Source organism: Leptodactylus fuscus, chromosome 6, assembly GCF_031893055.1.
Source record: "Leptodactylus fuscus isolate aLepFus1 chromosome 6, aLepFus1.hap2, whole genome shotgun sequence".
In the NCBI taxonomy this organism is placed as follows: domain Eukaryota; kingdom Metazoa; phylum Chordata; class Amphibia; order Anura; family Leptodactylidae; genus Leptodactylus; species Leptodactylus fuscus.
The window spans coordinates 163,252,296-163,392,002 of record NC_134270.1 but is presented as its reverse complement, the minus strand read 5'-3'; the positions used below and the strand labels follow the sequence as shown (position 1 = coordinate 163,392,002).

Here is a 139,707-nt window from a genome sequence, read left to right as displayed (position 1 = left end):
TGAGTTTAGATACAGTGGCTCTGCAGACACTATAACACATGAAAGTCTTATGCTAGGTTCACACTGGCGTAGGGGTGTCCGTTGTTCTGGTCTGTCAGAGGACCAAAGAAAGGACTAAGATAGTAGAAACCAATGAACCTGAGGGATACACAGCTCATCATACAGTATCACACACAGGATAACATGTGATAGACAGAGATACACTGGTATCCAACATGATATAGTTATTGTAGCTCAGCAGACCAAATGTGCGCCACAACCCCTGTCCTGCGTCTCGCTTATCACATATCCATTCCCTTCCTTGTGATAGAATGGAAATCTATACCAGTTCCAAGATCCACTGATCTATAGCAGAGGTTGTGGTTTGGTGTGGTCAATGTCCACCTGGAGGAATGTCCACTGGGCTCAGCTCAAAATAGGGCCCAATGTGAATTGTGATGGGTGGCAAATCTGGGGCACTTTGCATGGGGTATTAGCACTAGCATGTCAAAACTATGTTAAAGGGTACCTGCGTTTTCAGTGGAGCTTACATGTCTATGTATTATATATTTTAATGCTAGTTATGGCACTATCTGAACAGATCTTATATATGCAATGTATATACTACACAAGCATATTCTTTTCACAAGCCCTTCTCTCCTCTCATCCCCATTCTGAGTCAGAAAAGTTAACTAATGTACATGTCTTTTCATTCAACCATCTGTTATCATAGGTCCATATCTCTACCTCACTATGCCCGGTGAAGAGACGCCAGCGAGTAGATGCAGCGAGCAGTGCTCGGAGCTGAGAGGCGAGAAGTAACTCTGCAGAGATTATGAAGGAGCTGCTGGACTCACCCATATATTTCCTACATTATCGTCTCAGCAGCCTCTGCTGCTAAGGACAGGTTTTACCTAGTAACAGGTAGTGGACAGCAAATTTAAAAGATAGGAGCCCCCTAGTGGTAGGACTTCAAAATAGTTTATAGGGTAGAAAACATTAGATTTTGTAATGAAAGTGATTTGTAATTATGTTCAGGATGGGGTGTTCTATAAGCACCCAACCGTTACCTGAACCTCTGTCCCTCCAGCACCAGAGAGAACAGGGTATGTGCTGCCCAAAAATGAGGACCAAGAGTAGATCACTGTTTTTGTTTCATGCCACCGTTCAGCAGGCAGTAGCACAAATAATAGCCTTAGATACAATATCTCACCCGACAGTATCATGCAGACTAGGCCTAGGTATAGCATTTCAATAGACATTATCACATATGAACGGCTTAGATACACAAGCTCAGCAGTACACGATCCCTGGAGATGATTTTATAATGCAATTCAGTCATGATGCATTGTGGGTAGATCTTTGCAGCAAGTGGAAATGATTCATTATAAATCGCAATAAATGGCGCGTTGCGTTGTTTCCTATTAGCAGATGAATAGAGCGATGACTGATTGCCGCCCGGGGGGGAATCTTAACACTGTCTTGCATTCTATGTAGAGTAAATGGGAATGAAGCTGCAGATTGTCAATTACACTGCGGCTGCCCCGGCTTTGGGGCGTTCTTAATTAATACGCTAAAGCTGATGAGGATTCAGTGCCATGATAAATGGCGGATAATTTTGCGTCTCTATAAACCTTGTCTGTGGTGTTTGCCGTGATAGACTGCTGCATCTGACAACCATTACTGCAGCTCTGCATTACCCAGACATTGCCTTGAAATGCCTGCAGATTCTCCCACAATTTATTCTGTTCAAGGAGAGGCCACTAACCACTGTATATCCAGGACATTATTATATACTGCATATTATATCAGTGATGGCAGTAACAGGGGGCGGGGCTGTGACAACCTCTCAGACATGATACAGAGGCTGGTTGTCAGCAGTAATAGATGAATAGCTGTTACTGTAGTATAAGGTGTGTGGATCTCATGTCTGATCACGTCATTATATTACTATCCTACTAATATTATAAAGGTGAAAGTATGTGTGTTTGTGTGTTTGGATTTTTGGATGTTTGTTCCTCCATCACACCTACACGGGCGAACAGATTTGTCTTTAAATGTGCACATACATACCTTGGGTCCCGGATTGAACGATAGGCCACATGGAATTCCAGTACACCACTGCAATTCACTCCCGTGCCCAGTGCTTCTCACAATTCAATTCGCTGCAGGACCTGGCACGCTGTAGGACCTGGGATGACGTCATCCCAACCCCTTCAGCAGCTCACCTTATTGGGTGCCGCTTCTCCATGTGGGCGGAGTTATCGTCCAGCCGCCATCCACACCAACATGGCGTCTCTGAGAGGTCCGGAGCGTCCTGCACAAGGGCCTCTACTCTGGGGCAGTGCCAAGTCCATACGCTACCCCACCTGTGTGGCCTCACCACGGGACCGCAGTACTCTGCCGCGGCCGGACAGGGGGTCGCCTGCGCCACGCTCTGGAACGCTGGTTCGGCCAGCTGTCCCGCAGCGTCTGCTGTCTCTGGACACTACAAGTCGGAACATCGGTGCACGGGAAGCCCAGGGTGTGGTGAGGACGGGGCCACAGGTTGGTAGGGGGAAAGGGGACACACGGTCGGCAGGGTCTGGTGGGGGGACAGGGTAGGTAAGGTGGGGGAAGGGGGCATGGGGTAGGAGGAAGGAGTGGTCACATGGAGAAGCGGGTAGGGACAAAGGGGGGTGGCGGGCGCCAGGAGGGAGAGGAGGTAAAGAGTTCCAGCGGGCCGCAGGGTGGGGGGGGACGGGGTAGGTAAGATGGGGGTAGGGGGAAAAAGGGGGCACAGAGTAGGTAACACAGGAGAAGGGGCACAGGGTGGGAGGAAGGAGTGACCACATGGGGAAGCGGGTAGGGACAAAGGGGGGTGCCGGGCGCAGGAGGGAGAGGAGGTAAACAGTTCCAGCGGACTGCAGAGTGGGTCCCGAGGGTCTATGGACTGACAGGTGTAGGAAGGGCCCGCTGCGGACACAAGGCAAAGGAACAAGCCTGCTCACCGCTCCAGGTGGGTCCCTCAGGGGGTCGGGGTTCCGCGGACGAAGTCGTGGGTAAAAGCTAGTTATATTATATTGGTGATATCAGTAAAAGAGGGCGGGGCTGTGACAACCTTTCAGACATGATAATAGAAATGGTTGTTAGTAGTAATACTGTGATCACTGCGGACTTTGATAACCTCTCTGACTTTTTTGGAATGAAAGAGTTAATCCACACGTAACGTATATACAGTAGGTTTTTCAGCTGTATCGTGCAGTCGGCCGCTAAGGGCGGTGAAAGAGACATCAGCGCGTCCATCTCTGATCTCCGGATAATTACTCCGTGTGTGGACTCCACTGCTACAGAAATTGACATTTAAGGAAATTTTAATTATTGCAGAAGTAAGAAGGGAACAATTCCCAGAAGATGATTGTCAGTTCAGATCGTCTTCTAAGTGAGGATCAATGTCACAGCCATGGGATAGAAGATAAAGCTCTAAGCCAAACACAATTCATTCTGACCGCTGAGTCTATATCACCAGCAAGACTATTCTGTGACAGATTGCATTGTAGCCACCACTAACCACTGTCATCCAGCTTTCCACAGACCCTGCAGGCACCGGCAGTTTATTAAATGGGCATTTTAGGGACCTGTCAGTTGTCTGTAGTGTACAAAGACATATATATATATATATATATATATATATATATATATACACAGTATGTGGTTTCATTTCAGATTGCAGCAGTACTGCAGAGCGATCCACAAGACCTGCACAGCTAAGGTCACATGACCAAAGGTATGTTGGTCCTGTAACTGCTGAGAAACTTGCACAATTAGGTCACATTTCATATCTGAGCAGGTCATAAGGCTAAAAGGGACAACTGCAAGGCGGAGAGTGCAAACCACTTTTTAAAGGGGTTATCCAGTTTCTAACATTTTCGGCTTATCCTTAGGATAGGGCATCAAGATTAGATCTGCAGGGGTCCGACACCCAGGATCTTCGCAGGTCACCGCTACCAAGACAACACAATTCAAGGAATTGTTTACATATCGCCAACCACGCTGCTCACTCACCGTATAAAGTGAAGTGGTAAGTGGGGCAGTTCTGCCCCAAAGACACAGTCCAGTCATATTAATGTGACCACCGCCTACTTTTGACATCACCGTTAAATAACCAATGGCAGAAGTCACGTGTCATCAGTCATCTGGGTGCACTCATCATTGTGGAAGGCACGATGGATCTACACCAGTATGCATCTATCCTTGCGGACCTTGTTCACCCCTACATGCCAATAGTTTTTCCTCAGGATGATGGCATCTACCAACAGGACAATGCCACGTGTCATAAAGCTCGCAGTGTACGTGCATGGTTAGAGGAGCACCAGGACGAGTTTACCGTACTCCCTTGGCCAGCAAATTCCCCGGACTTGAACACAATCGAGAATCTGTGGGACCACCTTGATCGGGTTGTTCGCGCCATGGATGTTCAACCGCGTAACCTAGCGCAGCTGGCCACAGCACTGGAGTTGACATGGCTCAACATCCCAGTGACCATCATCACAACATCCCTTCTCTTCCTGCACGTCTCGCAGCGGTCCGCTCTGCCAAAGGTGGTTATTCTGGATTTTGACAGGTGGTCACATTAATGTGACTGGACTGTGTATATGCGGCAGCGCTTTAGTACCTGCACTCATCACTACGTCTCGTTTGTACGGAGTGTGAGCAGTGCAATATTTCAAACCGCACTGTCTCAGTATCCGTGATCAGGATAGGCCATCAATGTTAGAAACCGGATAACCCCCTTATCTTTATGGGGTCTGGTCTGAGCTACATATCAGAGGGTTTGATATAGAGTCTGCAGTTTCGGGCTCTGAATTCATTTAAGGCTGTATTCACACTGAGTAACGCTGGCGTTTTTTGTGCTTATTTTTGCACATAGCGTTGCGTATACGCGGCGTTAACGCCGCGCTATTTTGCGGTGGCGTTGACCGGTGTTAACGCGGCGCTACGCGACGTTAACGCGGCGCTATGTGCAAAAATAAGCACAAAAAACGCCAGCGTTACTCAGTGTGAATACAGTCTAAAGGGTCTTCCCAAGGTTTGTATTTAGGGGCTCTAGTGTCTGACATCATTTGGGAGGTTGTGTTTAGGCTGGTTAGGGTCCATTCTGGCGTCTGGTCTGGGGACTGTAATAGTTTAAGGGTCTGGGGTCTGTGTTTGTATTACTTTAGGAGGTCTGGACTATGTTCAGAACTTATTTTAGGCTCTGGACTCAAGCCATGTTTTTTTTGTGTTGCTATAGAGGTTGGCAGTAGCTGCAATACTGATAGGCCTAAGATGTCATCAGGAGAAGTTGTCATAGTAGTCTGGGCAGATGGAGAAGAAAAGGAAAGAGAAGATCTATAAGATATCCAGATATTTCTAGAAGATGTCACTTGTGAGTCACTGGATTTATAGTGGAGCCATCACCTGTCTTGACAAGTCTCTTATAGTAAGTCTTTGTGTTCCCATATTCTCATATCTGGGTGTTATTACCTCCTTTGTCAATAGCATGACTCTCTGTACAGTCTGATACTGTCAGTGATGTTTGGGCACTGTCAGTAATTGGGTGCATAGCCACCTGTCATTGAGGCACAGAAAGGCGATGTTGACTATACATAAGCTATGACAGGGTTGTAGATGAGGGAAGGTTTTGGGAACAGCCTAGGGTTTATGGCTTGATATTGATGCCCTGTCTTTAAGAAAAGTCATCTATATTAGATCGATGTGGATCCATCAACTGGCACCTGCACTGATCAGATCCAGAAGAGAATGGAGCAGGAAGCAGACAGCTCTGTTTCCTGTGTAGTGGCCAGAAAAGGTACTGCAGAGCAGCTTCCATTCACTTGAGTGCAGGATTCAGTTCAGCCGCTACACCACTGTGTCGCAGGTGCTGGTAACATCTGACTGGTGGGGGTGCCAGGTGTTGGACCACCACAGATCTCATATTAGTGACCTATCTTTAGACTACGCCATCAATAATTGTAACCCCTTTAAGTGTTAGAAGAACTCTGTGGAAGGCAGGAATTGACTATGCCTTTAAGAGCTATAAATTGGAAGTGTTGGTTGTGTTGTAATCTCTGGTATCATCTGCCGCTGCTCAGCTTTCGGGGAATGCGCTGTGTAAACAGAAGATGGGGGATAATAAGTGTCGTGTTACCTTCTCATAACCGACATTTACTTGACACTGAAAGGTTTGTTCATGAAATGCAACAGTGAGAAAGCTTTGTGAAGTGCCGCTCTATGATTCATACAGTGTGTATTGTGCTTATTGTATAAACGCTACGCACCTGGTGCTGGCGGCGCGCACTGCTGCTTACACAGTCAAGGTCGTCTGTCAGAAACGCACTTAGTAAACCCCAATGTATTCTTGTCAATAGAATCAAAGCCGGGTCCTGATAGTGATAAGTACTTCAAGTATAACAGAGAGACTGCTCATAAGTCTAGTGCAGCTAATGTATCTAAGATTATCATGTATGATATTGTCTGCTCAGTTGTGTAACTGAGCCTATCATGTGTAATGCTGTCTGATGAGTCGTATATCTGAGTCTATCATGTTTAATATAGTCGTATCTGAGCCTATCATGTGTAATACTGTCTGCTGAGTCATGGATACGAGCCTATCATGTGTAATACTGTCTGCTGAGTCATGTATCTGAGCCTATCATGTGTAATACTGCCTGCTGCGTCATGTGTCTGAGCCTATCTTGCATGATATACTCTGGTATCTGAGCCTATCATGTGTAATACTGTCTGCTGAGTCATGTATCTGAGCCTATCATGTGTAATACTATATGCTGAGTCATGTATCTAAGCCTATCATGTGTAATACTATATGCTGAGTCATGTATATAAGCCTATCATATGTAATACTGTCTGCTGAGTCATGTATCTGAGCCTATCATGTGTAATATTATATGCTGAGTCATGTATCTGAGCCTATCATGTGTAAAACTGTCTGCTGAGTGATGTATCTGAGCCTATTATATGTAATACTGTCTGCTGAGTCATGCATCTGAGCCTGTCATGTGTAATACTATATGCTGAGTCATGTATCTGAGCCTATCATGTGTAATATTATATGCTGAGTCATGTATCTGAGCCTATCATGTGTAAAACTGTCTGCTGAGTGATGTATCTGAGCCTATTATATGTGTCGGGGGAAATCATAATACCCCAGAGATATGCTGTCTGTAAAGGAAAATTAATTAACAGGCCAAGATCGGCTGCCGCCATCTTTAGCCCGGAGAATCAACAGAGACACATGGTGGTCGTGTATCAAAATGGATTCTGATTTATTGTTACAGAAAGTTAGCATTTATACAAACATAAGCAGGTTGGACTTTGACCCGATTGGTTATACATAAGCTGTGGCACATGACTATTGGATAAGTTCTGCATCTCATTATTATACTCCAACCTGGGATGACCTTTCTCATTTTGGTTCCCAAAATTTACTATCAAATAATCCTATTTTAGGAACCCCTGCTCTCTTAAGGATTTATTTATTTATTTATTTATTTATTTATTTATTTATTTTTCTTTTACTTGGGCGGCAACTTCTCTCTCTCATCTCTATTAGTTCATATGGGGTATATTTATTTGGGGGATCACAAAGATTACCCCCCAGAACCACACAGATTTATTTGGGGGATCACAAAGATTACTCCCCAGAACCACACAGATTTATTTGGGGGATCACACAGATTACTCCCCAGAACCACACAGATTTATTTGGGGGATCACACAGATTACTCCCCGGAACCACACAGATTTATTTGGGGGATCACACAGATTACTCCCCATTTTCACTGAACTAATCTCTGTCTTTTAACTAAGGATGGAGACTGCCTGTACCGCCTTATACACTTTATAACAGATGTATCAATCAAATCACAGCATGGACAGTATACAAAGAATGAGATTTCCCATCCCTCTTTACAGACAATATATATTCTTTTAGGTTCTTTGCAAAAAGCTTGAGCTATCTATATAAGGAACATATGTGTTTACCTCACACTCGGACAGGAATACAAAAGTTCTTAGAAACACAGATCAAACTGGTAAGATTAAAGTTCTTACCTTGCAGCGCTGACTTTGTTGGATCTGTATTTCCAAGCACTCCTGTAATCTGGTCATCCGGGGGATCAGCAAATCGTCTCCTCATCTCTCAAGCCGCACGTTTGGGCGCCAATTTCTGTCGGGGGAAATCATAATACCCCAGAGATATGCTGTCTGTAAAGGAAAATTAATTAACAGGCCAAGATCGGCTGCCGCCATCTTTAGCCCGGAGAATCAACAGAGACACATGGTGGTCGTGTATCAAAATGGATTCTGATTTATTGTTACAGAAAGTTAGCATTTATACAAACATAAGCAGGTTGGACTTTGACCCGATTGGTTATACATAAGCTGTGGCACATGACTATTGGATAAGTTCTGCATCTCATTATTATACTCCAACCTGGGATGACCTTTCTCATGACATACAGAAGAATTTACAATATTTATGTGTAAACCAACATATCACAGCACGAGAGATAATGATCACATGCTATCTGTCCAGTCCGGTTTGTGGCTAAGGGTCAACTGGTTATAGAACCTGTTATGAGATTCTCACCACAAACAGATAAGGAGTTACAACCCAACCATCAACATTCCACACACCTTATCCCCTAAAGGGGTCTCTTAAACTCTAAACAGACATCCTTATGAAGCTTATATAAGAAAAAGCTTACAAAATGGCTGACAGAATACAAGATGGAAGATGTGATCCTAACAATTCCCCCATTTTGAGATAATTGGATACAGGAATTCATATTTAGGTACTTCAGTGACTTAACGTCTACTGCTGGACCTTTCCAGATTCCCCTCATATGTTCCTGTATTCCAAATTAATCTCAATCATAGTTCTGGCCTGTTATTTTCAGTCTGCTTTGTATTTTTCAAACACTATGTATCATTACTTCAAACATTTCCTGTTGTGTTATGAAAACAGCTATATATAACATGACTGAGGCTAATATGGGGCTATGAGTACATATCCTACAGGCTGACACATTCAAATCTTCATTCAAGATCATATGATGTTTAAAGAAAAAAAAACTTATTGTCCCACTCATTGTCAAATGTTCTATGCAGGCTTATCGCCAGAATAATCTATAACAGTAACATTAGGAGAATCTTCATCGCTGTTTGTGTAGAGACTTCTTTGCAATGTGAAGCATGGATACAGTTAGGCTTTCCGTCAAGTCTCATAGAAGTATTAGTAGTTAGCAGCACTTGAAGGGAATCATCAAATCTTGGTTCAAGAGGATTTCTCATGTGTCATCAATCTCTTGGTTCAAATGAATAGGTCCCGTCCACTAACTTAAAATCTGAGAGGGAGGAGAAAACTCAAAGCCATACATTAGTCAAATGTTTTTGCCAAGACATCACATAGTCAGTCAGTACACCATAATACAACTCTAACCTAGGGGCTGACCCAAAGAAAGTTTGCTATGGGCTAAAACCAATTCTTCTGTCAGGAGGGTACCTTACAGAAAATACAAATACAAGTGACACACTACATCTTCAGTATCTGCAGCCCGTTTGTGATGGCTTTCTTCACCAGATATGCCCCAGGCCATCCTGAAGAGAAATCACTATACACACAAGCACGTACTTATACCGTCTCACCTTTAGTAGTTACTAAAGTTATAGTTATAGCATATAGTTATCCTGCAATCCCTGGAACAGGTACAAGGGCTCTGGGCATGGCTCAAAGATACTTTTCACTTACGACACGCCATGCAGGCTCACATATATATCTGTCAGTAGTGATACTAGATCCTGCAGCCGCCCATCCTCCGCTCACCAGGTCACACATGGCTACTACTAAACAGTGCACTTAGAAATGAGCTGCTTATGCCATCAGTGGGGACAAATGCTATCAGTAACAATACTCTCTTACCACCGGAGATCAGGACTTGTACATCCTCTTTCAGTCCTGGACCATTTTTGGTGCTTCAGTGTTGTAAAACCTGAAAAGAGAGCTAAAAGGGGTTTTTTGGGCCTAGTATAGTGACCAATTATCAGTAAAGCATATCCCCTAAGCCTCTGCAGCTGGGTTAATGGCAGTGTCTGCCCACAAGTTACCTCTACTTCCTTTCATATCAGCCTTGGTGTGTGCCTTCACTTCTGACTATACCCACCTGTGTGGGGGCAGCAGCAGGGTCCATCACTATCTGAACAGCCTGGAAATCCTTTTAGGCTTCACATTAACCCTACAGAAAGCTCTCGCTCTCCAGATTGGACCATAGTCCCACTATATCAAACACCTACCCTCAGGCCTTGTACCCTGTCTCAGTGATGGCTTCTAGTTCAGCTTCATGAGCTGAGACCCATACAGTTCTATAATGGTTCTTCTTGTGCTTGGTTTTACCCTTGGTTTACCTCATATTCAGTGACCATGACATATCTGGTGCAGAATCCACCATCATTCCTAAATCGAGAATCATCTAAAATGAAAGAACTCTCATCAGAGTTAACAATAGATTCATCATTTACATAACCAAATTAGCAAAAATAAAATTAATTTTTAAGTTATCTGACTTTTTCCTCCCCTGAAACTATTAACAGGTTTAGAAGGGACTTGTAGTGCAGCACAGAATGTAAAAGCTTACATTAGAAGATATAAATACGACACTGCAGTCTGAGATTGTTATCTTTGTTTCCACTGCAAGCAACCCTTGTGTCTTATCATGGAAGCAGCTGAGCTGGCTTTTCCCAAACTTGTTATACCTGTAGTACTACATATCCCAGCAGCTTGTTTAGACAATCCCAAATAAATTCAGTTCTCTAAAACTTCTAAACACTCCAGAATTACAACTAATTCATTAATTAGATAAAACTTTTTCACAAAATAATTCCCGATTGTTAACATTCATAGATTTATAGCATAAACCCATAACCAATAAACATTGAGTACATAGCACATGTACAAGGTATATCAAGTACATCTCATATTCACCAGAAGACATATACTGTATATATATTCAACGATGGAAAGGAACTCATATCTACTTATCACCACCCTCTGTGGGGCTATCAATATCTTCATCTGCTCCCTGTGGAGACTGAAAATGTAACAATACAGACATAGGCAAACAGAGCATGTGCATATAGCAAATACATGTAACACATATGATTGACATACATATGGGCCCATTCACTTTCCATGCAAACTTCACACTGGAGCTCCAGACACACACACATCCATTGAATCATAAAGAACTTGTCAAGTTTTCATATATTTTGTACAGTGATATCATCTTATTCTTTTTTTCCTACAAGTAATCACAGGGTTAGTTATAATTCCTGCACAGCTCAATATTGAAGAAAAATAAACAAAACGTGATTTAGATGCCTTCGTCTTCTCCTCAATGTGTATATCACTGGAAAATAAACATAATGATGATTATCTAAAATTTATGACATTAATCCAATTCTAAAGACATTAAATATGATTTAAACAGCCAATACTGATACCAACATTACATATTAATATTTCTGTGCAGTCTTCGAATATTTCCATGGCAGACCCCACTCATCTAGTTGCTACAGATGCTCAGAAACTCTTACACTATATCTGAGATTTGCCTTGAGGGCTGACTGCAAGACTTTTTGACACTTTACTTTACAAGATTCCAATCAAAGTTTTTACCATTGTAACACATCACAATAATCTTACACAAAGTCAAATACTGGTTAGAAACAGCTTACACTATACAGTTCACTTATTATTAAACCATATATTCATAATTCTCCATACATTATACCAATGGTGTTACAATGTTACAATCTCACTTATAGCTGACAACTTAGCCACCTGCTGTCTCCCCTTCCCCCTTCTTGCTGACTCCTACCAAACCTGTATAACATGATACCTCTGCTGTGGATATACAGAGGACAATAGGAGGGGGGGGGGGGGCTGACATTCATTGTGAATTATCCTGACCTCCATTAGAGACACACAGGAGCTTCTGATCTTTTTCTGCCATTTTTCCTTGCATAAATGCTTCAACAATCATGGTGTTTTTCAAAGCATTATAGACCTGATTTCACCCAGAATCTACTACCTTGGTGAGTAGTCTGCCACAATATACTTCAGCGGACTCTCCCTATATCTTTATCTAGTTACCACTCATATATAGTGCTAACATCACAATGCAGACCACATTTAATCCTTTAGCTGGACTGTGAGTGGGGGCTCACTATACATTCCCTTACACTAAGGAAAATATACAAACACTGAATACCTTATTTCTGTAACCATTCCTTACTTAATGTTTATCCAACTATCCAACATCTTATCAGCAGTTTATTTCATCCTTTTCCACCTGCTCTTTCTTTAAACTATCTTTTGGGTTGATTTCCATACTGGCTGACTCTGCACTCCCCCCATTCTGTTCTTCAATTAGAGCACATATCCCTTTGTAACTTATGCTCCTGTATCTGTCCTGCATGCTCTAATCTCCATTGGTTCCCAAAATTTACTATCAAATAATCCTATTTTAGGAACCCCTGCTCTCTTAAGGATTTTTTTATTTATTTATTTATTTATTTATTTATTTTTCTTTTACTTGGGCGGCAACTTCTCTCTCTCATCTCTATTAGTTCATATGGGGTATATTTATTTGGGGGATCACAAAGATTACCCCCCAGAACCACACAGATTTATTTGGGGGATCACAAAGATTACTCCCCAGAACCACACAGATTTATTTGGGGGATCACACAGATTACTCCCCAGAACCACACAGATTTATTTGGGGGATCACACAGATTACTCCCCGGAACCACACAGATTTATTTGGGGGATCACACAGATTACTCCCCATTTTCACTGAACTAATCTCTGTCTTTTAACTAAGGATGGAGACTGCCTGTACCGCCTTATACACTTTATAACAGATGTATCAATCAAATCACAGCATGGACAGTATACAAAGAATGAGATTTCCCATCCCCCTTTACAGACAATATATATTCTTTTAGGTTCTTTGCAAAAAGCTTGAGCTATCTATATAAGGAACATATGTGTTTACCTCACACTCGGACAGGAATACAAAAGTTCTTAGAAACACAGATCAAACTGGTAAGATTAAAGTTCTTACCTTGCAGCGCTGACTTTGTTGGATCTGTATTTCCAAGCACTCCTGTAATCTGGTCATCCGGGGGATCAGCAAACCGTCTCCTCATCTCTCAAGCCGCACGTTTGGGCGCCAATTTCTGTCGGGGGAAATCATAATACCCCAGAGATATGCTGTCTGTAAAGGAAAATTAATTAACAGGCCAAGATCGGCTGCCGCCATCTTTAGCCCGGAGAATCAACAGAGACACATGGTGGTCGTGTATCAAAATGGATTCTGATTTATTGTTACAGAAAGTTAGCATTTATACAAACATAAGCAGGTTGGACTTTGACCCGATTGGTTATACATAAGCTGTGGCACATGACTATTGGATAAGTTCTGCATCTCATTATTATACTCCAACCTGGGATGACCTTTCTCATGACATACAGAAGAATTTACAATATTTATGTGTAAACCAACATATCACAGCACGAGAGATAATGATCACATGCTATCTGTCCAGTCCGGTTTGTGGCTAAGGGTCAACTGGTTATAGAACCTGTTATGAGATTCTCACCACAAACAGATAAGGAGTTACAACCCAACCATCAACATTCCACACACCTTATCCCCTAAAGGGGTCTCTTAAACTCTAAACAGACATCCTTATGAAGCTTATATAAGAAAAAGCTTACAAAATGGCTGACAGAATACAAGATGGAAGATGTGATCCTAACATATGTAATACTGTCTGCTGAGTCATGCATCTGAGCCTGTCATGTGTAATACTATATGCTGAGTCATGTATCTGAGCCTATCATGTGTAATACTATATGCTGAGTCATGTATCTAAGCCTATCATGTGTAATACTATATGCTGAGTCATGTATATAAGCCTATCATGTGTAATACTGTCTGCTGAGTCATGTATCTGAGCCTATCATGTGTAATACTACATGCTGAGTCATGTATCTAAGCCTATCATGTGTAATACTGTCTGCTGAGTCATGTATCTAAGCCTATCATGTGTAATACTGTCTGCTGAGTCATGTATCTGAGCCTATCATGTGTAATACTACATGCTGAGTCACTGTATCTAAGCCTACTATGCGTAATACTGTCTGCTGAGTCATGTATCTGAGCCTATCATGTGTAATACTGTCTGCTGAGTCATGTATCTGAGCCTATCATGTGTAATACTGTCTGCTGAGCCATGTATCTGAGCCTATCATATGTTTCTAACCTATCATACATGAAGCAGTCTGCTGGTCTGATGTATCTAAATCTATCATGTGTGATACTGCCTGCTTAGATATAAAGTATCTGTGGACTGTTATGACTGGGTACAAGCTGGTGAGGTTCATTCTATTTGAATCTTATGTCTCAAAGACAGGAGATCTATCTTAGATCTCAAGGGATCTGGTTAATTACACCTGAAAGTGTCAGTTTCGCCGGTATCTAAGCAGATATCTAAGCAGGATGTGCAGGGTCGCAGGTGCAGACATTACAGCTAGGCATCATCTCATTTAATGGAGCAGAAATGACTGCACCAACCTGATCTGATCACCCCAGAGACCCACAGAGTCACATATGGAAGAGATAGGTCACATGTGGGTGTAGAACATAACAGAGCACCCTCATGTAGATCAGCCCATTCCCTATGGACGTACACCCTTAGTGCACCGAGCACCTGTATCAGAAGGACCAGAATAGTCACCGGCTCTAATCTATCTGTGCTATCAGCGTATCCCCTCCTGACATACTCTGTGCTACTGTGGACCCTGCTCCTTCTCCCATGTGACCCTCACTTTGTTATTGAGAAGAGTCGGAGACATTGAGAACAGACGGTAATAACATTTTATGATTTGACCGGATCACATTTAATTTCCTATTCATTTACAACCTCTGAAGATCTGCAAATGTTTACTCAGCCCGTCTCCTGGTGAAATGTCATTATCTGAGGAGAATGGATTATTGCTGAAACAATCTGTCATGTAACTCTGTTCTGTCCGGGAGCCGGAGCCACCATGCTTTATACTGCTCTCAATCTACGCCTACTCAGCTGTCACTGTCTATTACACCGCGTTCTCATCAAGTGTAATTATTACATCCTGTCCTGTACTTATATATTATATATCTATATTCTTCCAAATACAGGAGCAGTATTATAGTAGTTATATTCTTGTACATAGGAACAGTATTATAGTGGTTATATTCTAGTACATAGAGGTAGTATTATAGTAGTTATATTCTTGTACATAGGAGGTAGTATTATAGTAGTTATATTCTTGTACATAGGAGCAGTATTATAGTAGTTATATTCTTATACATAGGAGCAGTATTATAGTAGTTATATTCTTATACATAGGAGCAGTATTATAGTAGTTACATTCTTGTACATAGGAGCTGTATTATAGTAGTTATATTCTTTTACATAGGAGGTAGTATTATAGTAGTTATATTCTTATACATAGGAGCAGTATTATAGTAGTTATATTCTTGTACATAGGAGCAGTATTATAGTAGTTATATTCTTATACATAGGAGTAGTATTATAGTAGTTATATTCTTGTACATAGGAACAGTATTATAGTAGTTATATTCTTGTACATAGGAGGTAGTATTATAGTAGTTATATTCTTGTACATAGGAGGTAGTATTATAGTAGTTATATTCTTGTACATAGGAGTAGTATTATAGTAGTTATATTCTTGTACATAGGAGGTAGTATTATAGTAGTTATATTCTTGTACATAGGAACAGTATTATAGTAGTTATATTCTTGTACATAGGAGTAGTATTATAGTAGTTATATTCTTGTACATAGGAACAGTATTATAGTAGTTATATTCTTGTACATAGGAGTAGTATTATAGTAGTTATATTCTTGTACATAGGAACAGTATTATAGTAGTTATATTCTTGTACATAGGAGGTAGTATTATAGTAGTTATATTCTTGTACATAGGAGGTAGTATTATAGTAGTTATATTCTTGTACATAGGAGCAGTATTATAGTAGTTATATTCTTGTACATAGGAGCAGTATTATAGTAGTTATATTCTTGTACATAGGAGCAGTATTATAGTAGTTATATTCTTGAACATAGGAGGTAGTATTATAGTAGTTATATTCTTGTACATAGGAGTAGTATTATAGTAGTTATATTCTTGTACATAGGAACAGTATTATAGTGGTTATATTCTTGTACATAGGAGCAGTATTATAGTAGTTATATTCTTGTACATAGGAGCAGTATTATAGTAGTTATATTCTTGTACATAGGAGGTAGTATTATAGTAGTTATATTCTTGTACATAGGAGCAGTATTATAGTAGTTATATTCTTGTACATAGGAGCAGTATTATAGTAGTTATATTCTTGTACATAGGAGATAGTATTATAGTAGTTATATTCTTGTACATAGGAGGTAGTATTATAGTAGTTATATTCTTGTACATAGGAGCAGTATTATAGTAGTTATATCCTTGTATATAGGAGTAGTATTATAGTAGTTATATTCTTGTACATAGGAGTAGTATTATAGTAGTTATATTCTTGTACATAGGAGCAGTATTATAGTAGTTATATTCTTGTACATAGGAGGTAGTATTATAGTAGTTATATTCTTGTACATAGGAGCAGTATTATAGTAGTTATATTCTTGTACATAGGAGCAGTATTATAGTAGTTATATTCTTGTACATAGGAGATAGTATTATAGTAGTTATATTCTTGTACATAGGAGGTAGTATTATAGTAGTTATATTCTTGTACATAGGAGCAGTATTATAATAGTTATATTCTTGTACATAGGAGATAGTATTATAGTAGTTATATTTTTGTACATAGGAGGTAGTATTATAGTAGTTATATTTTTGTACATAGGAGGTAGTATTATAGTAGTTATATTTTTGTACATAGGAGGTAGTATTATAGTAGTTATATTTTTGTACATAGGGAGCAGTATTATTTTAATAAGTTTTTTCCTTGTTAGCACACACAAGTTAATATTCCCCTGGGTACAATTGAAAGAGACAGGTTAATAATGAGTAATTAAGATCAATAAATACTTGTATTTTATTTTCTGTTGCGGTACATAAGGAGAGTAGAGGTCTGACTCTTATGAATCCCTTTTATTTCCTTTTATATTTTCATTTTGCAAGCAGCACTTTTCTCTCCACATGTTTCATTTGGAAACCTAACAGAAACCACATAGACCTCATTATAATCTACGGGGACCTCATGTTATCCTAGGTAACCGCTTTTCTATGCGTATAGGTTTCCGTTCAGGGGGTCCCCAAGCGGACTTTCTGAACGGAATCCCGAATGTAGATGTGGACCTGGCCTTAGTGTATAGCTATGTACTGTTCTTTGGTACCCGCCATATTGGATGACATCGTGTGGACATCTCCAAGCTGCTCATCACATTTCTGAGGTTTATGTTTCTTGATCCTCCAAAAGTCTCAACTATGTTAATTTCATAGAATAAAATTCCCAAAATGCAGAATCCATTTACTTACTGAAATTTTCATTTCCTGTAGCCCGGAAGAAGCACAGATTACCCAACCTTACATATACATGACAAGCAAAAGGGTAACAATGTTTAGAACATGTGACTTTCAGGCTCCATATCTCACCATCCACTCCAGCTCAGAATGTGAGACCACCATCATACTATCTTGGCTATCTCATACATAAATGTGACTTGTAACTATTTAGCATATAATTAGTTATGCAGATTCTTGTCACGTAATTGCATTGTTACTGTTTTGCTCTTGAAGATCCAAATTTTTATCATTATGTAAATCCACCTTTGGCTTTAAACACTGCCTGAATCCTTCTGGGTATGCTCTTGATCAGATTCAAGCAACCGAAATCTGATCCCAGGCCTCTTCTACTTGTTCTCAATGTGGGTGCATGCTGGTCAAATCCTTTGGGTAAAAATACAGATTTTTCTTAAGTGTTCGATTGGGTTAAGGTCTGGAGGCTTATCCAGCTCCTCTACTTCATTGTCATAGAACTATTTCTTCGCTAATCTCAACGTATGCTTCGGGTCATTGTCTTGCTGGAACACTGTGTCTTCCTGTTCATACCCATAGTACTTGAGTGTACGAAGTACCTTATCTTGTAGGATAGTGTTAGGATGGGCTGGGGGCCTCCGCTCTGCGTCCAGCGCCAGAATGGCTGGAGTTTTCTCCTGGCGCCAGAGCCAGCACTTCAAGGTCAGGGGGATCAGCAGTGGGCCTGACGCTATTTAGGCCTCAATCTGGTCCTCATCCACCACTGGTTTTTCCTTATGGTATCAGCTCCCTAGCGACGAGCTTCTCCTGCTTCCTTGTCACCCATCACCAGTTACCTCTCTCCTTCCTCCTGTCCCTGCTCTTGGATTCCTGGATTGTTTGACCTGGTTTTCTTTACAGACCTCTCCTCTGTGGTCCTGATTTGGCACCTTCCTGACCTCTTGTGTATGACCTTTGGCTTCCTCCTGACCTCCCTTTTGGATCCTGATTTGGCTATTCCATTGTCCTCCTGTGTATGAACCGGCTTCCCTGACTTCACTTCTGCCTCTGCCTACTGCTAGCCCATAACATCCAGTTATCGACCCGGCTTGCTTGACCACGGATTTGCCCCTCGGATATCTGCGTGTATTCCCTGGATTATCCTCCTTCTCTACTACACTCTAAGGTTCCTAACAGATAGGTTTGAGTCCACCATTGATCCTAGTGAAGTATCCAACACCTTTGGCTGTGATACAACCCCATATCATTGGGCTTCCTTCACAAAACCTGACAGTTCCTTCAATTTCTCAATCTGTAAGCCCCCTTTTCCCTTGTTCCTTTCAGACCCATTTGCACCCATCAGAGCCCAGTCTATATTGATATTCATCATATCATTCCAAATTGACTGTTTCCAATCTTCTATTGTCCACTTTTTTGCAAACTCAAGCCAACGATAAGTTGAGGCTTATTCATCTTCTCTCAGGCCACCATTCCAAACTTGTGTAACATGTGATCTGACTTTTATGAAGCATACGAGTCACCTCCACCAACGTGTTTGTCGTTCCAGAGCTCGTCACCTTGCGTTGAGCCGGGTTGTCGACTCTGATATATTGCCTGGACTTATAAATTGATGGACGGACTTCATTCCATAGTCTTCCAACTTTCATGGCACTTACATGATACAGTTTGGCAATTTTCTTGGCCGAGAGACCGCTATCGATGAGCTGGATGGAGTTTCTACTTTCTTGGGAAATCTTCTTCATGGCTGGATTTGAACCAGTGACCTTTCGCTTGGAAATCTCCTAATAACACCTTGAGCCATAGGGAATGTGAGTGTGCTGTCTCCAGACTTAGATTGATCTTAATTTATGCTTATTAACCTGTCTCTCCCAAATGTAACCAAGGGACTGTAGGGTTATAGGTTGGACTTGATGGACTGATGTCTTCATCCAACCTCATCTACTATGTAACCTTGCATAGTTACCCATCAGTGTGCTGTCTCCGGACTACAGGAAATTAAAATTTTGGTAAGCAAATTTTCTCCAATATCATGATAGTTATTTCTGCTTATATCTCTCTAGTCACTGGTAAGTTCTATATATGAAATCTTTATTTTATTGATCCTCAGATCCTCAGATGGATTCCTGTTGGTAAAGTCATGATGATTTCCTGAATTTTAGTCCTGCCCTGATTGTTCGGACACTCGGAGCTTCTAACCAATGAGACGCTCTCCATCATCAAAGCTTCTTATTCTGTTCTGTTTAACTAAAACTCATTACAATTCATAGAGAATCTGAAGATCCCTAAATATTTCTTTTTTTCTAAGATATAAATTATTCATGGCTTTCGTCGTGATAGAAGCTCATGTCAGCGGCAACACGCATGTCATTTACATGTAGATGTGCAAGTCGTTTGTGTATTAACCCCTCTGTTGTCGGACTTTAAGCCATTTATTAATATTACTTATTATCTGTGTAATGTATTCTGCAATTAGTTATAAAAGGGAACTTTATGGGAAGAAATATCGTAATATAGTAACATAGACTTACTGCAATCACTAGTTATACCAAGTGCTGAAGCATATTCTCTTCTAATCTGTTTCCTTTTTTTAAAAAAAATTATTTACTGTATATTATTATGGAGCCGAACACCTTTTTCACCTTGTTCTCACATCTGTTAGCAGTGGTTAAGAAATATGCTTTCAAGCAGCCACATGGATCATAGGAACATGCAGTCTGCAAAGTATTGTAGTGTGCTGTGTGATCTGTGCAGCTCTGGAGTATAATACAGGATAAGTAATGTAATGTGACTGCACCAGCAGAATAGTGAGCGCAGCTCTGGAGTATAATACAGGATGTAACTCAGGATCAGTACAGGATGGGTAATGTATGTACACAGTGACTGTACCAGCAGAATAGTGAGTGCGGCTCTGAAGTATAATACAGGATGTAACTCAGGATCAGTACAGGATAAGTAATGTAATGTATGTACACAGTGACTGTACCAGCAGAATAGTGAGCGCAGCTCTGGAGTATAATACAGGGTGTAACTCAGGATCAATACAGGATAAGTAATGTAATGTATGTACACACTGACTGTACCAGCAGAATAGTGAGCACAGCTCTGGAGTATAATACAGGATGTAACTCAGGATCAGTACAGGATAAGTAATGTAATGTATGTACACAGTGACTGTACCAGCAGAATAGTGAGTGCAGCTCTGGAGTATAATACAGGATGTAACTCAGGATCAGTACAGGATAAGTAATGTAATGTATGTACACAGTGACTGTACCAGCAGAATAGTGTGCACAGCTCTGGAGTATAATACAGGATGTAACTCAGGATCAGTACAGGATAAGTAATGTAATGTATGTACACAGTGCCTGTACCAGCAGAATAGTGAGCGCAGCTCTGGAGTATAATACAGGATGTAACTCAGGATCAGTACAGGATAAGTAATGTAATGTATGTACACAGTGACTGTACCAGCAGAATAGTGAGCACAGCTCTGGAGTATAATACAGGATGTAACTCAGGATCAGTACAGGATGGGTAATGTATGTACACAGTGACTGTACCAGCAGAATAGTGAGTGCAGCTCTGGAGTATAATACAGGATGTAACTCAGGATCAGTACAGTATAAGTAATGTAATGTATGTACACAGTGACTGCACCAGCAGAATAGTGAGCGCAGCTCTGGAGTATAATACAGGATAAGTAATGTAATGTATGTACACAGTGACTGTACCAGCAGAATAGTGAGTGCAGCTCTGGAGTATAATATAGGATTTAACTCAGGATCAGTACAGGATAAGTAATGTAATGTTTGTACACAGTGACTGCACCAGCAGAATAGTGAGTGCGGCTCTGAAGTATAATACAGGATGTAACTCAGGATCAGTACAGGATAAGTAATGTAATGTATGTACACAGTGACTGTACCAGCAGAATAGTGAGTGCAGCTCTGGAGTATAATACAGGATGTAACTCAGGATCAGTACAGGATAAGTAATGTAATGTATGTACACAGTGACTGTACCAGCAGAATAGTGAGTGCAGCTCTGGGGTATAACACAGGATGTAACTATTAAACAAGCAGTACAAATCACTGCAGCAGTTCTATATCTGCAGTCTGTTTGTTGCCCCTTGGGCTACACTTCGGGGCACAATAGCATTGGCTAGTGTGTCAGTCCTGGTCACATTCACAGGCTTCTTCTCATTATTTACAGTTAGAAGAAAACAATGAAGCGGCCGGCGGCTGTGTGTGGGGTCAGGCTACGGTGACCTCGGCAGTCCCAGCCAGTATAGGAAATTAAAGAAGCAGCAATCTGTTTTGTGATCTCCCGACTAATCCTACTTCAGTTTATGATATGAGTCAGATGGAGTTTCACTAGTGAAGTTATATTGGGAGAATGATGGAGAGATTGCTGCAGTGTTTGTTGCAGATTTTGCTGCAGATTTTTGAGCCAAAGCCGTGAATGTATTCAGCAGAAGGGAGAAGTATAAGAATTTCCTTCATATTCCCTATTCCTCCACTTGACTTTGGCTCAAAAAACTGCAGTAAAATCTTCAATAAAAAACAAAGCTTTTCCGCAATGTGCGGCCTCAGTCTTATATAGGTTATAGACACTGGGTTTCAAACATAAAAGTCATATTATAACCCACCCAGCTTTCCAATGATATAGCCTGAACTCAGAGTAAAATGTTCTGTCTATGTAATTTCCAGTCTTGACTGCAATTCTTGCCTTATATTCATGAACCAGGAAACTCACAGATGAAGGACTATTTCCCGCCGGGTCCGGCCCCGGACAAGGAACTTTGGTAAGATTGGCATATTGAAAGTAAAGTAGGTTTTCTTTTGATTTTAATGTATTTTCTAAGCCTAGCTACATGTGTATTACTGGGATATCTTTGACACACTCCATTCTCTGACTGTGTACAGTGATGGTCTGTGGCCCTATAGCTATTCTGACACTACAAGTCTCAGCGTGTCATGGCTGTCATGCTATGCTGGGAGTTGTAGTTCGCTCTATAGCTATTCTGACACTATAAATCTCAGCGTATCATGGCCGTCATGCTATGCTGGGAGTTGTAGTTGGCTCTATAACTATTCTGACACTATAAATCTCAGCGTGTCCTGGCCGTCAGGTTATGCTGGGAGTTGTAGTTGGCTCTATAGTTATTCTGACACAACAAGTCTCAGTGTGTCATGGCCGTCATGCTATACTGGGAGTTGTAGTTGGCTCTATAGCTGTTCTGACACTATAAGTCTCAGCATGTCATGGCCGTCATGCTATACTGGGAGTTGTAGTTGGCTCTATAGCTGTTCTGACACTATAAGTCTCAGCATGTCATGGCCGTCATGCTATGCTGGGAGTTGTAGTTGGCTCTATAGCTATTCTGACACTACAAGTCTCAGTGTGTCATGGCCATCACGCTGTTCTGGGAGTTGTAGTTCGCTCTATAGCTATTCTGACACTACAAGTCTCAGCGTGTCATGGCCGTCACGCTGTTCTGGGAGTTGTAGTTCGCTCTATAGTTATTTGGACACTACAAGTCTCAGCGTGTCATGGCCATCATGTTATGCTGGGAGTTGTAGTTGGCTCTATAACTATTCTGACACTACAAGTCTTAGCGTGTCATGGCCGTCATGTTATGCTGGGAGTTGTAGTTGTATAACCACAGCAGTAGAGTAATATAAGACGACATGCAGCATTCTATGTAATAAGCACCGGTATACAGTCTGTATGCAGTGATATACCCCACTCCTCCCGTTACCTGTGTGAGCGTGCCTCTGTCTCTGGGCAGGATATATATATCACACACCTGCAGCTCATTGGCTGGGGGCACACGTACATATCACAGGGACATGCATGCTATTGTCTGTATGTGAGATATTATATCGCCCTCCCCACCCTGCTGGGTGTCAGCGCAGAAAGATCTGCAGCTGAAATACTGGGGGAATGTTCCAATTCATTGTCTCCTTGATGTGTTGAGTTAATCCCATTGCTGACTGTCTCCCGTCAGCCTCCGAAGCCTGTCGTGTGTAACTTAATTATTTGTTATGACTTACTGTTGACTGTCAGATGTCACAGTATGTCTAATTGCCTTTCCCTATGCAAGGGGGGTGTATGGGAGGGGGTGTTGGTGAAGGCGCAGTCTGTGTACTAGGAGTTTCTATGGTTACCTATCTGACTAAAGTGTCTGTGTATAATGATGGTCACCCAGCCCGCTATGGCATTGAGTGCAGGAATCAGTGGGCTTCCAGCATAGCACAGACCACAGCCTCCTGGAGATCACTGGCTTCACCTCTGCCTGCCTTGAGTTGCCATTTCTTCCCCAGACACATGTTGCTGATCCATATTTGCAAACACTTAAAGACTTCACCAGCCAAGGATTGATCAGGAGGTTCCTGGAGACCTCTGGTGTACACCCCTTAAAGACTAGCACAGGTAGAAGACAGTTTTCTGACTTGCACTCAGTGATAGGCAATATCTGCAACCTCCAGAATAGACTGAAGTCAAGGGGTTTAGGAGAGAGCCCTGTCCGCATCCTCCTGAGGTCTCTGGGAACCTTGTGAAGGTGCTTGGGTGGCCACTTGTTGCTGAGGTCCCCTCTTCTCATAAGGTCCACCTTCTCTCCTCAGAAGAAAACAAGACGTTGCCTCTACACTTGGCTTCCTCTGCGTTTCGGCAAGTCTGACAGCTCTTCCTAGAGACCCCACAAGTGTCAGTGAATCAGGGTGAGTAGTCAGGCTGCTGGATGCCGCTTCCTTTCTGCTTCTCTTAACAATCACCTTTTGTGTCTTTAATTGGGCATTGTCTACATTCAGGTCTGCGCTCATTAAGTGGCAGCTAGGGACCTGGGTGGGAGGCCCCTGTGGGAAGGAAGGGGTTAATATCAGGCAGTGTTTTGTGCAGCAGCAGCAGCAGCAGCGAGGTGTTCCTGCCCCAGATGTGGTAGAAGCTGCGATAGCTGCCCATGGTGCTGAACTGTAATACCTAGCCATGGTATATAAGGTATTATAGCTGTCCATGGTGCTGAACTGTAATAACTATACATGATATATAAGGTATTATAACTGTCTATGGTGCTGAGCTGTAATACCTAGCCATGGTATATAAGATATTATAGCTGCCCATGGTGCTGAACTGTAATACCTAGCCATGGTATATAAGGTATTATAGCTGTCCATGGTGCTGAACTGTAATAACTATACATGATATATAAGGTATTATAACTGTCTATGGTGCTGAGCTGTAATACCTAGCCATGGTATATAAGGTATTATAGCTGTCCATGGTGCTGAACTGTAATAACTATACATGATATATAAGGTATTATAACTGTCTATGGTGCTGAGCTGTAATACCTAGCCATGATATATAAGGTATTATAGCTGTCCATGGTGCTGAACTGTAATAACTATATATGATATATAAGGTATCATAGCTGTCCATGGTGCTGAGCTGTAATACCTAGCCATCATATATAAGGTATTATAACTGTGCATGGTGCTGCACTGTAATATTTATATATGATATATAAGGTATTATAGCTGTCCATGGTGCTGAATTGTAATAACTGGCCATGGTATATAAGGTATTATAGCTGTCCATGATATATAAGGTATTATAGCTGTCCATGGTGCTGAATTGTAATAACTGGCCATGATATATAAGGTATTATAACTGTCCATGGTGCTGAATTGTAATAACTGGCCATGATATATAAGGTATTATAACTGTCCATGGTGCTGAATTGTAATACCTGGCCATGGTGTAGCATCTATTATGACTGTCTTTGGTGCTGAACTGTAATAACTATCCATGATGCTTAAAGGGATATTCCAATCTACATAACCATATCTATATTTGAGGATAATTAAAGGTTAAACATTTTTGCAAATATATCTAGTTAAAAATTCTGCAGAGTTATAAAGATTTTCTCCTACTTTCATAGAGGTGACAGTCTTTTATCTTGATCGGTTGCCAATGGTTATGACCACTAATGCAGAAACTTTCTATGGTCGGGGACTTGTCAGGAACCAGCTATGACGTCCTTATTGTAGCCGGGTTATCAGGCAGGGACACTACATGTATCAGAAGATATCCCGGCCACAATAAGGACATCAGGGCTAATTTTCTGACCTTAGAAAGTTCCTGCATTCATGGTTGTATCCACTGGCAACACTGGTATGCACAAGATATTTAGAGAAAATCTTTAAAACTTTGCAAAATGTTTAATTACTTATATTTGCAAAAATGTTTAACTGTTAATTATCTACAAATTTAAAAATAGTTATGTAGATGGGAATATCCCTTTAAGCTATTATAACTATCCATGATGTACAATCTAATATTACTGTCCATGGTTGTGAACTGTAAGGGCTAGTTCACACGTGAACTGCCCGCGCGGGTTTTGACACAGAGAGAGACGCGGCGAGCCGCGTCTCTCTCTTGTCAAAACCCGCCCGCCGCGACCATCGCTGTCGCGGCTTAACCCTCTGCTGTCGGCTCAAATGAATGAGCCGACATAGGAGGGAGCTGCGGGGGGCGGAAGCCGCGCGACTGAGACAGCGCGGCTTCCGCCTGAAGAAAGGACATGTCCTTTCTTTTCTCCGCTAGCAGCAGCCCGCCGCTAGCGGAGAACAGAAGCCCGGTGGTCTCCATAGACCACCATTATAAGGGGAGGTTTTGGACGCGAAATCCGCTGTCAAAAACCTCCCCTTATACTCATGTGTGAACTAGCCCTTATAACTATCCGTGGTGCTGAAGCTGTAATATCTGTCCATATTGTAGAAGGTGTAATAACTGTCCATGGTAAGTTACTATAGCTGTCCATGGTGCTGAAGCTGTAATATCTGTCCATAATATAGAAGTTATTATAACTGTCCATGGTGTAGAAGCTGTAATAAGTGTTCATGGTGCCGCAGCTAAAATAATAACTTTGGTGCTGAAACTTTCCTGGGTTTCGAAGTGATTATTACTGCCCATGATGGTGATGAAGCTATTATAACCTGACCCATGATGCTTAACTTGTTATAACTGTGTGCGGTGCGGAAGCTTTTATGACCCTTCACGTGGTGACTATGACTATTGTTATTACTACCATTGTCTAGAGGCTATTATACCTGTATATACTGTAATGGATACTTGTTACTGGAGCTGGTATAACTATCTAGACTGAGAACAATATAACTGTACATGGTGCTGAATATAATATAACTGTACATGGTGCTGAAGGTAATGTAACTGTACATGGTGCTCAATATAATATAACTGTACATAATGCTGAATATAATATAACTGTACATGGTGCTGAATATAATATAACTGTACATGGTGCTGAATATAATATAACTGGTGTAGAAGCTATCATAACTTTCCATGATGTACAATCTAATCTAAGTGTCCTTGGTGCTGAAACTCTTAGTACCATGTCTGTAGTTATTATGTCAATAGTGCTGAGTATCTAAGCTATTATACTGTCCATGGTGCTGAGTATATAAGCTATTATACTGTCCATGGTGCTGAGTATATAAGCTATTATACTGTCCATGGTGCCGAGTATATAAGCTATTATACCGTCCATGGTGCTGAGTATATAAGCAATTATACTGCTCATGGTGCTGAGTATCTAAGCTATTATACTGTCCATGGTGCTGAGTATATAAGCTATTATACTGTCCATGGTGCTGAGTATATAAGCTATTATACTGTCCATGGTGCCGAGTATATAAGCTATTATACTGTCCATGGTGCCGAGTATATAAGCTATTATACCGTCCATGGTGCTGAGTATATAAGCTATTATACCGTCCATGGTGCTGAGTATATAAGCTATTATACTGCTCATGGTGCTGAGTGTATAAGCTATTATACCGTCCATGGTGCTGAGTATATAAGCTATTATACTGCTCATGGTGCTGAGTATATAAGCTATTATACTGTCCATGGTGCTGAGTATATAAGCTATTATACTGCTCATGGTGCTGAGTGTATAAACTATTATACCGTCCATGGTGCTGAGTATATAAGCTATTATTATTGTCCATGGTGCTGAGTATATAAACTATTATACCGTCCATGGTGCTGAGTATATAGGATATTATACTGTCCATGGTGCCGAGTATATAAGCTATTATACTAAGTTCACCCAGGTTCCCTCGCCAGCTCCAGCCCCCTCCTATCCCCTAACCCCATGTCTGTAATAAGATAAGATAAGATAAGATAATCCTTCAATAATAACACAAGGACATGTACAGAGGTCTCTCCTTCTGACTTGTAGTTTGTCGGAGGTTCCCCCTCATCCTCATCCTCGGCCTCTGAAGACGATTTTCTGTGATCACCGGTAATTGCACTTAATGTTTACAAGAGGCTCTCGACTCCGTCACTTCATAAGAAGGGGCTTAAGTGGATTTTATGGATTCTCCTTACGGCAGATGTTGTAGATATTCACCTTTAGGGGCTGCTGGTATTTGTAGTCCTACATTCCCTGAAGAGCGACTCTGTGTTTTTCTATGGGGTGGGGCATGAGAGGAGAGTAAACAAGTGTAGGGGGGGGGGTCTCCTTGTATCTGTGATCTCAGTACACAAGACATTATGCGTCTTACAATTGCCGCTCAGGTCGATAAATGGGTTGATAATAAATATGGATGACTCTGTCTCTGCGGCGCAGTCTGTGTCAGGTCTCTGGAGACAATGGGGGTCATGGCTGGCACGGACTGACAAACACAGCTCTGCTACATATGCCTATGTCTTATTAAAGCGATGGAGAACGCGCTCAGGTTAAACACTCGCCATCCTTCCCCTTAATTCCTTCCTTACGGTTTCCTCCTGCTCCTCGCAGCCGCTCCTTCTGTCTGCGTTACGTCAGTGCTTCTCTAAAACGGTTAAACGGCTCGGCGAGGTCTTAAACTCCCAATTTAATATGTCCTCGGGCAGCTACAAGACGATGCGAGTACAGACCTAGAGCGGAGGATGGCAACAGATCCTCCAAGACCGTGGAAGACATTCTGTGTCTTCCGATGTCTTGGTTATGGGTGACTGCCTCTGTCACAATTCCTATACACCCCCCTCCCATATATGAGCAGCATTCCCTTCTTACACCTGCAGTATATAAGGATAGATTTAGTGGTCGCTGTATTGACTTTGTTCGCTATCGTAAAGACCCCCATGCGGATTGGGAGCCTCTGTAGCCCGCCATGTCCAATGTCACAAGGTAGATTAATGAGCCGGCTCCGAGTGACGCAGGTGTCAGCCACGGAAAAATAAGAAAGCTGGGAATTTTCATGTCAATCCTCTAAGGTGAACGGATGCGTCTTCCCGCGGTTGGTCAATAGATGGCGTTACATCTATACATCTTCTCAGGTCACCGGGCTCTTAACCTCCCACATCTCACACTGCTTGGGAATTGTTGACTGGTAGGTAATCCTGCCTGGTGTCAGCCGCCAGACTGATGGATGGCATCTAGAAACCTCCATGACTACCTGCTACAATGCAGGCGCCGTGCCCACCCATCGCCAGCTTCTCCCAATAATGTGCCCATCTGCCAGGCCTGGGGCACTGTGGTTCATCATGTACACCCAGCTGCTGCAGAACCTCATTTGGAAGCAAAAGAGGAGGCTTTGTGTCCGTTACAGACTTGGTTAATTGACATGAGAGTGTCATTTACTTTTCCCAAAGAGGTTCTGCAGCAGCTGGGGTATATGTTTTATGGTATATATGATTCATTGTGAAGTATCCTTGATATTCTAAGGGCACAATCAACACAGATCTCAGCAAGTATTCTGTATCCAAATACACATTAAAAAGGAATATATTGCATATCCTACTTGTAATCTGCACATCCCACTTATAATCTGCACATCTCACTTGTAATCTGCACATCCCACTTATAATCTGCACATCTCACTTGTAATCTGCACATCCCACTTGTAATCTGTACATCCCACTTGTTATCTGCACATCCCACTTGTAATCTGCACACCCCACTTGTTATCTGCACATCCCACTTGTAATCTGCACATCACACTCGTAATCTGCACATCCCACTTGTAATCTGTACATCCCACCTGTAATCTGTACAGCCCACCTGTAATCTGCACACCCCACTTGTTATCTGCACATCCCACTTGTTTATCTGCACATCCCACTTGTAATCTGCACATCCCACTTGTAATCTGCACATCCCACTTGTAATCTGCACATCCCACTTGTAATCTGTATATCCCACTTGTAATCTGTACATCCCACTTGTAATCCGCACATCCCACTTGTAACATGTACATCCCACTTGTAATCTGTACATCCCACTTGTAATCTGCACATCCCACTTGTAATCTGTACATCTCACTTGTAATCCGCACACCCCACTTGTAACATGTACATCCCACTTGTAATCTGTACATCCCACTTGTAATCTGCACATCCCACTTGTAATCTGTACATCTCACTTGTAATCTGTACATCCCACTTGTAATCTGTACATCTCACTTGTAATCTGTATATCCCACTTGTAATCTGTACATCCCACTTGTAATCCGCACACCCCACTTGTAACATGTACATCCCACTTGTAATCTGTACATCCCACTTGTAATCTGCACATCCCACTTGTAATCTGTACATCTCACTTGTAATCTGTACATCCCACTTGTAATCCGCACATCCCACTTGTAACATGTACATCCCACTTGTAATCTGTACATCTCACTTGTAATCTGTACATCTCACTTGTAATCTGTACATCCCACTTGTAATCTGGACATCCCACTTGTAATCTGGACATCCCACTTGTAATCTGGACATCCCACTTGTAATCTGGACATCCCACTTGTAATCTGGACATCCCACTTGTAATCTGCACATCCCACTTGTAATCTGCACAGCCCACTTGTAATCTGCACATCCCACTTGTAATCTGGACATCCCACTTGTAATCTGCACATCCCACTTGTAATCTGTACATCCCACTTGGATAAACTTCTTTGCTCTCCTTTCCGATTCCCTTTCACGTCTTGCAGTCTGTGCATAGTAAATGTATTCCCCCTGCCCTCTGGTGCTCTGGCCTGAGAAGATACACAGCCTTCTACTGTCAGAAAGGAGAACATTAACCCTTTCATGACAGAAATAGCAGTTGCTCAAAAGCATATAGTCAAAGAGGGATTTTATGGAGGGCATGATTACTGTGTAGGGGGCACCGACAGGGAATAAAGAAGAAGTTTCCCATTTATTGACAGCTAGAAGAGATCCTCAGAATGATACGGAATTAAAACGCAAAGTATTTTAGAAAGTTGCCAAACTTTGCATTCTACTCCCACGTCCCCCCCAGCCTGCTTTCTTCCCTGTTTATTCAATGCTGTTCTAACCCCTACAATCGCTGCCATTTATGTATTGCGGTGCAGAGCGCAGGTAATTGTCACTGTGCCGAGCGAAAGCCGCAGCGGGGACCTGGGTACAAGCGTTAGGAAATCTGCAACAAATGTCAGTAATCAAGGAAATGGCTGCAAATTGTTCTGTCACTTACTCTCCAAGACGCGGTAAAAGACTTCGCTTTCACTGCGGAGATTGGGTCCTGAGCAGCAGGCGGAGGTAATGCCTGAAAATACAGCTCAGGCCTCATTACTCAGTAATCCCAGAGAAAGGGGGCGCCATCACTACAACAACCCTGCAAAATATCATGGGTAATGGCTCAGCACTCAGTGGCGCCCCCGCTCTGTAATTTTATGTGATCTGCCTGCACTCTGCTCCTCAGTACTCAGTGGCGCCCCCGCTCTGTAACTATGTGATCTGCCTGCACTCTGCTCCTCAGCACTCAGTGGCGCCCCCGCTCTGTAACTATGTGATCTGCCTGCACTCTGCTCCTCAGCACTCAGTGGCGCCCCCTATCTATGATCCGCCTGCATTTCCTTGCTGCGGTTCCCTCCTTTATACAATAATACAGGTGATGGAGGAATATCGAGGAGGGAAGACATTTCAGAAGTGACTTGTCCCAGCGGTGACTCCTAATACAGGACCAGGGTGAGAAGCGGCCATTGTGTCAGTAATGCAGGGCGAGGGGTTGGGTGTTATACATCAGGGGCAATGGGCTGAGTGAAACACGTGAATCCAATAACTAACAGCTGGGAACCATTATGTCTCTCCATATAGTGTATATATAGTCACATAAATAGACACCAGGTGCAGGTGCAGATATACGCATACATTAAGAGGGAGACGATATATAAACAAATATATATAAACACAGATACGCACTCACGCAGGTTGCTCAAATACATAATCGCTGCCTATTTGTGAGAAATGTCTTCGGTGAGGCTGTAAATAAATCGTTGCGGAGAAGAGTTACAGTGAATGTCTGCAGCGAAATAAATGGCTGTCGTGTGGTATCTTATCAGAGAAGACAAAATGGCCAATGAATAGTTATCAAAACATTTTTTTCAATGACTTTTTATTGGCTTTTGTTGTCTTCTATGATAAGACGTTCATCCCCATGCAGAAAGCCAAGTTAACTCCATCAATAATAGAGCGCCACCATGACTAATGCCAGCCACAGTTCTAGCCATGCTCAGACTGGTATCGGCGAATCCACTGGTTCATCCTATGACTTTAGGGGTCTTACCAGACCCTATTCACTTACCTGTTCACACTCCTGCTTGTGGACGCTCCTCTTCCCTCTTCAGCCTCCAGAGGGCCCTAGAGGGCACATTACATTATCTTGGACGTGATGTGCAGCACACAGGGCCCATTGAAGGCTGAAGAGGGACGGCCGCGAGCAGGGAGTGGTAAGCGAATGCAGCCAGGTTCTTCCCAGTTGTTAAAACTGGATCTCTGGGTAGAAGTGGTGCCATTGACCCGGTTCTTCTACTGGTAGAGCAGGAAGACACCCACCCCCCATCCTGAAATAGTGTCAGCCTAGCTCCTATGAGAAGGTGACAGGCAGAGTGCTGGAATCCAGATATATCAGCCCCAGGTTTCTGACATATATGTGGTCCAGGAAAGATCTGAACTAGGCCTCAGCCCAGGTGTAGATCCTGGTCTCATTACTGGGCCAGAAAAAGGCTGCAGTTTGCCTTACACAGTATTGTAAGCGGCCATTTTCTTGTGGCCGGCGGGCATGCATAGTCGGCTTTGCCCGAGGCCTAGAAGTTTGAAGCCAACCCCCGGAAGAAGACGAATGAAGAGCCCGTTCCTGAAGAAAATGGAGGCATTGCTGGAGATTACTGGGGATGCCCCCAGTGCTGTTTGAGCGCTGGGGACCGCCCCCAGTGCTGCGTGAGAGCTCATTTGCCTACCGGCGAAAACCGGGATTTGTACGGAACGGCGGTGTGGAGAAGACATCTAAAGGTAAGAGAAGAATAGCCTTTCTTAAGACTATTCCTACGTGATAGGCAGAAAAAAACTGAGTATAAATGATAGGATCCCTTTAATAACTGTGCCAGCGATCACCAGCTCCGTCCATATTTTTTCACACTGCCAAGAAGTGATCTGTGAGTGCTCATCCTACGGAGAGCCTAAATGCTCCAGTACATAGACATATTTTGTAGGTCTCCTCTTTTGTTATGGGGGTTGGAATATAAAGCTCTAGTTTGGGAATCATGTCATGATTATATACGAATTGCTTTGCTACATCTATATATATACCATTTCTGATCCCTGTTATATGCTCTGCCTCAGTGTCAGTCTTTACTGTAGCTCGGCATTCTATTCATGAATCAGGAAAATGAGTATGAACAGATTTCTTCAGTGTTTGTGAAGAAAACACTGTGGCTGTCTGTGGGGTCTTTACATGATCTGATCACTGATCTGTGATTGTTCCTTCATAGTCTGATTACAGACTGAATATAGTATGCCGAGCGGTGCCGGAGGAACACGAATCAGTGTCTACCTGCTGCTCTATCACCGGCCTCTTATCAGCAAATCGTTGTCTGATCGTGAGGGATTTGCCTGAACGACTCCAGCGGGGAGAATTACTGGTGACATCGCCTCCCGCGCTGACTGTCACCCACGGCGAGGAAACCTGCGGGGCGTCATTGATATTCTGATGGATTCTGCAGCAGGACTGTAATGGATTCCCATCGTTCTTTTACATCTCTGCCTTTTCCCGTTATCTTAAAAAGAAAGCGATGAATAAAAACGTATTGGCGACGCTTTGCGCGCTCGCCTCCTCACGTGTTCGGCACATTCATTTGTTGTCTCTCCTGTATTCATTTACCTTGCCAGTGCTCGGTAAATGTCAGACAACAGCTCTTATATGAGGCTCGCGTCCTCTGTTTTATGGCTTTGATAATAGCTGGCGCGCGGCGTGACCTTTGCAGGCGACATTGAGGATCTCCTCGAATCTCAGATCTCTTTGTTTAAAGGGCTTTTCCAGTTTTGCGCAGCTTTCTTTACATTATTCGCAAAAACAACATGGCTGCTTTCTTCCAAACGCAGCACCATAACTGTCCTCACGTCAGCCACATTCACTCCAATGGAACTCAGCTGCAATGCCAGGAACAACCCATAGACAAGTGTGGCGCTGTTTCTGGAAGAAAGTAGCAATGTACCCTTTGACTCAGATTCTGACAACCCTGGTCTGACTTCATACTGCTCACGGATCAGGGTTTGATAGCAACTATCAGGAGAGAGATTTGTGCTTTCGAATGTTAGGGCAGCAGTTTGTGCTCCAGAGCTGCTCCTCTGACTACAAACAAGAAATGAAGCGTCATTGTCAGACATTGTAGTAGCTAATCTTCTTCCATACCTTTCAATTGTGAATCCACGGGACTGTCCTGGATTTCAGGCACTGTCCTGGGTGGCTGGCAACATATCCTGATTACAATTGCTGTATCTGCCTCCTCATCAGGCCTCGTACCATGTGGTGAGGCATTAAGGGGCATCATAATGTGTGTGGGAAAGTAAGGTAGCACTATGCTTTGTGGAAGAAGGAATCCTACTATGTGGGGGCACATTATCATACTGTGTAGGGGTATTAGGTATCCATCATTCTTTGTGTGGAGGAGTAAGGGGGCATTATACTGTGTACAGACACAAAGTGGATATTATACTATTCGAATGGCACTGAAGGGGCATCACACTGTGTGTGGGGTACTGGAGGGGTCATCATACTACACTAGGACACTAAGCGGGCATCATACTGTATTGGAGCACTAAGGGGGCATTATACTATGTTGAAGCACTAAGGGAGCATTATACTATGTTGCAGCACTAAGGGGGCATTATACTGTGTTGGAGCACTAAGGGGGCATTATACTATGTTGGAGCACTAAGGGGGCATTATACTATGTTGGAGCACTAAGGGGGCATTATACTGTGTTGGAGCACTAAGGGGGCATTATACTATGTTGCAGCACTAAGGGGGCATTATACTGTGTTGGAGCACTAAGGGGGCATTATACTGTGTTGGAGCACTAAGAGGGCATTATACTATGTTGAAGCACTAAGGGAGCATTATACTATGTTGGAGCACTAAGGGGGCATTATACTATGTTGCAGCACTAAGGGGGCATTATACTGTGTTGGAGCACTAAGGGGGCATTATACTATGTTGGAGCACTAAGGGGGCATTATACTATGTTGGAGCACTAAGGGGGCATTATACTATGTTGGAGCACTAAGGGGGCATTATACTGTGTTGGAGCACTAAGGGGGCATTATACTGTATTGGAGCACTGAGTGAGCATTATACTATGTTGGAGCACTAAGGGAGCATTATACTATGTTGCAGCACTAAGGGGGCATTATACTGTGTTGGAGCACTAAGGGGGCATTATACTATGTTGGAGCACTAAGGGGGCATTATACTATGTTGGAGCACTAAGGGGGCATTATACTGTGTTGGAGCACTAAGGGGGCATTATACTATGTTGGAGCACTAAGGGAGCATTATACTATGTTGGAGCACTAAGGGGGCATTATACTATGTTGGAGCACTAAGGGGGCATTATACTATGTTGGAGCACTAAGGGGGCATTATACTGTGTTGGAGCACTAAGAGGGCATTATACTATGTTGAAGCACTAAGGGAGCATTATACTATGTTGGAGCACTAAGGGGGCATTATACTATGTTGCAGCACTAAGGGGGCATTATACTGTGTTGGAGCACTAAGGGGGCATTATACTATGTTGGAGCACTAAGGGGGCATTATACTATGTTGGAGCACTAAGGGGGCATTATACTATGTTGGAGCACTAAGGGGGCATTATACTGTGTTGGAGCACTAAGGGGGCATTATACTGTATTGGAGCACTGAGTGAGCATTATACTGTGTTGGAGCACTAAGGGGGCATTATACTGTGTTGGAGCACTAAGGGGGCATTATACTGTGTTGGAGCACTAAGGGGGCATTATACTATGTTGGAGCACTAAGGGGGCATTATACTATGTTGGAGCACTAAGGGGGCATTATACTATGTTGGAGCACTAAGGGGGCATTATACTGTGTTGGAGCACTAAGGGGGCATTATACTGTGTTGGAGCACTAAGGGGGCATTATACTATGTTGGAGCACTAAGGGGGCATTATACTGTGTTGGAGCACTAAGGGGGCATTATACTATGTTGTAGCACTAAGGGGGCATTATACTATGTTGCCGCACTAAGGGGGCATTATACTATGTTGGAGCACTAAGGGGGCATTATACTGTGTTGGAGCACTAAGGGGGCATTATACTGTATTGGAGCACTGAGTGAGCATTATACTATGTTGGAGCACTAAGGGGGCATTATACTGTGTTGGAGCACTAAGGGGGCATTATACTATGTTGGAGCACTAAGGGGGCATTATACTGTATTGGAGCACTAAGGGGGTATTATACTATGTTGGAGCACTAAGGGGGCATTATACTATGTTGGAGCACTAAGGGGGCATTATACTATGTTGGAGCACTAAGGGGGCATTATACTATGTTGGAGCACTAAGGGGGCATTATACTGTGTTGGAGCACTAAGGGGGCATTATACTGTATTGGAGCACTGAGTGAGCATTATACTATGTTGGAGCACTAAGGGGGCATTATACTGTGTTGGAGCACTAAGGGGGCATTATACTATGTTGGAGCACTAAGGGGGCATTATACTGTATTGGAGCACTAAGGGGGTATTATACTATGTTGGAGCACTAAGGGGGCATTATACTATGTTGGAGCACTAAGGGGGCATTATACTATGTTGGAGCACTAAGGGGGCATTATACTATGTTGGAGCACTAAGGGGGCATTATACTGTGTTGGAGCACTAAGGGGGCATTATACTGTATTGGAGCACTGAGTGAGCATTATACTATGTTGGAGCACTAAGGGGGCATTATACTGTGTTGGAGCACTAAGGGGGCATTATACTATGTTGGAGCACTAAGGGGGCATTATACTGTATTGGAGCACTAAGGGGGTATTATACTATGTTGGAGCACTAAGGGGGCATTATACTATGTTGGAGCACTAAGGGGGCATTATACTATGTTGGAGCACTAAGGGGGCATTATACTATGTTGGAGCACTAAGGGGGCATTATACTGTGTTGGAGCACTAAGGGGGTATTATACTGTGTTGGAGCACTAAGGGGGCATTATACTGTATTGGAGCACTAAGGGGGCATTATACTATGTTGAAACACTAAAGGGGCATTATACTATGTTGGAGCACTAAGGGGGCATTATACTGTATTAGAGCCCTAAGGGGGCATTATACTATGTTGGAACACCAAGGAAGAAATCCTACTGGGTTGGAGCACTAAGGGGCATCATAATGTATTGGAGCACTAGAGAGAATCATACCATGTTGGAACACTGAGTTGGAAAATTTACTGGGTCGGAGCACTAAGGGGGAATTACACAATGTGGGGGACACTAAGGGGGAATTACACAGTGTGGGGAACACTAAGGGGGAATTATACTATGTAGAAGCACTAAGGAGGAATTACACAGTGTGGGGGACACTAAGGGGGAATTATATCATGTTGAAGCACTAAGGTGAAAATTATACTGGGTTGTAGCACTAAAGGGGAATCATACTGGTATGGCACACTATGGAGAAATTACAAAGTGTGGGAGCATTATACTCTGTGGTAGGACCAAGATAGAAGTATACTGTATAGTGGGCACTAAGGGGGGCATCATACTGTGTGCGAGTACTAGTTGTGTTCCACACAAACATAACATTCTGGAAGCATATAAGGCCAATATTGGGGTGCTATTAGGATACATTGCACAAAGAAGGGCACTATTATTCTGTAGGAGGCTCAAAGGCCACCGGGTAGGATTATAAGACACAAAAGGAACGGGCAGGGTGAGAGTAGCGGCTTAACATAGGGATATTTATTTGTTCCTCTTTATGTTCTTGGCTTTGATCAGCTTTGTCACTTCCAGCCTGGAGAAGTCCACAAGGTATAGACTCTCGTACACTATGTATGACAGCCCATATGTGTCCTGAAAGTAAACAGCTCTATAATACAGCAGCAGTATTACATAAAAGATACTGCTATAGCGTGGTGAATAGATAGAAGGCAGCGCGTTTGTTCCTCCGTCTCCCTTGGCGGAGTTGAATGACTCTTCCCGGTTAATTCTCTGATTTTCCTATTCATTATCAGAATATTTCAGCAAAATACATCAGAGAGAACGGCGGCGAGAGACACGAGACGCTTCTAGAGGCAATTAAGTCCAAGTTATTTCCAAGTCTGTAATTCCCCTGAAGTGTTCTTTGCAGGCGGATATTCTAGAAAGGATTCATTATGGCAAAGTCCTGGGCGTCGGGGCTGGTAATTATGGCGGCACAGGTGTATCACTTTGTGTGCAAATTCGCGAGCTCAGAACAATGAAAATGACTTTGATCTGGCGAGGATCGGGGAGACGGGACTGGATTAACTCTTTACGCTACCGCAGAGGATAGATCAGTGCGGTATACTGGAGCCTTCTATCGGACGATGTCTGATGGAGCCCTGTTATTAATGCCATACAGGATCGGGCGGACTTATTCTTCCGCCAGTTTCAGATTAAAAATTATGGATCCCATTATAGTCAATGGGATCCACCTGGCCCCGTTTAACCGCTAGCTCCAAATAATGGAGAGCCAGTGCTATTGTGAACCTAGGAAATTGGTCCTATTTAGCCATCTGAATATATATTTGCAGTCCGATAGGGCATACAGGCACACAACGGAGGCCAAAAGTACATTAGCCTTATCTGATTGGCGGGGTCCTACACCTAGGACCCCTCCGATCAGCTGTTTGAAGAGGCAGTCTCTTCCCTGTGCTGATGACATCATGTTCATCAGTCACATGGTACAGCAGAAGCTTAGTCCCATTCAAGTGAGTGGGGTTGAGCTGCAACACCAAACACAACCACTATACTAACGTATGTCAGTGTGCTTGGTATTCAGTGAGGAAGCACCAGCACCCACTGGAACCTTACGGCCTTTACAGCCACCTGATCTGTGGGGGTCTTGGGTGTCGCAACCCCACCAATCACATATTGATGACCTATCGTGGAGCACACTTGTAAAACTACACGAGATAGGGGATACATACATCCCCCGGGTTCTATTGTGGACAAACTACAAGTTTACGAGCTGGTTCCAACCTTGATTCCCAGCACTTGGACCCTGAGTCCCTCCGCCTCCTCCCCGGTGGTCATCACTAGTTACTTGTATTATGGGGGTTGGCAGAATAGATCATTGTAATAGTAAAATCAAACTCCGTAGTACAGGTAACTAGCAGTGGCTATGGTAGAGGAGAGGGGAGGTAGAACAATTTGGTTGCTGGTTCCCAAGTACATGTTCCTGCATTGGAACCATTCTGGAAACCAGTGGTTCACCTGCAACAGAACCCTGGAGAAAAAAGTATTGGAACCCTCCATGGAGATCCCCTTTGAAGGCCTTTAACATGCAGAGCAATGTATACTCAGGGCTCAGGATAGGGGATATGATGCAGAATTTTGCTCCCTCTAGTCAAACAGCCTCCCCCCCCCCCCATTAATTTCAGATGGAGAGCCAGAAATAACAGAGTACTATGCTTTGGCTGTCTCTGGTGATCCCATTAAAATGATACTGTCCGACCACCACTCCATTCAGACCAAGGGGCTAAACACCCTTCTTGTGAACATGGGGTCCCAGAAGTCAGACTGACCAATCAGAAATGTATAGATAAGTTGCTCAGATGGGATAACCCCTTTAAGAGCTTTCCCTCCTCAAGACCCCATATACAGTGTTGGCCAAAAGTATTGGCACCCCTGCAATTCTGTCAGATAATACTCATGTTCTTCCAGAAAATGATTGCAATCACAAATTTTTTGGTATTTATTATCATTGTTTAATTTGTCTTCAATGGAAAACCACAAAAAGAATTGTCAAAAAGCCAAATTGGATATAATTCCACACCAAACATAAAAAAGGGGGTGGACAGTAATGGCACTGTTTGAAAAATCATGTGATGCTTCTCTAATTTGTGTAATTAACAGCACCTGTTACTTACCTGAGGCACCTAACAGGTGGTGGCAATAACTAAATCACACTTGTAGCCAGTTGAAATGGATTGGAGGTTGTGCTTGCAATCGTTTCTGGAAAAAAAAGAAAATTATCTGACAGAATTGCAGGGGTGCCAATACTTTTGCCCAACACTGTATTGGAAAACAACACAAGGATATTTACCCTCAAATTCAACCCAAACCTATGCAAGGTAAAATGAAAGAATACTCTACTCACATCCAGAGCAGTCTTCAGAATCCTGTTGATTGACCTCATAAGCAAACCTATATGGGCTCTGACTCTGCAACTGTTATCTGAGCTCTCTGTTTTAACTGTTTGTTGAATGGAATCAAATGCAATTCTACACGCAGCTTGAGAAGTGACTAGAGTATATGACTTGCAAAATCACTCAATGTTTTATGAAAATTTCTGCCATAAGCTGTAAAACTCTTTCAGCACCATACATCAGACTGAGCTGTCACCTTTTCCTTCTCCCTATGGCTTATTTCCAGCAGGTCGACCCTCTGACAGGTCTTCAGGGATAAATATTGTGCAAGGATTGATGGACAAACCCCCCGGAGGGTAAGATTATTCAGCAGGCAGAAAGCGCCTTTTTATTATGAGATATCAGAACTTTATGTACTCAGAGGGCTTTTTAATTCAGTTTGTTCTCTGCCGAGCATTTTCCCTAAAATAGTTTATTGGGCCCCGGAGCAGGAGGCCGGTAACTGAATTATCTAGATAAGTATGCATTAATGTGGTTAGTAGAGAGCCGAGCGCAGGGATACAGGCAGACGTGCGGCTGCGGGAGATGGGGAAGGGGGGTATAGCGAAAAATCCAGATGGAAAATCTGTGCCTGTGTACAGTAGGTTAGCAAATCTGGTGGGATCCTTTCTCAAAATATACATTGTGAGAGTGAAGGGTGCAAGTGGTTTAGGGTGGATGCAAGTGGATGCTATAATATATGTGTGTGGTGGTACGGGTAAGGACCAACCTTTTCTTATCTTTGGGTGTAAAGGAATTGTGTGAGAAAAACATGGCTTTTTCCTTCCAGAAACAGCGCCACTCACTGTCTCCAGTCCGTAAGGAGAGAGAAAGAAGAGAGAGAAAGAGAAGGAAGAGAGAGGAGGGAAGAGAGCATGAGCGAGAAGGAAGAGAGAGGAGGGAAGGGAGCATGAGTGAGAAGGAAGAGAGAGAAGGGAAGAGAGCATGAGAGAGAAGGAAGAGAGAGAAAGCGAAGGGAGCATGAGTGAGAAGGAAGAGAGAGGAGGGAAGGGAGCATGAGTGAGAAGGAAGAGAGAGGAGGGAAGAGAGCATGAGAGAGAAGGAAGAGAGAGAAAGCAAAGGGAGCATGAGAGAGAAGGAAGAGAGAGGAGGGAAGGAGGGAGCATGAGTGAGAAGGAAGAGAGAGAAGGGAAGAGAGCATGAGAGAGAAGGAAGAGAGATGAGGGAAGAGAGCATGAAAGAGAAGGAAGAGAGAGAAAGCGAAGGGAGAATGAGAGAGAAGGAAGAGAGAGGAGGGAAGGGAAAAATTTAAAGAGGGAAGAGAGAAGGAAAAGAAGAAGACAGAGGACAAGAGAAAGGAGTTATAGAGTATAAGAAAGAAGGGAAAGAGAGTGAGCGAGGGAGAAGGATGAGACAGAATTGAGAGAGTGCAAGAGAGAGAAGAGGAAGAGAAAGAAAGGAGATTAAAAGCAGTGAGAGTAGGGAGTGATAGAATGTGAGGAAGAGAAGGGAGAGAGGATGGAGAGAGGGAAGCAAGAAATGGGGAAGAGAGTAGTGAGAGTCGAGACGGGAAGGGAGTAAGAAAGAGAGAGAAGGGAAAAAAGAGAAGTGAGAAAGGGGAGAGAGAAATGAGAGACACAGAGGGAAGAGAGAAAGAGACAAATGGAAGAGAGGGGAAAGAAATACATATAGAGAAAAGGTAAAAAAAAAAAAACATGAGAGGGAGCTGAGAGACAGAAATAAAACAGACAGAACATAGGAATAGGAGTAAAGAAAGTAAGGGATGGAAAAGAAAGACAGTAAAAAGTAAGAATAATAGACAGGAGATGAATGAGAGACATGTGGAGACAGAGAGCAGAGAGAACAGAAGGGTGATGAAGAGCAGCAAACTGCAGTGACCGTAGGGGGCGCTGTGTACAGATCAGGATCACAGACAGGCGCTTCTGTTATGTGCAGATTATTTTTACTCTCTCTTCTTGTAGCGGCAATCATTCTTCTCATATTTCTTAAGAATTCTCAGGGCGTGCAGTATATACAGGGGAATAAAGGAGCACTGTAGGGGCACAGCACAGAACATGACACAGAACGCAGCCTGAAAAGAGTCTGCTGCAATTTTCATGTTTTGCTTTATGAACACCCCCAAATTCTGAGCCAGAATTAGTTTCTCATGGTCCCAGCTGCCATTCACCGCCAATCCTCAGCTGGAGCTGAAACGCTGCATAGGAGGAGGAGGAGGAGGAAAAGAAGAGAGAGCAGAACAAGATCCGGCTCAACAATTACTGAAATCTCAGGAAACACCAGGAACAGCCTCTCAGGAACCTAGTTATCTTTTCTGTGGGTTTTCGGGATGTGGGAGGAAACCAGAGAAAACATATAGAACCTATACAGAGATGTTACTAGGGGAGCACCACCAGTATAAAAATGTACATTCTCTATGAAGAGTCACCTCAGAATTACTCCATGGTGCTAGGAGTGACATTACATGGGCACTGTATATACTATACATTATCTTTACTGTATAGCACTTTGATATAGGAAATATGTCAATACAAGAATGCAATCATTTGGAAATCTCACAGAACCATATTTTAGTCACCAATGAAAACATATTAGAAGGTGAAAACTACACAATAAAACATATCAAAAGATGAACATTATACAATAGAACATAGATCACATATCAGAAGGTGAAAGTTACACAAGAGAACATAGATCACATATCAGAAGGTGAAATCTACACAATAGATCACATATCAGAAGGTGAAAGATACCCAGTAGAACATAGCTCACATATCAGAAGGTGAAAGTTTCACAATAGAACATAGGTTACATATCATAAGGTGAAAGTTACACAAGAGAACGTAGATCACATATCAGAAGGTGAAATGTACACAATAGAACATAGATCAAATATCAGAAGGTGAAAGTTATACAATATAATATAGATCACATATCAGAAGGAGAAAGTTATACAATAGAAAATAGAACACATATCAGAAGGTGAAAGTCACACAATAGAACATAGATCACACATCAGAAGGTGAAAGTTACACAATATAATATAGAACAGATATCAGAAGGTGAAAGTTACACAAGAGAACATAGAACACATATCAGAAGGTGAAAGTTACACAAGAGATCGTAGATCACATATCAGAAGGTGAAATCTACACAATAGATCACATATCAGAATGTGAAAGGTATGCAGTAGAACAAAGAACACATATCATAAGGTGAAAGTTATACAATAGAAAATAGAACATATATCAGAAGGTGAAAGTTTCACAATAGAACATAGATCACATATCAGAAGGTGAAAGTTACACAAGAGAACGTAGATCACATATCAGAAGGTGAAAGTTACACAAGAGAACGTAGATCACATATCAGAAGGTGAAAGTTACACAATAGAATATAGATCACATATCAGAAGGTGAAAGTTACACGATAGAATATAGATCACATATCAGAAGGTGAAAGTTACACAATAGAATATAGATCACATATCAGAAGGTGAAAGTTACACAATAGAACGTAGATCACATATCAGAAGCTGAATGTTAGACATTTCTCTATTTCATCTAAGAACATTAACTCATGTAGGAATAGATATCAGCAACACGTCTAAAAGCAGTTGGGACAGGGTTAATAGACGGCTGGAAAAGTAAGTGATTCTAATAGATAACAGCTGGACTATGTATAGAAAGAGCATGTTACAGAGGCTTTCAGAAGATGGTCAGAGGTTACCCAATTTGTAAAAAACTACTCAATGTAAAATTGCAAAAGACTTTGACTAACTCATCATCTACAGTACACAATGTCATCAAAAGATTTAGAGAATCTGGAAAAATCCATCTGTACAAGGAGCTAGGCCGGCGGTCAATATTGGACACTCGTGATCTATGGGCCCGCAGGCAGCAGTGTATTAATAGCAGGTATCAATTGGTAATGCAAAATCATTGTCTGTGATCACAGTTCATAGGACAATCCACAAATGCAAGATAAAGCTGTATTATGCAACAGTATTCAGAAACGCCGCATCTTCTCTGGGCCAAGTGGACTGAGGATAAATGGAAAATTGTTCCGTGGGGAGATGAATAAAAACTGGAAGTTCTTTATGGAAACCACAGACACCCTATTGTGTGGACTCAAGAGGAGAGGGACCATCCAGATTGTTATCAGAGCCTGCATCTCTGAGGGGTTACATTGGGGTTACTTTAGTGCCTATGGATGGGTATCTTACACATTATGGAAGCCAGTATCAATATTGAGCGGTAATTCAGGGAAGATCTTGCATATTTCTGCAGGACAATGCCACCTACTGCAATCATCATAAGAGCATAGCTTAACAGAAGAAGAGTGTTAGCAACAAATAACTCTTGGGCAACTAGAATCCCCAAGCGCTGAGGCAAAAACAGTCCTGGAAGGGGAACCAGGCCCCGGAGTTCTTCACCAAAGCTCCTGATGGTGGAGTTGGACTTGGTAAAAGTTCGATGCCCAGAGAGCGACGCACACCCAGCGAACGCGAAGAGGAAGAACCCAGACACTAACCTTAGAGTGGAATCCTGGAGAGCAAGATGGACTGGAGTTGCAGATGAGCAAGAGGGTAATCCAGAGAATACACGCAGATACCCGAGGAACAAATTTGTGGTCAAGCAAGCCGAGTCGATAACTGGAAGTCACCTGGTAGCAGAAGGCAGAGGCAGAAGCGTAGTCAGGGAAGCCGGGTCATACACTGGAGTAGCAAAGACGGAATCCAAAAGGGAGGTCATAGGTCATACACAGGAGGTCAGGAAGGTGCCAAATCAGGATCACAGAGGAGAGGTCTGTAAAGCAAGCCGGGTCAGACACATCCACTGGAAATCCAGGTGCAGGGAAAGAGGCAGGAGGTAGCAGGACAGGAGACAGGGAACAGGAGACGCTCATTGCTAGGGGAGCTGAACGAATAACCAGCAGAAACGGAACTGGAATAACCCCAGAAGTGCCGGTCCTGGCATTAGGGAGAAATTGGAACCTGCGCACACTGAAGTGGAGGCTTCCGGCCTACTCTAGCACCGAAACCAGCAGTAACCCCGGCACTGGACAGGGATCGGGTTGGGCACCTCCGCGAAACACAGCAGAGGCCCCAGCCCGTCCTAACAAAGAGTCCGAGTGTGAACTAGACATCTGAAGTCCAGTCCTGTCACCAATAGAAGACATTTGTCAAGGAAAATCCAGCAAAGAAGACCCAAAACTGCAGCTAGAACCCTACATCAGACAAGAATGGGCCACTACTCCAGCAGTTGGTCTTCTCACTTCCCAGACATTTACTGACTGTTGTAAAAAGAAGAGGGGATGGTAGTTTTACTTTACAGGCACTGTATGGCAGTATAATGATAACTTTGTGTCATTGTCTGTTAATCCGTCTAAATATTTTATGTTATCATATCCCAGAATAAGAGTCAAAAGGGAAATCCATAAGTGTGAATTGTCGTTGGCAGGGAGAAAACTTTGGCGCAGTAATTAGTGCTTTATGTGGCGGTAATAAGCGGCTGTACACCTGGGGATCTGCACAGAACAGTAATGACACCCTGGCACACCCACAGACCAAGGTACTTTAGTTAAGTGGTGCGGTTTCGAGCCTGAACTCTGGGATTATTTCACAGCGCTGATCATAGTAATTCAGGGTTCTTTCTACCACAAGAGATGTAACCATCTGCCCCTGTAAGTTGTGAAGAGCGATAATGTATAGGATGTGTTCCTCTACAAACCGAGGGGGTGTTCTGCAGTCCGCAATCTGAATTATACATTTAATGGTAGACATTTTCATTTCCGAGATATTGCAACAGGGACGGCTTCAGTCCCAGGATAAACGCGAGATAAAAATAACGTAGAATTTGCAAAGTCGTCTTTTTCTGTTAAGTTCTGAAAGATTCACTTCTGTATTTCTAAGTTGTTTCTATTCCTGGGAAAGCTGGATAGCAACCAGCTTAACCGTCCTCCCAACCGTGTAGAAATTGTCACTCAGGTAACTTCACTTTCCAGCCCAGACCACCATGACAACTTCTCCTGAAGACTTCTCCTGCAGGTTTCATGCTAAGACATTTGTGGCCTCTAGGTATGCAGCAACTTCCATCTTCTACTATATCTACACAAATAAATTGAGGCCCCAGACCAGAACCCAAAATGGAGACCCACACCAGACTCTAGAATAAGTACAGACCCCCCCAACCACTGATCCTACACCCCCTAACCAATTGCAGTCCCAATACCCTCCTAAGTACTAATACAAACCAAGTTCCCTAAATTCAGGCCTCCTACCAGTGGTGTAACTAGGAATGGCGGGGCCCCGTGGCAAACTTTTGACATAGTGCCTCCTTCAAGAGGGGTACATGGGCGTGCAGGCTGTTTGTGAATAAGAGGGTGATGTGGGGTGCAGGGTGTGTATAAGTAAGAGGGAAAATGGGGGTGCAAGCTGTGTGCGAGCAAGAGGGTGATCTGGAGGGGGGAACCCCCCATTCCACCACACTCTTGCTCACACACAGCCTGCATGCCCATGTACCCCTCTTGCTCACACACAGCCTACACCACCCATTCCCCCTTCTTTCTCACCCACAGCCTGCACCCCCATTCCCCCTTCTTTCTCACACACACAGCCTGCACCCCCACGTCACCCTCTTTGCTCACCCACAGCCTGCACCCCCATCCCCCTTCTTTCTCACACACAGCCTGCGCCCCCAGGTCACCCTCTTTGCTCACACAAAGCCTGCACGCCCATATACACCTCTTGCTCACACACAGCCTGCACCCCCATTCCCTCCTCTTGCTCACATAGGGCAGAATGGGGGGTGCAGAATGTGAGTAGGAGGGGTACATAGGTGTGCAGGCTGTATGTGAGAAAGGAAGGAATGGGGGTGCAGACTTTCTCATACACAGCCTGCACACCCATGTACCCCTCTTCCTCACAGCCTATAACCCATTCCTGTACAATCCGGGTAGCCCCGCCCACAAAAGACACTGAGTCTATGTAATAGATTAAAGGACCTTTGATGATGTCACGTCTCAGGTCCTTCAATCTAGTAGTATAGATGCCGGCACAGGACCTGGGGACAGAAGGCAGGAGATAGAAGTTTCTCCTGCCCGCTGTCACTATGCAAGTGCCGGGAGGCAGCAGGGGCCCGGACAGCAGGCGGCCCCTGCTTGGGTGCAGTACTAAATGCAGCAATTGCTAGCTTTACTACTGTTAAAAGATGGACTGTGGAGGAGGCAGCTCCTCTCCATCTTTAGGCAGCCCCCGGCGCTGCACTAAATAGGGCCCATTACGTGCTGGAGTTACATCAGCAGGTAACGGCCTATTAAAAAAAATCTGCAGTGGTAGCGGCTGTCACCGGGCCCCCTAGTGTCTTGGGCCCTGTGCCAGCTGCCTCCGCTGCTACCCCGGTAGTTACGCCTCTGCCTCCTACATACAGATCCTAAGTGAGACCCCATAAAATAAGAGTTATGTCACCTGTGATTTTGGGCCTTGCACAGATATAGTTATGGTTTTTCAACAGTAACAGGACCTGCATACTTATGGTCATGTGGTCTTCTCTGTGCAGGTCCTGCACATCATTGCAGAAGGTGATCTTGTCAAGTTTTTTGGCATCATAAGTGAGTGTCTTCCTCTTATTGTACCATTTCAGTGCATCCTTCTTTTTTATTTCCATCTGTGGCTCAGAAAGCTGGGAGAGCCGTACATTGCCTTCTCCTGTGTCACAATATCACTGACTTGTAGAAGCTGTGAGGGTAGCCATATTGGTGGGAATTCAACTTTCCCAGAAATAGATAAAGCTGAGTTGATATTTCAAGATAGAAAATGAAGACCCAAGAGCCTGACATATTTCACACGTTATCTCACCTGAATTTCCTTGGAGTCTACCAGTTTTTTGGGCCCCCTCAACCAGTGAATTGTCACGAATATTCACTGCACAGGGACGTCACACTCGGTGCAGTAAATACTAATGAAAATGTTGCCTGGAGATTCCTCCATCGACTTAAAGAGAGGGGGAGGGGGCTGAGCCCACTGCATTGTCCATATTAAGCTGTTCCCTTACTAACTGAGCCACAAGCTCCATTAGTATACAGAGAAGTATTTTTTTGCTTACCTTTTCTTTTATTATTTGTATTCCTGTACCAAATAAGTCCAAGTTAGTAATAAAGAGTTTACCTGAAATAGGTTTATTGTAATTTACTGTTACAGCTTTAGAAACCTCTAAAATATATATATATATACATTATATATATATACACACACACACACAAACACATATGTATGGCGTAAATTTGTAGCATTTAAAAAAGTTCTATTCTGTCCTATTCCTTCACCTTGTTAATTGAGTTCCCGCCACACCCGTCTCCTTCACTTTCATTTCTCTCTGCTCCTCTATTAGTTAAACTTGTTCTTGCCCGGTGATTGACAACCTGCCTTCCTGTCAGGTCCAGGGCGGGTTCTTCCTCCCTGTTTACTCTTGGCTCACATTCACACTGGTGCTTGCTATTGCCTTGTGCGTACTGGCTTTTTCTCTCGCTGTTATTACTTCTAGTATTGTAGCTGGTATTCTTCTTGACCTCTGGCTTTCCCTATTGACTATTCTTTTGGACTCCGATTTTGACACTTCATTCCTCGACTGTTACTGACCCCTGGCTAGCTGACCTCCCTTTGTTGTTATTGTCTTGTCTGCGTTATGTGTGCCACGTATATAGGTAAGGATCGTCTCCAAGTTGCCGCCTATTGCGTAGGATAGGGCCAGGCAAGAGGAAGGGACAGTGGGGGGCTTCAGCTTAGGGCTCACTGTCTCTTGTGCCCCCTTCTCCTTACGGTTCATCTACGCACTAGGGAACTGCTGGCCGCACTTCCCTAACATTTCAGCTATTGTTATGACCCGGTCTCAGCAGTCTCGGCTTGTTAGGTTCAGGCGCAGAGTGTCCGGACGGCATTCAGCGCGTGATTCACCTGATGCACGGCAGGGGAATGTTCACACCAGACATGCTGTTTCTGCTCTGGCACTCGGGCGTGGATCACGTGGTGACTTGCCTGGTGGATCAGTGCCTGGTGTGTCTTGGCCTCTGAAGGGGTTAAGTTCTCTGCAGTGCTGAATACTTTACAGGCCATGGGCGAGGCCTTCTCTTACTATATAAGGCTGTTGCACATGCTATCTGATGCCGGTCTTAAACTTCTGTACCTGTGCTCCAGTAATGGTCTGTTGTCTGAAGCTGCTACCATCTGCATCCTGGCCCATCCGGTTTCTTGCTCCTGTTCACACAGGACTGGTTCGTTAAGTATTGAGCTTGTATCCAGACATAGTGTTCCGGGCGCAGCGAGCCCTAGGTATTTTTCTGTTTGGAAGTTTGGAATTATGGTAGGGGTTTTTTGTGTGTGATCCAAAGTTCTGTTTTTTCCTATCCCTTGCTTAGTTCAGTTTTTCTGCGTTTCACGTTTATTCTCTTCCTATGCTTTTGTGTTCTCATGTTCACCGTTAGTCCAAGTCTGGACATCCGTGGGGGGCTTGTTCTGTATCTGCCTCTCCTTCGTAAACGTGAAGCTAGACAGGGGCTCTATTTTCCTTGGTAGGTTAGCTGCTTCTCCGGCTGTGCTCGTGCCCATTCAGGTAAGTTAGTCAGGCCCACGGGTACTTCTAGTTGTGCGAGGCAGGGTGTAGGAGGATCCACACTAGAAGTCCAAACTGCTCATACTTCCGATTTTTTTCTTTTGGTGTGTTTTTACCGTACTGTACTGAGAAGTTATCAGTCAGGGGCCAGTCCGTGGTCAAGGATCCCCAGACCATAACAGCTATATTCCAATACCTTATGAATGGAAAGAAACAGGAATAGAAGAGGTAAGAGAAAAAATACAACCACATATTCTAATGGGGCTTGTGGCTCAGTCAGTAATAAGACAGTGTTGTGGGTTCAATCCCCACCTACTAAAACAAAATAGATTTGTATGAAAGATTTAGTATTTATATTAGTATATATTGTAGAGATTATAAAAGCTTTAACAATAAATCACAGTAAACCCATATTAGTAATACACTTTATTACTGATAGACATATTTGGTATTGCCATAACCGTTACAGACTACACAATAAAATTAATTTACACAATATTTAACATGACAATCAACAATCTGGGGTCTAATATACATGTGGTCACAATATATAGCTATCCAATTTTTATAAAAACCTCACCTCTTCAGAACGCCACTCACACTTTTGCCACAAGCTACCCCGCAAAGGGCTCTCCAGGTTGACGACTGTTTTTGGAGGGTAAGGTAGAAAGTCTCTATATTGGAACCAATCTGAAGCCCCTGTGCAAACCTATAATAGGCCCCCTAGGGCCTAAAGTGTGCCTGCGACTTCTGCACCCCCTCATAGTTATAGCACTGCAGACATCTGGAGCGAAGCTTCCTCTGCAGCGCTCTTCTTCATTCTTGTCTATTTGAGGCTGAGATTGACACATCAGGGAGTTCTCCGCCTGCAGATCTTGGGCCGTTGTGACGGATCTGAGCGTCTCGGTTCTGTATGATGGATAGACAACCAGACAAGTTCAGTCTGCACAATCTGCATTGTTAGGTAATGTTTCACCATTCTTTTCTAACTCTTTACTGCATTCTGAGCATGAACCAGGAGGCTCAGGATGAACACAGCTATACATGCTGAATCCTACAATGCCTTGAAATATGAATACAATGTATCCATGATATAATAAACCCAGTGGTTATCTTCACTGTTGTACTGGATCTGTGAATACGAGCTATGGGGGCACTGGGGATGGAAGTCTAAAAAAACGCCAGCAGGGAGTAGGATACGATACTCTGCAGGGTAATGTTGTGACTGTCTGTGCCGGGTTTGAAGGAGCCATAGTAACAATAGATGTGACTCCAGCCGCCCTCTGCTCACACAGACAATTATTCTTTACAGAACTCGATGAATGATCTGTTCTCTGAGATATTATTTTTTAACATTGATTCCTAAATTACCAAGATCTCAGCGCTGAGCGATAGCGCCGGACACAAAGGAGCTCATCATTGTCTGTTCTCAGCAGAGTCACTGCCCAACAATGTCCTTTTATACACTATCGGAAGGAGTCTGCAAAACAGAAGATGTATGAAATAGTCTGCAGGGCATATGTCACCTTATCTACACACAAAATGTTCTTATGTATAGAAGGCAGTAGCTATTAGTAGTAGTTATATTCTTGTACATAGGAGCAGTATTATAGTAGTTATATTCTTGTACATAGGAGTAGTATTATAGTAGTTATATTCTTGTACATAGGAGCAGTAGTATAGTAGTTATATTCTTGTACATAGGAGGTAGTATTATAGTAGTTATATTCTTGTACATAGGAGCAGTATTATAGTAGTTATATTCTTGTACATAGGAGCAGTATTATAGTAGTTATATTCTTGTACATAGGAGCAGTATTATAGTAGTTATATTCTTGTACATAGGAGCAGTATTATAGTAGTTATATTCTTGTACATAGGAGTAGTATTATAGTAGTTATATTCTTGTACATAGGGAGCAGTATTATAGTAGTTATATTCTTGTACATAGGAGCAGTATTATAGTAGTTATATTCTTGTACATAGGAGTAGTATTATAGTAGTTATATTCTTGTACATAGGAGGTAGTATTATAGTAGTTATATTCTTGTACATAGGAGTAGTATTATAGTAGTTATATTCTTGTACATAGGAGCAGTATTATAGTAGTTATATTCTTGTACATAGAAGTATCATAGTAGTTATATTCTTGTACATAGGAGTAGTATTATAGTAGTTATATTCGTGTACATAGGAGTAGTATTATAGTAGTTATATTCTTGTACATAGGAGTAGTATTATAGTAGTTATATTCTTGTACATAAGAGGTAGTATTATAGTAGTTATATTCTTGTACATAGGAGTAGTATTATAGTAGTTATATTCTTGTACATAGGAGCAGTATTATAGTAGTTATATTCTTGTACATAGGAGGTAGTATTATAGTAGTTATATTCTTGTACATAGGAGCAGTATTATAGTAGTTATATTCTTGTACATAGGAGCAGTATTATAGTAGTTATATTCTTGTACATAGGAGCAGTATTATAGTAGTTATATTCTTGTACATAGGAGCAGTATTATAGTAGTTATATTCTTGTACATAGGAGCAGTATTATAGTAGTTATATTCTTGTACATAGGAGCAGTATTATAGTAGTTATATTCTTGTACATAGGAGCAGTATTATAGTAGTTATATTCTTGTACATAGGAGCAGTATTATAGTAGTTATATTCTTGTACATAGGAGCAGTATTATAGTAGTTATATTCTTGTACATAGGAGTAGTATTATAGTAGTTATATTCTTGTACATAGGGAGCAGTGTTATAGTAGTTATATTCTTGTACATAGGAGCAGTATTATAGTAGTTATATTCTTGTACATAGGAGTAGTATTATAGTAGTTATATTCTTGTACATAGGAGGTAGTATTATAGTAGTTATATTCTTGTACATAGGAGTAGTATTATAGTAGTTATATTCTTGTACATAGGAGCAGTATTATAGTAGTTATATTCTTGTACATAGGAGAAGTATCATAGTAGTTATATTCTTGTACATAGGAGTAGTATTATAGTAGTTATATTCGTGTACATAGGAGTAGTATTATAGTAGTTATATTCTTGTACATAGGAGTAGTATTATAGTAGTTATATTCTTGTACATAAGAGGTAGTATTATAGTAGTTATATTCTTGTACATAGGAGTAGTATTATAGTAGTTATATTCTTGTACATAGGAGCAGTATTATAGTAGTTATATTCTTGTACATAGGAGCAGTATTATAGTAGTTATATTCTTGTACATAGGAGCAGTATTATAGTAGGTATATTCTTGTACATAGGAGCAGTATTATAGTAGTTATATTCTTGTACATAGGAGCAGTATTATAGTAGTTATATTCTTGTACATAGGAGCAGTATTATAGTAGTTATATTCTTGTACATAGGAGCAGTATTATAGTAGTTATATTCTTGTACATAGGAGTAGTATTATAGTAGTTATATTCTTGTACATAGGGAGCAGTATTATAGTAGTTATATTCTTGTACATAGGAGGTAGTATTATAGTAGTTATATTCTTGTACATATGAGCAGTATTATAGTAGTTATATTCCTGTACATAGGGGCAGTATTATAGTGGTTATATTCTTGTACATAGGAGCAGTATTATAGTAGTTATATTCTTGTACATAGGAGAAGTATCATAGTAGTTATATTCTTGTACATAGGAGCAGTATTATAGTAGTTATATTCTTGTACATAGGAGCAGTATTATAGTAGTTATATTCTTGTACATAGGAGGTAGTATTATAGTAGTTATATTCTTGTACATAGGAGTAGTATTATAGTAGTTATATTCTTGTACATAGGAGTAGTATTATAGTAGTTATATTCTTGTACATAGGGAGCAGTATTATAGTAGTTATATTCTTGTACATAGGAGGTAGTATTATAGTAGTTATATTCTTGTACATATGAGCAGTATTATAGTAGTTATATTCCTGTACATAGGGGCAGTATTATAGTAGTTATATTCTTGTACATAGGAGCAGTATTATAGTAGTTATATTCTTGTACATAGGAGAAGTATCATAGTAGTTATATTCTTGTACATAGGAGCAGTATTATAGTAGTTATATTCTTGTACATAGGAGTAGTATTATAGTAGTTATATTCTTGTACATAGGAGTAGTATTATAGTAGTTATATTCTTGTACATAATTGGTAGTATTATAGTAGTGATATTCTTGTACATAGGAGTAGTATTATAGTAGTTATATTCTTGTACATAGGAGCAGTATTATAGTAGTTATATTCTTGTACATAGGAGAAGTATCATAGTAGTTATATTCTTGTACATAGGAGTAGTATTATAGTTGTTATATTCGTGTACATAGGAGTAGTATTATAGTAGTTATATTCTTGTACATAGGAGTAGTATTATAGTAGTTATATTCTTGTACATAAGAGGTAGTATTATAGTACTTATATTCTTGTACATAGGAGTAGTATTATAGTAGTTATATTCTTGTACATAGGAGCAGTATTATAGTAGTTATATTCTTGTACATAGGAGAAGTATCATAGTAGTTATATTCTTGTACATAGGAGTAGTATTATAGTAGTTATATTCGTGTACATAGGAGTAGTATTATAGTAGTTATATTCTTGTACATAGGAGCAGTATTATAGTAGTTATATTCTTGTACATAGGAGCAGTATTATAGTAGTTATATTCTTGTACATAGGAGCAGTATTATAGTAGTTATATTCTTGTACATAGTAGCAGTATTATAGTAGTTATATTCTTGTACATAGGAGCAGTATTATAGTAGTTATATTTTTGTACATAGGAGTAGTATTATAGTAGTTATATTCTTGTACATATGAGTAGTATTATAGTAGTTATATTCTTGTACATATGAGTAGTATTATAGTAGTTATATTCTTGTACATAGGAGTAGTATTATAGTAGTTATATTCTTGTACATATGAGTAGTATTATAGTAGTTATATTCTTGTACATATGAGTAGTATTATAGTAGTTATATTCTTGTACATAGGAGCAGTATTATAGTAGTTATATTCTTGTACATAGGAGCAGTATTATATTAGTTATATTCTTGTACATAGGAGCAGTATTATAGTAGTTATATTCTTGTACATAGGAGGTAGTATTATAATAATTATATTCTTGTACATAGGAGCAGTATTATAGTAGTTATATTCTTGTACATATGAGGTAGTATTATAGTAGTTATATTCTTGTACATAGGAGGTAGTATTATAGTAGTTATATTCTTGTACATAGGAGCAGTATTATAGTAGTTATATTCTTGTACATAGGAGGTAGTATTATAGTAATTAAATTCTTGTGCATAGGAGCAGTATTATAGTAGTTATATTCTTGTACATAAGAGGTAGTATTATAGTAATTATATTCTTGTACATAGGAGCAGTATTATAGTAGTTATATTCTTGTACATAGGAGTAGTATTATAGTAGTTATATTCTTGTACATAGGAGCAGTATTATAGTAGTTATATTCTTGTACATAGGAGTAGTATTATAGTAGTTATATTCTTGTACATAGGAGCAGTATTATAGTAGTTATATTCTTGTACATAGGGAGCAGTATTATAGTAGTTATATTCTTGTACATAGGAGCAGTATTATAGTAGTTATATTCTTGTACATAGGAGAAGTATCATAGTAGTTATATTCTTGTACATAGGAGTAGTATTATTGTAGTTATATTCTTGTACATAGGAGTAGTATTATAGTAGTTATATTCTTGTACATAGGAGCAGTATTATAGTAGTTATAATCTTGTATATAGGAGCAGTATTATAGTAGTTATATTCTTGTACATAGGAGGTAGTATTATAATAATTATATTCTTGTACATAGGAGCAGTATTATAGTAGTTATATTCTTGTACATATGAGGTAGTATTATAGTAGTTATATTCTTGTACATAGGAGGTAGTATTATAGTAGTTATATTCTTGTACATAGGAGCAGTATTATAGTAGTTATATTCTTGTACATAGGAGGTAGTATTATAGTAATTAAATTCTTGTGCATAGGAGCAGTATTATAGTAGTTATATTCTTGTACATAAGAGGTAGTATTATAGTAATTATATTCTTGTACATAGGAGCAGTATTATAGTAGTTATATTCTTGTACATAGGAGTAGTATTATAGTAGTTATATTCTTGTACATAGGAGCAGTATTATAGTAGTTATATTCTTGTACATAGGAGTAGTATTATAGTAGTTATATTCTTGTACATAGGAGCAGTATTATAGTAGTTATATTCTTGTACATAGGGAGCAGTATTATAGTAGTTATATTCTTGTACATAGGAGCAGTATTATAGTAGTTATATTCTTGTACATAGGAGAAGTATCATAGTAGTTATATTCTTGTACATAGGAGTAGTATTATTGTAGTTATATTCTTGTACATAGGAGTAGTATTATAGTAGTTATATTCTTGTACATAGGAGCAGTATTATAGTAGTTATAATCTTGTATATAGGAGCAGTATTATAGTAGTTATATTCTTGTACATAGGAGCAGTATTATAGTAGTTATATTCTTGTACATAGTAGCAGTATTATAGTAGTTATATTCTTGTACATAGGAGCAGTATTATAGTAGTTATATTTTTGTACATAGTAGTATTATAGTAGTTATATTCTTGTACATAGGAGCAGTATTATAGTAGTTATATTCTTGTACATAGGAGGTAGTATTATAATAATTATATTCTTGTACATAGGAGCAGTATTATAGTAGTTATATTCTTGTACATATGAGGTAGTATTATAGTAGTTATATTCTTGTACATAGGAGGTAGTATTATAGTAGTTATATTCTTGTACATAGGAGTAGTATTATAGTAATTATATTCTTGTACATAGGAGCAGTATTATAGTAGTTATATTCTTGTACATAGGAGCAGTATTATAGTAGTTATATTCTTGTACATAGGAGGTAGTATTATAGTAATTATATTCTTGTGCATAGGAGCAGTATTATAGTAGTTATATTCTTGTACATAAGAGGTAGTATTATAGTAATTATATTCTTGTACATAGGAGCAGTATTATAGTAGTTATATTCTTGTACATAGGAGTAGTATTATAGTAGTTATATTCTTGTACATAGGAGCAGTATTATAGTAGTTATATTCTTGTACATAGGAGTAGTATTATAGTAGTTATATTCTTGTACATAGGAGAAGTATTATAGTAGTTATATTCTTGTACATATATGTAGTATTATAGCAGTTATATTCTTGTACATAGGAGTAGTATTATAGTAGTTATATTCTTGTACATAGAGGGCAGTATTATAGCAGTTATATTCTTGTACATAGGATGTAGTATTATAGCAGTTATATTCTTGTACATAGGAGTAGTATTATAGTAGTTATATTCTTGTACATAGGGAGCAGTATTATAGTAGTTATATTCTTGTACATAGGAGTAGTATTATAGTAGTTATATTCTTGTACATAGGAGCAGTATTATAGTAGTTATATTCTTGTACATAGGAGTAGTATTATAGTAGTTATATTCTTGTACATAGGAGCAGTATTATAGTAGTTATATTCTTGTACATAGGAGCAGTATTATAGTAGTTATATTCTTGTACATAGGAGCAGTATTATAGTAGTTATATTCTTGTACATAGGAGGTAGTATTATAGTAATTATATTCTTGTGCATAGGAGCAGTATTATAGTAGTTATATTCTTGTACATAAGAGGTAGTATTATAGTAAATATATTCTTGTACATAGGAGCAGTATTATAGTAGTTATATTCTTGTACATAGGAGTAGTATTATAGTAGTTATATTCTTGTACATAGGAGCAGTATTATAGTAGTTATATTCTTGTACATAGGAGTAGTATTATAGTAGTTATATTCTTGTACATAGGAGCAGTATTATAGTAGTTATATTCTTGTACATATATGTAGTATTATAGCAGTTATATTCTTGTACATAGGAGTAGTATTATAGTAGTTATATTCTTGTACATAGAGGGCAGTATTATAGTAGTTATATTCTTGTACATAGGATGTAGTATTATAGCAGTTATATTCTTGTACATAGGATGTAGTATTATAGCAGTTATATTCTTGTACATAGGAGTAGTATTATAGTAGTTATATTCTTGTACATAGGGAGCAGTATTATAGTAGTTATATTCTTGTACATAGGAGTAGTATTATAGTAGTTATATTCTTGTACATAGGAGCAGTATTATAGTAGTTATATTCTTGTACATAGGAGCAGTATTATAGTAGTTATATTCTTGTACATAGGAGCAGTATTATAGTAGTTATATTCTTGTACATAGTAGCAGTATTATTGTAGTTATATTCTTGTACATAGGAGCAGTATTATAGTAGTTATATTTTTGTACATAGGAGTAGTATTATAGTAGTTATATTCTTGTACATAGGAGCAGTATTATAATAATTATATTCTTGTACATAGGAGCAGTATTATAGTAGTTATATTCTTGTACATATGAGGTAGTATTATAGTAGTTATATTCTTGTACATAGGAGGTAGTATTATAGTAGTTATATTCTTGTACATAGGAGTAGTATTATAGTAATTATATTCTTGTACATAGGAGCAGTATTATAGTAGTTATATTCTTGTACATAGGAGCAGTATTATAGTAGTTATATTCTTGTACATAGGAGGTAGTATTATAGTAATTATATTCTTGTGCATAGGAGCAGTATTATAGTAGTTATATTCTTGTACATATGAGGTAGTATTATAGTAGTTATATTCTTGTACATAGGAGGTAGTATTATAGTAGTTATATTCTTGTACATAGGAGTAGTATTATAGTAATTATATTCTTGTACATAGGAGCAGTATTATAGTAGTTATATTCTTGTACATAGGAGCAGTATTATAGTAGTTATATTCTTGTACATAGGAGGTAGTATTATAGTAATTATATTCTTGTGCATAGGAGCAGTATTATAGTAGTTATATTCTTGTACATAAGAGGTAGTATTATAGTAATTATATTCTTGTACATAGGAGCAGTATTATAGTAGTTATATTCTTGTACATAGGAGTAGTATTATAGTAGTTATATTCTTGTACATAGGAGCAGTATTATAGTAGTTATATTCTTGTACATAGGAGTAGTATTATAGTAGTTATATTCTTGTACATAGGAGCAGTATTATAGTAGTTATATTCTTGTACATATATGTAGTATTATAGCAGTTATATTCTTGTACATAGGAGTAGTATTATAGTAGTTATATTCTTGTACATAGAGGGCAGTATTATAGTAGTTATATTCTTGTACATAGGATGTAGTATTATAGCAGTTATATTCTTGTACATAGGATGTAGTATTATAGCAGTTATATTCTTGTACATAGGAGTAGTATTATAGTAGTTATATTCTTGTACATAGGGAGCAGTATTATAGTAGTTATATTCTTGTACATAGGAGTAGTATTATAGTAGTTATATTCTTGTACATAGGAGCAGTATTATAGTAGTTATATTCTTGTACATAGGAGTAGTATTATAGTAGTTATATTCTTGTACATAGGAGCAGTATTATAGTAGTTATATTCTTGTACATAGGAGCAGTATTATAGTAGTTATATTCTTGTACATAGGAGCAGTATTATAGTAGTTATATTCTTGTACATAGGAGGTAGTATTATAGTAATTATATTCTTGTGCATAGGAGCAGTATTATAGTAGTTATATTCTTGTACATAAGAGGTAGTATTACAGTAATTATATTCTTGTACATAGGAGCAGTATTATAGTAGTTATATTCTTGTACATAGGAGTAGTATTATAGTAGTTATATTCTTGTACATAGGAGCAGTATTATAGTAGTTATATTCTTGTACATAGGAGTAGTATTATAGTAGTTATATTCTTGTACATAGGAGCAGTATTATAGTAGTTATATTCTTGTACATATATGTAGTATTATAGCAGTTATATTCTTGTACATAGGAGTAGTATTATAGTAGTTATATTCTTGTACATAGAGGGCAGTATTATAGTAGTTATATTCTTGTACATAGGATGTAGTATTATAGCAGTTATATTCTTGTACATAGGATGTAGTATTATAGCAGTTATATTCTTGTACATAGGAGTAGTATTATAGTAGTTATATTCTTGTACATAGGGAGCAGTATTATAGTAGTTATATTCTTGTACATAGGAGTAGTATTATAGTAGTTATATTCTTGTACATAGGAGCAGTATTATAGTAGTTATATTCTTGTACATAGGAGCAGTATTATAGTAGTTATATTCTTGTACATAGGAGCAGTATTATAGTAGTTATATTCTTGTACATAGTAGCAGTATTATAGTAGTTATATTCTTGTACATAGGAGCAGTATTATAGTAGTTATATTTTTGTACATAGGAGTAGTATTATAGTAGTTATATTCTTGTACATAGGAGCAATATTATAATAATTATATTCTTGTACATAGGAGCAGTATTATAGTAGTTATATTCTTGTACATATGAGGTAATTTTTATTAGTAAAAACAAAACAAAAATACATTACATTCCAGCAGAATTAATAACTAATTAATAATAATAATAATAATATAACATAAATCAGACATGTCTGTCAGATAACAAAAATGAGAATCACTTTAACTTAAGAGTCCATTGCTGGCAGGATAAAGAGGGGGAAAAAATAAATAAATCCATAAATAAATGAACAGACTTATTTGCAGTGTTATCAGAATATTCAGCAATCGATATATACATTTCTCCACAATTTTACATTATCAGACTTTTTTCTGACCTCCAGAGACTTTATCCACCTCAGTTCAGACATGATATATGTGACAGCGGTCATATGACGGAAGGGCTCTCTGTGTAGGGACACCTGGGTCCTCGTATGCCAGTGATAATATTTGATGACAGTAATAATAATATACAGGGTCTCCCGGTTAATGTCACCTATATTAGTTGGGATGCCATATATGATTTCGGGGTATTTGAGTGATTGTAATCGGGGAATTTTCAGCCTCCGGGATATTTCCTGCCAGATCTTTCGCCCTCCCCCGCACTCTGATATAAAATGTGCCATGGTCTCCTCCTGCTGACAACCCAATGGACATGCCCGATCTGTCACACTGAGATGCTTTAAGTTGCCTCTTACAAAAAGTTTCCCATGCAGAGATAGCCAGGCAATGTCAAAGAACTTTGCAGGGAGCCTCAGACCAGTGAGGAGCCTCAGACTATCCTGCAGGGTTATAGATGTACAGTCCCTCAATGCCGGCTGGAGACAATAGAAGGTCTTACATACCCTGGTGTATAGATCTCTCCTGGTCTTACTCACCAGATAGGTCTTTTCAATACCCCATTTTTTTAGGCACCTTATGCCATAGTCCAGATACTGGGGGAGGTAGTCACGAGTCGATCGACCCCTCTTAAGGCTGCCGCCTCGCACCCAGGATTCTGCAAAAGGCAATATCCAGTCCCTGATACTATTTACCCACAGGGAGCTGTTATCTGAGTCCAGGCAACCAAAATTTACTTTTAGAAACATGGAGTCAAAAAACACCCTTGGATTTAACATATCCAGCCCACCCTCTCTCCTCTGTAGGTAGGTTATCCCTCTTTTTACTGGGTTCAACCTGTTCCCCCACAAAAGTTGGAAGAACAGGCTAAAGAGCCTAGCGGAGAAAGATTCTGGCAAAGGAAAGACAACAGAGACGTACAAGAAGACAGGGACCAGGTAAGTCTTCAACATTTTAACCCTTTCTCTATAGGTCAGCCTCCAGTTCTTCCATCGCTGAACCTTTGCATTTCCGGATTCCAACTTTTCTTCCCAATTTAGTCTGCAATTATCATCCCTCCCGAATTTCACCCCAAGGATCTTAATATAGGAGGAGGCCTGGGCAAACTGCGGCAGATCAAATGTAGGACCAGTATGACCCGTCCAGAGAGCCTGACTCTTCTCAAGGTTGACAAGAGACCCGGAGGCCTCTGAGTAACTTCTGATGGCTGCAGACAACATCTCCACCTCACGAGGCTCAGATATCACCACAGTCACATCATCCGCGTAGGCAACAACTCTCAGGGGCAAGCAGTGGGGGACCGGCGCCCCCTGAAAATCACACTCCTGCAGTGACCTAAGAAATGGGTCTATGGCAAACACATACAGTAATGGACTCAGTGGGCAACCTTGTCTCACCCCTGCCTCAACCCTGAAAGCATCACCCTGCCAACCATTAATCAGAGGAAAGCTCTCCGCCTCGCGGTACAAAGTTCTCAGCCAATCCACAAATTGTCCCGGAATACCGTACTTTGTCAAAGTCGCCCATAGATACTCATGGTCTACTCTGTCAAAGGCCTTAGCCTGGTCCAGACTCACAACATATCTCCCACACCTCAGAGCTTTACATCTCTCAAACATCTCCCTTATCGAGATAACTGCTCCAGAGATGTTCCGCCCTTTAACTGTGCCAAACTGTGAGCCTGCCAACAGTGCCGGGGACAAACAAACTAATCTAGAGAAGAGAATTTTTGCAAGAATCTTCCTATCGACATTCAAGAGGGCAATCGGCCTCCAGTTCTTGATGTCACTAGGCTCTTTACCTTTAGACAGCAGGATCAGGGAGGACACTCTCATGGATGGAGGCATCAGGTGGTTTTCTAGACTAGTTTTGTATACATCCACGAGAATTGGTGCCAAGAGGTCTCGGAATTTCTTATAGAACTCAGCTGTAATCCCATCTGGACCTGGTGCCTTCTTCAGATGTAACTTATCTATGGCCTCTTTCACCTCCTCCACTGTTAACTCTGCTGTCAAAGGAGAAAAGTCCAAATCATTAGTATCAGGACCCGGAGTTGCCTCCAAGAATTGAGCCACCTTCTCTCTATCCAAAACCTTCTTCTGAAACAAGTCAGCATAGTAAGTTCTCACCACCCCCAGGATACCCTCCCGAGACTCCTGTAACACACCCTGGGAGTCAGTGAGACCTGTGACCGATTTATTTGCCACCCGCTCCCTGCAATTCTCAAAAGGATCCGGAGCCCCTAAGGACCCATAATCCCGTTCAAGAACCAGGGATGTATACCTGCGGTACTGATACTGACTGATCTCAGATTTCAGCCGGTCAATCTTCTGTTGGTTATCCCCGCCCGCCGAATAGAGTGACTCTAATTCTTTCCGCAGCCTGAGATACTGGCTATACTTACTCTTCCCCTTCTTAACTGACAGTCTCCTTAAGAGGGATCTGATCTCCTCCTTGACATCCTCCCACCAGTCTGCCATGTTGTCATAAAACACCACTCTCTCAAGCTGGTTCTGAAATAGAGAGTGGACACAACTCCGGACACAGTCATCGTCCAAGAGGCTGGAATTGAGCTTCCATAGGCCTCTCCCAATATCAGGGCGTTTTGTGGAGCCCAAGCAAAAATACAAAGCCAGATGGTCAGAATAAGGGACTGTCTTTTCACTTTTCTCACTAACATGCTCAGCGGGACTGACCAGAGCTAAGTCTATCCGACTGCATCTACCAGCGCAGGAGTAAGTGAATTTTGGTTTCCTACCACCCTCAGTAAACACATCAGACAGACCAGCCTGTGAAATAATTCTGCTTAAGACCTTGCAGTCCCTGGTGAGAGGCCGACCAGTAGGTCTGTCACTGGATGACATGGTGGCATTGAAGTCCCCTGCCATGACTACCGGAACAGATGTAAACAAGTACTGCTTGACTTCATCAAACAGACGTGCCCTTTCCATCACCGACTGCGGTGGACCATAGATATTAATGAGTCGGAGCCTTCTGCCTCGGATGGTAACTTCTAAAACCAGGCACCTCCCCATCAGAACCTCAGTGAATCTGTGTATGGTGACATCAGGGGTGTTAAACAGTATAGAAACCCCGGCATAAGGTTCCACAGCCAGAGACCAGAAGGACGGGCCAGATTTCCATTCTCTCTCTGCTTCTCGTATTAGTCCTAAAGTATTTAAACGGGTTTCTTGTAAGAAATAGACATCGGCATCAAGATATCTCAGATGTTCATACACTGCGTGTCTTGTCCTCCTTGCTCGGATGCTATTCACATTACTAGAGATAACTTTAAGATAGAAACCTGCCATCAGAACAACTAGGAATATGAGAAACAGAGAGATGGGCCCCATTGTCATAGATCAGAGTCAGAGGTGTCCTGGTGACCAGCTGTTTCCATGTCTGATTCGGACTGCCCCTCATCTCGGTGGGGTCTCCTCTTATTGGGAGGATCGCCCTCTGGTTCATCCTCATACTCCGCCATCATTCGTGAGAGTTCTCTGTCTAGTTCTGCTTCTCCGTCTGACTCTGATAGGACACTAAATCTATTCCCCGTTGCAGTGACCTCGCCTGCACTACTTACTCTCATCTTTGTGGGCTTTTCTACCGTGGTCCACTCACCCTCAGGCTTACGGCTGGCTTTATCCTTCTTCCTCCTTTTATTATTGTTGGATGATCGGGCAGGAGAAGAGACGACCACTGAGGGTTGTACAACCTGCTCAACAACCTCCATGGTCGTCTCAATGGGACCTGACTCGGCCTGGTCTTGGGTGGTATCACCTGTATGTGGTTGAGGCTCCGCCTCCGTGACTACTGACCCTGACAATAGCGCCTCCTCCTCCTCCTGTATGTCATCAGCCGCTGCCAGCAAATCCTCATCAGGGCTATCCTTACAGATGTTATGCCAGGCATCAGGACAATCTCTGTGGGGGTGACCGATCCGACCGCACAGGTTACACCTAATGCTTTGGCATGTGGCACTCACGTGGCCCATTTCATTACATAGGCTACACTTTACCATGGAGCATACACTGGCCACATGGCCGGCCTTCCCACACTTGAAGCACCGGCGAGGCTGACCCGCATAGAAGCAGATCCCTTTTTCTCGGCCTATAAAGAACGAATTGGGCAGATGTTGGGTTATGTTGTTCTGCTGACGCAACTTCACCAGGACCCTCCACCCACCGGTCCAGACCCCGTCTTCATCCCTGTTCTTACTAAGATCGGACATGAGGTCACAATGCCTCCTGAGCCAGATGACAATATCCTGAGGGGGAACGGCTTCATTCCAAAATACAATTGTGACAGAGGCTGTATCTGGCCTAGAGATGGGGATGAAACTGAACTTATCCCAACCCTCCGTATCTCTCAACCTGGTGAGATTGGCCCAGAACCGGTCCAGATCAGACATCAGCTTAAAACTAACATCATACCCCTGGCGGTCAGGAAGGTTTATGACGGCCAGGATATCAGTCGGCACAAAGCCCATCTGGGTACATAGGAGCTCTCGGACCACAAACCTCCTATCCGGCAGATCCTCCTTGGCACCTCCGTGCCTAAACCTGACTACATTCCTCCTCCTGAAAGCCTGGCCTGTATAACTGGAGTTTGATGCAAAAGATGGAGCACCGCGGCTCCAGGCATTCCCTGAGGAGGTACGGCCGGATCCGCCATCTTGGCGTGTTTGTGGGCGCTGTGTGGGCTGCTGAGCACCTGTACCATGTGGTTCTGCTACTGTGCGAGTATCCAGAGGGGGAAAGTCCTGCACACTGGACTGTCCTGTGTCCGCCCCACCATCAACCTCTATGTCTGCAATATCACCAGACTCCAGAGACTGGACTGCAGAGGGGTCTGACGCCATAGATAGTGAAGGATCCCCCCCAGAAACACCTTCCCCTGCTGGGCCGTTATCACATACAGGAATATCCATAATATCAGGCACATTAGTCAGACAATCAGCGGCAGCAGAGTCCTGCACAGCAGAGTCCATATTAGTATTATAGTCAGCGGCAGCAGAGTCCTGCATAGCAGAGTCCATATTACCACTACAGTCAGCGGCAGCAGAGTCCTGCACAACAGAGTCCACAACCTGTAACCCCAAATATGTTACTCCCCCAGTACCTTCAGGTAAGAGTCCATAGTCCTGCTGCAATGACTTGTCTCCTGGGACTTGTGGTGTCTGCACAGCTGCTACTTCATTACCATTAGGCAGGGGTCCATGACCTGGTTGCAAAGTGCTGGTTGCTGGGACTTGTGGTGCCTTGCTGAGAACTGCTGCAGGTTTTTGCTGTTGCTGAACACTGGTCGCTTTCCCGTACAAATTCCCTTCCTTAAAAGGGAAACTTGCTGGCTGCAGAACTGGTTTTACATGGGACTGCTGGCTGCCACCTTGAGAGGGTTCAGACCCAGCTTTAGCACAAGGTGATGGTGACTTCTGGTATTCCTGGAACCGCTGCTGGTTTCTGTATGATTCTCCCACCGGTCCCATTTGCTCCAGTACAGTCTCGGTCTCCCGTACGTTCTCGGCGAGCTCTTTCGCCAGTGCGCTCAGCTTCCTGTCCAGTAACACCAGTTTCTCAGGGCATGCAGACTTTTTTAGATTATACGCACATTCAATCTGTCTCTGCAGATATATTTTACTGGCCTTCAATGTCTCCAGTCGCTTGACCAGTGCTGGTATCTCATCTGCCAGGCGCAGTTCTGGTGCTCGCTCAGTAGCTGTGACAGTCTGTGCATTGTTGGAAAGCTTTGCAGGTTGGTTACCCCCAGTATGGCTTCTGGTTGGTGTAGCCTGTGATTTCTGACATGCTACGGCTGTTGTCACTGCCATGGGCCCACAATGTCCAGACTGGGGACTATGTCCCAGTTTATTTCCAGTGACTGTACTGCTGGTACCTTGAAGCTTCCCCGCTGGTCTCCCTTTGATCTCCTCCACTGCCTTCACTACATTTTTGTAGTTACCGCTTCCAGATCTTGTCCGCTCAGACCGTACCAATACAGACTGCTGCATGTTCTCCTGCATGGTCTGCTTCTCCAGGGATGTTCTCCTCTGTCTGCAGGAGGGTGGGGTGGACTGGACACCTGCAACCTGCAATGGAGTCTGCACAGGCTGCAAAGTTTGCTCCTTACATTCAACCATTTTGCTTGGTTGTTGCACCGTACTACTGCTTGCTTCCGTTACTTCTTCCTTTACAACTTTCTTCCCATCTTGGCTTGCTGCACTAGGACTGCTGACACACTGGACACGATTCCCATTACTGGGGACTTTAGGATTTCCATCCATTTTTTTAGTTGTCTGGGAATTGCTTCCCAGAGAAGGCCTTGGAGCCTGGGCCTTGGCAGGGGAACTTCCCCACCCAGGGCGGCCCCGCCCTGGGCTATCTCCAGACATCAGGAGCCTCAGGAGAGCTACAAAAACACGTCCTCACAGCTAGGAGGTAGTATTATAGTAGTTATATTCTTGTACATAGGAGGTAGTATTATAGTAGTTATATTCTTGTACATAGGAGTAGTATTATAGTAATTATATTCTTGTACATAGGAGCAGTATTATAGTAGTTATATTCTTGTACATAGGAGCAGTATTATAGTAGTTATATTCTTGTACATAGGAGGTAGTATTATAGTAATTATATTCTTGTGCATAGGAGCAGTATTATAGTAGTTATATTCTTGTACATAAGAGGTAGTATTATAGTAATTATATTCTTGTACATAGGAGCAGTATTATAGTAGTTATATTCTTGTACATAGGAGTAGTATTATAGTAGTTATATTCTTGTACATAGGAGTAGTATTATAGTAGTTATATTCTTGTACATAGGAGTAGTATTATAGTAGTTATATTCTTGTACATATATGTAGTATTATAGCAGTTATATTCTTGTACATAGGAGTAGTATTATAGTAGTTATATTCTTGTACATAGGAGCAGTATTATAGTAGTTATATTCTTGTACATATATGTAGTATTATAGCAGTTATATTCTTGTACATAGGAGTAGTATTATAGTAGTTATATTCTTGTACATAGAGGGCAGTATTATAGTAGTTATATTCTTGTACATAGGATGTAGTATTATAGCAGTTATATTCTTGTACATAGGATGTAGTATTATAGCAGTTATATTCTTGTACATAGGAGTAGTATTATAGTAGTTATATTCTTGTACATAGGGAGCAGTATTATAGTAGTTATATTCTTGTACATAGGAGGTAGTATTATAGTAGTTATATTCTTGTACATATGAGCAGTATTATAGTAGTTATATTCCTGTACATAGGGGCAGTATTATAGTGGTTATATTCTTGTACATAGGAGCAGTATTATAGTAGTTATATTCTTGTACATAGGAGCAGTATTATAGTAGTTATATTCTTGTACATAGGAGGTAGTATTATAGTAATTATATTCTTGTGCATAGGAGCAGTATTATAGTAGTTATATTCTTGTACATAGGAGCAGTATTATAGTAGTTATATTCTTGTACATAGGAGCAGTATTATAGTAGTTATATTCTTGTACATAGGAGCAGTATTATAGTAGTTATATTCTTGTACATAGGAGGTAGTATTATAGTAATTATATTCTTGTGCATAGGAGCAGTATTATAGTAGTTATATTCTTGTACATAAGAGGTAGTATTATAGTAATTATATTCTTGTACATAGGAGCAGTTTTATAGTAGTTATATTCTTGTACATAGGAGTAGTATTATAGTAGTTATATTCTTGTACATAGGAGCAGTATTATAGTAGTTATATTCTTGTACATAGGAGTAGTATTATAGTAGTTATATTCTTGTACATAGGAGCAGTATTATAGTAGTTATATTCTTGTACATATATGTAGTATTATAGCAGTTATATTCTTGTACATAGGAGTAGTATTATAGTAGTTATATTCTTGTACATAGGAGCAGTATTATAGTAGTTATATTCTTGTACATATATGTAGTATTATAGCAGTTATATTCTTGTACATAGGAGTAGTATTATAGTAGTTATATTCTTGTACATAGAGGGCAGTATTATAGTAGTTATATTCTTGTACATAGGATGTAGTATTATAGCAGTTATATTCTTGTACATAGGATGTAGTATTATAGCAGTTATATTCTTGTACATAGGAGTAGTATTATAGTAGTTATATTCTTGTACATAGGGAGCAGTATTATAGTAGTTATATTCTTGTACATAGGAGGTAGTATTATAGTAGTTATATTCTTGTACATATGAGCAGTATTATAGTAGTTATATTCCTGTACATAGGGGCAGTATTATAGTAGTTATATTCTTGTACATAGGAGTAGTATTATAGTAGTTATATTCTTGTACATAGGAGCAGTATTATAGTAGTTATATTCTTGTACATAGGAGTAGTATTATAGTAGTTATATTCTTGTACATAGGAGCAGTATTATAGTAGTTATATTCTTGTACATATATGTAGTATTATAGCAGTTATATTCTTATACATAGGAGTAGTATTATAGTAGTTATATTCTTGTACATAGGAGCAGTATTATAGTAGTTATATTCTTGTACATATATGTAGTATTATAGCAGTTATATTCTTGTACATAGGAGTAGTATTATAGTAGTTATATTCTTGTACATAGAGGGCAGTATTATAGTAGTTATATTCTTGTACATAGGATGTAGTATTATAGCAGTTATATTCTTGTACATAGGATGTAGTATTATAGCAGTTATATTCTTGTACATAGGAGTAGTATTATAGTAGTTATATTCTTGTACATAGGGAGCAGTATTATAGTAGTTATATTCATGTACATAGGAGGTAGTATTATAGTAGTTATATTCTTGTACATATGAGCAGTATTATAGTAGTTATATTCCTGTACATAGGGGCAGTATTATAGTAGTTATATTCTTGTACATATATGTAGTATTATAGCAGTTATATTCTTGTACATAGGAGTAGTATTATAGTAATTATATTCTTGTACATAGGAGCAGTATTATAGTAGTTATATTCTTGTACATAGGAGTAGTATTATAGTAATTATATTCTTGTACATAGGAGTAGTATTATAGCAGTTATATTCTTGTGCATAGGAGTAGTATTATAGTAGTTATATTCTTGTACATAGAGGGCAATATTATAGTAGTTATATTCTTGTACATAGGATGTAGTATTATAGCAGTTATATTCTTGTACATAGAAGGTAGTATTATAGTAGTTATATTCTTGTACATAGGGAGCAGTATTATAGTAGTTATATTCTTGTACATAGGAGGTAGTATTGTAGTAGTTATATTCTTGTACATATGAGCAGTATTATAGTAGTTATATTCCTGTACATAGGGGCAGTATTATAGTAGTTATATTCTTGTACATAGGAGCAGTATTATAGTAGTTATATTCTTGTACATAGGAGTAGTATTATAGTAGTTATATTCTTGTACATAGGAGTAGTATTATAGTAGTTATATTCTTGTACATAGGAGCAGTATTATAGTAGTTATATTCTTGTACATAGGAGTAGTATTATAGTAGTTATATTCTTGTACATAGGAGCAGTATTATAGTAGTTATATTCTTGTACATAGGAGCAGTATTATAGTAGTTATATTCTTGTACATAGGAGTAGTATTATAGTAGTTATATTCTTGTACATAGGAGTAGTATTATAGTAGTTATATTCTTGTACATAGGAGCAGTATTATAGTAGTTATATTCTTGTACATAGGGGGCAGTATTATAGTAGTTATATTCTTGTACATAGGAGCAGTATAATAGTAGTTATATTCTTGTACATAGGAGCAGTATTATAGTAGTTATATTCTTGTAAACAGTTAGAGATGTATAATTTATAATGGTTGGTGTTAGTAGAGATGTATTTCAGCATGGAGCCTTCTCCAGAACAAGGTTCTGTGGAGTATAAATAATACACAGTGACAGGTTTTCATATATATATATATATATATATGTATATAATCACAACTTTTTCCGTTTTTTTGCGAGGAAATTGCCTTTAGCTATAAATTATATACAATGTTTTTCCTTTGAACACAATTTCTAGACAGATGTTTCTTATACTCAATAAATTAAATGGAGAACATAATAATAAGATTACAGGATTCCTTACTTTTCTCCTCCGTGTCTGTATCTTTTTTTTCATTTTTTCATTAAGAATTAGACCAGTGAAGAAGAAAATGGTGAAACCGCTGATAACAACCAATCAGAGTCTGTCTTTTATTCTCATTCTTGAAGTAGAAAAGGGAGAGCTGGAATCTGATTGGTTGCCATTGGCAGCATATTCCAGACCTCATGGTAAATCTCATAAACTGCTGCGTTTTAGAAGTTTTTTAATTGAATGTGAATTATTCAATTCTTACAACTTTATAATTAATATTCATGACAATGAACAGCGGCGCCTCATGTTATCACTTGTTTTACACGCTGGGAGGGTCTTATTTTGCAGTCCCTATGGGAATCACAGCCATCGTCTTGCTAATATATGCAGATTTTCTCATAATATCCCAGATTTCGAGAGCTTATATGAATGCAATGGGGAAATTTATAAAACATGGCGCAAAAAAAGTAGCACAGTTGTTTATAGCAACCAGTAAAGTATCTGCTTTAAAATTGAGGTGGAATCTGATTAAGTTCTATGGAAAGCTGCTTCATTTTACTGTGCAAGAGATACATCAATCATTGGTCTCCATTCAGACCAACAGCAGTCAAATAAATGGTTAAAAAATATTAGTTAAGATTAAGAAGCAAAAACTATTTTCATTTTCCTAGTGCTGAGTATTAAGGTCTAATATCACCATCCATTACAATATATTACATTACTTATCCTGTATTATACTCCAGAGCTGCGCTCACTATTCTGCTGGTGCAGTCACTGTGTACATACATTACATTACTTATCCTGTACTGATCCTGACTTACATCCTGTATTATACTCCAGAGCTGCACTCACTATTCTGCTGGTACAGTCACTGTGTACATACATTACATTACTTATCCTGTACTGATCCTGAGTTACATCCTGTATTATACTCCAGAGCTGCGCTCACTATTCTGCTGGTGCAGTCACTGTGTACATACATTACATTACTTATCCTGTACTGATCCTGAGTTACATCCTGTATTATACTCCAGAGCTGCGCTCACTATTCTGCTGATGCAGTCACTGTGCACATACATTACATTACTTATCCTGTACTGATCCTGAGTTACATCCTGTATTATACTCCAGAGCTGCGCTCACTATTCTGCTGGTACAGTCACTGTGTACATACATTACATTGCTTATCCTGTACTGAACCTGAGTTACATCCTGTATTATACTCCAGAGCTGCACTCACTATTCTGCTGGTGCAGTCACTGTGTACACACATTACATTGCTTATCCTGTACTGATCCTGAGTTACATTCTGTATTATACTCCAGAGCTGCACTCACTATTCTGCTGGTGCAGTCACTGTGTACATACATTACATTACTTATCCTGTACTGAACCTGAGTTACATCCTGTATTATACTCCAGAGCTGCGCTCAGTATTCTGCTGGTACAGTCACTGTGTACATACATTACATTACTTATCCTGTACTGATCCTGAGTTACATCCTGTATTATACTCCAGAGCTGCGCTCACTATTCTGCTGATGCAGTCACTGTGCACATACATTACATTACTTATCCTGTACTGATCCTGAGTTACATTCTGTATTATACTCCAGAGCTGCACTCACTATTCTGCTGGTGCAGTCACTGTGTACATACATTACATTACTTATCCTGTACTGATCCTGAGTTACATCCTGTATTATACTCCAGAGCTGCACTCACTATTGTGCTGGTACAGTCACTGTGTACATACATTACATTACTTATCCTGTACTACTCCTGAGTTACATCCTGTATTATACTCCAGAGCTGCACTCACTATTCTGCTGGTGCAGTCACTGTGTACATACATTACATTACTTATCCTGTACTGAACCTGAGTTACATCCTGTATTATACTCCAGAGCTGCACTCACTATTCTGCTGGTGCAGTCACTGTGTACATACATTACATTACTTATCCTGTACTGAACCTGAGTTACATCCTGTATTATACTCCAGAGCTGCGCTCACTATTCTGCTGGTACAGTCACTGTGTACATACATTACATTACTTACCCTGTACTGATCCTGAGTTACATCAAGTATTATACTCCAGAGCTGCGCTCACTATTCTGCTGATGCAGTCACTGTGTACATACATTACATTACTTATCCTGTACTGATCCTGAGTTACATCCTGTATTATACTCCAGAGCTGCGCTCACTATTCTGCTGATGCAGTCACTGTGTACATACATTACATTACTTATCCTGTACTGATCCTGAGTTACATCCTGTATTATACTCCAGAGCTGCGCTCACTATTCTGCTGGTACAGTCACTGTGTACATACATTACATTACTTATCCTGTGCTGATCCTGAGTTACATCCTGTATTATACTCCAGAGCTGCACTCACTATTCTGCTGGTACAGTCACTGTGTACATACATTACATTACTTATCCTGTACTGATCCTGAGTTACATCCTGTATTATACTCCAGAGCTGCACTCACTATTCTGCTGGTACAGTCACTGTGTACATACATTACATTACTTATCCTGTACTGATCCTGAGTTACATCCTGCATTATACTCCAGAGCTGCACTCACTATTCTGCTGGTGCAGTCACTATGTGCATACATTACATTACTTATCCTGAGTTACATCCTGTATCATACTTCAGAGCTGCACTCACTATTCTGCTGGTACAGTCACTGTGTACATACATTACATTACTTATCCTGTACTGATCCTGAGTTACATCCTGTATTATACTCCAGAGCTGCACTCACTATTCTGCTGGTGCAGTCACTGTGTACATACATTACATTACTTATCCTGAGTTACATCCTGTATCATACTTCAGAGCTGCACTCACTATTCTGCTTGTACAGTCACTGTGTACATACATTACATTACTTATCCTGTACTGATCCTGAGTTACATCCTGTATTATACTCCAGAGCTGCGCTCACTATTCTGCTGGTGCAGTCACTGTGTACATACATACATTACTTATCCTGTACTGATCCTGAGTTACATCCTGTATTATGCTCTAGAGCTGCACTCACTATTCTGCTAGTACAGTCACTGTGTACATACATTACATTACTTATCCTGAGTTACATCCTGTATCATACTTCAGAGCTGCACTCACTATTCTGCTGGTGCAGTCACTGTGTACATACATTACTTATCCTGTACTGATCCTGAGTGACATCCTGTATTATACTCCAGAGCTGCACTCACTATTCTGCTGGTGCAGTCACTGTGTACATACATTACATTATTTATCTTGTACTGATCCTGAGTTACATTCTGTATTATACTCCAGAGCTGCGCTCACTATTCTGCTGGTGCAGTCACTGTGTACATACATTACATTAATTATCCTGTACTGATCCTGAGTTACATCCTGTATTATACTCCAGAGCTGCACTCACTATTCTGCTGGTGCAGTCACTGTGTACATACATTACATTACTTATCCTGAGTTACATCCTGTATTATACTCCAGAGCTGTGCTCACTATTCTGCTGGTGCAGTCACTGTGTACATTCATTACATTACTTATCCTGTACTGATCCTGAGTAACATCCTGTATTATACTCCAGAGCTGTGCTCACTATTCTGCTGGTACAGTCACTGTGTACATACATTACATTACTTATCCTGTATTATACTCCAGAGCTGCGCTCACTATTCTGCTGGTACAGTCATTGTGTACATACATTACATTACTTATCCTGTACTGATCCTGAGTTACATCCTGTATTATACTCCAGAGCTGCACTCACTATTCTGCTGGTACAGTCACTGTGTACATACATTACATTACTTATCCTGTACTGATCCTGAGTTATATCCTGTATTATACTCCAGAGCTGCACTCACTATTCTGCAGGTACAGTCACTGTGTATATACATTACATTACTTATCCTGTACTGATCCTGAGTTACATCCTATATTATACTCCAGAGCTGCACTCACTATTCTGCTGGTACAGTCACTTTGTATATACATTACTTATCCTGAGTTACATCCTGTATTATACTCCAGAGCTGCGCTCACTATTCTGCTGGTGCAGTCACTGTGTACATACATTACATTACTTATCCTGTACTGATCCTGAGTTACATCCTGTATTATACTCCAGAGCTGCGCTCACTATTCTGCTGGTACAGTCACTGTGTACATACATTACATTACTTATTCTGTACTGATCCTGAGTTACATCCTGTATCATACTTCAGAGCTGTGCTCACTATTCTGCTGGTGCAGACACTGTGTACATACATTACATTACTGATCCTGAGTTACATCCCGTATTATACTTCAGAGCTGCGCTCACTATTCTGCTGGTGTAGTCATTGGGACAGATTTATTATGTTCCTACACCAGTTTTCTTACAGTCACAGATCAGGTGTCCGGGGATGTTGTGTATACTCAGTAAGCCCTCAGACATCCCGCTGTACTTGTGCAGTTGCGGCTTCGGTCCATGCTTCACCTCCTCCCTCCTCTCCTTTTTTATGTTCTTACATTTTGGAAGAACACCAGATTCTGCCTCCAGGAGAGGATCGGATTGTTATCACCTGTCAATGTTTATCCGCTGTATGATGATATTATTCAGACACTTCCCAGAATAAGCAGCGGCGGCAGCCGGCAATAAATCTCAGTGGATGCAGCTCGGCGGTATCTGGCAGGGAGACTGATTTATAAGGAGATGAGAGGAGACGAGTAAACCCTAATGGCTCTGATCTCCATCGCCCTCCCCGAGATGCCACCTACATGTTCCTTTCCTCCATCTTTCCTGCTCATTGGGTGCACTGCGGTAGATGTGGCATCATATACAATCTGTAGCTAGTACAAATATTTGGGACTCAGCCAAGATTTCCATATGCTCAGTGTTGCCCTCTTGTTGCCAAGAGGAGTGGGGGAAGGGAACTGACAACAGTCCTAAGCACATTTCTGCTGCACAGTCGTGGTTGTCACTCCTCCATCTCCATAAACTCCTCTGGTCAGAGGTTTGGACAAACATAAAGTTGCCAAAGATTTTGTGGATATTGTATCTGAGCTACCGTAATATTGAATTCAGTGTTACCCTTTAAGGATATAATTTGACATAGAAAATATGTGACACTACAAGTCCCAGGATGTTCCTCATACTGTCTCTTTTCCACCAGGGCTGCATTACAAGCAAGGATGCCCGGGCTGATGAATCGATTTACGGGCGCCCCCATGCCCCTCACATCAGCTGAGATAAGCGCCTGTGTCAGCGGCTATGCCTTGGGGATGACCGCCTCACTGACCTACAGCAACCCAGAGGCTCAGCCTGTAGAAGGTAAGACTCCTTGTAATATACCGATATACTGCTCACAATGATTAACAGCACTGCCATATAGTGCCCAAATAATATGCAGTAACCAAATAAAACTGGTCCAAGATCTCACATAATACATCCATGTGATCCAAAATAATACTGCCATGTACAGGTTATATACTGCTGAAATAATATGCAGTAACTAAATAATAGTCTATTAAAATCTCATATAATAATACAACATAGTGGCAAGATAATACTGCCATATACAAGCTGTATAAAATGCTGAAATAATATGCTGTAAACAAATAATACTTAATTTAAATCTCATATAATAATGCAATATAGTGCCAAGATAATACTGCCATATTACAGACAACATAATTGTTGTATAGTCCTCCAAATATAGGCAATATCCAAGTAAGTCTCCACAAAAAGCTCACAGAATACTGCCATACAGTGACAAGAAAATACTGCCATTTACAGGTCACATTATATTACCATGTATATCATATACTGTATCCAAATAAAACTGGCTTAAGGAGCCCATACACTACTGCTATATAGTGGCATGAAAATACTGTGCTGGGCCACATAATACTGCTATATGTTACCAATAAATTACTATCATATACAGGACACATAATACAGCCATATACAGGCCACATAATACTGCCATATACAGGCCACATAATACTGCCATATACAGGTCACGTAATACTGCCATATACAGGTCTCTTAATATTGCCATGTACACGCCACATAATACTGCCATATACAGGCCACTTAATATTGCTATATACAGGCCACATAATACTGCCATATACAGGTCTCTCAATATTGCCATATACCGTCCACATAATACTGCCATATACAGGTCACATAATACTGCCATATACAGGTCTCTCAATATTGCCATATACAGTCCACATAATACTGCCATATACAGGTCACATAATACTGCAATATACAGGCCACATAATACTGCCATATACAGGCCACATAATGCTGCCATATACAGGCCACATAATACTGCCATATACAGACCACATAATACTGCAATATACAGGCCACATAATACTGCCATATACAGGTCACATAATGCTGCCATATACAGGCCACATAATACTGCCATATACAGGCCACATAATACTGCCATATACATACCACATAATGCTGCCATATACAGGCCACATAATACTGCCATATACAGGCCACATAATACTGCCATATACAGACCACATAATACTGCAATATACAGGCCACATAATACTGCCATATACAGGTCACATAATACTGCCATATACAGGCCACATAATACTGCCATATACATGCCACATAACACTGCAATTTCCTAGTACCATCTTCACACACTACTAAGGAAGACTAATAGATAAGGGGTTAGGTTTGCTCTTGGTCTTCTGATCTTTGAGGATCCCCTCCTAAACAGGAGCCCTGGACATTTGCCCAGTTTGCCATCCCACAAGCCTGGAGCTGGCACAAGACCAACAACCTGATGTGTTTCTGGGATGTTACATTGTCACCCGCGCCAGCAGACAGCATGAGACGAGCCGCAGCTCCCCGCCATCTGGGGAAGAAGTCATCATCCTGAGCGACTACCCTTCAGAAAAGATTGATATACTGATATAAATAAATCCCATCAATCACAAGCGGGGGGCGCCACACGTGAGCAGCTGCCATAGCGTCATCCAAAGCCAGCAAACCTATATCAGGAATTCTGTCTAGACGCTACTCATGTGGTATTTCTGAAAAAGCTGGGTGACACCCAATATGGTGACGGGTTGTGTTACCCAGCTTTCCCAGCTTTCTGAATGGCAGATCTGGATAATTTAGCGCCCCCTGGAATCCTTATGTGATAGCATTACATTTCATACATACGGAGGCCCTTCTATTATACATTCCAGAGCGGCCCTGTGTCAGCTTTCAGAAGAGCTACAAATACTTGATATCTGAGCAGCAGACACAAGGTCAGACGGTGATGGATCCCAGCGAGTCCTCCGAGAGCGAGAGAAATTCTCATATCCATACAAATGAGGAGATGATTTCTATCTAGTACAGCACAATCCATCCTGCAAACAAATGAAGGTCTATCATAAAGCAGCAGAGATATAGCCTTCCCTGTTCTGCTCTGACCCAGTGTCGGTTTTTACTGCCGTTCTGGCATTCTGTTCATGAACAAGAAGCACAGGATGTAACGAACTGGCGGTGCGTTTCATTAAGATAAGTGATACTAAATTGGCAGAGGATAGATAGAGGTGGAAAAGAAAGGGTAACGTGTATATAAGATACAGACAGAACTGAGTTTCATCTGCAATAATTCTGCTTCTGTAGCTGAAATCTATGGGGAGACATCTTTGCTGGATTATCTACTTTATCTGTGTTCCCTTTGTAATGTAAAGTAGAGCTCTAATTCAAAAAAATACAGTGAATGTAATGAGTAAAATAACACAGCACTCCTAAAGGTAGGAGGTGGTATTACAACACAAGAGTATATAAATAGAAGGAATTGATGTTGGTATGGCCAGTGACTTGCCTTATATTTTCCCTATAGCCCTATTTGTATTTCCCCTCAATGAGCACACGGTAGTGGTCGGCTTCGAGGCCGTTATTTGCAGACGTATCGTGACCGTCCAGATTAAAGACAAAGCGAAGATGGATGAATCCTACTATGACTACTGCAGCTTGTCCAGCGGGAGACTGCCTGACGGGAACGGTGAGAAACTCAGTATAACCTTCTCATGCTGCTGTGAATAAGCCAGTCTTGTAGGATACTGTCTTCAAAGCAGCGTATCTAAGCCTGTCATGGGGAATACTAGCTATTAATTATGTAGGATCTCCCTGTGTGATACTGTATCAGCTGCTGTATCCAAGTCTATCATGTGCGATACCATCTACTTCAATATATAAGATGATAATGGGTGAGATCCCTGTACTGTGACATCACTGTGTGTATTATATCTGTACTGTGACATCACTGTGTGTATTATCTCTGTACTGTGACATCACTGTGTGTATTATCCTGTACTGTGACATCACTGTGTGTATTATCTCTGTACTGTGACATCACTGTGTGTATTATCCCTGTACTGTGACATCACTGTGTGTATTATCTCTGTACTGTGACATCACTGTGTGTATTATATCTGTACTGTGACATCACTGTGTGTATTATCCCTGTACTGTGACATCACTGTGTGTATTATCTCTGTACTGTGACATCACTGTGTGTATTATATCTGTACTGTGACATCACTGTGTGTATTATCCTGTACTGTGACATCACTGTGTGTATTATCCTGTACTGTGACATCACTGTGTGTATTATCTCTGTACTGTGACATCACTGTGTGTATTATCCTGTACTGTGACATCACTGTGTGTATTATCCCTGTACTGTGACATCACTGTGTGTATTATCCTGTACTGTGACATCACTGTGTGTATTATCCCTGTACTGTGACATCACTGTGTGTATTATCCCTGTACTGTGACATCACTGTGTGTATTATCTCTGTACTGTGACATCACTGTGTGTATTATCCCTGTACTGTGACATCACTGTGTGTATTATCCTGTACTGTGACATCACTGTGTGTATTATCCCTGTACTGTGACATCACTGTGTGTATTATCTCTGTACTGTGACATCACTGTGTGTATTATATCTGTACTGTGACATCACTGTGTGTATTATCCTGTACTGTGACATCACTGTGTGTATTATCCCTGTACTGTGACATCACTGTGTGTATTATCCCTGTACTGTGACATCACTGTGTGTATTATCTCTGTACTGTGACATCACTGTGTGTATTATCCCTGTACTGTGACATCACTGTGTGTATTATCCTGTACTGTGACATCACTGTGTGTATTATCTCTGTACTGTGACATCACTGTGTGTATTATCCCTGTACTGTGACATCACTGTGTGTATTATCTCTGTACTGTGACATCACTGTGTGTATTATCCTGTACTGTGACATCACTGTGTGTATTATCTCTGTACTGTGACATCACTGTGTGTATTATCTCTGTACTGTGACATCACTGTGTGTATTATCTCTGTACTGTGACACACAAGATAATCATCCGTATAACACACATGTAGGAGAGTTAACCCAGATTGAAGTTGTGCAGGCACAGTACCCACGTCTGACCTGTAGGTGTCACTAGAGAGACCTCTGTGTCCATTAGAACATACCAGAAGCGGATACACATGGATGGCCGCAGTCACATGGCTGATATGTGAGCAGACAGGACATAAGGAATGCTCGGTGATATCTCCTCTCCTTGCGCTTATTCATTTTATTTGTCTCCGTGACAGTTTTCCTATAATCCGTATTACTGTGTGCCAGGCGTGAGGCCATTATATGCAGGTCGTCGTGGCCCCATTTCCAGGTCATTAAGTTCAAGCGCTTAGATTTCTGGTCAGCGAGCGACACAGCAGGGGAAATGTAAGTTCCTCTCCCCGGCCGCGGGTTAATCGTGGTTATGAAACCATTAGGGCAGCCACGTAGCCGAGTTGCCAAGGAAATCTAGTGCATTGCATAAAGTCGATAGAATATAATGATGATCCGAGATGAAATTCCGTGCGTCAAAACAGCGGGAGAATCGGCAGCGGAATAATGGGCGACCGGCGGTGGAGGATAATAGAAAAAAGACGGATATCTAGTCAGTGGTTATGTATGGTAATTCCAGGAATAGTCACCGGTCACCGCTGTATAATACTCTACGATTATTGTCTGCCGTGTATCTAACATCATGGGCTTAGATACACGACATCAGCGCTGGAGTAATGGGCGACCGGGGCTGCTGTCTGCGTTACGTACAGTCACTCTCTATCTATAGAATATATATTCTCAGCCAGCCATTGTTTAGAAATGTGTAATATTTTGATGCTTCAGTAGTTCTGGCTAATAGATTCTTACAGCCAGCAGGTGGCGCTGTTAGCCAAATAAATGTATTTTAGTCGCTGACCAGACTCCTTTGTATCTGACATCTAGTGGTCACTGTGGGTACTACTCTTGTAATAATAAATCAGTAGCTATCACTTTTATTGATTTCCATACACAATGATGGGGGTGATGGTTCCTTGGATTTGCTGTCATTTACTTGTGTCTGATTGTTTCATTATACAGGGAGGATTCTTCTGGATGAGGATTTGGAAAGAATCATCTTTGTGGCCAACCTTGGAGCAGTTCCAGCCCAAGAAAGTGTATCCGTGCTGATCAGCACCTCCTCTGAGCTCCCAACACTTTCCAGCGGGGCTGTCCGAGTCCTCGTACCACCAGTTTGTGTCCCCCGGGTGTCACACACCTCCTCGGATAGCGCCTTAGCCTCTGTGTCTCCCTTAAGATTGTAAGAAACTTCTGATAATATTTCTTGTATAAGTTGAAACATTTTCTGAGTAACTGAGGAAAAACAGACTGAACTTCAGGTACAGTAAAGCTACTAGATGGAGACAGAGTCACAGGTAGAGACAAGCCGAAAGTAGTCAGCGACTGAGCCACAGGTAGAGAGAGACTGAGTCACAGGTAGTGAGCAGCCAAGCCACAGATAGACTATGATAGAGTCACAGATAGAGACAAGTCGTAGGTAGTCAGCGACTGAGCCACAGGTAGAGAGAAGCCAAGCCACAGAAAGACTGAGATAGAGTGACAGGTAGAGACAAGCCGCAAATAGTCAGCGACTGAGCCACAGGTAGAGACAGACTGAGCCACAGGTAGAGACAGACTGAGCCACAGGTAGAGAGAAGCCAAGCCACAGATAGACTGAGACAGAGTCACAGGTAGAGACAAGTCGCAGGTAGTCAGCGACTGAGCCACAGGTAGAGAGAGACTGAGCCACAGGTAGTGAGAAGCCAAGCCACAAATAGACTGAGACAGAGTCACAGGTAGAAACAAGCCGCAGATAATCAGTGACTGAGCCATTGGTAGCGAGAGACCAAGTCACAGGTAGAGAGAGAAGCCAAGCCACTAATAGACTGAGACAGAGTCACAGGTAGAGACAAGTCACAGGTAGTCAACGACTGAGCCACAGGTAGAGAGGCCAAGCTACAGATAGGCTGAGACAGAGTCACAGGTAGAAACAAGCCAAAGGTAGCCAGTGACTGAGCCACAGGTAGAGAAAAGCCAAACCACAGATTGACAGAAACTGAGCCAAAGATAGACATAGACAAGCCACACGTACTCTGCGGCTGAGCCACAGATAGAGAACGACCATGCCACAGATAGACAGAGATTGAGCTCCAGGTATAGAGAGACCGGGCCACAGATTGACAGAGACTGAGCCATAGGAAGAAAGAGAACGAGCCACAGGTAGAGAATGACTGAGCCACAGATTGACAGAGACTGAGCCACAGATAGAGAAAGACCAAGCCACGGATAGAGACTTATCTATAGGAAGAGAGAGACTGAATCACAAGTATTTAGAGACCAACACACAAATACAGAGAGACTGAGCCACAGATAGTGAGAGACAGAGCCACAAGTAGGAAGAGACTAAGCCACAGGTACAGAGAGACTGAGAGATAAATGAGATCTTTCCACTGTTCCGCCTCTGTCCGTGGCTCTGTCACTCATGTTTCGTCCTTACAGGAGAGAGGCTGGATTATGCAGCGGCACCAAGAAACTCTGCCTGGCCACCTTACTGGAAACAGAGGCTATAAATGCCACCGAGTACGAGCTGACCTTCCACCTGGAGATCCGAGCACCCTACCTGTTAGCAGGTAAGTGACCACCAAACAGACGGCAGAAAACTATAAGATGAGTGAAGCTGAGGAGTTAAGGGGTAGCTCCGACCCTCCATACTAAACACATCTACGAAAAGAAGCTTATCCTATAAACTGAGCAATGGGAAGAGATAAGACTAGGCCAGAGGCATAAAGGGGCTGCGGGGGCATTGTCCTGGTTATTGAGGGGTGTCAACAATCCATTCTGTGTGACCACAGCAAGGGCAATAAGCTGAATATTTGCCCCTTGTGAAGAAAAGTCTGGACTCTGGAGATAGGTAGAGACAGACTGAGCCACAGGTAAACTTAAAGGGACGGTCCACCTTTTCAACGATATTTTATTGCCCCAGTACATCTATAATAAATAAATTAAGCAACTTTGCAACTATTTCGGAAGGTATGCAGCTCCTATGAGGGCCAATGTGCGTACATTGTTGCAGATATAAGCACACCCTATGTAGTCTGACCCTGCAGTCCTATATGTATGCAGCTCCTATGAGGACCAATGCACCTGCATGGTTGCAGATATAAACACACCCTATATAGTCTGATCCTGCAGTCCTGTATGTATACAGCTCCTATGAGGACCAATGCGCCTGTATGGTTGCAGATATAAACACTCCCTGTGTAGTCTGACCCTGCAGTCCTGTATGTATACAGCTCCTATGAAGACCAATGCGCCTACATGGTTCCAGATATAAACACACCCGATGTAGTCTGACCCTGCAGTCCTGTATGTATACAGCTCCTATGAAGACCAATGCGCCTACATGGTTGCAGATATAAACACACCCTATATAGTCTGATCCTGCAGTCCTGTATGTATACAGCTCCTATGAGGACCAATGCGCCTGTATGGTTGCAGATATAAACACTCCCTGTGTAGTCTGACCCTGCAGTCCTGTATGTATACAGCTCCTATGAAGACCAATGCGCCTACATGGTTCCAGATATAAACACACCCGATGTAGTCTGACCCTGCAGTCCTGTATGTATACAGCTCCTATGAAGACCAATGCGCCTACATGGTTGCAGATATAAACACACCCTATGTAGTCTGACCCTGCAGTCCTGTATGTATACAGCTCCTATGAAGACCAATGCGCCTACATGGTTGCAGATATAAGCACGCCTTGCATAGTCTGACCCTGCAGTCCTGTATGTATACAGCTCCTATGAAGACCAATGCGCCTACATGGTTCCAGATATAAACACACCCTATGTAGTCTGACCCTGCAGTCCTGTATGTATACAGCTCCTATGAAGACCAATGCGCCTACGTGGTTGCAGATATAAACACACCCTATGTAGTCTGACCCTGCAGTCCTATATGTTTGCAGCTCCTATGAAGACCAATGCACCTGCATGTTTGCAAATATAAAGACACCCTATGTAGTCTGATCCTGCAGTCTTGTATGTATACAGCTCCTATGATGACCAATGCACATGCATGGTAGCAGATATAAACACACCTGATGTAGTCTGATCCTGTAGTCCTGTATGTATACAGCTCCTATGAAGACCAATGCGCTTACATGGTTGCAGATATAAGCACGCCTTGCATAGTCTGACCCTGCAGTCCTGTATTCTTCTTCAGACTGGGAACAATGGTACCATAACTGCAAAGTCAGATTGAGATACATAGTTCTGCATAGGAGCTGAATACCTCAAATGGCAGGAGTTTTTTTTTACCATGCTTTAACCCTTCAATCCAACGAATGAGAGAAACGTAACCAGAGTTGACAGCCGGGTAATGTGGACCACATGTCCTTGTCTTAGGTGTCGAGAGTCCCACCCATGAGATCCGAGCTGACGCCGACCCCTCAGCTCCTTCTGCCAAGAGCATCATGATCACACTGGCCAACAAGCACACGTATGACCGTCCCGTGGAGATCCTCATCCACCCCAGCGGTAAGGGCCTTGTGTCTGACTGAGGAGCCTGAAGGTTATATGTGAGGAGGAAGGGTGAGGAGCCATCACCACGCGGGGCTCCTGGGAGGAGATGGAGCAGATGGTTCATTAGATCTTCATCTTTACTGATGACATAAGATTTATGTTTCTTCATTCCCAGCTGACACATTGTCACGTCTCCCATATTGTCATTGCCACTGATAATATTCCAGCAGATCTTGTTATATTGTATCACTAGATCCCTGGCTGGAGGACGGGGCTGTATATTTAGGCCTCTTATGGGGGGAAACAACAAAAAATGCTGCACCTAGATCATGCAGGTATTGCAGTTTAGCACCATTGAAGTGAATGGGGTCGAGCCGCAATACCAACTACAACCTGTGGACTGATGTGGCACTGTTTTAAGAAAAAAGCAGCCATCGAACTGATTTACAGCTTATTCAGACAGACATCCGGCCATATTATGTGGACCCTATAACAGCCACAAATCCCATCCCGACCACAGGTCTGATATCCCAAGCTTGCAGCATGTGTGAACAGGCCCTTACAGTGATTAAATAAAACCTCATCTTCTGCATTCCCGTTTGGCTACATTATTGGTTGTATGTACAGAGCCGCATCTGCCGCACATCCTCATGGAGGACGGCGATATGACCCCGTACGAATACGAACAGTTCTTAAGAGGAAAGAGCGACTTCATCCGAGGGACCAAGAAGGACCCGAGCCCAGAGAAAAAGGTGACGGAGCCACGAACAATGTCAGATTTATCATAGACTTTAAGAGTAGATATTATATATATTGTTGAAGGACTATATACTTTGCTTATTTTGTACTTGCTTTGAGTTGCGTTCTCTTATACTCCAGTCACATACAAAGCTGCCTTCAAAATGCCCTTAGAAACAGACAGTGGTTACTGTACTGTCATGCTAGAGTGCACCATCAGCATTTTCAATGCAGCTTCGGATGTGACTAGAGGGTGATGAATGGAAACAAACCTGTTTGTATTGAAAAGCTGAATAACAGACCTCATCCTGTGCACACAGCTGTAGTTTGTTACAATGTGTCAGTATAGATAAACTACTAGACAACAGTGTGTACTGCTCTATGCTTAGGACACGTCTAAATAAACGCAATGTGATATACGGTCTATGGTCATGTGATATACGGTCTATGGTTATGTGATTTACAGTCAATGGTAATGTGATGTGCAGTCCATGGTCATGTGGTATACAGTTCATAGTCGTGATATACAGTCCATGGTCATGTGATGAACACACAGGTGCAGAGCTCGTTACAAGGCAGATGTCTAATTACTGTCCTGTGACTGTAACGAGCTGTGCAGCTGTGTGTTCATTACATGACCATGGACTGCACATCACATGACCCTGGACTGTTCATCACATGACCATGGACTGTTCATCACATGACCATGGACTTTGTATCACATGACCATGGACTGCTCATCGCATCACCATGGACCGTACATCACATGACCATGGACCGTACATCACATGACCATGGACCGTACATCACATGACCATGGACCGTACATCACATGACCATGGACCGTACATCACATGACCAAGGACCGTACATCACATGACCATGGACCGTACATCACATGACCATGGACCGTACATCACATGACCATGGACCGTACATCACATGACCATGGACCGTACATCACATGACCATGGACCGTACATCACATGACCATGGACCGTACATCACATGACCAAGGACCGTACATCACATGACCATGGACCGTACATCACATGACCATGGACCGTACATCACATAACCATGGACCTTACATCACATGACCATGGACCGTACATCACATAACCATGGACCTTACATCACATGACCATTGACCGTACATCATATGACCATGGACTGATTTTTATCCGCTGGAAGTAAACAGAATGAATGACAGCAAGCAGAGATCTAGAAAACTGTGAGCCATTGATACAGAAAGTATATTGGAAAATGGCACAACTTTTTATTATACAAACAATACCATTTGTCTTTCAATATTGGTCTGAAAGTGGTCAATCCCTTTAAATAATGGTAGTAGATTTCCTACACCAATTTCTAAAACACACACTGAGGCAAAACTACTAATCCCAGCATGCCCTAACAGTCACGTGTTACCAATATCACAACCCCCAGCATACCCAGACAGCATAATGTTGCCAAACAACAATTCCAAGCATACCTTGACAGCAGAATATTGCAGAACTACAATTTCCAAGATGCTGGGAGTTGTAGTCATGCAACAACTGAAGAGCGGCAGGCTGGGGAACATTGGTGTACACTGGTACCTTGTAACAAACCTTCAGCAGTGAGCAGGAGTAGGTCACAGTGGATTTTCAGCCCTATAATGTTTCCATACCTTGACAGCAAGTAGACATGTTCATTCTACAATGATTTCCAATGACATATCTTGTCTGTGATAGTTTATTGGAGATGTCGGTAATGGTAAGGATGGCGTCTCTCCAGCTGAGGATGGGTAATTAATTGGATCTCGGGGGGGTAATTACTTTTCACGCCTCTCAACACATTTCCCTCTTTATTGATAGACGGAGATTATCCGCAAGCGTCTCATTAAGGACATCTGTCATAACCCAGTCGTGATGCTGAACTTCTGTCCGGATCTGCAGACTACTCAGACCGACCTCAGCAAAACCCAAGGAGAATTCATCTTCCTTATTGACCGCAGCGGAAGTATGAGCGGAGTCAACATCACCAGAGTCCGGGTAATGTAGGGGAGGATGACTGTAACATCAGTGTAACCTGAATCACAACCAGCCGCTGTATCATGTCTGAGAAGTTGTCACAGCTCCGCCCCCTATCACTGACATAATGTAATATAATGACATTGTGACCAGACATGAGAACCACACACCTTATACTACAGTGACCATATGGAATGTGTGGTGCGCTGTGCGCTCCATGCAAAATTTAGTTCCACCCATTTCTACTTTGACTGCACCCATTCCCATACATTTCTCTTTGTGCCCCCACACAGTATAATGCCCCTACAGTCTCCCTAACATGAAATGCCCCCACATTATAATGTCCCCCTACAGCTACAACCACAGTTTAATGTCCCCCTCTGGCTGCCCCAGGTTTAATCTCTCCAGTTTTAAACTGTGGTGTCAGCTGGAGGGGGACATTAAACTGGGGGTAACTGGAAGGGGGCATTAAACTGTGGGGGTTGTTGATGAGGAACATTACAATCTACCCCCAGTTTAATGTCCTCCTCCAGCTTCCCCAAGAGTTTACAAACCCAAAATCCCATCCATTTGTCCAAGTTTAATGTCCTCCTTTGTCTACCCCCAGTTTAATGTTCCCTCCATCTGTCCCAGTTTAATGCCCCCTCCAGCAGCCCCCACAGTTTAATGTCCCCCTTCATCTACCCCCACAGTTTAATGTCCTCTTCCAGCATCCCCCACAGTTTAATATCCCCCTTCATCTACCCCCAGTTTAATGTCCCCCTTCATCTGCCCCCACAGTTTAATGTTCCCATCCAGCAGCCCCCACAGTTTAATGTTCCCATCCAGCAGCCCCCACAGTTTAATGTCCACCTTCATCTGCCCACACAGTTTAATGTTCCCCCCCAGCAGCCCCCACAGTTTAATGACTCCCCCTTCATCTGCCCCCACAGTTTAATATCCCCCTCCATCTGTCCTCACAGTTTAATGTCCCCTTCCAGCAGCCCCCACAGTTTAATGTCCCCCTTCATCTACCCCCACAGTTTAATGTCTCCCTTCATCTGCCCCCACAGTTTAATGTCCCCCTCCAGCAGCCCCCACAGTTTAATGTCCCCCTCCAGCAGCCCCTAGAGCTTAATGTTCCCCCTCCAGCAGCCCCCAGAGCTTAATGTCCCTCTTCATCTACCCCCACAGTTTAATGTCCCCCTCCAGCAGCCCCTACAGTTTATTGTCCCCCTCCATCTACCCCCAAAGTTTAATGTCCCCCTCCATCTACCCCCAGTTTAATGTCCCTCTCCATCTTTGCTCCACACACCTTATACTACATTAACAGTCATTCCATCTATTCCTGCTGACAACCAGCCTCTGTATCATGTCTGAGGGGTTGTCACAGCCCCGCCCCCTGATCCTGACATCACTGAATATAGTATAATAGTAATATAATGATCTCCACACACCTCACTACTATAATACTAGCCATTCCCTCTATTACTGCCGGTAACCACAGCTGCAGCCACCATGACATCATTTCCCGGGGGGGGGCTCAGATGCGTCACCTCTCCTGCAGACCCAGCTTTTCCATGGAGACACAGTTCTGTTTCTCTGGTGATGACCGTGCCGCCATCTTATTGCTAGAAAACACTCCTGAGATGTGTGATCGCACCTTGCCTGACTTGTTGCTGGCTTCTAAGGACTCAGCTTTAGATTCCTGCTGAGAGATGAAAGAACATTTCTTGTAAGAGAGAACAATCTCCAGTAAATATACCCTCGCCCCCTCAGTGACTGTGAAAGCTGGGTGATACCCTCTAGCTATCGATAGAGCTGTCACTCAGCTTTCCTACAGTCCTCCATAGATCTGCCTGGTTTTATAACATTGAGGGGAAGTATCACGAGGCAGATGTGTCAGGTTAGGGCAGCTCAGGGTTAATTCACCTCTTCTGGCTGCGAAGGGGGTGATAGAGACGCCTTGCGGGTTTGGAGACAAGCAGCGCTGAACTACCTCCCATGTGACCCCATTAGCTGGCATATACATAGTCCGCTGTGGAGGGGTACTTCATGCCGCTAATAGAGCACCCACTGGGTGATAGGTCAGGGATGAGGATTTGGGCCCAAGGATCCATGACCAGAGGAGGCCCAGACCACTTTCTATCCATCTCAGCGTGAGTGGTATATGGGGGTACCAGCGACTACCCTGTCCAAATTCTACTATGTGAAACTACCCTTATAAAGCTACATGTACATGGTAACTGGGGAATAGCTATACGGGGGGCAGTGGTAGCTGCCGTCACAGGACCCTAAGAGAACCCCAAAGGATCACCTGTATATAGGACAAATCACTCTTCTACGTAGGTAAGTAAGGGCCCCATTTCAGATTTTGCATTGGGAATTGCATGGTCATTTAGGCCGGGGTCACACAGGGAACCTGAGGCGGCCAGTCCAAAATACGGGTAGCTGCAACTGGATGCTGATGCAGTGCACCGGAATCCAGTCACGCACTCCGCTCCGGATTAGGCCGAAATGAATGGACCTAAAGGGGAGGAGGGAGTTTCTTCAGGCGGATGTTGCAAGGTGACTCTGCCTGAAGAATGTGCATGTCCATTCTGACCGACTCCCATCGATTTCAATGAGAACCGTCTTTTTGGTCAGGATTTTGAGACCGATATGGCCTTAAAATCCTGACCAATGAGAGCTGTGCACCTGACATGTTCAGAATCCCTCAGTAGTGCAGCCTCAGGTTTGGCTTAAAACAATCAGATCTCAGTATAGAAGAAAGTTTTTTTGTTTTCTGTCTATACTTGAGGGGCTGAGGGCATAAAATAACACCAGAAGGGGACCCATTTAGATTTTTCAATGTGTCCCCCTACTTCCCCGCCACTGCTTTATATTCTGCTAAAGAAAAGTAATGAATGAGACTGAGCAGAGATGGCCGGCAGGATGAGAAACAGACATCAACTCGTGAAGACAGAGAGAAGAAAGCAGAACAATGTAAGAAGAGGGATGAGACGGAAGAAGAGCGAGGGAGGAAGAGATAACCAGGCTGATACATTGTGACAGCCTGACGCTCCATAACAGCTGCTGATCGATTGAGTCTGAGGAGCCAAGAAGATCTGAAGACAAGTGTAAGGAGCACACAACAGGCAGACACAAAGGAAGGTTCCCTGCACCGATACGGCGTCTCCCGTCAGCCCGCACCCCTCACCCGCACCCGGCCTGTATTATACAGGCAATAAGTAGATGTATAATTATATTCACTGCCTAAAATATAATTAACACCCAGTGTCGCTTCCTGTAACCAACTATTGAAGCAGCGGCGTCTGCGGAATCAGGGGAATCAATTAATGAGCAAATAGGAGGTTAGAAACGTCTCTGGAAATAGAACGCAGACCCCCCTATAGCGAGGAACCGTTAACCCCTTATGGGCTGCATGAAATATGTATCCATAGGGTCTTCAAATTTGAACATAGCTCCCTCTTGTGGTGATGGCTGATATCATCACAACCTGCCCCTATCCCTTACAAGTGAGATTTGTGGTAAGAACTTCAGGTCAGTACCCCCTCCCCTATTTACTAAGGTTGAGCTTGAAATCGGCCCAAGACCGATTGCCTCATACTACTCCAAAGGTATCTCCCCCTCCCACTGTGGCAAATATGGGCCCATAGCGAAATATTCTGCAAAAGATGTGTAGGGGAATGGTATTGAGCACCAAAGAAGGGGGACCTACACTGCCCCCACTTCTTCCTCATTCACAGCTCGCCATATGCATTAGGAATATAGATGGAGTCAGCACCGCAGGGTCACCATCTCTATTAGCCTTGTTGACCTCATTATCTCCTGCTAGTATTAATGTTTTTTCTCTTTTATTGCTTTGGTGAGAGGGGCCGTCATTCTGTCACTATTTATTTATTTGAATAGAATTAAAGAATCCCCCTCTCTGCTGCCGGGTCACCAGCAAAATAGATTGTGACAGAAGGGAAAATATTTTATTAGGAAATTGCTCTAATTTCCCCAAGGCGCCCCTATGGAGTCAGCTAATCAAATAGCGTCACCACTATTATCTAGTCAGCAAAACAAGGGTTAATTGCAAGCATTGTGAAAACTAGCAAGATGGGGTGACAGAGGAGCCAGGGGAGGTGAATTAACCCTGAGCTACCCTAAAGTGACAAATCTGCCTCATGATACTTCCCCTCAAAGGTCTTGTCCAATTCTCTTCATCATTTAACTTTGTAATTAATGTACATATTGTATTATACTCCAGAGCTGCGCTCACTATTCTGCTGATACAGTTACTGTGTACATACATTACATTACTTATCCTGTACTGATCCTGAGTTACATCCTGTATTATACTCCAGAGCTGCGCTCACTATTCTGCTGGTGCAGTCACTGTGTACATACATTACATTACTTATCCTGTACTGATCCTGAGTTACATCCTGTATTATACTCCAGAGCTGCGCTCACTATTCTGCTGGTGCAGTCACTGTGTACATACATTACATTACTTATCCTGTACTGATCCTGAGTTACATCCTGTATTATACTCCAGAGCTGCGCTCACTATTCTGCTGGTACAATCACTGTGCACATACATTACATTACTTATCCTGTACTGATCCTGAGTTACATCCTGTATTATACTCCAGAGCTGCACTCACTATTCTGCTGGTGCAGTCACTGTGTACATACATTACATTACTTATCCTGTACTGATCCTGAGTTACATCCTGTATTATACTCCAGAGCTGCACTCACTATTCTGCTGGTGCAGTCACTGTGTACATACATTACATTACTTATCCTGTACTGATCCTGAGTTATATCCTGTATTATACTCCAGAGCTGCACTCACTATTCTGCTGGTATAGTCACTGTGTACATACATTACATTACTTATCCTGTACTGATCCTGAGTTACATCCTGTATTATACTCCAGAGCTGCACTCACTATTCTGCTGGTACAGTCACTGTGTACATACATTACATTACTTATCCTGTACTGATCCTGAGTTACATCCTGTATTATACTCCAGAGCTGTGCTCACTATTCTGCTGGTACAGTCACTGTGTATATACATTACATTACTTATCCTGTACTGATCCTGAGTTACATCCTGTATTATACTGCAGAGCTGCGCTCACTATTCTGCTGGTACAGTCACTGTGTACATACATTACATTACTTATCCTGTACTGATCCTGAGTTATATCCTGTATTATACTCCAGAGCTGTGCTCACTATTCTGCTGGTACAGTCACTGTGTACATACATTACATTACTTATCCTGTACTGATCCTGAGTTACATCCTGTATTATACTGCAGAGCTGTACTCACTATTCTGCTGGTACAGTCACTGTGTACATACATTACATTACTTATCCTGTACTGATCCTGAGTTATATCCTGTATTATACTCCAGAGCTGTGCTCACTATTCTGCTGGTACAGTCACTGTGTACATACATTACATTACTTATCCTGTACTGATCCTGAGTTATATCCTGTATTATACTCCAGAGCTGCACTCACTATTCTGCTGGTACAGTCACTGTGTACATACATTACATTACTTATCCTGTACTGATCCTGAGTTATATTCTGTATTATACTCCAGAGCTGCGCTCACTATTCTGCTGGTGCAGTCACTGTGTACATACATTACATTACTTATCCTGTACTGATCCTGAGTTACATCCTGTATTATACTCCAGAGCTGCGCTCACTATTCTGCTGGCACAGTCACTGTGTACATACATTACATTACTTATCCTGTACTGATCCTGAGTTACCGTACATCCTGTATTATACTCCAGAGCTGTACTTACTATTCTGCTGGTACAGTCACTGTGTACATACATTACATTACTTATCCTGTATTATACTCCAGAGCTGCACTCACTATTCTGCTGGTACAGTTACTGTGTACATATATTACATTACTTATCCTGTACTGATCCTGAGTTACATCCTGTATTATACTCCAGAGCTGCGCTCACTATTCTGCTGGTACAGTCACTGTGTATATACATTACATTACATTAATTATCCTGTACTGATCCTGAGTTACATCCTGTATTATACTCCAGAGCTGCGCTCACTATTCTGCTGGCACAGTCACTGTGTACATACATTACATTACTTATCCTGTACTGATCCTGAGTTATATCCTGTATTATACTCCAGAGCTGTACTCACTATTCTGCTGGTACAGTCACTGTGTACATACATTACATTACTTATCCTGTATTATACTCCAGAGCTGCACTCACTATTCTGCTGGTACAGTTACTGTGTACATATATTACATTACTTATACTGTACTGATCCTGAGTTACATCCTGTATTATACTCCAGAGCTGCACTCACTATACTGCAAGCTTCAGAGCTAAGATTTCCCAGCATTCTCTGCTCAGAGCTCCGTCTAGTGATTTGCATTATGGAATAGATGGCAGATATTCCTCAGCACATGTGACTTGTATTCCTGTATTCTGATATAACATAACATCGTTCTTTGCTCGCAGGATGCCATGCTTGTCATTTTAAAAAGTCTGATGCCAGCCACGCTCTTCAATATCATCGGTTTCGGCTCCACCTTCAAGTCCTTGTTCCCCTGTAGCCAGAGCTATAATGAGGTGAGTCCATGTTAGCCATCAGATCATGGCTTTCATTTTCCTAACCTTAATCACAAATATCAAAGTTGCAATCTGACTGGTCACCACAGGTGGCGCCATTGTATTCCTAAGTGCGGCAGGATAAGGATGCTCGGCTTCAGGTTTGGCTCTTGCCAGTAATAATTTATGTTCTGGGAAGAATAAACAGGATTCCTAGTTTTACTTCTCATGGGGAACATTTCCTGCTCGCTGTGAGATTATATACATTGTATAGACTGTATTTACATTGTATCCGTGACATATTACATGTCAGGCAATGAGAGAAGAAGATCGCCACCTGCTGGTTAGAACTGGTCAGATTTAATGAGACTATCACAGAATGGAGGCTTTGCAGTTTACTTATTTAGAAACTGCGTCAGTCATGGGATGTATCTATTGAATGGGGCTGAGCTGCAATACCAGAAACAGCCATGGTCAGGAGAGAGGTTCCCATCCACAGACAGGGTTTTGCGTCTCGTCAGTGCGGAGTAGGTGAAGGTGCGGATGGGACCTTCTTCCTTACAGAGAAGTTATACCGACTTGGCTGTTATTCCCAGATTACGCCCTAGGTATAAACCTTCCAATAGGTAGCGCTAGGAGCGAATTCCTCTTATTCACCAATGAGGTTTTGGCTGAGGCCCCACATTGCGGAAACACAGCTTTTTTGTTGCAGATTTTGTTGTGTTTTTTTGAGCCAAAGCCAAGAATGGCTATAAAAGGAATGGGAACTCTATAAAAAGTTCTTATATTTCTCCCTTCTGCTCAATCCACTCCTGACTTTGGCTCAAAAAATCGCACCAAAATCTGCAACGAAAAAAGCTGCGTTTCCGCAATGTGGGGCTTCAGCCTTTATTTGTTTTCCTTCTACAGTGCAGAAATAAAACCACCACGCAGCGCTTACATAGAAATGCCATACAGTGCCTACAGAGTACTGTCATGTAGAGCATAAATACATTCACCATACAGTGCTTACATAGTACTGCCATACAGTGTCTACAAAATACTACCATACAGTTCAGAAATACAACCACCACACAGTGCTCACATAGTACTGCCATACAGTGTCTACAAAATACTACCATACAGTTCAGAAATACAACCATCACACAGTGCTTACATAGTACTGCCATATAGCGCCTACAGAATACTGACATACAGTGCAGAAATAAATCCACCACATACTGCTTACATAGTGCTGCCATACAATGCCTACAGAATGCTACCATACTGTGCAGAAATAAATCCACCATACAGTGCTCACATGATACTGTCATGCAGTGTCTACAAAATACTACCATACAGTTCAGAAATACAACCACCACACAGTGCTCACATAGTACTGCCATACAATGCCTACAAAATACTACCATACAGTGCAGAAATACAACCACCACACAGTGCTCACATAGTACTGCTATACAATGCCTACAAAATACTACCATACAGTGCAGAAATAAATCCACCACACAGTGCTTACATAGTACTGCTATACAATGCCTACAAAATACTACCATACAGTGCAGAAATAAATCCACCACACAGTGCTTACATAGTACTGCCATACAATGCCTACAAAATACTACCATACAGTGCAGAAATACAACCACCACACAGTGCTCACATAGTACTGCTATACAATGCCTACAAAATACTACCATACAGTGCAGAAATAAAACTGCTGGGCTGTCTCCTGGTATGTTGCATGCTGCATGAAGAGATGAATCGGTTAATTTGGTCATTAGCACACCGGGGGCTCTGCTCTAATGTGTGTGTCCCTTTAAGAACATCTCCTTAGTAACTCTAAGACAAAAGGCTGCGTTCAAATCGAGTATTTTGGTCAGGAAAAATCTGCTCAGAATTCCTGAGGTGTTTTTTTTTAGGTGTTTCCTGAAGCGTTTTTCACTTGAAAAAATCAATGCAAGTCAATAGGAGGAAGAAAATCCACCTGGCGTTTTTTGAGGCGGTTTTTGTCAAAAATGCCTCAGGAAACACCTCAGAAAAAACGCCAGGTGGTTTTTCCTCCTCCCATTGACCTGCATTGGATTTTTCGGGTGCAAAACACCTGAAGAATGGACATCATGACATCATTGTTCCCAGATCAGTTCAGGTTATATATAATTATCCTGCAGTTCTCCTTTATTCTGAGCTTCCAGGTTCATGAATGTAATGCCAGAACTGCAGTGAAGACTGACACTTCCATAGGCAGAGCGGTTAATGAGATGAATAGGTCATCGCCTCCTTGAATCGTTTGTCCTGGATGATATTTAATTAAGGGAAGTCATTAACGTCCCCGCCAGGTCATCCTGGATCTGTAGTCTGGTGCAGAATATTAAGGAAAGCCGCGTTGTTCTATTTAAAGCCCGATTTAATCCTGGCCCGTATTATCTGTATAGTGGGGATTATGGGAAGGGAATTCCTGCCATAATTAGGTTACAATCTGTTGTGCCGGTCTGTGCCTGGTGCCACCGAGCGCCCTCGCCCTACTAAAGTATAAACTGGCGGCGGCCTCTTTGCGGTTTTCAGGGCACTGGGGAATTTACAGGCTGAGGCTTTGGGCAGGGCTCTGGGCTGAGACGGCTTCATCGATCCTCCGCCCTGGACGTGTCTGACGGGAATATTATAGTCAGTGACAGGGATGAAGGGAAATACAGCAGCGGCAGTGACTGCTGGGGAACTACAACTCTCAGCATGCCCTGACAGCTGCAGGAACTGGCTGGAGACCACTGCATCAGGGGCTGTCTGCACAGACTGGGAGTTGTAGTCCTACAGCCACAGAGCCATAGCTAACAGACCGCTGCAGTATGTCAGTGCACGCTGGGAGTTGTAGTCCTACAACCACAGAGCCATAGCTAACAGACCGCTGCAGTATGTCAGTGCACGCTGAGTGTTGTAGTCCTACAGCCATGGAGTCATATCTAACAGACCACTGCAGTATGTCAGTGCTCGCTGGGAGTTGTAGTCCTACAGCCACAAAGCCATATCTAATAGACCACTGCAGTATGTCAGTGCTCGCTGGGAGTTGTAGTCCTACAACCACAGAGCCATAGCTAACAGACCGCTGCAGTATGTCAGTGCACGCTGAGTGTTGTAGTCCTACAGCCATGGAGTCATATCTAACAGACCACTGCAGTATGTCAGTGCTCGCTGGGAGTTGTAGTCCTACAGCTACAGAGCCATATCTAATAGACCACTGCAGTATGTCAGTGCTCGCTGGGAGTTGTAGTCCTACAGCTACAGAGCCATATCTAATAGACCACTGCAGTATGTCAGTGCACGCTGGGAGATGTAGGACCCAACAACCAAAGGGCCCCAGGCTAGAGCCTTTTGGTCAGGAATCCTCCTCCAAAAAACGCCTCACCTTACACTCCTATGTACCAACTAAGTATCAATGTATAAATAACACAAAAAATTCTTTTGATTTTAAATCTAAATTTATTGTTACAAAATGTTTTTAATTGTAAAAAATATTGGTATAAGGAAAACACAAACACATAAAAACATTTAAAAACACACAACAAGAGTGGAGGTCGCACTGGACTGAGCAGCTCCAGCAGGTGTATAATCTGCTAGTGGTGTAGGGGATGAGAACAGCCACAATAAATGTGTGTATAGAGAGGCCCAGTATTTTGTATATATAAATGTAAATAGGCTCCTATTGCCCACAATATCACAAGATCAGGGCACTTAATTGAAAAAATATATCTGTAGCATTGCAAAGAGCATACCCACATCACCACTATATAGTAGGAGCATATAAGGTAACAGAACCAATGTAAAGTTACACACACATGCCAGTATTACATAAGCCAACCTACATAGGACACAATGTGAAGCATATACATAAATCACTGCTCACCAGCTGCGACCTCCACTCTGAGCCCCAACGGACCGTTTCGCCCCTGCTTCTCCCTCGGTAGCCCCCTGAAGAAGCAGGGGCGAAACGATCCGTTGGGGCTCAGAGTGGAGGTCGCAGCTGGTGAGCAGTGATTTATGTATATGCTTCACATTGTGTCCTATGTAGGTTGGCTTATGTAATACTGGCATGTGTGTGTAACTTTACATTGGTTCTGTTACCTTATATGCTCCTACTATATAGTGGTGATGTGGGTATGATCTTTGCAATGCTACAGATATATTTTTTCAATTAAGTGCCCTGATCTTGTGATATTGTGGGCAATAGGAGCCTATTTACATTTATATATATACAAAATACTGGGCCTCTCTATACACACATTTATTGTGGCTGTTCTCATCCCCTACACCACTAGCAGATTATACACCTGCTGGAGCTGCTCAGTCCAGTGCGACCTCCACTCTTGTTGTGTGTTTTTAAATGTTTTTATGTGTTTGTGTTTTCCTTATACCAATATTTTTTACAATTAAAAACATTTTGTAACAATAAATTTAGATTTAAAATCAAAAGAATTTTTTGTGTTATTTATACATTGATACTTAGTTGGTGCTTTGAGTTTTTGCGGGTATCTTTGTTTTTTATCTAGTATTGAGATAGCTTTGGGTTTGATATTGATTTACACTCCTATGTAACCTGCTTTTTTTTTTCCTGCTAGCGGAAAAAAAGAAGCGACCTGTTAAATTTTCAGGCGTTTTCCGTCTGAAAAAAATCAATGCAAGTCAATGGGAGGTGGAAAAACCGCTAGCGTTGTTCTGAGGCAATTCCTGAGGCGTTTTTGACAAAAACTGCCTCAAAAACTCTAGGCGGATTTTCCACCTCCCATTGACTTTTTTCAGGCGGAAAACTCTTCAAAAAACGCTTCTGAAAACACTGCAAAAAACGCCCCAGGAAGTTTCCTGAGCGGATAGTTCCTGACCAAAAAACTCTGTGTGAACTCAGCCTAAGGGCTAGTTCGCACGGGCATTAAGGGGGCAGATTATGGCGCGTAATCCATGTCATTATCCGCACCCTCACAATGATGGTCTGTGTAGACCGCCAGGCTGCCCTTTCTTCAGGCTGAAAGACCCCGTGTGAACTTACCCTTAGAGCAGGGGTAGGTAACGTACGACTCTCCAGCTGTTGCAAAACTACAACTCCCAGCATGCATACTGGCTCTGCTGTTCTTGGATCTCCCATGGAAGTGAATGGAGCATGCTGGGAGTTGTAGTTTCACAGCAGCTGGAGAGCCGAAGGTTCCCTACCCCTGCCTTAGAGACTGTCTGTATTAAAGACTACTAGTGCATTCTGGGAATCGTAGTTTCACAAGAGCCAAAAAGCAAGCAGGTGTGGTAAAAGCATCAATGGCTATCAGTGCATGCTGGGAGTTGTAGTCACAGTTGGTGAACCAGAGGATGGAGGTCACTGCATTAAGGGTTGCCAGTGCTTGCTGGGAGTTGTAGTTTCCTAAGAATCGGGAAAACGACCGATTGAAGAAAGTTTTAGTTTCCCAACTACTGGACAGTAACAGGTTGGAGAACTGCATGAGGGCTGCGCATAATGGAAGTTGTAGTTCCTCAAGAGCCACTGACTGGAGACCATAGTATTAGGGGAGACCTACTCTTTTGGTTTTCACCAAGCTTTCCTGAACACCTGAAAAGTAAGCCCCCTACTATGGCCATCACCAAACTTTCCCAGAGTCCTGAGCAGTCAGTCTGACACTTGGTGCTATGATACATTGCGGTTCAGAAGTCTGGAAAAGCTCTGTGGATATCGCTGTAGGAGTGAAAATGGTGGCCATATTGCTTGTCACTCAGCTTTCTTAGACGCATGACAAAATTTTAGGTGCTAGAGAAGCATCTAAAGCTGCAATACTAGTATCAGGGCTCTAGGAAAGCTGGGTGGTAACCTCTATAAGCACCAGTTTTCCAGTAAAGCACAGTAGGACACAGATAGCCAGCCATAACTATGTAACGTGTGTGTCTCGTAGGAAAGCCTCGCCATTGCCTGTGAGAACATCAAGAAACTCCGGGCCGACATGGGCGGAACCAACATCTTATCGCCTCTGAACTGGATCATCCGGCAGCCGGTGTGCCGCGGATACCCGCGTCTCCTCTTCCTGCTCACAGACGGAGCCGTCAGCAACACGGGCAAAGTCATTGAGCTCATCCGTCATCACTCATCATTCACTCGGTAAACACAAACTGGGGAGGGTTGCTAATAATAGAAGCTTCTGGAAAGTCACAGGGGCCATGGGGGCCGGGCGAGAACTCCCCTGGCACGGAAGAATGAAGGGCGATATTTGCTTGATAAACAGGGGAAGTCTCCAGATGTCAGTCATCCGCGTTCACCATGACTGATGGAGTAAACACCTGCGCGGCTCGCCCGGGCACCTGTCTGTATGTGGGGCCCCCTGATAAAACCAAGTCTATAGCCACATATCAAGATTTAGAGAGGTTACACGAGGATCCCAATACAAAATATGTTCCAGGGTCCATCTTTATAATCCTGGTCTTCATACGTCATAGAGGGACCTCTGGGCCCTCTCAATACCAGGGATCCTATAATTGGAAACCCTTTTTTTCTGACTAACCCGTAGGACTAGCCTTAAGAAAGGCTATTCTTCTCCTACCTTTAGATGTCTTCTCCGCGCCACCGTTCTGTAAAAATCCCAGTTTTCTTCAGTATGCAAATGAGTTCTCTCGCAGCACTGGGTGCGGGCCCCAGCGCTCAAACAGCACTGGGGGCATCCCCAATGCTGCAAGAGAAATCTCCAGCGCTGCCTCCATCTTCTCCTGGAACGCCCTCTTCCTTTGTCTTCTTCCGTCCTGGGTTTCTCTAGGCATGGCCGACGCCTGATAGCAGAGCCGACTGCGCATGCTCGCAGCCACAAGAAATTGGCCGCTTACACAGTATGCTGTGTAAGCGGCTATATTCTTGTGGCCGCTTACACAGTAAGCTGATGTAAGCAGCCATTTTCTTGTGGTCCGAGCATGCGCCGTCGGCTCTGCCCGAGGCCTAGAAGATTGAAACCCAGGATGGAAGAAGACGCAGGGAGAGGGTGTTCCAGAAGAAGATGGATGTGTTGCTGCTGAGATCACTCACAGCATTGGGGACACCCCAGTGCTGTTTGAACACTGAGGACCGCCCACAGTGCTGCGCGAAAACTCATTTGCATACTGAACAAAACCCAGAACGGCGGAGCAGAGAAGACATTTAAAGGTAGGAGAGAATAGCCTTTCTTAAGGCTATTCCTACATGTTAGTGAGAAAAAATTGGTATCCAATGATAGGATCCCTTTAAGCTACCCCTCTGACAATGTTAGTTACCTATGTAACTATCAATCTCCTTTGCTTGACATGTCTTGAGTTACATCATGATTTACTCTAGTCACATCCAGAGCTGCATTCACAATTTAAAGGACTGGCTTCCTGTTAGCAGAGAGCGCTATGGGAGTCCTGATGACAGTGAGCTATAAGGTCACATGCTTGAAGTGGAGCAGATGAACCACAACCTTTAATTTTTTAGGACAATTAAATTTTAAGTGCAGCTCTGGATGGGTTTGGAGTATTTAATATGATATCAAACAACATAGGCAGGAATAATTTGGAGCAAAGTGTAACCCCATATTCACACAGCCGCATTAATATCAGTGCATTATCATGGACTGTCAAAATACAGGTCCTTCTCTATTTTTTGTCCGTTTTCATCGATCCATTGCAAAACGGTCGTGAAAAATGGACCCGCACAACATGGTCATGTGAATGAAGACGTAGATTGTCCAACAAGTTTTTTTTTAGATGTTTTACAATAACCAGATTGTTACAATTGTTTTCTTAATTGTTTTCTTAATGTAATGTAATGTTTTTTATGACATTCTGACCACTAGATGGCACTGTTCCATTATGAGATATATACAGTGTACATGTCCCAGCCGCTCTCATATGGAAGGGAATGAATTTTCACACTATCTTGTTAATGTGATATGTACATTGTCGATATTTTGCAGATGTTACAGCTTTGGTATTGGTCAGAATGCGTGCCGCCGACTGGTCCAGGGAGTGGCGAGCGTGTCCAAGGGCAGCGCAGAATTCCTAATTGAAGGCGAAAGACTACAACCCAAGGTCAGTGGACCAACATGGCTGAGTAGGGGTCACTCTACAAGTCTGACAACCCTCGCTCCTGTGTGCTGTTATATCACCATTAGAGATGAGCGAGTAGTATTCGATCGAATACCTCGCCATCATAGGAATGCGTGTAAGCGGCCGAACACCAAGGGGTTAAGTGCATCGAATACTCGGCCGCTTACACGCATTCCTATGCTGGCGAGGTATTCGATCGCATACTACTCGCTCATCCCTAATCACCATGGCTGACTGCTGAGAACAATAGAACAGATCAGCTGAGAACCACGGAGGAAAAGGATGACAGAAAATAAGAACATATTCTCCGTAATGTCCAATAACGTCATCTCATCCTTCTAGAATTCTTTTTGTAGATGTTGCAATCTCTGAAGAAGTCGATGGCCCCGGTCCTCAGTGACGTCACCGTAGAATGGGTCTTCCCCGAAACCACCGAGGTCCTGATCTCCCCGATCAGCTCCAGTTTCCTGTTCCCCGGAGATCGCCTAGTGGGTTATGGGGTTGTTTGCAGCACAGCCCGATTCCTCTCCAATCCCCGTACAGTGAGTAGAAAATATATTACAATCAATAAAAACCAGTCCTGACTATATATTTCTCACAGCTGAGGGTTTGTTATAGTTGCATCCACCTGGGCTCCAGACTTGTATATACTTTCCCTGCACTGATACATTGTAACAAGCTATCAGCATAGGAGAGAGATTTGTGCTGTCATGTTTAGTACACAGAGGACGACTAGACTGGATGTAACTGTAACAAGGCCTCAGCTGTGAGATAGCAGAGGTCTGTTTCACTCCCTGGATATATAGGAGACAATCCATGGCTCTCGGTTATCAGCTTTGCCAGGCTGAGGAGAGTCTGGCTTTATATCTATGACCTATTTAAAGAAACTTTCCAGTGATCATATAATATTACACAGCCTGGAGGGCGCCAATGATCAAGATAAACAATTTTTTGTATTGTAACTTTGTATCTCCCATGATGCACCCTTGCTACTCTGAGTACAATTTAGCAAATAGATGACTGTGTGCACTTGACAACTGCTACCTATGAGAAGGAAATACAATGGGGTGGAATGGTGACTGCAGAAAGCACAAGACCTTGGAACAGTGACTGTAGACAGCACAGGACCTTTGAAGAGTAACTTTAGAAAGCACAGGATTTTAGAAAAGAGACCACAGAAAACATAGGACCTTGTGACAGACTGCAGGAAGTACAGCATCATATAGCAGTGATTACAGAAAGTACAGGACCTTGTAACTTGGAAGGCAGCGAGCACCGGATCTTGCAACAGTGACTGCAGGAAGATCAAGAGTTTGTAACAGTGACTGCAGAGAGCACAGGACCTCATAACAGTGACTGCAGAGAGCACAGGACTTCATAACGGTGACTGCAGAGAGCACAGGACCTCATAACAGTGACTGCAGAGAGCACAGGACCTCATAACAGTGACTGCAGAGAGCACAGGACCTCATAACATCGACTGCAGAGAGCACAGGACCTCATAACAGTGACTGCAGAGAGCACAGGACCTCATAACAGTGACTGCAGAGAGCACAGGACCTCATAACAGTGACTGCAGAGAGCACAGGACCTCATAACAGTGACTGCAGAGAGCACAGGACCTCATAACAGTGACTGCAGAGAGCACAGGACCTCATAACAGTGACTGCAGAGAGCACATGACCTCATAACAGTGACTGCAGAGAGCACAGGACCTCGCATCAGTGACTGCAGAGAGCACAGGACCTCGCATCAGTGACTGCAGAGAGCACAGGACCTCATAACAGTGACTGCAGAGAGCACAGGACCTCATAACAGTGACTGCAGAGATCACAGGACCTCATAACAGTGACTGCAGAGAGCACAGGACCTCATAACAGTGACTGCAGAGAGCACAAGACCTCATAACAGTGACTGCAGAGAGCACAGGACCTCATAACAGTGACTGCAGAGAGCACAGGACCTCATAACAGTGACTGCAGAGAGCACAGGACCTCATAACAGTGACTGCAGAGAGCACAGGACCTAATAACAGTGACTGCAGAGAGCACATGACCTCATAACAGTGACTGCAGAGAGCACAGGACCTCATAACAGTGACTGCAGAGAGCACAGGACCTCATAACAGTGACTGCAGAGAGCACAGGACCTCATAACAGTGACTGCAGAGAGCACAGGACCTCATAACAGTGACTGCAGAGAGCACAGGACCTCATAACAGTGACTGCAGAGAGCACAGGACCTCATAACAGTGACTGCAGAGAGCACAGGACCTCGCATCAGTGACTGCAGAGAGCACAGGACCTAATAACAGTGACTGCAGAGAGCACAGGACCTAATAACAGTGACTGCAGAGAGCACAGGACTTCATAACAGTGACTGCAGAGATCACAGGACCTCATAACAGTGACTGCAGAGAGCACAGGACCTCATAACAGTGACTGCAGAGAGCACAGGACCTCATAACAGTGACTGCAGAGAGCACAGGACCTCATAACAGTGACTGCAGAGAGCACATGACCTCATAACAGTGACTGCAGAGAGCACAGGACCTCATAACAGTGACTGCAGAGAGCACAGGACCTCGTAACAGTGACAGCAGAGAGCACAGGACCTCATAACAGTGACTGCATAGAGCACAGGACTTCATAACAGTGACTGCAGAGAGCACAGGACCTCATAACAGTGACTGCAGAGAGCACAGGACCTCATAACAGTGACTGCAGAGAGCACAGGACCTCATAACAGTGACTGCAGAGAGCACAGGACCTCATAACAGTGACTGCAGAGAGCACAGGACCTCATAACAGTGACTGCAGAGAGCACAGGACCTCGTAACAGTGACTGCAGAGAGCACAGGACCTCATAACAGTGACTGCAGAGAGAGAGAGCACAGGACCTCATAACAGTGACTGCAGAGAGCACAGGACCTCATAACAGTGACTGCAGAGAGCACAGGACCTAATAACAGTGACTGCAGAGAGCACATGACCTCATAACAGTGACTGCAGAGAGCACAGGACCTCATAACAGTGACTGCAGAGAGCACAGGACCTCATAACAGTGACTGCAGAGAGCACAGGACCTCATAACAGTGACTGCAGAGAGCACAGGACCTCATAACAGTGACTGCAGAGATCACAGGACCTCATAACAGTGACTGCAGAGAGCACAGGACCTCATAACAGTGACTGCAGAGAGCACAGGACCTCATAACAGTGACTGCAGAGAGCACAAGACCTTGTAACAAGTGACTGCAGAGAGCACAGGACCTCATAACAGTGACTGCAGAGAGCACAGGACCTCATAACAGTGACTGCAGAGAGCACAAGACCTCATAACAGTGACTGCAGAGAGCACAGGACCTCATAACAGTGACTGCAGAGAGCACAGGACCTCATAACAGTGACTGCAGAGAGCACAGGACCTCATAACAGTGACTGCAGAGATCACAGGACCTCATATCAGTGACTGCAGAGATCACAGGACCTCATAACAGTGACTGCAGAGAGCACAGGACCTCATAACAGTGACTGCAGAGAGCACAGGACCTCATAACAGTGACTGCAGAGAGCACAGGACCTCATAACAGTGACTGCAGAGATCACAGGACCTCATATCAGTGACTGCAGAGATCACAGGACCTCATAACAGTGACTGCAGAGAGCACAAGACCTCATAACAGTGACTGCAGAGAGCACAGGACCTCATAACAGTGACTGCAGAGAGCACAGGACCTCATAACAGTGACTGCAGAGAGCACAGGACCTCATAACAGTGACTGCAGAGAGCACAGGACCTCATAACAGTGACTGCAGAGAGCACAGGACCTCGTAACAGTGACTGCAGAGAGCACAGGACCTCATAACAGTGACTGCAGAGATCACAGGACCTCATAGCAGTGACTGCAGAGAGCACAAGACCTCATAACAGTGACTGCAGAGAGCACAGGACCTCATAACAGTGACTGCAGAGAGCACAGGACCTCATAACAGTGACTGCAGAGAGCACAAGACCTTGTAACAAGTGACTGCAGAGAGCACAGGACCTCATAACAGTGACTGCAGAGAGCACAAGACCTCATAACAGTGACTGCAGGAAGCAAAGGTCCTTGTAACAATGGCTGAAGGTTGCACAGCGCCTTGTAACAGTGACTGCAGAGAGCACAGGACCTCATAACAGTGACTGCAGAGAGCACAGGACCTCATATCAGTGACTGCAGAGAGCACAAGACCTCATAACAGTGACTGCAGGAAGCAAAGGTCCTTGTAACAATGGCTGAAGGTTGCACAGCGCCTTGTAACAGTGACTGCAGTGATCATATGACCTTGTAACAATGACAGCCGGTTGCCCAGGACCTTGTAACAGTGACTGGAGGAAACAAAGGACCTTGTAAGAGAGACTGCAGGGCGTACAGGACCACCGCAATGTGCGGAGTCTATTAGCTATTGCTTTCTATGGTCAGTGTTCCTGTCTGGCTTCTGACCTCATTGTGTTAAGCTGATAGTTTTCTCCTCTGATGGAGCGCAGACGCTCACCGCAGCTGAGCCCACATTAATATTAACTCCGTTCCGGCTTCCTGCACGGGTTGCCATAAGGGCTGATGCTTCGGACTCAGCGGCGCAGGATTCTGTTTTTTATAAACTATTAAACTAGCCGCCATAAAAAGTAAGAGTCCGCCCCGGGGAACACAGACGTTACTAGAGGCCCCCTGTCACCAGGCGGCCACTCACTCCTGTCCCACTTACCATCAGTCGTGCCGACCATGAATTATATATTGTTTGTCAATTGTAGACGACGGGTTACACCTGAGAGGGTTCTAAATGTATATGATGAGGTTGGGGGAGGGGCTTGTTTAAAGGGATACTTTACTTCTTAGGTTTCAGGTCTCCCTCAGATATGTATACCCTACAGTTAGTATCCCCTACTAAAAGGACAGTGCAGGATTTTCGTTATATGTCCCCATCACTATTTCCTTCCTTTATCAATAAGCAGACCCTTGGGGAGGAGCTTGTAAAATAGGCCCCTCCTCTATTTAATCCTTCAGTCTTTCAGCAGAGCTAAAAAGCAAAGTCAGCATTAACTATTACATGGCTTCAGTTCTTCCATTCATTGGCCCCATCTTGGAACATTACGTTTCGAGCTGGCCACCGGTATTTGCCGGCCGGCATGTTTCTTTAAGATGATAGCTATGGTCTCGCCTGGATTTTACCATCTATATAAAGGGGTTTACCGGGCCCCCTATCCTGTGTATTAAAAGAGTCCGGAAAAACCCTTTAAGCTCCCATGACAGTCTTGTCTCGTAAGCAGGATATTTAAAGGGAAAGGCTATTCGTCTCCTACCTTTAGATGTGGTCTCCGCCGCGTCGTTCCGTAGAAATACCGGTTTTAACCGGTATGCAAATGAGCTCTACGCAGCAATGAGGGCGGGCCCCAGCGCTGAAAGGCCGATGAGCGCATCCCCATTGCTGTCCGAGAGCTGTTTCCTGCGCCGCCTCCTTCTTCTGGAGCAACTCCGCCTCTTCTGGCTTCTCTTGCTCTTGTAGTTCTATACAGGAGCATAGAGAGGCCACCCAAAAATGGCCGCCCGGCAGCCATTTTTGGGTGGCCGTTCTTGCAGTTCAATACAGGAGCTGGCCGGCGGCCATTTTTGGGTAGCCGCTCTTGCAGTTCAATACAGGAGCTGGCCGGCGGCCATTTTGGGGTGGCCTCTCTATGCTCCTCTATAGAACTACAAGAGCAAGAGAAGCCAGAAGAGGCGGAGTTGCTGCAGAATAAGGAGGCGGCGCAGGAAAGAGCTCTCGGGCAGCAATGGGGATGCACTCATCGGTGTTTCAGCGCTGGGCCCGCCCTCATTGCTGCGGAGAGCTAATTTGCATACCGGTTAAAACCGGTATTTCTATGGAACGACGCGGTGGAGACCACATCTAAAGGTAGGAGACGAATAGCCTTTCTTAAGGCTATTCCGACGTGTTCATTAGAAAAAAAAGGTAGTTTAATGGTAGAATCCCTTTAAAGCCCCAATCTTTATAAATTTATATTAAAAACGGGTTGGTCTGAAATTTTGGACCAATGAATTTCTATTGTTAGGAGTCCGGTGGGCGGGACTATTGAGTGATTGACATCTTTCCATGTATAAGGGTGGATGCATAGAGAAGTGTCACCAGGGGTGCCGCTATAGGGGGTAACAATCGCTATCGGGGCCCAAAGGCTTCACATAACACATGGTAAGTGCGGGGCCCCATTACAGATTTTACATTGGGGCCCTAGATAATCCTCTGACTGTCACTGGCGCCCACTGGGCTCGCTCAGAAAGAGAAGGGCGTTCAATCAATAACATGCGACTTATACTAAATCTCCTGCTCTGTACCCTGCGCCCTGCAGACATGACTACGACTACAACGTGCCCGCTTCCCGTCAGCCGTCATTAGAGCAGGTAAATCCTTCCGATCGTTCCCAAGATTTCTATTTTAGATGTCTCTCCCTTTGACAAGTCCGCGCTGAGCAATGACTTGGTTAATTTTCCTTAAACCGCTCTGCGCTCACAGCACGGCTTCGGATATTGAGTTCTCTGTAGACGCTTTTCAGCTTTTCGTCTTTTACCATGGTAACGGAATAAGTCGTAACGAGGCGAGAAATCAGAACCTTCGTTTCTACAGATTCTTTTAAGTCGACCAATAAACCTCAGATCAAACATGAAGGTGCTAAAAGTATCATTAAATTGGATAGCGGTCTTGGTGGCCACCGCTCCGCCAGGTAAGCGTGCAGTCAACCGGCGAAAATAAGCAATTATTCCGGAGAATTTCCTGTTTATTCCTCATCGGTTTCGTAGGAAGAGTAAATTAAATCCTGAACCGTAAAGAAGCAATTTGTAGACTGCAAAACAATATATTCTTAAAGGGGATCTCCACTTACTTTAGGTGGGGAGTGGCCATGGTGTCAATCCTGCAACTTTGAATCCTGTCAAAAAATTGCAGTTGGAGATCCCCTTTAAGTGTCATCTTATGTTTTTGCATCGTCTCTCCTTCCAGGACAAGAGGAGGAGATACAGTATGATGCGTTCTCAGGAGTCGGGGAGTTCGGTATTTTTTCAGTCCCAAGATTCCTCGGGAAGCGGAGGGTCAAGGGGTCAACAAGACGCAGGTCTTCCCTCAGAGCACAGCACCGAATTCCTGAATGGTAAAGAGGATCTGGCTGGAGAACACGAGGCTGGTAAGCGGCTTTTATCGGTAGGCAATGGCACCATGTGACAGATCAAAGGCTAGATGGGACATGAAGTGCAGTGTGGTGCAAAAGTTTTAGGTATTGGGTGCAAAGTAAGAATCCTTTTGGAAATAGAAGGGTTAATGGTTCATTTTTGTCAATTAGCAAAATGAAGTGAATGAGGAAAAAAAGAAATCTATATCCCATCGATACATCATCCAGTCTGTCTGGGATGACACGAAGAGACAGACGGATTGGAGCAAGTGACATCCATAGAAGATCTGTGCTTAGTTAGTTCTTCTCTCAAAACCTGTCTGCAAGTACCGAGAAGAACTGATGGAAGGCGAAGGGCAAAGGTCACACCGAATATTGATGGCATTTACATTTTTCTTTTCTTCATTCACGTCAAGCATTCAAACTGTTAACATTTCTATTTCTAAATGTATTCTTACTTTGTTGCTTTTCTACTGCCTAAAACTTTTGCACATCACTATATATCTCCAGTGAATGAGATTGATCTGGAGTCCTATCGCCTGCCGTGAGGTGGTTAGAGTCATGTCATCAATGTCTACCATTCCTGATTTCTCTTCCAGCAGTTGATCCTGGCTTTCAGCGCAGAGCCTACAGCACCAGTCAGATTGCCGACCACCAACCTCTGCCAAGGTTCCACACGGCCAGTGACCCCAGCACTGTCCAGGAGAAGAGTCCTCTATGCAGGATCCAAATTCAAGAACTTCAGGGTACAGACGACACAAGCTCTGACATTCATGAGTCTCAGGTACCACAGCACATCTCAGTATAGCATTATGCAAAAGGGAAGCTACCGAAAGGAGAGAAAAATCAGAAACTCATATAGAGTTAATATCTCATCATCCAGTCAGAGACGAACAAATCACCGCCCTCACTATCCAATCATAGACTAACCTACTATATATACTGTGGGCGCTCACTATGACATCATCATCAAACCACAGACTAACCTGCTACATATACTGTGTGAGCTCACTATGACATCATCATCCAACCACAGACTAATCACTGCCCTCGTTATCCAATCATAGACTAACCTGCTACATATACTGTGTGAGCTCACTATGATATCATCATCAAACCACAGACTAACCTGCTATATATACTGTGTGAGCTCACTATGACATCATCATCAAACCATAGACTAATCACCACCCTCGCTATCCAATCATAGACTAACCTGCTACATATACTGTGTGAGCTCACTATGATATCATCATCCAGTCATAGACTAACCTACTACATATACTGTGTGAGCTGACTATAACATCATCATTCAACCACAGACTAACCTGATAGATATACTGTGTGAGCTCACTATGACATCATTATTCAACCACAGACTAACCTGCTATATATACTGTGTGAGCTCACTATGACATCATTATCCAACCACAGACTAACCTGCTATATATACTGTGTGAGCTCACTATGACCTCATCATTCAACCACAGACTAAACACTGCTGTTGCTATCCAATCATAGACTAACCTTCTATATATACAGTGTGACACTATGACATCATCATCCAACCACAGACTAACCTGCTATATATACTGTGTGAGCTCACTATGACATCATCATCCAACCACAGACTAACCTTCTATATATACAGTGTGACACTATGACATCATCATCCAACCACAGACTAACCTGCTACATATACTGTGTGAGCTTGACTGTTACATAGACTGCGTAACCTCATTGCACTCACCTAGTGACATCATCATCCCATCAGTGACCACCCAGCTACCTAAACTACACGACATTACTATTCTTACCCTATGACATCATCATCAAATCAAAGATCGACCCGCTCCCGAAGCCCTGTGACATCACTGCCCTTACTCTTTGACATCATCATCCATTCACAGATTGATTTTCTACATAGACCATGTGACCTCTCACCCTGTGACATCATCAGACTGACGTGCTGGTGTACGATGTTGCGACTGCACTGCAGCTTATTAAACTGGAATTACATTAACCCTTATTTCACCACCAACAGGGAGCTTATAATGTAATAAAGAGACAGCGCTTCATAGCCTTATAATCAATCTGGATCCTTCTATTAGGCCCCGATGCCCCTTCCTATGTATCATCACATTGTATATTACAGCAATATATCCCAGTAATATACCGTACGAAACGCCTCTTCACTTCTCGCCATCGCCTTGGATTGAAATTTGTGTTTCCTCCTAGGACAAAGAAACTGCGCTTATTATGTATTAGAAAAACACTTTAAATAAAATATATCTGGCCCTCTAAATAATTCAGATTTAATAACACGAGTTCCCCAACAAGGATCTAGCCCCGGACGCTGTGGCCTACGCTACATTTAACCCCTTCTCCATTGTCGCCAGTTACATTGTATCGTATCTAGAATAACCGATGGCGCTGAAAGGGTAAAGAAACAAATCTGCAAGAATCGGCGAGAGCCGGGCAGGAGGTGCAGAACACGGCACAATCCGCTTCATAAATCTCCACGCCCTGCCTTTTAATTTCGATCGCCTCCCCGGAGAGATCGGAAGCCATGGAGGCCAGTGGAAACGCCGTTACGTTAATTGGATGCCTCTCCGATTCTAAGCGTCTTGTCTCCAGACACCTCTTTTCTGTTGTCTTAGTATATTATGTTTCCTCGGAGTCCTAGAGAAACGGGGCCACTATATAAGGCATCTTCTCTCGAGTCGTCATGGAAACACGGCTCAGGTTAAAGAATTCCATGCATCTCATTTGCAATGCTCAGGCCCACCCGAGAGAGGAGCCCTGTGCCCAAATCACACCAAGGGCTCCAATCCCAGAACGACAATTGTAATGCTCCATATTGTCAATGTGTCAATGTCCGACTGTCTCCTCTATAGGAAGCAGTAAATAGTGGGGTGAAGAAAGCGCAACGTTCTACAACCTTCCCCTTAGTGGTCTGACATCTTAAAGGGATCCTATCATTCAATCACAATTTTTTCTCATTAACACGTCAGAATATCCTTAAGATAGGCTATTCTTCTCCTACCTTTTGTTGTCTTCTCTGGGTCACCGTTCGCCTGAAAATCCAGTTTTTGTCGGTATGTAAATAAGTTCTCTCGCAGCACTGGGGGCGGGCCCCAGCACTCAAACAGCACTGGGGGCGTCCCCAATGCTGCCAGAGAACTCTCCAGCACCGCCTCCCTCTTCTTCTGGAACTAGGTCTTCACCACGTCTTCTTCCGTTGGTGGCTTGTAGCTTCTAGGCCTCGGGCCTAGGGAAAGCCGACTGCGCATGCCCACGGCCACAAGAAAAATGGCCACCTACTCAGTATTGTAAGCGGCCATTATCTCGTGGCCGGCGGGCATGCGCAGTCGGCTTTCCCGAGGCCTAGAAGTTACAAGCCACCACCAGAAGAAGACGCAGTGAAGACCTTGTTCCAGAAGAAGATGGAGGCAGCGCTGGAGAGTTCTCTGGCAGCATTGGGGGACGCCCCCAGTGCTGTTTGAGCGCTGGGGCCCACCCCCAGTGCTGCGAGAGAACTCATTTACATACCGACAAAAACCGGATTTTCAAGCGAACGGCGGTGCGGAGAAGACAACAAAAGGTAGGAGAAGAATAGCCTTTCTTAAGGCTATTCTGACGTGTTAATAAGAAAAAATTGTGATTGAATGATAGGATCCCTTTAAACACAACAGTCATGCCTCTGAAGTATCTGTCTTCTTCACAAAGCTTGCACTCTTAGGCTGTATTCACACAGAGTAACGCCAGGCGTTTTTTGTGTGTTTTTTGCACATAGCGCCGCGTTTACGCCGCGTAGCGCCGCGTTAACGCCGCGTATACGCCGCGTTAACGCCGCGCTATTTAGCGGTGGCGTTGCCCGGCGTTAACGCGGTGTATACGCGGCGTTAACGCGGCGCTACGCGGCGTAAACGCGGCGCTATGTGCAAAAAACACACAAAAAACGCCTGGCGTTACTCTGTGTGAATACAGCCTTACACAGCATACAGGCTGCCACACATCAAAAGTATGTGCCCCCCACTAACAATCCAAGACCCCATTCACACGACCATAGCTTGTTGACTCCTATACAAGTCCATTAATTTTTGTAGCCCCCCAAAAAAAACATCCGTAAAGATCAGTGACCCTAGAAACGAACTGCAAATATGGAGCAGGTCCTCAGTCCGTTCACTTAGGTGTACGGGTCCGTGACAAATACACCAATTCCTGCTCCGTCCATTCTCTTCTTACAGACCCCTACACTGCATATGGGCTAAAGAAGATGTGTGGGGGGGATATTCTGGTAGGCTTCGTAGAAAGATGTAAGTATCAGGCATTTTTGGGGTGCCTTCCAGCTTGAAATACCATACATAGAGGTAAGAAGGCCACATAACAAAAATTTATAGGGGTTGGGGACAACACGGTGTCTCAGTGGTTAGCACTGGGTTCAAATCCCGCCAGGAACAACATCTGCAAGGAGTTTGTATGTTCTCCCTGTGTTTGCGTGGATTTCCTCCCATACTACAAAGACATACTGATAGGAAAAAAAATGTGCATTGTGATCCCTACATAGGGCTCACAATCTACATAAAAAAAAATTATAGGGCTCACTACCACCACAGAGCTTGGTGGTGTTTGCACCCTGTCTCCTTAAGCTGATACCTCACACCCCTTTTTCAGAATATTGTAACATCTGTGGATAGAGGATCCCTTTAAAGCATCATAATAAAGAATGCAACCCACCGCTCTCCAGGGGCTCAATACCAGCCATATAGAGTGCGTCTATGGCCTATAAGCCCTTGATATTAGGGAGATCATTTACATTAGATTGTGTCCTGATTCTTGATTGATGCTCCCCTGATGTTGGTTGAAATAGAGATTGGACATGTTGGATTTAGACATGCCCAATCCTTTTGTTTACAAGTGCATTCCTATGACATAGCTCCTGATGCCATTGTAGTTGAATATTGTATCCGGAGTGCACACAGCACCACCTGTAGCGGAATCCTCCCAAATATTGAAGAATCTCTTGTAATTAGTTGACAGCGTGAGTGCCAATTACTGCAGCGGGAAAGACGTTCTCCAGAGGAAACTCAGCATCGCCTGGCACAAAATACCCATATAATGATGGCGGCTCATGATTCTGGGTCATCAGCCAAGGACGTGGATGGAAATTCTGCGAAACAGGTGGAAAAGAGAGGAAAAAAAATACTAAACTTTAACACAGGCCAAGAGGTCTATAATAAGGGGAACGGAGTCAAACCATAGTAACGGTGCCAGCTCTCACAGGAGCCGTGAGGGTGCAGCCGAATCCTGTACAACTAAGTCTGCAACCTGTTGCTTTCCAATTGTTGCAAAGCTATAACATCCAGCCTGAGGCCGTCAGGGCCTACTGGGAATTGTAGTGTTGCATCAGCCGGGAAGCCATTGGATGTGGTCTGATGGGACTGACTTGGTTAGGTTTAATATACCAGACTATGTATAGGTTAAGAAAAAAGGTAAGTAGCAAAACTTGTTTGTAAATTTAGAGAAAAACTTATTATTGCATAAAGCACATTATGTTACTGACTAATATGCAAGTTCTGCCATTTCTGCAAATGTTTCTTTCAAATTTGATAAAAGCCCTGTGTACTAGTGGTTTTCATTGAAGAGACCCACCAAGTTACAGGCAATGCCACTTGGGAAAATATGCAAATGAATGCATACATAAATATATTATTTTAGTCACTTGCAGTACCACTTTTCACCACTGTAATTGATAAATACTCATAGGAATTAAAGCAACAGCGCCCCCACCCCACCCTAATCTGTTTTGTTCATTGCAAAAACTTTGCAAGTAAACATTCCTAAGAAACAGCAGACAACCTACAGATAAGGACAAGTATCCATTATACAGAGGTAGGGGTTAAACCCCCTTGGGGGGCATTTGTTTGTTTTATATGTAACTGTCGGACTGTGCAGCTTTCAATACTTCGTGTGCAACCTGTTACCATATTTTTGACTTCGGGTTTGTAGATGTTTCATTGTGACACAATTTCGGTGGATTTTATACAGTCTCGATCTGGTTAAACCTTAAGATCACGCGACTGCCTGGCACAATATAGAGAAATAATGACAAAAATCAGTGGGAGCAATGGATTTTTTAAAGGCCTTTTTTGAAAAAAAAAATCCCGATTGTTACCCTGGTCTCTTCATTATTTTTATAATTACTGGTGCGGGGTGTCTACACGTAACATCAAAACTTCCATAAATTGTAACCTAGTATCTACCACACCTGAAGAATTATCCTGATATATTACCAAATGCAAATGGAGAGCCACAAGTCAGGGAATGGAGGTAACCTAGAAGTTGTAACCAATTTTCCAAAATCTTTCCAGACCAGATGTTTCAGTCAATTCCCTAGATCAGCATCTCCCATGGTGACAAACTCTGGAAGCCAATTGGGGTCATCTTGGTTATTTACACCTTTATAATGTCCATACCTTAGACAACAGAAGCCACGTCTTGAGATTACCACCAATAGATCTAACTATGACCCTGTGAACAATTGTGACTTACCATTTAGTACTCTGAACCTTTACGTAAACACAAACCCAAATCTTGTTATGACCACCTCTAAACCAACCATGAACTCAGCATCCTCAAACCAGCAACCAACCCAGACCTTGTGTTGACCATCTCTAAACCAACTACCAGCACAGATCTTGTAATTTCCTTCTCTAAACCATCAACCCACCCAGACCTTGTGACCACCTCCAAACAACCACTAACCCAGATCTTGTCATGACCACCTTTAAACAACCACTAAACCTGGCCTTGTCCTGACGACTTCTACGCCAAGAACCAACCAAGAGCTTGTAATGGCCATCTTTAACCCAACCACCACCACAGACTTTGTACCGACCATCTCTAAACCAGAACTTTTAATAACTTTCTCAAAAAAAACAATAAATTCAGACATGGTAATGACATTCCTAAGTCAACCATCAACTTTAACTTTTTATGTGGTGATATCGAAACCAACCACTAACCCACACCTTGTACTGACCAACTCTAAACCAACCAACAAGCCACACCTTGTAATGGTTATTTCTGAACCAAACACCGACTTGGGCTCTCTAATGTCAACTCAGACCATTTAATGACCATTTCTAAATCAATCTACCTAGACCTTGTATTGACCATCTACATAGTCCAGTCACAGTAATGTGACCACCTATCAAAATCCAGAATCACCACCTTTGGCAGAGCGGACCGATGCGAGACGTGCAGGAAGAGAGCGGATGTTGTGATGATGGTCACTGGGATGTTGAGCTATGCCAACTCCAGTGCCGTGGCCAGCTGTGCTAGGTTACGCAGTTGAGCATCCATGGCACAAACAACCCGATCGAGGTGGTCCCACAGATTCTCGATTGGGTTCAAGTCCAGGGAATTTGCTGGCCAAGGGAGTACGGTAAACTCATCCTGGTGCTCCTCAAACCACGCACTTACACTGCGAGCTTTATGACACGTCACATTGTCCTGCTGGTAGATGCCATCATCCTGAGGAGGAATAATTCGCATGTAGGGGTGAACCTGGTCGGCAAGCATAGATGTATACGTGTGTTGGTCTATCATGCCTTCCACAATGATGAGTACACCCAGATGGCTGATGACACGTGTCTTCTGCGATTGGTTATTTAATGTTGACGTCAAATGAAGGTGGTGGTCACATTAATAGGACTGGACTGTGTATAAGTCAACAACCATTCAACGGTCATTTCCAAACCAACCTCTAACTCAGACTTTGTATTTACCTTTTCTAAACAAACCCCCGACCCAGCTCTTGTAATGACCAACTCTTAACCAACCAACATCCCAGACCTTATACTGACCATCCCTAGAGCGACCATTCTTCTCTCAACCAACCACCACCAGTGACTATCTCTAAGCCAACACATTATATTGTCTATCTTTAGACCAACAACCTAAAACTTCCAACGATCCTTCCTAACCCAAGGCCTCAATGTACAACCATGGCTGATCATCTTCACCAACTCCAACAACGGCTTGTCTGACATGGTGGTTACTAGAGATGGTCCTCTAACAAGTAAGTTATGTCATGTACTACATGTCTCTCAAGGAAGCCATGAAGACTCGCTGGCTTTCTTTATACCAAGTCTCGCTTTTTAATGACCCTTTCTAAGGGCATCATGGATGACAACACCACGGTCTTGTGGACTCTCTCAGATGCTCAATGATTAGGAATATATTCTTAGGTGTGGTAGATACTCGGTAGGTGATTTAGACATCCCTTGCCCCTTAAGGTTCACTGTAAGAGCAGGAACATTGTTCTGTTTGGAATGTGGTTATTACAGAAATTCACCAGTAATTATAAGATAGTAATACTCCGCCATCTTTTTTCTCCCCCATATCCATTTTCTGGATTTCATCAGTCATCTCTGTCCATCAGCCCATTTGTCAGCACCACAAAAATTAGGGGAGCTGGCGCCAGGCGGCCATCTCTTCTTCAGCAGAGCTGCCTTTCTTTCTGCCATGACTGGGACTCCCCACTGACACATGAGGGTCCACAAGCATCAAACACGGGAAGTCCTTCCACCCAACAGGAGACCTCTCTCTCTCTGAAATCTTCCACGGACAGTCAGCCTTTCAGCAGCCCGGGAGATCTGGGTGAGGCTATCCTAGACAGCCCATGTACAGTTGTGTGTGAGAGAGGGGGCACTGGTGTATGTGCAACCACAGATAAACAACATACAAATAAAGTCCATCTTCTTCTACTGTGTGTAGTGATCACGTGACCATGATGGTATAACCTGGGCACTTACATATGTTCTGCTGGTATAAGTTATACATCTTCATGCATACAGTCATATGGAACATGCTGATATAATCTGAGCAGCTACTGTATATATATATATATATATATATATATATATATATATATATATAGTGATATGTACCGTGCTGGTATAACCTGGGTATATACTGTATATAATTATATATGTACAGCTGGTATAACCTGGGTATATACTTTATATAATTATATATGTACAGCTGCTATAAGTTATACATCACCTGTATATAGCGATATGGACCATGCTGGTATAACCTGGGTATATACTGTATATAATTATATATGTACAGCCGGTATAACCCGGGTATATACTGTATATAATTATATATGTACAGCTGGTATAAGTTATACATCTTCTTGTATATAGTGATATGGACCATGCTGGTATAACCTGGGTATATAGTGTATATAATTATATATGTACAGCTGGTATGTTATACATCTTGTATATAGTGATATAGACCATGCTGGTATAACCTGGGTATATACTGTATATAATTATATATGTACAGATGGTATAACCTGGGTATCTCCTATATCCTATTAATATTATAAATGTGAAAGTTTGTGAGTTTGGATGTTTGTGGGTTTGTGTGTTCGGATGTTTGTTAGTCAATCACGCAAAACCCGCTCGACCGATTTGGCTGTAATTTTCCACAAACATAGTTAATACACCCCATTGTGCAATAGGCTACTTTTCGTCACAATAGCGCACATACGTTTTTCCAAGGACCCCCACAAACCCCAAACTCACACCACCATCTCTGCAATCTCACACACTTTGGACCATAGCAAGCCACAAAATTCATATTGCCCTCTACAGACTCGCCCCTAACCCCACACAATCACATATACATATACTTTACCACTTTGCCCCTCACCTTAACGATACTCCAGGGGGCTCTCTTTAACGCTCCGGAGCAGCCATGTTTGCCGACTCCCACCGCTATGACAATCCGCGACACTGCCCACCCATGTCAATACCCCTAGGTGGTCTAATAAATGCAAAAAAAAAAGTTTTAAAAAAGTAAAAAAAAAATATTAAAAACAAAAAAAAAGGATTAAAAATTCAAATCCCCCCCTTTCCCTAGAACACATATAAAAGTAGTTAAAAACTGTGAAACACATACATGTTAGGTATCCCCGCGTCCAAAATCGCCTGCTCTACAAAGCTATACAAATATTTTTCCTGTTCGGTAAACGCTGTAGCGGGAAAAATGGTCAAAAGTGCCAAATCGCCGTTTTTTCACTGTTTTGATTCTGATAAAAATTTGAATAAAAACTGATCAAAGCAATAACATTTCTCGAAAATGGTAGAACTACAAAGTACACCCGGTCCCGCAAAAAAAGACGCCCTATACATCCCCGTACATGCACGTATAAAAAAGTTACGGCTGTCGGAATATGGCGACTTTTCAAAAAAAAATTTTTTAACAGTTTTGGATTTGTTTTTAAGGGGTCAAAATGTAACTAAAACCATATAAATTTGGTATCCCCGGAATCGTAACGAAACACAGAATACAGGGGACATGTCATTTTGGTTGCACAGTGAACGCCGTAAAACCAAAGCCTGTAAGAAAGTTGCAGAAATGCATTTTTTCTTGAAATCCACCCCATTTTGAATTTTTTCCCTGCTTCCCAGTACATTATATAGAATAATTAATGGCGGCATCATGAAGAAAAATTTGTCCCGCAAAAATTAAGACCTCATATGGCTCTGGGAGCGGAGAAATAAAAAAGTTATGGGGTTTAGAAGGAGGGGAGTCAAAAACGAAAATCAAAAAATGCCATCGGCGGGAAAGGGTTAACTTCAAATACTTCTGTCCCAAAGTCACTATATAAAGTTTCTCACAACACCGTATATATAGCAGCTCAACTACAAATTACCTTCAAGACAAAAGTCTCACGTATTCTCTGAATTATAGAAAAAAACAAGATACAAAGTTACATTTCATATCCCATACCTTATACACAGTACGAAAACCTTACCCGCGCCTGTATATACCCACTGCTACAATCACCGCAGACGAAGTCGCGGGTACCAGCTAGTATAATTATATATGTACAGCTGGTATAAGTTATACATCTCCTTGTATATAGTGATATGGACCATGCTGGTATAACCTGGGTATATACTGTATATAATTATATATGTACAGCTGGTATAAGTTATACATCTCCTTGTATATAGTGATATGGACCATGCCGGTATAACCTGGGTATATACTGTATATAACTATATATGTACAGCTGGTATAAGTTATACATCTCCTGTATATAGTGATATGGACCATGCTGGTATAACCTGGGTATATACTGTATATAATATATATGTACAGCTGGTATAAGTTATACATCTCCTTGTATATAGTGATATGGACCATGCCGGTATAACCTGGGTATATACTGTATATAATATATATGTACAGCTGGTATAAGTTATACATCTCCTTGTATATAGTGATATGGACCATGCCGGTATAACCTGGGTATATACTGTATATAATTATATATGTACAGCCGGTATAACCTAGGTATCTCCTGTATATATTTATATATGTACAGCTGGTATAAGTTGTGTATCTTCTTATATACAGCGATATAAATCAAGCTTGTATAACCTGGACATTGCTGGGCTCATCATGGATCAGTTGGTAGATTCTCGTGTCTTTGCTGTGAATATTCTTCTGTATTTGCACATTTTCCGGTGAATAATGCAGGATGTGAATCAAAGCACACAGGAGATCCCTGCTGAGAGGCGGCCATTCATTATTTAATGCAGGATTGTATGAATGAGCCGAGCTCCTCGGGGGATTCATTCATAGAGTCTTTATGAAACAAGCAGCACACACTCTCCACCTGCAGCTGTAATAATAATACAGAATGTGATAATTATAATAATTCATCTATAATACACCAGGCTCAAACATAAATACTCGGGTTATTGCTTTACCTTCCATTGTCTTCTTCTCTGTATGTGTGGAAGGTGTCATAAAGATATCATGACTTGCTGGCACAGATCCATTGTGCTGTAGCCAGGTCACTCTATACTATGAGGCAGCGGACATGTTATACTTTCTTCTCATGGCCCTGTCCCCACCAAAAAAATCTCCCAAAGCATCAAGGATTGAGTATTATAAGATGTCGCTTGTAAAACGTCTCTCGTCATTGTCGTCTGTCCATTTCCCATAGATTGCCATCACCCATGTTTCACCTTCGAAACCGAGGCGGCTTCAGAGGAGTTCGCACCAGAACAGATCTCTGGGGTCAAGAGTCCGTCCTCCCACACGTCCACCATATGCAAGGCGGTGGTCAGGGGTCTGAAGGGCAACCATACAGTGCAGTGGGAAATCGCATTCGACATCCACAAGCTGTTAAGGGAGCGGGAGAGCAGAGATGACGACGAAAGCGACCTGTGGAATGAGACATTTCATCATCTGGCGGCCAAGTCCATCATACGGGACTTTGAGCAGCTGGCCGAGAGAGAAAGTGAGATCGAGCATGGTAATGAGAACTGATAGGAAACCACTGGACTAATACTTTACTACAGTGCAGGAACTGATTATTTTGCAGAAATTTCCAGTTGTGTCCAGAAAAGCCCAGTTCTCCAGTGAAAGCCTAGGGCTCTAGAGGTGGAACAGTGGTATCATTGAATGTCTTCTACACCAGAGGTAAAGAAGTGGTCTCAGGGAAAGCCCAGGGATTCAGAAGTGGAGCAGGGACTTCAGTATAAGCCAAGGCACAGGAGGTAGAGTAGAGGCATCTGTAAGGGTTTAGGGCACATGGGGTGTAGCAATGGCATCAGTGGGTCCAGAGATGGAGCAATGGTGTTAGTGAAAGCCCAGGGCTTCAGAGGTAGAGCAAGGACTTCAGTATAAGGTAAGGCACAGGAACTAGAATGGTAGCATCTGTAAGGGCTTAGGGCACCTGGGGTGTAGCAGTGGCATCAGTGGGTCCAGTGTTGTGGCAGTGGTGTCAGAGAAAGCCTTAAGCTGCAGAGGTATCATAGTGATGTCAGTAAAAGCTAGGAGCACCAAAGGTGGAGTAGTGGTCATGGAAACCTGGGGACCAGAGGTGGAGCAATGGTGTCAATGAAAGGCTGGAGCACCAGAGGTGGGAGAGTGGTGTCAGTGAAAGCCTAGGGCTTCAGAAGTGGAGCAGTGGTTTCAGTGAGGGCCCTGCTCTCCAGATATAGAACAGTGGTGTCATTGAGGGCCCTGGTCCCCAGATATGTAGCAATGGTGTCAATGAGGACCCTGGTTTTCAGATATAGAGCAGTGGTGTCAGTGAGGGCCCTGGTCCCCAGATATGGAGCTGTAGTATCAGTGAGGGCCCTGGTCTCCAGATAAAGAGCTGTAGTGTCAGTGAGGGCCCTGGTCCCCAGATATACACTCACCGGCCACTTTATTAGGTACACCTGTCCAACTGCTCGTTAACACTTAATTTCTAATCAGCCAATCACATGGCGGCAACTCAGTGCATTTAGGCATGTAGACATGGTCAAGACAATCTCCTGCAGTTCAAACCGAGCATCAGTATGGGGAAGAAAGGTGATTTGAGTGCCTTTGAACGTGGTATGGTTGTTGGTGCCAGAAGGGCTGGTCTGAGTATTTCAGAAACTGCTGATCTACTGGGATTTTCACGCACAACCATCTCTAGGGTTTACAGAGAATGGTCCGAAAAAGAAAAAACATCCAGTGAGCGGCAGTTCTGTGGGCGGAAATGCGTTGTTGATGCCAGAGGTCAGAGGAGAATGGCCAGACTGGTTCGAGCTGATAGAAAGGCAACAGTGACTCAAATAGCCACCCGTTACAACCAAGGTAGCCAGAAGAGCATCTCTGAACGCCGCACAGTACGTCGAACTTTGAGGCTACAGATGGGCTACAGCAGCAGAAGACCACACCGGCTGCCACTCCTTTCAGCTAAGAACAGGAAACTGAGGCTACAATTTGCACAAGCTCATCGAAATTGGACAATTGAAGATTGGAAAAACGTTGCCTGGTCTGATGAGTCTCGATTTCTGCTGCGACATTCGGATGGTAGGGTCAGAATTTGGCGTCAACAACATGAAAGCATGGATCCATCCTGCCTTGTATCAACGGTTCAGGCTGGTGGTGGTGGTGTCATGGTGTGGGGAATATTTTCTTGGCACTCTTTGGGCCCCTTGGTACCAATTGAGCATCGTTGCAACGCCAAAGCCTACCTGAGTATTGTTGCTGACCATGTCCATCCCTTTATGACCACAATGTACCCAACATCTGATGGCTACTTTCAGCAGGATAATGCAATGCCATGTCATAAAGCTGGAATCATCTCAGACTGGTTTCTTGAACATGACAATGAGTTCACTGTACTCCAATGGCCTCCACAGTCACCAGATCTCAATCCTAAAGAGCATCTTTGGGATGTGCTGGAACGGGAGATTCGCATCATGGATGTGCAGCCGACAAATCTGCGGCAACTGTGTGATGCCATCATGTCAATAGGGACCAAAATCTCTGAGGAATGCTTCCAGCACCTTGTTGAATCTATGCCACGAAGAATTGAGGCAGTTCTGAAGGCAAAAGGGGGTCCAACCCGTTACTAGCATGGTGTACCTAATAAAGTGGCCGGTGAGTGTAGAGCAGTGGTGTCAGTGAGGACCCTGGTTTTCACATATAGAGAAGTGGTGTCAGTGAGGGCCCTGGTCCCCAGATATGTATCAATGGTGTCAATGAGGGCCCTGGTTTCCAGATATGGAGCTGTGGTGTCAGTGAGGGCCTTGCTCTCCAGATATAGAGCAGTGGTGTCATTGAGGGCCCTGGACCCCAGATATAGAGTTGTAGTATCAGTGAGGGCCCTGGTCTCCAGATATGGAGCTGTAGTATCAGTGAGGACCCTGGTCTCCAGATATAGAGCTGTAGTATTAGTGAGGGCACTGGTCTCCAGATATAGAGCTGTAGTATCAGTGAGGGCCCTGGTCTCCAGATATAGAGCAGTGGTGTCAGTGAGGGCCCTGGTCTCCAGATATGGAGCTGTAGTATTGGTGAGGGCCCTGGTCTCCAGATATAGAGCTGTAGTGTCAGTGAGGGCCCTGGTCTCCAGATATAGAGCTGTAGTATCAGTGAGGGCCCTGGTCTCCAGATATAGAGCTGTAGTATCAGTGAGGGCCCTGGTCTCCAGATATAGAGCTGTAGTGCCAGTGGGGGCCCTGGTCTCCAGATATAGAACTGTAGTGTCAGTGAGGGCCCTGGTCCCCAGATATGGAGCTGTAGTGTCAGTGAGGGCCCTGGTCTCCAGATATAGAGCTGTAGTGTCAGTGAGGGCTCTGGTCTCCAGATATAGAGCTGTAGTATCAGTGAGGGCCCTGGTCTCTAGATATAGAGCTGTAGTATCAGTGAGGGCCCTGGTCTCTAGATATAGAGCTGTAGTATCAGTGAGGGGCCTGGTCTCCAGATATAGAGCAGTGGTGTCAGTGAGGGCCCTGGTCTCCAGATATAGAGCAGTGGTGTCAGTGAGGGCCCTGGTCTCCAGATATAGAGCAGTGGTGTCAGTGAGGGCTCTGGTCCCCAGATATAGAGCAGAGGTGCCTATGAAATCCTTCAGCACTAGAGCTTTAGTGTTGGTGTCAATGAAAACCAGGACAGCTGTCTCACCTGTCTCCAATACTCCTGATAGTAACCGTGCCTGGACACGTAGCTCCCTGCGTCCTCCGCCTGTGTGCAGGCCTTTAATATTTTATTCAGCCTCAGTTATGTTGGTCTCAGGTAACAGCTGCTGAGTGACAGTCACTTATGGCCACAGTGACAGTGCTCATAGGGGTTATCACTCAGCTTTCTACACACCCCAAATGTCAGAGAAATTTCTTCTAGGTTAGATTTACATCCTCCAGTCCTTCTTTACTCTATAGGCCTCTCTTTGTGTCAGTGATTACAGAAGTTACAGTATTATATTCATGAACTCAGGGGCCCAGGAGGAATAGAAACCCGTCTTTATACTGAACAGACACCTTGTTATGTCTTACGGCCTTAAGCTCCACCAGCAATGCACAGCCTGTACCCGGTCAAGGCGCCTTTTATATAGAAACATCTAGAACTTCTTGATTTCTATCTATTGCTCTAGAGATAAGTATGAGATATAGAAATATTCCATAATATACTGTACTGTATGTGTATCCAGGAGCTGACAGGTTCAGCACCATGGACAGTGCTCAGGACAGTCAGCATCCATCAGCTGTGCAGTCTGTTGTTCCTTGTTATTAGCCACTACGACGCCTTGTTTTTATAGGGTCATTGTGGTTGTCATTATGGGGTCACTCTGCCTGTTAGTATGGGGTGGTTGTTGTTATTGGGGTGTAGTCAGGTGCAGAACCTGATATCATAAAATTCAGTTTCTTAAGATCCTCAGTCTCTGGTTGTGCTCTAGGAAGGAGCGGGGCGATCCATCAGCTTCTCTCCTCAGCTCACCTGAGGCCTGCTTATTCATATGACCTTTCCTATCTTCATATTCCGATTTCTTGACATTAAATATTCATATACACTGTAATAACAGACAGCGTCTGACAGGGGGCGAGGGAGGGGGTAATGGGAACGCCTCTGTCTGGTGCAAGGACGGGAGGAGAAGGGGATACAGTTATATCTGCTAATTCTCTTATCTGTTTCTAGGAAAGATGAGTGACCTTCAGCCCTTAGTGACAATTCTAACTAAGTCATCACATATCACTTGATGTTCAGGCATATTGGAAAGCTGAGTGATCCCAGTGGTGGTCATAGGGGTTCATTATGTGACCAGGTAGCAGTCGACACCGTGGCAGCAGGCGCTATATCTGCGGGTCTCCGTCACTGATTTCCTTGCGCTTTCCGTATAGGTGTAGGACGCAGGTTCCAGCTGAACGCCATCCACGCCAGCAAGGCCTGTAACGTTATCAGCAAGTACACGGCCTTCGTTCCCGTAGACCTCAGCAGTAACTCGTACCTGCCCAGTGTGGTGGAATACGCCAACACAGGTAACCATAACCCAACGCTCTGCACCTGCTTCGCCTCATGCTTCCACCCTATTCGCTCCTCCAGGTTTTCTTTGTCCTTCTTGTTGTTTTTGGCTTTATCTGTTTATTTAGCTTCCCATTTGTGTCCCAGATCCCGTCCTCCTGCGTCTCCCGCCACCCGTCCTTCCGTCGTGTTAACTGTGAGTCTCTCGTCTGGCCCTCTCTCTCTCCCTTTCTCTCTGTCTGTGTCCGGAGGCCTCTCGCACTGACTGAGGAGGATGCCCTCATTCCCTGCTAGGTGCTGCTCTCAAACAGGGCTCTCAGCGCAGCTTAAGCTCCGGAAGTCGCCGCCTGCGAGGATTCTCCATCGGACTGGGCCGATCACAATCCACATGTGTGTCCGACTCATCAGATGATCGGTTTTACAGTAAGAAGTTATATGTCTTAAAGGGCATGTCCATACAGATCTGTAAATTTCCCAATGTCTTCAGTGTTATGTCCTATCACTTCTTCTGGTGTCATTTTATGGTACTGGCCCAGAAAAGCTGTAAAATTTAGCTGTTATTTTTGTTCCCAGCATTCCCTGCTTTAGATTTAGGCCTCAAAGATTAGGTGTGGGAGGAGACTTTGGCTCCACCTTCTGTGATTAACCCAAAGTCACATGATACATAGAGGTGTGGCTTTCCTTGGTATTATTACCCTCAATGATTTGTGATCACCAGCAGCCACCACTAGGGGGATCTCAAAGCATACAACTGCATAAGTCTAAATCAGTTCCCCCTAGTGGCAGCTTCAGTTACCCATTAGGACAGTGTCAAACAGACAGGAGACGCAAGTTGGTGGTGAGTACCTACCACTAGGGGTCTCATAGCTGTCAGATGATAGCAAGGGTTTATACCACATATGCTGCCCAAATGTGCCAAGATCTGAGAAGATCAATGTGAGTTATAACAAGACATATCTTAAGACTGGAAATGGACTGAGGGGAGGGGCAGATGACAAAGAGGGGTATATCTGGGAGGTAATGCCGTCATTCTCCTTCTTCACAGACATTGATGAGAGCGCCATATCGCCCTGCACGACCCCAGTGTCCTCCGGATGGGAGCGCTGCAGCTTTCCACAAGGTGAGGACTGCGATGACTACAGACTGACTCCATCAAGTCAATGAAGGTCATGGTGTCAGTAAAAATCTTCCCCTTGTTAAAGTTTCAGTCTACACTAGAGATGGGCGAACCTCGTGAGATTCGTTTCATAAATATTCACCAGCTTTGCCTACCCGTTTTATTTCGGACCCGACAAGTTGGGTCCAAACCGGGAGTGCTGTTATTATACCTCTCTGCATGGCATTAGCCCATGTGACTGCTGAGGCCCAATGACAGGCCTCATTTGTCTCCCATATCCGTAATGTCACCTAGGAGGAGGAAGATGGAAGACGCCTGCAAAGGAACAATGGACACAGAGAATTCAGGAGATGCAATGGAAGGTGAGTATACGTGATTAGAGATGAGCGAACACTGTTCGGATCAGCCGTTCCGAACAGCACGCTTCCATAGAAATGAATGGAAGCACCTGGCATGGCGTCCGGCCGCCGGCAAAGTGTACGTGCCAGGTGCTTCCATTCATTTCTATGGGAGCGTGCTGTTCGGAACGCCTGATCCGAACAGTGTTCGCTCATCTCTATACGTGATTATTTACCCCTTCTCTGGGGTCTGAGACGTATAAGGGTGCTTGCAGAAAAAGGAACATACTGAAGTCAATGGGAACTTTTTTTCAGTGCTGAATCTGACGCGGATTCCACACCAAATTCAGCGCCATTTTCCTCCTCTGAATGCACTCTAATAATGATTTGTGGCTGGAAAAAAAACAAAAATCTTGGTCAAACCTGTTGGAAAATTCTAACTAAACGTGGCTTGTTATGATTCGGTTTGCTCATCCCTAGTTTTCACTCTAGTCCTTGAATCCTAACCATGTATCAGGAGGCTCAGGATGAGTATCATTCAGTCTATGCCAGTGATGATGGTAAGTTGGGTCTACACTTGCCTTTCATTTCACTGTGCCCGTATTCCTTGTGTCTTTCAGCCGCCCCACGCAGCCCGTCTGTTTCTTCTTCCCATTCTCAGAGGTCAATAGAAAGTCTCTTTGCCGCCAGGTAACTGGAGCTCACAGATGCTGATATTTACTTAGCTCCTGCAGGAATCCTTATTTGTCTTCTTGTTGTAGGCTGAGCCTCAATAAGACGCGGCTTCTGACTCGAGCTGCCAAAGGATTTATGATTAAATCTCCTGGAAAAGGCAGCGAGGAAAGCGAGAGCGAGAAGAACATTGACTACCTGCCTCTGGTGAGTACCCGATCCTCGTGTCCACTGCCCAGCCTCACTGCAGATTTAAAGGGGTGCTTAAATGAAAATAGTTTAAAGTGCACCTTCAATCCCTCTAACTCTTCCTAGTGCACTACTAAAGTTAGAGTGGTCTTCTCCATTACTCCCTCATAGACCAAAAGAGAGAAACTGCAGCTGCAGCTCCCTCCTCCTAATCTGAGTGTGTAAATATTTCCCTGGAGGCTGCAGTTCCCTTTAAAATATCCTAAAATCTCACCTTCTATACTGAACACCTGTGTGATGCCTCACGTTGCTGTCCCCTTCATAGGTCACACTGCAGTTGGCTTGTGGAGCTTTCCTTATGAACCAGGCCTTTGCAGATGCGGCCAACATCCCGATGGACAAACTCAAGTGGACATCTCCATTCACAAGTCACCGTTCTGCTTTAAGCCCCATGTCTCACAGCTCTTCTCCTTCACGTAAGGACCCTGCACTTTCTTCAGCGGGCACTGGACAACTACTCGTACCAGATGATGACCATCACACTACGTTGAATGGGTTTGGTGAAGATGTCAGCCAGCAGCCCCGAACACGCCACCTCTCCAGCAGCGCCTTGGACAGTCCTTCACGATCCACAAAGTCAGAGAATGAACTAACTCTCCCCGTCCTTCCCATACGACGCTTTTCATCTCCTGATAGCGTTCAAGACTCTGCCTCCATTCACACAGACAGTGGTTTGGGGTCAGAGTCAGATGGCACCGAGGTCCAGTCTTGGATGGAGAGCATTGAAGAGCAACGCAGGTCACATCCAGAAAGCATGATATGGGCCACTGCCGTTGCCTTGGCTTGGCTTGAGAACAACTCTGCTGCTTATTTCATTGAGTGGGAGTTACTGGCGGCCAAGGCTGACCGGTGGTTGTGTAAGCAAAAGATCCCAGAGGGACGCACTCTGGCCACGGTCAAGTCCGCCGCTCAGCAACTCTTCGTGTTACTTCGGCATTGGGATGAAAACTTGCAGTTCAACGTCTTGTGTTACAACCCAAACAGTGTGTAGTGGTCAGGAGGATAGGGGAAGTATCCTCATCCTAGTGTCTGTGTGTTGTGGTATGGCTGTGTTGTGAAGAGTTCAGTGCTACTTATAGGGTGGATATGAGGCGAGGTCTCTGCAGGCGGCACCAAATGCATTAGTGAAGACCAAGATGACCTCCTGTGAGTGCAGAGCTTCAAACCATCGTAGGCAGTAAAGCAACTTCCTCACAAAGAATGAGCAAAGGCCTGCCAATGGGGAACCATCCATGAAGGTCACCAACATCTACCAGGAGCCAAGGTCCATTTTTGTCCAGTGGTGGGTATGCAGGGCACTGGTTACTCTCGAAACTGATACCTTTCGTCTGTGTACTTTTACGTGTGGTCTGCTACAATGCTACCCTTGCATGGTCCTTTGTCCCTTTGTGCTCATGGTGGTCTGTCCCACCAATCCTGGTGACATACCCAATCATCCCGGCTATATGGGGGTCTTCCAGCTTTGTAGGTGTGTATGGCATAGTATGAACTCCGGTGTATATGGAGGTCCGTCCAATTCATGTGTGGAGAGGGCACGTGATACCCAGTCACGCCCGCATCTGTCTTCTCTGTGAGAATGCTTTAAATCTAAACAGCCAAGTGATATTCTAGTTACTGTGGTGTCCTTATTGGGGAGGGGGATATAACTTGCAGGAATGTGGGATCAGCTCTATGCATGGGGTCCTGGGGTCTTCTTGTGTTTGAGGTTGATTAACTCGATTGAATATTTTTTTCCGTTGTCTGTGCGTTTCGGGTGATGGTTTTTCGAGGGGTGTTTTTTTGTGAGTTGGGGAGGGGGGGATGATTTCAATGTTGGGCCTTGCCCGCTTCTATAAGCTGCACATCAGATCTACCTTCTCTTTTTGCGCTTTAGTACGTCCCGATCTGTGCACTCATCCCAACGCGTTCCACGACTTCTTCCTTTCTCACTATGGCGAAGGATTATACACAGTCTTCCTGTATCACATGCCAACTACACAAAGTAACATTTCTGCAAATCTGTTTTCCAAAAAGATTCTCATATCTTCACATACCAGTGTACGTATATCCACGCCAGAGTTTGGGGAATCATCCAGGTCAGAGACGATCAGTTAGCGCCACCCCTGACCCAGAAGGAGGACACTTCCCGTTTATGAGGAGTCCAGTCTGTACTTGGACTCCGGCAGGGCTCGGAGTACTGACAAATATTTCCCAAGATGGTCGTAGCCCCCTTAATGATAAGATAGATCAAAGGGGACGATGTTACCTCTGTTTCAGTGTTATTAGGGGATCTGAGATTGGGGCGAGGGGTTGCCTTTTTGGGATGAGTTTTGCTAGTTTATATTTCTCTACATGCTGCTGTTTTTTCCAGGTCTCTTATCCAAGATCCAACCACCAATACCAAGGCTCTTTACAGTCCCACCACTGTTTTACCAGGGATAGACCAGTCATATATCTGGCCTCCCGTAAGTTGGATTGAGAGTTAAAGGTGATCCCGACTAAAGCTGTTAGCCGTACAGTCCCTACTCCAGATTGAGCCCTTTCAATGGCTGAGCTCGGGACCAGAGGGCTCTACAATGGATTTTGGTGATCACCGAGCTCTGTAAATTTCCACTGGTTTGTAAGATGGCAGTTCACCACAAGATAGGTGCTATATGTCTTCTTTGCTATGGGTCCCACCAATCCCAAGGACCCCCATTTGAATGGAGCTATGGTTTTGCAGGTACACTGTCACGCCATCCAGTCTATTGGACTGACAAACATAGCCAAGTACATGGTGCGGCAAGGAACATACATAACCATCGCTTTCATCAAATGTGGGGTACAGGACCACCATTCATCAGTGAGACCAGGGATATAGCTCCAGGGGGTGCAGAGGTGGTGTTCACTACGAGGCCCTGGATCCTGAGGGGGTCCACAAGCCTCACTACAACAAAATAAGACCCCACACATGGTAAATGGAGCCCCCATTACAGATTTTGGATTGGGGCCCAGCAACTCCAAATTACCCCTCTGAGTGGGTCCCCCACTAATCAGACTATTGTGTTATGGTGGGATAACCCCTTTAAGCTTTATAGAAAATCCCTTTAAATACATTACTTCTGAATGTGTATCCGATGCTCAGATCAGATGCTATATCATGGGTGTATAGTAAGGTGTATCCTCTGTATGTGCTGTTGACTGATCCCGTCATGTACATCAATGATGTGTACCAGGACTTTGTGTACGTTGATACATCTCTTGCTGCGCTGCCGTCCGGCTGCACCCTCGTGCCTTCTGTTCATTCAGCTTGGTTCTTACTTTGGCTGTTAGAGGATTTGGCATCAGGTATTATTATATTTTTTGTCTGCATCAAAAGAGATTATTGATCTTGTATCATGAGATTTGTGTTCAGTAAAGTGATATTTTGTGAACAACCCATGTGTGACGCGTTATTTCATATCGTAAAACCGCAGCGCGTTCACGGATACAGAGTAAGATCGGCTACTTAGATAGACAGACAGTCTGCTCAAGAATTCAGGCCTAGCAGTTCTGAAATTAATTTCTCCAAGTCCGTCGGATCATCTCAAATATTACCTGTCGAAAAGAGTTTGGCATTTGGAGACCATCTATAGTCATGAGAAAAACAAAGTGCACCCTCTATGATGGGTTTAGGTTTCAGGATGGCAGAAAGAAGATCTTAGAGCAGGAATTAAGAGGTAGCACCAAAATACTGATAATCTAATGCCCTAGATTAATTGTTCATCAGCAAGTGAGACCTACTGTATAAAAGCTGAAGTTTTGGTAGTTTGCTGGTCTAGAGCATTCAGGTATATGGTGATACAATGCCAAAGAGGAAAGATATCAGCAATGATCTTAGAGAAGAAATTGTTACTGGCCACCAATCTGGAAAGGATTATAAGGCCAAGCAATCTGAAGTCTATCATTCTAAGTGGAAAACATTCAGCTGACAGTCTTCTCAGGAGTGGACGTTCCAGCAAATTTACTCCAAGGTCAGACCACGCACTGCTCAGAGAAACTGTAAAAAATGGAAGGGTTTCCAGGACAAAGTCTCTTTGAACATGGCAGCATGACTTAGGTTTGCAAAGTTACATCTGAACTACAAGACCTCTGTAACAATGTACTTTGGAATGAAGAGAGCACAGTGGGGAGCGGCGATGATTTCGGCTTCTTTTGCAGCCACAGGAATGGGACACTTTGCAGTCATTAAGTCGAGCATGAACTTCTCTGTATACAAAAGTATTCTAGGGACAAATGTAAGGCCATCTATCCAACAAGCAAAGCTTGACCGAAACTGCAAACCAACAAATCTGGAACATAATGACTAAAAAAAACAATCACAGCGCAGCTTTCATTTTGTATTCTGCTCCTGAAAACATGAAAGCTGTGCTGTGATTGGTTGCTATGTGCTGTGATTGGTTACAATGGGCAACCACAACAGTTTTGCTTTTAGACCATTTACTCCTCTTGTCACATCAGTGTTACGTCAGACTATGCGTCAACCGCCAACTTTAACGTGTTAATATTGTTCGGTCTATTCAGGAGTTGGCGATACGATCGTCTCCATTTAGCGTCTGCTTTATAATGTCTCAATAACGTCCCGCGGTCACCTCTTCTCTCATCTCTGCTGGATTCTCAAAATTCGCGGATTCTACAGATCTCAGTATCTGCTGATCAAGGCGTCAGCCACTGTGTGGCGACTATTTTTAATCTCTCGCTCTTTTTCCGAAGGCGCCGGCCTGAGTCATCCCTTCTGTTGTGTTTTCTCCGCCGTCGTACTGTACTATTGTCATAAACACACAAGATGGTGCAGATCAGCTGCTCTAATGGAATCACTCAGGTACCAGACATGAGGCAGACCCCAGCGTCTCCCTGCACTGCCGCCGGAGCTGTCAATCACCCAACACGCGAGGGGGCGTCGTGGTACAAAATGTTCTTCTCAGTTTTATTTAGTAACCGAGAAAAAAGTTGCAAATCACAAAATTATCCGGATACTGTAAAGAAATCATGGACTCATGTTTACTCCGTATACACCCAAGAGCCCATCAGGGGAAGGAAGAAGTAAGCGCGGGTACCGAAAATGTAGAAACACAAAGCTACACCCCATCAAGGCTAAAGGACGGTGTCATGTGACCTGTTCTTGGATGCGAATCTGCAGCAGGTGGTCACACGTGGCCTCTGATTTCTGACATGGGTTTCGCCACTGGAAACTCAGCTGCGTGAACATACTTCTAAGAGACCTCAGAGCGTAACGTTATCAGATCCCAAACTAGTGCCCTAAATGATCAGACCTCAGTTATCAGACACCATACCTCTAAATCAGGGATAAGGAACCTTCGGCTCTCCAGCTGCTATGAAACTACAACTCCCATCATGCTCCATTCACTTCCATGGGAGTTCCAAGAACAGCAGAACAAGTATGCATGCTGGGAGTTGTAGTTTTGCAACAGCTGGAGAGCTGAGGTTCCCTACCCCTGCTCTAAATCATCAAACTTCAGACCCCTGAACCCTAAATGATCAAATCCCCAACTAGGACCCTAAATTATGAGACTCCAGGCTGGACCCCTGAACTATCAGACTTCATACAAAACCACCCAAAGTTAGGGTCCACGTACATGCCCGTGCGCTACCTGAGCTTTTCCCAGATAAAATGCTGACCAATTCATTTCCACACAACTGTGATTTCCACAGATCCAGGTGGAGCCGACAGTCCGTGCCCGAAAACTCAGAATAGGTCCTTTTCCTGTCCGCCTGTGCTAGTTGGCCCCAATGAATGGGGCTGGAGAAACATGGCCAGTGCACGGGCGGCACACGGATGTCAATCACGGCTGGTGACTCACACGCGGTTGTGTCCATGAGTTCTTATCAGATCTCAAATGAGACTGCTGACCAGGCCCTTGAATTATCAGACACCTGACCAAACACATAGTTGTAACCCCTTGTTCACATCTGCGTTTGGTAATCCTTCAGGGGAGTCCGCATGGGGTGAAAGTACACGCACCCCATAGACTATAATGGGGTCCATGTGCTTGCCGCGACATCTCCGCACGAGTCAGGCAGAGAGGAAAGCAGATTGTGAAGTACTTTCCTGTCCACATGTTCGCTGAAGAGATCTGGCGGCAAGCACATGGACCCCATTATAGTTTATGGGGATCCGTGTGCTTTCACTGCACACCGCTTGCAAATGCGTTCGGTAGTCCGTTCAGTGGGTTCCCCATGTGGACTCCCCTGAACGGATTACCAAACGCAGATGTGAATGAGAGGTAAGACCCCAGACCAGACCTAAATTATCAGACTCCAAAGTGAAATCACTAATTTATAGACCCTGGATCCCTAAAATATCAGACCCCTGATCAAATCCAAAATGATCAAACCCTTAATTGTAATACCCCAGATCAAACCCCTAGATTCTCAGACTCCAGACAAAATCCCTAATTCAATCCATAATTTACCAGACCCCTGACCAGGACCCTAAATGAGCAAACCCCTGAATTATAAGACCCCCAAATCAGACCCCTGAATTATCAAACGAATACCTAATTTATCAGACTCCGGAGAAAATCCCAACTTCATCAGACCCCCATTATAAGTCTTTTGACCAGAACCCTGGCTTATCAGGGGTCCGATCCCTAAATTACCAGACCCCTAAGTGTAAGATCAAAAATAGACAAAAAAGAAAGCTAGAAGACAGGTCATAACCCAATTGGGTAAAATTCCTAATATTAAAAGTGCAATGTTAGACTAGACTACACAGTAAGTAAGCAGCCATTTTCTTGTGGCCTGTGGGTATGGGCAGATGGCTCTGCCCGAGGCCTGCGCCGGAAGAATACACAGAAAGAGGACGTTCCTGACGAAGATGGAGGCGGCGCTGGAGAGTTGTCTGGCAGCATTGGGGACGCCCCCAGTGCTGTTTGAGCGCTGGGGCCCGCCCCCAGTGCTGCGAGAGAACTCATTTGCATACTGGCGAAAATCGGTATTTATACGGAACGGCGGAGCGGAGAGGACATCTAAAGGTAGGAGACGAATAGCCTTTCTTAAGGCTATTCCAACGTGTTAGGGACAAAAAAATTCATTCTCAATGATAGGATCCCTTTAAGACAGTTCCGATACAGTCCACCATCCTTGGCAACGAATGAGTTAAACATCTTTGAAACGAAAACATCGGAGGATAAGCGGCGGTCTGCAGCAGTGAAAGCCCCGGGCGGTGCCAGGTCCAGACAGGGTTAAGTGCACGGGCAGAGGATGAAGCCAGATTTACTGCTCGGCCTGATGATGCCGGGGCGTCCTTGAGAGTCACTCAGGGGCCGGGGGGTGCACAGGTATAGCCAGCGCCGGATTACATCCACCACATCAGTTTGATAATCCCGGCAGGTTTCCATAGTAACAAGTAGATCGGTGCCAGCTGCCTGCTGAATACCTGAGCCGAGATCATGGTGGATACGAGAGGGAACAGGAACCAGTACAACAGCTCAAAGCCGCCATTATCAGGCTACCACGACTTGTACGTATAGACATTTTCTGGTCTAATGCAAATGAATCTAGTAAATCCCATCCACACATTGCGGAAAAATACATGCTGCGATTTCCAATACCTTTGCAGTTTTGTAAAACGCATACCTCCCAACCGTCACGGGTTCTACGGGACATTCCCAGATTCGGGGCAGTCCCGGTCGGCGAGAAGTATGTCCTGGTTTCAACTCATCCGTGGCCGGAAGACAGGCGAGTGAAGCAGGAGATGTCACAGCTCAGCTCCTGCTTCACCGCTGTGCTCCGGCTCCCGGAGATATTGTCGCAATGTGATGACATCACTCACATCACGCCTACTACACCATGAGTGAGACTGCAGGGAGAGCTGCAGTGTTTTTATGCTAAACCTTGTGGGCAAATTGAGGGGGAACATAATGAAGGGGGCCCAGGAAACTAGGAGCAGATGAAGGGGGGGACAACATGAAACTAGGAGCCGAGATGGAGGGGGGGGGTAAATGAAAATGGAGGCAGAGATGGGGAAGGGGACTTGAAACTGGGAGCAGATGGAGGGGACATGAAACTGGGGGCAGAGATGGAGGGGAACATGAAACTAGGGGCAGAGATGGAGGGGAACATGAAACTAGGGGCAGAGATGGAGGGGAACATGAAACTAGGGGCAGAGATGGGGGACATGAAAATGGGGCAGTTGGAGGGGGGACAAGAAACTGGGGGAGAGATGGAGGGGGATGTAAAATTGGGGGGCAGATGGAGGGGGACATGAAACTTGGGGCAGATGAAAAGGAGACATGAAACTGGGGGGCAGATGGAGGGGACATGAAACTGGGGGCAGATGAAAAGGAGACATGAAACTGGGGGCAGATGAAGGGGAGACATGAAACTGGGGAAGAGATGAAGTGGGGAGATAAAACTGATGGTAGATGAAGGGGGCACTTAAACTGGGGGGGATATTAAGTGAGACATTAAACTGGGGAAAACTGGAGGGAACATTAAACCGTAGGGGTAGCTGTGGGGGACCTGTCTGACTCTAGTTGCCCCCAGTTTAATGTCACTGTCCAGCTACCCCTACGTTTAATGTCCCCTTCCAGCTTCCCCAGTTTAATGTCCCCCTCTAGTTGCCCCTAGTTTAATGTCCCACTCAAGCTGCCATTAATTTATTGTTCCCCTCCAACTACCCCCCCCCCCCCACACACACTATTTAATGGCCCCCTCCAGCTGCCCCAGTTTCATCCATTTGAAACTGGGGCACCAGGAAAGGGACTTAATACTGTGGGGCAGTTAGAAGGGAACATTATAATGTGGGGACATATAATGTATACGTGACTGTAGGAGGATTATACTGTGTGGGTGTTACGGTCTGGGGATCTCTGACCATGGACTGGCCCCTGACTGATGACTTCTCAGTCAGGTAAACAAAAAACACATACAAAAAGCAGAAGTCTGAGCAGTTTGGACACTAGTGTGGATACTCCTATACCCCGCCTTGCACAACTAGAAGTAGCCGTGGGCTCGACTAACTAGCCTGAGAGGCCGCGGACACAGCCGGAGAGATAACTAACCTAATAGTGAAACAGAAAGCTCTGACTAGTTTCACATTTATGAAGGAGAAGCAGGACTGAATGGGCCAGGGCTCAGATGCAGATGATATTGCAGGCTTCAGGCAGACAGACCATGTCTGGGACCAGGCACTGAACATTTAAGACCGGCAACTGACCAAATGCAAGGCGGAGTATAAATAGCAAAAAGCAGGAGCAGGCCTGGAACCTCCCACAGCCTGAACCCTCAGCACTGCAGGGAACGTAACCCCTTCAGAGGCCAAGACGCACCAGGCACTGATCCACGAGGCAACTCTTCACGTGAACCACGCTTGAGTGCCACCACAGAAACAGCATGCCTAGCGTGAACACTCCCCTGCAGCGCATCAGACGATTCACCCGCTGAATGCTGCTCCGACACTCTACGCCAGAACCCAACAGGCCTAGACGGCGAAGACCGGGTCATAACAGTGGGGGTACATGAAAAATGAATGAGAATGGGTGGAGTCAACATAAAAGTGGGCAGAGCTAAATTTGCAGCATGGCGCACATTTTGTCCCTGTTTCTGTTTTTCAAAAGTTGGGAAGCATGGGAAGCAATTATATTGATGGAAGACGATGGCGGTTTCTCAGTAGGAATAACGGCGTTACAGTCGACTATCGAGATGTTTTTGGGCTTAGTTTGCTCCTTTCTTGGTTTTTTATTATTCATTGAACCCCTGAAATATAAGACAACATTGCAAACACAAATTTCATGAGTTGAAATTTGCGCAAGATTTATGACGCCATTCCACCTTCCTCATAAATAAGGGTAATAACATTTTTGTAGAGGTTGATGCAGATAAGAAGAGACTGAAACACACGATATTCTACCGCTCTTCCGCGGTTTCTTTCCTCGTCATCCATTGCTCAGGCCTTGGCCATGTAAATAACCTGCAGGAGACGGATCGATCGCTGCATTTACCAGGCTCAATAACACAGCTGGTCACCTTGATGGAGATGTCACATGACGTGCGCTCACATGTAAATGCCACCAGCGTCTCCTATAAAGTCATCGTCATGTCTCTCGAGCTGGGTAGACGGTGACGCGACGTCTTGGAGCAGTAACTAAGAGATGAACGTTTCATTGCGTAAAATTAATAGCTGCGCACGCGGTTATCACCTAAGCAACTGGAAACAGCGGAGACGTAGACTTATTAAAAGTGTCAAAAACTGTCTTAGTCGCCCATTATTGGATTATTTTTTACTGTTGCGAGAATTGGAAGGTTCTGATGGTGAGTAAAATAAATAATAAAAATCCATGCAATACTCCCAATCACCATCAGATGGCAGTACTTACGTCACTGTGATATTACAGAATGTAATTTGTAGTTTACTATGGGCAGGAATTGTATATACCGTGATTTTTTCTAGATTGGAGGTTGCTTCCATGATGGGTGCTTATAGCAGTTATGATACAGCATCTGCGTTTCCATTCATCACCAGACGGTGGCGCCAACACTGACTGCAAGGTCATTTGCATTGATTTATAGACTATTTTAGGGCAGGATGATATTACCGATTTTGATCTATAGTATATAATATAAAGGGTTAAAGAGGAGCCCTGCGATTATGGCGGAGCCGCCCTCTGCATATCAGGAGGTTTTTTGCCCCCCGTCCTCACATGTCCAGGCTGTGAGAAATCAGCAGCACGAAAAGGACGCTGCAGAATCGCGGGCATCTGACCATCCAGCCTGTTGCTATGGAAACTACCTGCAGTATCCAAGTTCCTTACGTATCCGGAGCTTTCGGGAAAATAAGGAGAAGAAGAGACTACGACAACTCTCCCTGCCAGAGACGACGTACAGCATACTGGATTCTCAGGGGGGTGGCAGCAGGATAAGTGCGATTCTACGGGGCATCGAGTAGTAGATCAGATGTGGCAGGATGGTAGGCGCGTAAGGGCGAATTCACACATGGCAGACTAGTTGCCAATATTTCTGAAACTCAAATGTGTGAATGTGGTCGATTTGGTGGTAAATACGCGAATTTATGCAAATGAATCCACGCTAATTCTGCTGTCGTGTGTAAAATGTTTAGACCATGCCCTTTAATGCAAAAGTCTTGGCCCTTTTCGATGGTCT

At 43.0% G+C, this 139,707-nt stretch overlaps 1 protein-coding gene across 3 annotated transcripts; it reads left to right on the top strand.

Annotated features, from left to right (window-relative positions):
• Nucleotides 1–23,760: 23,760 nt before the first annotated feature.
• VWA5B1 (von Willebrand factor A domain containing 5B1) lies at nt 23,761–130,724 on the top strand. Of its 3 annotated transcripts, none has more exons than XM_075277895.1 (22): nt 23,761–24,354; nt 75,997–76,154; nt 78,706–78,867; nt 81,296–81,515; nt 82,754–82,884; nt 84,667–84,798; nt 85,411–85,535; nt 87,381–87,557; nt 94,036–94,146; nt 100,044–100,246; nt 102,063–102,177; nt 102,552–102,737; nt 109,227–109,407; nt 109,995–110,176; nt 117,825–118,059; nt 121,436–121,747; nt 126,090–126,227; nt 126,505–126,633; nt 127,256–127,330; nt 128,286–128,355; nt 128,427–128,544; nt 128,852–130,724. In XM_075277895.1, exons 2-22 carry the CDS (start codon nt 76,016–76,018, stop codon nt 129,575–129,577), a joined length of 3,867 nt encoding a protein of 1,288 aa, XP_075133996.1. In that variant the 5' UTR covers nt 23,761–24,354; nt 75,997–76,015; the 3' UTR covers nt 129,578–130,724. The 3 variants fall into 3 exon arrangements, with proteins under 3 accessions (XP_075133996.1, XP_075133995.1, XP_075133997.1); XM_075277894.1 differs by having other exon boundaries at nt 109,992–110,176; XM_075277896.1 differs by lacking the exon at nt 117,825–118,059 and having other exon boundaries at nt 109,992–110,138.
• Nucleotides 130,725–139,707: the final 8,983 nt, after the last annotated feature.

Coding starts and splice junctions, on each gene's coding strand:
- VWA5B1 (XM_075277894.1), top strand. CDS start 76,016: ATGCCCGGGCTGATGAATCGATTTACGGGCGCCCCCATGCCCCTCACA. Junction 85,536..87,380: donor ACCCGAGCCCAGAGAAAAAG/GTGACGGAGCCA, acceptor CTTTATTGATAG/ACGGAGATTATCCGCAAGCG. Junction 128,545..128,851: donor ACATTGACTACCTGCCTCTG/GTGAGTACCCGA, acceptor TCCCCTTCATAG/GTCACACTGCAGTTGGCTTG.